Raw genomic sequence first — 144,179 nt, forward strand, 5'->3', positions numbered from 1 at the left:
TCCGGCGATGCGCTGGGCAGTTTTCACGACCCTCTGCAACGCCTTCCGGTCCGAGGCAGAGCAGTTCCCGTGCCAGACTGTTATACAGTTGGTCAGGATGCTCTCGATGGTGCAGCGATAGAAGTTCACCAGGATGTCTGAGGACAGGTGGTTCTTCCTCAGAGTCCTCAAGAAGAAGAGGCGCTGGTGAGCCTTCTTGACTAGCTTGGCACTGTTACAAGAATATTTTTCTTTCTATTGTTTTCTATTATTTTAAGTTAAGCAGGACAGAGTTCTTTTAAAGAAAGATTTACTTATATTCTCAAAAGTTAAGCATGACAGGCTTCTGTTTAAGAAAGAGACCTGTTTTATTGTGTTAATGTTGTCATTTTGAGCTAAAAATAAATGGCTAAATGATCATTTGTTTCACATGTGTTGATATCACAAAGAATAGAATATGCATCTACTTAAATCAACTTCAAGTCAAATGGTTAAAAAAATAATTTCACACACAAAAAAAGAGCTAGAAAATTCACCACACTGGGAAGGGTGAAGACAACTGGGTCGCCCGGTCCTGGCCACGAGGTGTCCCTTATTTATTTTTCAGGGATTTGGCAACCCTAGCTCTGATGCTGAAACGATGTGTCCATGAATCAAACTGATGAGGCTGTAATTTCCTGTTTGGTCGTGCAGGTTTTACTACGTGAAATTAACTTTTAGCCTGAATCCTCTGTGAAGCCACATCAGCTCCCAGTTTCTGTCCCAGAGTCTGTGCCGTGCTGGGAGATGTTACTGGTTAGTGGACTCCACTTTGGATTGATGCTGGGAGCAGAAGCGAGGTACTGAGGCATTTTGTGTGAATTTTTTAAAGAATGACATGTTAGTGTTTTCTTATGTTAAATTCTTTCACATGTAGGCAGTAAAACCATTTCATACTGTATGTAAAACTGCATAAAGCGATACTTTAGCAGATACATTACATGGACACCAACCACCTCCACAGCACACCTTCAGAAGCTGCTCGGCCATGAAGCTCCTGGTGCACGGTTTCTGTGCTGATGGTCGGAGGCTTTAATACACTTTAATGCTCTCCTCTTTGGTTTCCTGTTTACTGGCTGAGCTGCTGTGCTTTCCAAACACTTTACTTCAATATCTGAGAGGGAGGAAACTTTATTAACTGATTTGTTGCACACGCGACATCTTCTTGCAGCACAATTGAATTCAGCAAGCTCTTTAAAACGACCCTTTCTTTCAGCAGACTGCTGAGTTTAATACACCCGAGGCAATGACGCCAAACACACCTGAATTCAAAGAGGTCTACACAGTGTATTTCTAAAGTATTAGTTAAAGTCTGTGAAGTGTGAACCCTTATCTGTTGTTCCTCATCCTTCTTCTCACCACTCAGTCTCTTCTTCGACTGTTCTCCTGTCTCCTTCAATCCTTCATTCTGCTCTGTCTGACATATCAGTCCATAACTAATCCCTTGGTGATGGATTAAGGCCTGTTTCACACTGCCTGAGGTGATCAACATCATAAAGTCTGTGTGTGTGTGTGTGTGTGTGTGTGTGTGTGTCTGCGTGTGTGTGTGAGGAACAGACATGACACAAAGATAATGAAGAAACAGAAGGAATGGCCGATACACGCCTCGTGTATAGAAACGTCTGATAATGTAATCTGCTAATAGAGTGGATGTAATTGAGTGCAATGGAGTTGGAAAGAAGGGCGCTATCACACTAAGAACCTTGATGTCAGGACTTCAGAGCATGGCTGCAGAACTGCATTTCTCTGGTGTTTAGTCTGATAAAGCTGGAAATAATCGGGTAAATTAGTGTTTGATAAAGTCTCACTCAGTGCCTGAAATGACTGAAGACACAACCAAGTTCAGTCTGACTGAATGATCATTTCAAAGCAAAGAGATGGCATCACTTCCTGGTTTGTCTCACTGGATGAAGTCTCATTTATCCACAAGCAAGATACGGTTAGAAGTTAAACTCACCGGACATTTGATTAGATACATGTTGCTGGTACCAGCCTGCCAGTACAGATTAAATCCAGTGTCCAGATTTTGGTCCATCACACAGTTGCTGCAGGTTTGTCGGCTGCATCCATGAAACCTGAAACTTTTTTCTACTAGTTTAATGTTTTAGTGCAGAACTCACAGAAGTGTGCATATATAGATCAAAGACAACCGAAGAGCTCACCGCGTACCCAGTCCTTCACAGCCGGGTCAGTGTGGGACTCGTGGGCAGTCATTCTGAAGGTAGTGAACTCGACACTTGGTTTGATGAATGTTTCATTCAGCAATCATAAAGCACAAAGGCTTGATTCTCTTTGAACACACGTTCTTAAGGCTTTATTAAACTCTCAGCTGTGACTCCAGGCCAGTCACCATAAAAAAAACATATAAAGATATAATTATGTATACACCAGATTTTATCAACAGGAGATTTTAGGTTTAGACATGTCAGTGACTTTAAGTTTACTTTTGTTTTCTACTCTGGAAATTAATCCTAGGCTTAGGAACTAATTCATAAAGAAAAATGAAGAGCCTGCAAAATGCTTCTGGGACTGACTGTTGAATCTGGAAGTTCTTGATAAAGCAAACGAGGCGCTGACATTATTAGATGATCTCACTGAAGGTGAGTTTGTGGCGTAGGCGGCCCTAAATGTGCTTAGCAAACTATCTGCAGGCAGAAACTTATAAAGATGCGAAATCATATCTATTTGTTAGGAAGCACCAAGTCCTTCCCCATCTCACCCACGGTGGGGTTTCTAAAAAGTAAAATGAGTGCTAAACACACCTGTGCACCAACCCAGAAGCACAACATTTGGCGCAAGTTACTCAAGTCAAACCTCTGTGGCAGCCATCTGGTCTTGCTGGTAAACAGGAAGTGCTCCTCAAATGCAGCTTGTTTATTGGATGTGAGCTGGCAAGAGTAGGGACCATTTGCAGACATTTAAATTAGTTAGAGGAGTATGTGTACATTCGTATCTGACATGTCTGCTTCCATTTTGACAAGTGATTTTTGTGAAAATTAATCTTCTTTTCTCTTCTTTTCCCTGTCTGGAAGGATTATGTCATAGGCCAGTTTGAATTGAGAAGGTGTGGTCTGGGAAAGCAGAGGTGGAGAGAGATGGATAGGTTGCCTTTTTGGAAGCTGCTCTGTGTGTAAAAGATCAGCCAACAAACTAAGGTTGCTCTGCGTTCAGTCACCTCAGAGTGATGTCGGCTGTTTTCCACACCTCTCTGTGTAACATAATTAACAGACATATTCACAGGTGCACGCTGTAAACCAAGCCAGCTCAGAGCTTCGTGCTTGTGGAGGCCACAGAGAGGCAGGAAAGGAAAGCTTAATCTGAGAAATGTCTGTGCTGCGTCATTTCCATGCTAACCCCCGAGGAGCTGCAGCTTTCAGACAGCAGGGTCTGTGGGTGTCAGTCTGAACCACCACAGTAAACACATTCACTTTTGTTCCCTTGACACATAAAAACCTAAATAAAGCCTCCTCATAAAGCACATTTATTGGAGCTATTCTGCTCTAAAGCAATATTGACTTTTTCTATGATAGTGACCAATCACATACAAGCAGAAAGATAAACACAAAAAGTCTGCAGGGATTTTCGGCTCTCCACAGGAAATCACTGAGGGTGTCAGGAGAAGGATTGGATGTTATGAAGCTGCAAATCTTCAAGAACTAAAATCATTAAAGCAGTCTGCCTGACTCTGATTCATGCTGACAAAAGCTTACCTTTCTGTGTGGGGGTTAAAGCTAGAGTAGAGCCTGTGAGCTGTCTATTAACTAAAGCTTCTGTGATCATCGGTGCCTCCTTTAGCGTCTTTTTTTCTGCTGGTGTCCTGTTTGTATGGATGCTGAAACAGGTTTTAATGAACCCAGATGAAGGAAACAGCAGTTTAATTTCTTTACACTATAAAGTTTATTATAAGGAGAAAAAGGATTTAGTCAATACGTGAAGAAAGAGTAAGGCCAAGGAAAACTAAAAGACAAGACCAGGGGAACAGGATGGAAAGACAACCCAAATTCACAGAAACCCCAAACCAAAGATAACCTCAAACTGAGGACTCGAATAAACATTCAAATATTCAATTCAGTTTGATTTACAGATTCACAACGACAGTATATTGTTAGGCATAGACCCTATAAACTGAATGTAAACAAGAGCCACTGGGAAGTATAAGCCATAAAACAAAAACTATAAATGTTAAATATGTCTATGAAGGTTCTCAGTCATCCAGGTCATCGTAGTCAAAGGAGCTGCAAAGAAAAGCGTCTGGACTTCTTTAAGTTCCTTGAAGACGTTTCACCTCTCATCCGAGAAGCTTCTTCAGTTCTAAGGTCAAATGGTGGAGAGTCCCAGATATAAACCTAGTGGGAGTTTCCCCCCACAGAGGGACAAAAGGACCCCTGATGATCCTCTAATCGCCTGAGCCAAGGTGTGAAACTGGGCGTGGGTCCCAATCAGCCAGGGTTTCGGGTGTGTTCATTGTGAAACCTGGCCCCACCTTATCATGCGAATTCCCGAGGTCGGCTGGCCCAGGCAGCTGCCTTTATTTCCTTTGTAATGTCATTTATTCCATTTTATTTGGTCTCTCACATTTTCTCCTGCTTCTGGCTGTGTAGCAATGACATTTTCTTCTGTTCCACACAACGTACTCATCCCTAAAATTCATATAAGTTTTTTCACACTGCAAGAACCAGCTGGAAGCACCCATCATTTACAGTGACCCAAAGGGGACAATCGTCACAGTTTTTGCATTAATATTTGCCAATAAACAAAATAAACACAAGATCAAATCCAAACAAAGGAATTCAAAAATGGCTTTTTTAAAATACATGGACCATAATACTAGATTTGTGTTCTTCCAGGTACTCTTCATGTAGCTTACACTGAGTATGGAAGACTTTCTGTGGACCTGGGTGATTCTGGATGTGGAGAGCCAGACCGTTTGTCAACCGAACACAGGCCTACAGGAAACTACAGTAACAATGTGTGGACCTCCACATACATGTTCCTCACATCTGAAACTCAATAGAGTTAACAATCCTGATCAGTTCAATTTCTTTATTTATATGTGGCATCAAATCACAACTACAGTCACCTTAAAGCGCCTATGTGGTAAGGTAAAGATCCTATAATCATGCAAAGAAAACCCCAACAATCCGATGACCCCCTATGAGCGACCACTTATCAACAATGGGAAATAAAAACTTCCTTTTAATAGGAAGAAACCTTTTGCATGACCAGGCTCAGGGAGGGCAAGCTGTCTGCCGTGACTGTCCCAGAAGGGACTGGTACCATCCAACTACCGATCAATAACCTATCTCAGCACAACATGCCAGCCATCATAGTGGCTAAGATGAACAGGCATATGGCTCAGTACGTGGGCAGGGCCCAGAAAGTAATTGGTAGCAATGCCAGAAGGGGAGCTAGTGATAGATAGAGCAGTCAATCAAGACTCTTTGACCAGACTGACCTACCTGTGCATTACCTGGATTGGCTACAAGAAAACCTATGCCTCACACATGGATTCTGGAAAAGCCTAGAACTGTACAGCAGCAACAGAACTATAAGAACCTTCATCAGGAACTCAATGGGAATGCTGCACACATCACAGGCAACCAACTTCAATTCAACTCCAACTGCCACCAAGTGCAGGATTCACCCAGGAGATGCTCTGTCCCCACTGCTACTGCACATAGGCCTGAACCCCCAGATCATTAACAGCACTGGCTACGGAAACCGAGTTTTGAACGGAGCAATTATTAGCCACCTCCTCCGCATGGATGATATCCAGTGTGACAAGACATTGATTCATTGATCCACACCAAACGAGAGCTAGAGCAACCATATTAGAATGTCATTCAAACTGGATAAGTGTATTCGGACGGTGTGAGAGGGAAGGCAGTCAGAACTGAGGGGATTACACTACCATAAGAACGCTGCAAACATTAAGATTAGCTATAAGTGTCTTCCAATCCCACAGGCAAATGGGAACCATGAAGAGCCTGCCAGGAAAGCCACAACCACCAAATACCTGCAGAGACTAAGGCAAGTACTGAAGACTCAGCTGAAAGAACATAAAATGGTCTCTGTTTCTGCTGTATTATTGTAGGGGCTACCTTAAAATATAAAGCGCCTTGAGCTCACTGTTGCTGTGTTTTGGTGGTATGTAAATAAAACTGAGTTGAACTGAATCGGCTCTGAGCGCCTTCTTGTTTGCTGTGGTGATGAACATGCTGACAGATGAGGCCAGGCAGGAGACTCTGCAGACTATGATGTTTGCAGAGATGATCTTTAACTAGAGTAGGAGGCTGGTGGAAGAGATGCTCTGGAGAGAAGAGGAATAAATGTCAGTGGAAGCAAAACAGAATCCCAAACAAAATCACACCCAGCCAGCACCTCATCATCTCTGCTCCCTTCACCTAAACATCCCTGAAGTTGGCTCTAACCACTGTAACGTGCTCATAGCAATATGCCTACTATAAAGTGCCTTGAGCTGACTGTTGCTGCGATTGGGACTTTGCAGCAAATTGCAATTTGGAGTGTGGTATTGGAGGTGCAGCCAAGCAGCTGCTGGTATTACAGAAGAATTAGATGTTTTTTGATGAGCTTGACAAAGGTCACACACTGGGCTGAACCAATCCAGGCTCATGTCTAACTGCTGCTGTGTTTTCTGGCTGCACACTGTGTGTATGCATCTTACCGTGCACGTGTCTTTGTGTACCTCTCGTGGTCTTTTATCCTGGCTCAGCCTTAGATCTCTTTGTTTGAGCCTCATTAGTTTGTATGAAGCTGTGAATTCAATCCAGCGGTGCCACTGCTCTGAATCCATCCGCTCTTTATCCTCCCTCCTTAGTGGCCTATTTTCCTACCTCTCATTTCTCAAGAAAGATGCACACAGTCAATGAACATATTAACTTGTGTTTGATCATCAGTGCAAGCCTGTGTGTGTTTGAAGAATAAGACACAGACATGTAACCTATATTTGCTAATGTTTGGATACAGTTGATGGCATAAAAACTCAAGCTGAATAATAAAAATAATAGTAAAAGTAAGACCATAATTTAATAAAGTGATTCCAGTGTTATTGATCCAATCTGTGCAAAAGCAGAAAAAACTGTTAAAGCTTTAAAAGCTGAAGTTCTAAAATAAAGAAAAACATTAAAAACTCAGTTCCTGCTTCACGGGCGCTCTCATGCAGAATTAATGGGCTCTATGGAGCTTTATAAAAGATGTGTTTTTACTCTGCTGTCAAAAACATGTTGGTTCTCTGTTGTTGATGAGATATGGATGTCTGTTCATGTACTCACGTTATAGCTGTGCCATTTTGACCAGGTCTGTCTAGATGTTAGATCTGAACTGGACTTCTTACTAAAATAACCAAATAACTTGTACCTAAGTTTAAGAAACCTCAAACCAAATGACAGCCAATGAGAAGAATAAGAGAACTGTTAAAGAATCAGATCAGTAAGTGATACTGATTATTGAATCAACATCAACTCCCGCTCAGGTGACTCACCTGTGCATTCAGTGGTGTTAGATCACTTAGTCGTCTTTACTTATTTTGATTTGAGCTCAAATGTTTCAGACCAAACATGGATTACATCACTTCAGTTTCCTACAAGAATTAGAGCAAGTTTAATTGAGCAGTTTAGCGGTCTGATGAGCTCTGAGCCAATGATGGAGGCAGGTTTGTGGACATGCTTTATATTTGTGGTGTTTGATTTCTAAACAGTTAAATTTTGCAAGAGTGAGAGAGTTTACTTGATTAGCAGCACTTTGTTTCTGTGTCCTGATTCTTAGATTGATCCTAAATCCAATTCTGTGCTCCCTTGAAAAGCTCTCTGACTGTTTCCCTAGTTTTCCTGCTGAGTGCCTGGACACAAAACTGACATCCGTCCTATGCACCCTGGCTGCAGGTGTTCATCATGTGCTGCTGTAAAAAGTAGGACGTTACATCCGGTAGTTTTCTCCTCTCTCCACAGGAGGTTTTTGTCTCCACACAGGAGTCTGTGTTCATTAACCTCATTGTTTGGCTGTATCTGTCCCTGTCTGACACATCTGAGTGCTGTCTCATTAAATCACACTGACTGAATGCTCAAATGCCTTAAATGACTGATTGTAACTATTACAAAATGAAACTCATTTCCAGGGAATCAAAATGTAATTTGATATAATCTCTCAGTCTCGTATAATAACCTTCTTAAAGTTGGGTGTTTTTTCATATATTAAAGACATTTTGTGAGAATTGTTTGCATCCTAAAAGCTGAGACCTCTCTGACTCTCTGTAATAGCCAATGTCTATGTGAACGTTAGACTAAACTTTAAACACTGTGCTGTGAGTGCCTCAAAGCAGACGACTGAGGGAGCAACTCCTCAGCTTCGCATCAAGACGTTCCACCACACACCACATCATGTACACAGAGACAAAAGCAACAAGAATAGCCTCCTTTAGCTCTGAGTGAAGACCTGCAGGTGCTACAAACAGGTAGCACAGCTGCATCATGGGAGGTGCCTCAGGCCCTGTGTCCGATAGGTGTCGCGTCACCTGTTCAACACCAGAGGTTTCACTGAGTGACTGGCATTCAGATGCTATCCCCACGTTTACATGCATACTGTTTATGGGCTGTTTGTGAGGCGGGAGGATGAATGTCATGCTGTTACACCTGACCTGTGACCCACCTGTGTGTGCTGCAGTGGAATATGATGGTGGATGTTAGCATTGTGTGTATGAGGTCCACTGATCACATCTTCTCATATGGACCAAAATAACAGCTCCATCAGCTGATGACATCGCCTCGTCCGGCGTCTGTGGTAGCTGCGCTTCAGTGGTTTTGTGATCATTTAGAGCTTTCCTGTTAATTATTCCATGCTTGTAGTTTGGAGTTGCTTTTTGTAGTCCTCAGTCCTCCCCCGAGTTTTCCTTAGTGAAGAATTGCTGTGTGCATTTGTTAGTTACTTCCTGGATTATTTGGGGATGATTTTCTGTGTTGGGTTTTACTTTCTTTGTCTTGTTTTCGTGATTAGTTTCAGCTATCAGAGGTGGGGTGGGAGGCATTCACAATATCCTGCTCATCTTCTCGGTGGTTTCTGGATTTATGAAGGTGTGGATTTGAATGTGATTTTGTACTTATCATCTTTAAACCCTTGCCCTATCTTTCACTCCTCAGTTTTACTCCTTGGTCCTCCACAAACTGAGTTTTGGATCTTTTTTTGCTATAAAACAAGCCTATTCAAATGGCGGCCCGCGGGCCAAATGTGGCCCAGAAGCAACCTGCGAGTGGCCCTGCCTGTGGTCCTGGCAGAAACACAGAGAAAACCCCAAAAATGAATTAATTAATTTTAAAAAAATCAAAAAATGAAAAATTCCTACAGCGTAGTGTAGACTGTGAACGCAACACTCCTAGTAGCCTAGCAATATTTAACCCACAATGCACCGTGATGTAAACAAATTAAACAATCATCGTAATATATGATACGACAACAGCATGTCTCTCTCACTCCAAAAGCGCAAAATTGACAATGAAAACTGTCGGTTTAACCCTGCCTGGACTGACAAATACTTATTCATTTTACCGAGTTTAATAATCTTACAACCGGAGTTGTACTACCATGGTGAGGGTCCTGTACAGCCCAAGAGAGAGCTGCAGCATCTTCCCTTCGTGTTTGCTTCTTGGCGAAGAAGAAAAGGCCTTTCACAGATTCTGAAACAATGAAATACTGCATGCTGGCCGTGGTGGATGCGGTGAAAAGTGATGAATAAATTAAAGTAAGTGTGACATCTGCTATTAAAAACGTACCCCTGTAGGACAGTTCAAATATTCGTAGAGTTGAAGTTCTGGCGTCAGACGAGTTTGAAATGCTGTTAAATGACCTGAAGAAAACTGATGTAATGTCTATAGCAGGAGATCACAGACAGAACTGATAATGCACAGTTGTGCGTATATGTCCGTTTTTTGGATGGGAAATTGCTCGGTTTACTACCGTTAGAGGGACACACAGCTGGCGAAATAATGTTTGAGAAGATTTCAGCTCTTTTTGAGGAAAATGGTCTGGATATGAAGCGTGTCTGTATACTTGTGACGGATGGTGCTCCATCCATGGCAGGAAAAATGAGTGGTCAGCGAAATATTTATTTTAATTTGAAAGGGAATTATCAAAATGTTTTTTTGTTATTATTATTATTATTTCAAATGTGCAAAAATAGTTTAGTTATAGCTCCCTTTTTTTTAAATGGACCTTTTGGTGTGCATTTGTGATTTACAGGGGAAAAGGAATAAAAAAAATTACTTGTTTTTCAATACAGTTGTGTGGGTTTGAAATTGATCATGATCTGCTGCTTACTGTCTTCAAAAAAAATATCTGGCCCAGATAAATTCCTCGGTTTGAAAATCTGGCCCAACTAATTTCGTAGTTGAATAGCCATGCTATAAAAGAAAACTGAACACACATAGTTTAGGAGGAATGAATATAACTTTATTAGTTACTTATTTTTAATAACTCACTGTGTTGAATTGATGACTAAAGAAAAAAGAGGCTTAAAATTTCTTTATTAGGGGCGTGGCCTCTCTGACAGGCAGGTGGATGGTGACACAGGTGGCTATAGCTGCCAGCTGTATGGGAGGCTCAGCTAAGTGGACCTCTGGTATTTCCTCACATAGATACCATATCACATGAGAACATTAACATCACATTAAGTGCAGACATGCGGGCCAGTGCAAAGATCGTTTCCTGTGTTTGATTCTGTGATTTCTGAGCAGGAGAACAGGAAGCTGCCACAAACTAGTTTAAGTGCCTTGTTTTTCCGCTGTGGAAATCAAATGAACAATGAAAATAGCTTTTAGGTCTGTGTGTGTTTGACCTTGTTATGATGCCAGAGGAGATGTGTTTTTATTACTGCAGCACAAAAACAAGCCAGTTGTTTCATTCTGTTTTTAGTTTGAATTCACAAAAACCAGAAGAGTTCATGTGTGTCGCTCACACAGATAGTTTTCCAGCGGTGTGGTTCGCCCTCTTGGTAAAAGTGGAAGTACACATGTTCAGTTTGTTTCAATTCAGGGTTCTTTAAACTCTGATATCTGCTGCGCTGTTGGTGCACTTTGATTAACATTCAGTTAAATGAAATTCAGTTTTATTAGCAACAGATCACAACAGCCACCTCAAACCGCTTTATATTGTAAGATAGACCCTACAACAGTCAGACAACCCCCTACTGTATGAACAAGCTCTTTGACGACAGTGGGAAGAAAAACCTCCCTTTTATCTCAAAGAAACATCTAGCATAATAACAGTAAACCCGTACATTACTGAATGATTCAATAACCTGGTAGTAACTGAAAAAACACCATGATTAGATCATTTAGGATCTGCTCGGTGGTTTGTGCCTGGCTGTTATAGGTGTCCTCTGGTGCCTGTAGGAAATATCATGATGGATTCTGGTAAACCTAAACAAACACTACCCTGGACTCCAGGGGGTGTAACTACAAAACAATGAAGGCTCATCGTAACCAGTTTTATAACAAGTACAACAGTAAAGCTGCTCATTATGGCTCTAAAACTTTAAGCATTGTCATCATGTCCAGTTTGTGCTGCCTCCAGCTCACCTCTCGGACCTTCACTCATGATGTCATTCTCGTAGTTCACTGAGTAAAACAATCACTCCAACAAGCCGTGAACACTCATTTTTATATCACTTTGTAAATTCTCATTAAATTAATTTATTTATCACTTTTATTCAACAGGAAGTCCCACTGAGATGTCATTTAAACACTTCAACATAAAGTTTCATAAAACCGGTAATGAAATTAATTTTTACCGGTAATTCTTTTTCTCACATCAAGGCATTAAACCTGAATGCCTGGGTTTCTACTGATGAGACCTTTCTCCCATCCGTCCGGCTGATCAGTATTACTGTGGAGTCTCCTATCGGCAGCAGCAGAGATGGAGATGACATGTGCAAAGGTCCTGGGAAACTGAAATTTTCTGGACGGAGAAACATAGCAATGGAGGCACAATGAGGCTGGCAGAGTGTAATACAGAACTGTGTGGAGAATATGGGGGTCTCTGAGCTGCTATCTGACGGATGGGACCTCCTGAAAATCTCTAAATTACTCCAGAAATAGGACTCCAGAAATAATACATAGCGAATTATTTTCTATCCAATCAGCACAGCAAGTTTGATTTGACACAGCGTTCAGCAGCTATATGTTTCTGATCGCTGACTGCATTAACAGCCGCATGCTGTTCGCAGATGCAGAGCATGCAGCGCTGACTCAAACAGGGAGTAGCCAACCAAACGTCTCAGGACAGCGGCATTAAAAATGTGGCCCCTCCCTGCTGCTCAAACACACACACACACACACACACACACGCACACGCACACGCACACGCACACACACACACAACATAGTATATTTATGTATCCCCCCTCTGTTTGGTGTTTTAGGTGCTGAGTATCACAAGTGTGCTTTGTAACAGAAGCAGCCGTTGGAGGTCCGTTTACGTCACCCTCAACACCCCACCCACCCCCTCCCATTATCTCCTTTCTTCTTATGTTTCGTCAGCCTTTACCCCTAATCTAATATCCAATAGTCAGTAGTATGAATAAAAAAATTAAGTAACTAAAACACAAACATTAATCAGAGGAGGGCTACAAAGCATTCAGACCATAATTCAGGTCAGGACATCAGGACAGGATACAAAAACTAATGGAGCACAAAACCAGCTTGTCAGAGTATTTACCTGTCACCATGGTGAATCTTGGCTCTACTGATAAAGGAAAAAGTAAATAAAGATATGATGAAGGAAGTGATAGCAGAGCTGTACATTTAAATTTGTTCAGAAATCTCTCAGTCAGAACATGCTATATCATGTTTAGGTAACTAGCGAAACTAGCGAGCTAACTTCCGCTAACTTCCTGCTAGCTTCTAACTCCGTTAAGTGTAATAAATTCTGCTTCAATCAATCAATCAATCAATCAATCAATCAAGGCTTTATTCGCCATGTGCAGGTTGCCCTGCAGTGAAATAGGACACCCCCCGACCTTACACACACAACACAGACATCACATGGGGATACAGGTCGGAGATCGGTAGCGCTACAGAAAAAAACACTGAAATATACACTACAATGGGAAAGTACAAGAGGAAAAAAGAGACCTCTACTCTCGCTGAGCTCCTGCGAGGACAGCATGAGAACAGGAAACAAAAAAACTCCTCTGCACAAAAAAGCACATAGATGTCCACAGCACAACATTATGGAGCACGTGACAAGCCATAATCCGAGTAATCCGAAGCAAACACAGCAGCCATCCTGTGTTTCCCCATTTTCATGGATGCCTGGATGTTAAACTTAACTGTTACACCTGGTAAAGCAGCAACGCTGATCATTTTATTAAAGATGAAAGAATTTAGACAGTTTTTAACTCTCAGTGATGCCGCAGTGTTCATTTGACTTTAGGACCTGAAGCATACAGAGTTTAGGACCTAGATTACTCCCAGATTTACGAGCACCTTAGTCCGACAAATACGGCAATAACGACGGCCGCTTGCATGTTCTACAAAAATGTGCTTTGGTGGGTATCTGACGGACAAACACCAAACCAGTTCCACATCACTGAAGTTCCAAAAACCAGTTCTGGTTCATCTGTTTCATTCAATGATCCACTTTCCCCTTTCTTATTCTCCGTTGCCGCCATGCTTTTTCGGCCATGTGCATGCGCGTTTTACCCATATTCTATCGCGATATTTTATTTTCTTATCGTTGCCCAACATTATACCGGTATTACCATGAATGGTATAATATGGCCCAGCCTTACTTGTGTCTTTTATTTCTCAGTTTGTTTTTGCCACCAAATAAAAGCTGCTGCTTTAAGTTCGCCATCTCAGAGTCCAGCCCCTCCTGCCACAAACATTACATAAGCTTTCAGTTTATTTTAAATGATGCTCACATTTATACTCACACTAAAAGCATCTCAGTAACCACGGTGTCTCTAAATTCAGTTCACCAGCAGTGGTCTCTGAGAGTGTGGTGAGAAAACCTAAAGAAGTCCGGACACTTTACTTTCCATGCTCCGTAGACTACGGTGGCCTGGATGACTGAGAACCTTCACAGACATTAAGTTTGCATTATTTGATTGATGTGGAGATAATCTGATAAATAAGCAGAAGACTGACTGTCTGAGCATCGAATGTCATTGAGCACAGAAATATTGCTGCTCCTCTGTGATGGAGGTGAACCTTGTTAGGTATCTCCTCCTCCTCGCAGCCAGCTGAAGGTGAGACCAGAGTCATTAATCAGCCTGTTAGTGCATCCAGGCCACGGTACAGCCTGCTGCTGTCTGCAAAAAGATAAATAACAGGGATGAGCTTCTTTGCCTCATTTTGCCTCAGGAAGACCAGCACAATATTTAACCTCTTTAGAAGCGCCACCTCCATCAGTGAACAACACTTCCTCTTATTTCTCGTTTGCTGCCACCTTGTTGATTGAAGTAATTGGCAAAATTGTGAGCACCCTCGCTGCAGCACTCTTTGCTGCTCTCACTTAGCAGGCAGCGCTTCCAATTTGGCTTCAGGAAACAATTAGAGAGCACTCCCTGTGGAGGGTTTGGCTCAAACTAAAGGAGAAGCTTATTTCATACAGCAGTGATATTCATCATATACCAGGGACAGGAACTTTAAATATGTCTCAATGCTGACGAACTGTCGAAACTGCAAACAAACGACCTCATGAGATGTGCCGTACGCCCCCATGGCCGAGGTTCGGTTCACTGTGAATGGCTTCCTGTTGTGGTTAGGGCGATTGTGCATTTTCCGGCCATCTGTTTCTGTAAACTACTGAAAACCAGTCATGTGCAATCCTCATCAGCTGAAATCATACACTTCTGTTCATTTCCTCAGCTGCGATTGGCTCTTTGACTCCAGTGACCACGTTCCCTGCTCAAGAGTTAGAACTTGAGCTGTTCTTTCTCTAATTTGGCAGGTTTGTGTGATTTTATGTGATGTGTTTGAACCGAGGTGGGATCTAATATAACCTCTAGCACTCATTGTATCACCAGCAACAAATCAAGAGTTAGCTCTGGTGCTTCTGTTCAAAGATTTTCCATTCACATTTCAAAGTATAAAAACTACAACAAATACTATAAAAATGGAACTTAAGAGGGTATTATTGTTATTATTATTATTATTGGGTCCTTATATTATGTTATATTATTAAGCCCTGTGAGAGTGTCCCCCAAGAGGGTCATGGACCTCCTATTGATCCTCTACCTAATCACACGAGCCAAGGTGTGAAAACAGGTGTAGGTCAAAATCAGCAGAAGTTTCAGTTGAACCTGCTGTGAAACCAAGCCCCGCCCTATCATGTGACTCACTGAGGACAGCTGGCCCAGGGTGTGAGTGGGCGTTAAGGCATCTGGGAAGGATCTCAAAACTGGATTATAGATGGCAGACAGTTGGTGTCGTAAGCCCCGTCGTTCACAGTGGACATAAATGGCTTCTTTCACTCCTCTTTCAAACCATCTGTCTTTGTCCAACATGTGAACATTGGCATCCTCAAAGAGTGACCTTTGACCTTTAGACGCAGATGTACAGCTGAGCCTGGTCCCGTGGAGGTGGCTCTTCTATGTTGTGGCTGTTTGCTGTCTCCAGGTCTGAGCTCTGCACAGCTACGTGGTTGAGTTTGTGTTTGTGATGAACCAGTTTGTGTCTGAGTGTGTTGCTGGGTTGAAGTACTGCTTGGAGAAGACTGAGCATCTCTGATAAACCTGCTACATGAGGGATGGCCCTGTGATTCTTCCTCGTTGGTGTCTGACCTTCTTCTCTGAGCATCTTTGATGGAAACCCATGTTTTAAGAGCTTCCTTTACATGTGTGTGTTCCTTTTCTTTCCCTTCTGGCTCAAAGGGAACATTTTATTGTTGTAAAAGGTGTTATTTTAATTCAAACCAAACAAGGGTTGAAGTGTTCCTGGAAAATCTCCTTTGACTAGGTCTTCACTGCTTCTTTGTCGTTTTACATATTAAATCTAATTTTCATTGTTCTTGTTTTACATTGTCTGTCATCGTCCAGTTGCCTGCACCTTCAGACCAGTTCTCTGTTTTTGTTGTTTCTGTTTTTTTCTATCAAAGTAAAATAACAATAATAATAGTGTGTGTAATAACTGCTGTGAGTGTGTTTGACTGACTGTGATATAAGATAAGATAAGATAAGATCAAACTTTATTAATCCCTCGGGTGGGTTCCTCTGGGAAATTCGGTTTCCAATAGCACAGCACCGACAGAAGTTACAGAACGTGAGCAGAATATTATATATATACACATATATAAACACAGAGACATATATGAATAAAATATACAAAAGGGATAAATAGAATAAATAGGAATAAGAATACAAGGGAATTGCACATTTCAAGTATTGAGCTCTATTGCACTGTTGACTATTAACAAAAGTATTGCACAAAAGGTATTGCACAGTGAGGTGAAGAGGCACTACAGCTTAGTTGTTCCCCCCTCCTTTGTCCTCCTGTTTCCCCTCCCTCTCCCCTCCAGAGAGGAGTTAAACAGTCTGATGGCGTGTGGGACAAAGGAGTTTTTAAGTCTGTTAGTTCTTGTCTTTGGGAGAAGCAACCTGTCACTGAACAGACTCTTCTGGTTGTTAATGGCCGTGTGCAGAGGATGCCCAGCATTGTCCATAATGTCCAGCAGTTTCTTTAGTGTCCTTTTCTCTGCCACTGTCACCAGAGTGTCCAGCTTCATGCCGACCACAGAGCTAGCCTTCCTGATCAGTTTCTCCAGCCTGCATGAGTCCTTCTTTGCTGTGCTGCTCCCCCAGCACACCACAGCATAGAAAAGTACTCCAGCAACCACCGACTGGTGGCAGGAGCTTCCTGCAGATGTTAAAAGACCTCATCCTCCTGAGGAAGTACAGTCGGCTTTGGGCTTTTTTATACAGGTGCTCTGTGTTGCATGACCAGTCCAGTTTATTGTCCACCCACAGCCCGAGGTACTTGTACTTGTTGACCACCTCCACCTCCTCCCCCTCTATCTGAACCGGCAGTGGACCTTCTCTGGACCTCCGGAAGTCCACAACCAGTTCCTTAGTCTTTGAGGTGTTGAGCTGCAGGTGGTTTGTGTGACTCCATGCGACAAAGTTCCTCACCAGACTTCTGTACTCCTCTTCCTGATCATCCCAGATACACCCCATGATGGCTGTGTCGTCTGCAAACTTCTGAATGTGGCATAATTCAGAGTTATAGCAGAAGTCAGAGGTGTACAGGGTGAAGAGAAGAGGGGACAGCACAGTTCCCTGTGGTGCTCCTGTGCTGCTGACCACAGTGTCAGACGTGATGTCCTTCAGCCTGACGTACTGTGGTCTGTCGGTGAGGTAGTCGGAGATCCAAGCGACCAGGCAGGGGTCCACCTCCATCCTGTTCAGTTTTTCCTGAAGCATACAGGGCCGGCTGGACATACTCTCAAGATGGCTGCTAGGGTGCAGACACACAGCTTGGCAGGTCCTGTGCGTTTGCCAAAAAACCCACCTAAAAACCATCTAAAAACCCCTGGATCTTGACATCAACTTGTCTTTTTGTTTTTATACATTTTTATCTTCTGTGGAGTTTGACATGTCCAAGAAAGCTGAATAATTATACCACTTTCCCAGCCAAATGGAGTCAACATCTTTTGTTCACAAGATTCTTGGATTTTGGTCATGCTAGACCACCCCCAGGTAAACATGAACAATCAAATATACCACAACTATCGCTGGAGATTCTGAAACTTGTTCTGATGCTACTTTTGGCTGGTGATTTAGAACTAAATCCTGGACCTAATTCAAACATCAGTGATTTGGACTGGCTACAACTAATTAGCCTAGTTAGCCTAGGCCTGCCTGGGCCTCCACCTCAGCTGCCTGGGCCTCCAGCTCAGCTGCCTGGGCCTCCATTTCAGCTGCCTGGGTTTCCACCTCAGCTGCCTGGGCATCCACTTCGGCTGCCTGGGCATCCACCTCAGCTGCCTGGGCATACACCTCAGCTGCCTGGGCATCCACCTCGGCTGCCTGGGCATCCACCTCAGCTGCCTGGGCCTACATTTCAGCTAGCTGGGCTTTCACCTCAGCTGCTCGGGCCTCCACCTCGGCTGCCTGGGTTTCAATCTTGGCTGCCTGGGCATACACCTCAGCTGCCTGGGCCTCCACCTCAGCTGCCTGGGTCTCCACCTCAGCTGCCTGGGTCTCCACCTCAGCTGCGTGGGTCTCCACCTCAGCTGCCTGGAACTCCACCTCAGCTGCCTGGGTTTCAATCTTGGCTGCCTGGGCCTACACCTCAGCTGCCTGGGCCTACACCTCAGCTGCTCGGACCTCCACCTAGGCTGTCTGGGTCTCCACCTCGGCTGTCTGGGCCTCCACCTCGGCTGCCTTAGCCTCCAACGCGGCTGCCTGGGCCTCCATTTCGGCTGCCTGGGCCCCCACCTGCTGTACCCAAACTACAGTCTCCGGTAAAGGGTTTCTCATCATTAAATGCTCATAGCATTGTCAACAAAAGGACAAGAAATCCTGCTATTAAAATTTACAGAGGAACAAAGATCTGCAAGACATTTAATCAGGCTAAAGTAATCTGGGACACTAAAAATAAACCAAAGGGGCTTCTATGTGGACACATTAACATTCGCAGTATGTTACCAAAGCATGAGCAACTGGAACATATTCTAAGCAATTCCAATATTTCTATTTTTGGTATCTCTGAATCTTGGCTCACAAGTTCTTCTCCTGAGTCTGCGGTTGTCTTTCCAGAGTGCACAGTATTCAGAAGGGATAGAATTGGAACAAGAGGAGGAGGAATACAGTACTTGTGTATGTAAAAAAACACCTAGATTGCTCTTTACTTAGTTCACCAATAGATGTTGAAATAGAACATATTTCTGTTAAAATCACTCTTTCCCCAGAAATAAGATAAGATAAGATAAGATAACCTTTATTAGTCCCACACGTGGGAAATTTGTTTTGTCACAGCAGGACGTGGACAGTGCAAAAGTTATGAGGCAAAAATTAGAATACAATAAGAATAAATACAGTACACAACTGTACAGAATAGAATAAAATAAAATACTATATACAGTAGAATAAAATAAAATAAATATACAATAAGATAAAAATAGAATACAAATACAAATACTATATACAACTGAGTAAAAATACAACGATGACAGAAAGGATTATTGCATTTTTGATTATTGATTATTGCATCAACGTAAATGTCATTTACGTTGATCTGTTTATATCGCCCTCCTTCCGCAAAGAATATTTTTTATGAACAACTACAGATATTACTTAAATATCATGCTATAAATAATAAGTCTAATGAAATAATTGTAATGGGAGATTTTAATGTCAACTGGGACTGTGAAAAGGACAGAAAAACACTCAAGGGCATAATGGAGACTTTGAACTTTACTCAACACATTGAACAACCCACAAGAATAACAAGACACTCTAAAACTAAAATAGATCTGGTTTTCAGTAATAAGCCCAAGCGAATTATTAAATCTTATAATTTTATCACTGGTATTTCAGACCACAATTTTATATTATTTTCTAGAAAACTTTTAAAATCACGGGTTAAGAATGACTTTCAAAGTTCATCTAATAGGAGATCCTTTTATGAATCCATACCAAGAAGTCAGCGACAAAATGTAGCAGAACCATTAGCATCAGTTAACTGGGAGCCTTTATTGTGTAGTGATGATCCACAATTCTGCAGCAGTCACTTCACTGACAGTGTTAAGGATGTTATATCAACATACTCAATTAGAAGTCGACAAAAAATAAAGACAACATCTAATTTGCCCTGGTTAAACAAAGAGTGCAAGAATTTAATGAAAACAAGAGATCAATTACTAAAGCAGTTCCTGAAAACAGGTCTAACTCTGGACAGACAGAGATTTACTTCAATGCGGAACAAAGTAACAAGAAGTTTGAGACAGGCCAAAGCAAAAATTTTTATAAATATAACTGAAAGAGCCAAAGGTAATGGTAAAGATCTGGCAACACTTAAATAAATTACTAGGCCGTCATTCAAACAAAAGTAAAAATACAATTGAACTTTATGTAAATAACTCTATTGTTAGAGAGCCTCTATCTATTGCCAGTAACTTAAACACTTTCTTTATTTCATCTGTTAAGGAGATCAGTCAGAGCTTTGACTCAGTCGTATGCTCTGATAATGTAAATGATGCTGGTCAAAATTTGTTCACCATCACTCATATTTCAGACACTGAAGTTGCTAAACTAATTACAGGTTTAAAACAATCAAAAGCACTTGATGTATATGGTATTAACACAAATTTCCTAAAGGAACATATGGATCTGCTCGTACGTCCAACAACTCATGTTTTGAATATGTCTTTCAAACACTCCATTGTTCCAACAGATTGGAAAATTGCTGCAGTTACACCAATTTTCAAAGCAGGTGTGAAGACTGACATGGCTAATTATCGCCCCATAAGCATACTCCCGGTCGTATCTAAAATAGCTGAGAAGTGGGTGGTTAAACTCCTCACTGCTCACCTAGAAAACACCCAACCCTCATTACATCCATTGCAGTTTGGCTTTCGGGCACATCACTCCACAGATACTGCCCTGTGTAGGTTAGTGGAGAACTTGAAGAGCTTGCTGGACAAGAGTCCCTGTGTTGGAGCTGTATTTTTAGATCTGAAGAAGGCTTTCAACTCTGTAAACCATCAGATATTGTTGTCCAGATTGACTCAGTTTAATATCTCCAGTCAGGCTCTTCAGTGGTTTGCCTCATATCTCTCACACAGGAAACAGTGTGTGGTGTTGGATGGAGTTAAATCTCCATATTTAGACTGTGATACAGGGGTTCCTCAAGGATCTGTTCTTGGGCCCTTGCTGTAACTGTGTGTATTTGCTCACAGGCAGCTGCTGCGTCGGCCCTCGTCTAGGGCCTCTATCGTTCTCTATAGTCTAGGATGTAGCTTTTAGCTGCCTCTCTCTCCTGGAATGAAGATGCTTCAGACACATGTGATGATCACATCCTGCTGAGGAAGTGTCACCACGGTAGCAATGATAGGAAGAGCAGCTCATCATGGCTCATTATACTTGCTGTACTGACCCTCACAAACAGGAGGCCTAAATTCATTTCCCCTAGGGTACGCTACACATTGGTGTTGCAACAATTTAAATAGTTTTGACTTTTTCTGCTCTTCTGTCAGTGCTGACATCGTAGTTTTGTCCGAGTGGCGACGCCTGTCATTCAGGAGAATACTGCGGCGAAGACTCACTCACTGAGCTGCGGTAACGTCCCTGTTTGGGGACACACACATTTCTCAGCACGTGGTTCAAACTTTTCTAGCTCCTGAAGTTTTTTCGTTTTATGCAGTTAAAATCATGATTACATACAAAAGGCGGTTTGTAAAACTCCCCCAAAACTATCCAGAGCTTAAACAGCATAAATATGAGTCCAGCCATCAATTAATATGTAAAAAATACAGAAATCAGTTACACCCTGCATCCTAATGATATAAATAATGATAAAATTACCCACTCCAGAAGACGATCAAAGCAGCCAAACGTGAGTACAGGGACAGGGTGGAGCAACAGTTTGACAACCCTCGGAGTATGTGGCAGGGACTAAACACGATCGCAGACTTTAGAGGGAAACCCAGCACACCGCAGACCACGGCCTCTCTGTGTGAGGATCTAAACGTATTCTACGCTAGATTCGACACAGCGAACACCATGAGACCGGACAGTGTGCGCACCGCGGATGACGTCAGTGCGCACACTGTGTCTGAGGAGGATGTGCGGAAGTGCTTCAGGAAGGTGAACGCACGCAAAGCTACTGGTCCGGACGGGATTCCCGGCCGCGTCCTCAAGTCATGCGCGGCTCAGCTGGCTGGAGTGTTCACGCACATCTTCAACCTTTCCCTCTCTCTGTCTGTAGTCCCAGCCTGCTTCAAAATGGCCACCATCGTCCCTGTACCCAAATCCTCCACCACCTCCTCATTGAACGACTGGCGACCTGTAGCCCTGACCCCCATCGTAAGCAAATGCTTCGAGAAGCTGGTCAGGGACTTCATCTGCCCTGCACTACCCGACTCACTGGACCCTCTACAGTTTGCATACCGCCACAACAGGTCCACTGATGATGCCATAGCCCTGACACTACACACTGCCCTGTCACACCTGGAGAAGAGAGACACGTATGTGAGGATGCTGTTTGTAGACTACAGCTCAGCATTCAATACCATCGTTCCCTCGAAGCTGGACAGGAAACTGCAGGATCTAGGACTGAGCAGCTCCCTCTGCAGCTGGATCCTTAGCTTCCTGTCTGACAGACGCCAAGTGGTCAGACTGGGCAGCATCACCTCATCCCCCATCACACTGAACACTGGTGCTCCACAGGGGTGTGTACTGAGCCCTCTCCTATACTCACTCTACACCTACGACTGCACAGCCACTAACAACTCCAACATCATTGTGAAGTTTGTGGACGACGAGTGGTGGGTCTTATCACCAACGGTGATGAGATGGCTTACAGGGAGGAGGTCAGGGCCCTGACCCACGGGTGTCAAGACAACCATCCCACCCTCAACGTCGCAAAGACAAAGGAGTTGATAGTGGACTTCCGGAGGTGCAGAGAAGTACACACCCCCATCACCATCAACGGCGCTGCTGTGGAGAGAGTGAGCAGCTTCCGGTTCCTTGGTGTACATCTGGCTGAGGATCTTACGTGGTCAGTACACACAAACAAAACAGTGAAGAAGGCGCAGCAGCGCCTCTTCTTTCTCAGGAGACTGAAAAGATTTGGCATGAACCCCCGCATCCTCAGGACCAGCGAGTAGTGCGGTGCTCTGAACGGATAATTGGAGGTGAGCTTCCCTCCCTCCAAGACATCTACAGGAAGCGGTGCCTGAGGAAAGCGGGGAGGATCATCAAGGACTCCAGTCACCCCAGCCATAAACTGTTCAGACTACTTCCATCAGGAAGGAGGTTCTGCAGCATCCGGTCCCGTACCAGCAGACTGAGAGACAGCTTCTTCCACCAGGCCATCAGACTGCTGAACACGTCATAGACACCTCAGCTTCACTACTGGAACTTTAACATTATGCACTCCATACTGTACAGTAACGCCACAACTCTGTATATTTTTAGATATTTTATTTATTGTTTATTTAATTTGTAAAATATGTGTACACACACACACACACACACACGTAGAAAAACATTTAGTATACACATCCAAAAAAATTTTTTTTTTTGCATATACTATTATATATTGTACATACAGTGTTGGGAAGGTTACTTTTAAAATGTATTCCATTACAGAATACAGAATACATGCCCCAAAATGTATTCTGTAACATATTCCGTTACGTTACTCAATGAGAGTAACGTATTCTGAATACTTTGGATTACTTAATATATTATCATGCTTTTTACAACTACATGAATGTACTATTGCTGTGATTTATTACTGTTACTGAAGGTCCGCGGCTCCGAACCCGTAGTAAAGGGACCTCTGACTAATACGTCGGTTCCGTGTCAGGCTCGTAGCCGAAAAATAGCTTTACTTTGTTGTCTGGGTCAACTCTGCTTGCGAGAGACAGAGAGAGGCGTTGAAAGGCTGCTCCAACAGAACTCATTGTTTCGGAGGAAAACACGAACACAGCGTACAGTCGAGTCTTAATAGCTTACTTACAATTGGGCTCGTCAGGCACTCTTCTTGGCTGCAGTGGTTATTATTATATTTACATGCTTCCAGCTCCCGTTTTTCCTCGATGACAACTCGTACCTTTCCACTCCCCTTTTTCTCCCTCCTCGCGCTCACAGACCCATAACGTGTATGGCAGTCCATTCTCCCTGCAACACGGACTACACTGCCCATGATGCTACATTCTTTAGAGCTATGCTTGTAGTATTCTGCCTGTTAGCTTAGCACAACAACAACAACAACAACGAAAAGGCGCTCTCTCACCCAGGAAACACACAGTCGCAGAGAGAGAGAGCGCGTCGCCCTGTAACTATGGCAACCGTAACGCTGCCGGCTGGAACTACAGAACGTAGCTGTCAAACAAAACCAAACAGTCCTGACCCGCGACAAAATGAAACAGGAAAGTACCGCAGTGTAATCTATTTATTTCAACAAAGTAACTGTATTCTGAATACCACCTTTTTAAACTGTAACGGAATACAGTTACTCGTATTTTGTATTTTAAATACGTAACGGCGGTACATGTATTCCGTTACTCCCCAACACTGTGTACATATATTTATTAGTTTCAGATGTAGCCATTCTTATATTTTGCTTGTTTATATTATTGTATTTTGCACAACTCTGTTGCTTGTGAAGCTCGCACACAAGAATTTCACTCACATGTGCTGTACCAATGTACCTGCACATGTGATGTGACAATAAAAGTGATTTGATTTGATTTGATTTGATTTAAAAACCTCCTGATAACTCTGCTCTGCCTCTGAATCCAGCTGCTCATCCTTCAGGTGTCTTTTCCTCCTCATTGCTTGATGGCGTCCATCTGTGTTTTGGTTCTGCGTGAAAAACATGTCTGTGACTACCCAGAATGCACTGCGATTCCCAAGCTCTGCTAAGGAGCTAACATGAACGGGACACTGATAGGGCACATGATATGGAGCACGCGTGTCTGCTGTCAGCGTGCTCTACCTCACTGTGCTTTGACACAAGCTTGTGAATTTTCAGCCTCACAAACTTCTCAGGCCTTGAAGCCACGCTGTGTGGCGAGGGGTGAATGATCCGGTTAGATGTGAAGCGGCACTCCCTCCTGCATGGAAGAAATCAGCAAAATTAATTCAGTTTGTTTAATTAGAGACCTGAGAGCAACCTGCCATAAAAATAATTCAATCACTCGTAGCACTGGAACACAGTTGCGGTTTGTCATGTTGGAACGCAGTAACAGTCCGTACAGACTCGTTAAAGCATGACTGCAGGAGAAGAGTGTCCTCTGCTCTTTATCACATTTACATACTGATGCATGCCTGACTGAAAATGTAGCTCATGTTAATTTCATATTTGGTCTGAGATGGAGAATAAGATGATTAAAGTTTAATAAAGTGGAAATGTAAAACATCCATGGCATGTCCTCATGTAATTTGTTATTTAGTAACTGATTTGAAAGTATTTGAGGTGATTTCTTATTTTGAGTTTGCTGTTAACAAAAGTAAAGAAGATAAAAATCAGTTTGCCTAAAATAAAATATCTATTTTTTGTCACTTTTAGCTAATTTATTTTGACTGTCAGTAAATTCTGCCTGGACATCAAAATCAGTCTTTTTTTTTTACATTTGTTTCTTCAGCACTGAAGCCAGTCTTCATCTTCATCTCCCACCATCACTCTGCTCATCTCTCTCTGCTGCCTGGAGCATCCTTCTAACCCAACATTGTCCATTTTATGAAAAACCATCCATCACACTCGCATCGCCTCTTTGGACATCCATTTTTATTGTTTTTTTATTGTTGTCGCCCTCAAGCTTCATCTCTGTGATATCTCACTGATCTCTGTGGTCTTCATTCCGTTCTCCTTCCTAAGAATTTGCATCTAATTTCAGCATCATCATGAGAAATAAAGCTCAGCGGCTGCAACACCAAGCTGCAAAGGAAAAACAGCTGACTCTGCTGGGCTTGACAATATCTGACAGTCATAGTTTAGAGTCTTCGTCACACTGTCAAGTGATGCAAAGCGTAGTGAACAACTTTCTGTTTGTATTTATCAGACAAACTCAGGGCGCTCAGCAGGCCCTAAATGGGGGCCTGTGATGCCAACAGCTGTAATCCCACTCATACAGCAGCTTATCATGGCTCCCATTTATCTGTACCTTAAACAGAGGACCTGGGCCTTTGCTCTGCTTGCATACTGCACAATCAACCTGTTATTTTAAATAATTTATTTGGAAAATTTCTAGATCCTCTTACTTCATAAGAATAATCCAAGAGTACTATTTGATACCATCAACTGTATTGTTTCTCCTCAAGCTGTTACTTCCTGATGAAGATTGTAATACTTTTCTCAATCACTTTGTGAATAAGGTGATGGACTTGAGATCCAAATTCTCTTCAAGTGCCTCCTCTTATGAAGATGGTCGTTAGTCTCCTGGGTCATTTACTACTACAGTTACACTTGACTTAACTGGGTGAAAAGAAATCCTCATCATGCTCTTTAGATATATTACCTCCTTCTGTCCTGTCAGAGACTCTTACCAGCATCTGTCCCACATTGCTATCCAACATCAACAGTTCACTGAGGTAAGGTCGTGTTTCATTGTGTCTGTGGCTACAATGTAGCTGCCATCACCAGTGTGTGAATGTGTGTGTGAATGGGTGGATGACTGGATGTGTAAAACGCTTTGGGGTCCTTAGGGACTAGTAAAGCGCTATACAAATACAGGCCATCTACCATTTTTTTCATCCTATTTTAAACTTGAATACTGAAGAAACAGAGTCTTGATGCCAACGATGGGCTCATTTCAAAGTTGCTATTTAAAACAAATTATTTGACATAATTGTATGTCTGTGAAGGTTCTCAGTCATCCAGGTCATAAGGAGCTTGGAAAGAAAAGCATCTGGACTTCTTTAGGTTTAAAGATCACTACTCTGCTCAGTAACAACAATACCTACCTACGAAGCCTTAAAGCGAGACCCCACAAGCAGCTACAAAAAGCTACATCAGCAAAACTAGAGAGATGATAGTGGACTCCCGAAACGACCAGTCAGAGAACACCAGCCCATCCACATCAACGGTGTCAAGGTCGAAAGGGTCAGCAGCTTCAAATTCCTTGGAGTCAACATCACTGAGGACTTCTCCTGGACCCTTCACACAGACACTGCTATCAGGAAAGCTCGCCAGCGGCTTTACTTCCTGAGGAGGCTGAGGAAGTTTGGCATGAACGCCAACATTGCCTCACATTTCTACAGGTGTGCAATTGAGAGCTTGCTGATGAGCTGCATCACAGTTTGGTACGGAAGCTGCTCTGCCAGCAGCCGTAAATCACTACAGAGGGTGGTGAAGGCAGCAGAGCACATCACTGGCACGAGGCTTCCTGCCATTCAGGACATTTATCTCCAGCGATGCCTCCGTAAAGCACACAGCATCATCAAGGACCACAGCCACCCAGCACATCAGCTGTTCTCCTTGTTACCATTTGGCAGATGTTACAGGAGCCTGTCTGCTCGGACTACAAGACTTAAAAACAGTTTTTACCACCAAGCCATACGACACCTCAACCACAACACTTAAACACACACAACACAGCACTCAGAAGCTACCCTGCAGCTTCACAAGTACTCTGTTTAATCTGCACTGGTCACTCCACTTTATTGTTATTGATATTTATGTGCAATACTGTAATTTTCTGCTGCTCATTCCTGTGCAATATCCAGTGTTGGGACTAACACGTTATTAAGTAACGCGTTACAGTAACTACGTTATTATTGTGGTAACGAGCACGGTAACTAGTTATTATGCCAAAACCAGGAACGCGTTACTCATTACTTGAATTTAGATAGGGTCGTTACTCGTTACTTCGTGTGGTGGCATCGCGGAGCTTCCACAGATTCAGTAACATTAGCAAGTGGTGGAGGCCAGCAGGTGGAGGAGGGAAAGGGGACGCAGAAGGAAAAGAGACCCGAGGCGGCCGCCGGTCCAAGTGTGAACTGAACTTCAGGTAAGAAGTTATGACCTGCAGTCTCTCTGGGTCAGATACCAAGCTTAGGTGGAGTTTATTTTCGTTGTGCTGACTTTTTCCGTACTGCGTGCTAGCTAGCATGACGGAGTTTCTATACAGCTGGGTGGTGCTGTGTTACTGATGTTGAACTTTATTTTGTTCATAAGTTATTAGAGTTGCCAACTGTCCCGTCTGGTATTCAGAGAAAATATTACGTGTTTCTTATTGAGGTGAAAAGGAACAGTTTGTCCCGTAATTCAGCTACAATGGAAAAGACACAAAGCTGGAGTTATTCTGTGTCTTTGCTGCACAGCTGCCTCTTCTTCTCTCATCCTCTCCCCTCCCTCTCCTGTTTCTACTTCAGTCATGAAACTGATCAATGATCAGCTGATCGGCTCTCTTGTTTGTTTATCGCTCACTTTGTGCCAGAAAGAGGAAACCAGCGGATGTTGCGCTAAACAACAGCAGCACGTTTAAGCTTGATCAGCTGTTGTTAGAATTTATTTAATATTAATTTCTACTATCAGCTGATGTTTGCTGGAGCCACAGCTGTAAAGCTGCTGGTCATGATGTCGGTTTGGATATGTGGTGAGAGGGAAACATGAAGATGAAACCAGGAGATGTCCTTACTGAATCATCAGAGCTGTGATGGAGAAACAGGTTTACCTTTTAGGTGACATGAAGGAGTTGAAGTTATGAACTGTTTCTGAGAGACAAATAACACCAGGATCCTTTTTTAGGTAGCTGACAGCTGGTAACTGTGCAGGGGCGGGTCTAGCAAAGTGTGGCCAGGGGGGCATGTAGGGCATTAACAGGGAGAGGGGGGCACAAAGAAAGACTTTTCTTTCTTATTCTCATTTAAAATGTCTAGCTTTTAAAAAATAATTATCTGAATCTTACAACAAACAATTGATAGATTGATACATATATACCATCAGAACAGTGCACATCACTGTCACAACAGTGTTTGTTTTCATTTAAAGGCTTTATGATTTTTCCTATAATGGTGGGCCGGTCTCTAGTAAAAATGCCCGGGCCGATTTTCTGTCCCAGTCCAGCCCTGTATGCAGCTCAGCTGCAGTCTGCTGTTACCTACATCTTCCTATTCAGAAGGCAGAATTTCCGAGTTCTGAGTACAATCAAAGCACCACGACTGCAGTTTTTGTGTTGGATGTAAAAAGCACACATGACGCTGTGACGCAGGCTAGAATCATGGCAGCAGTCCAGGCGTGGGATTTCTCTCGTGGAAATGTGCACATTATCTTTTCCTTTCTATTGGTAGGTGGCACAGTGCACTGTGGCAAGTAAGCAAGCTAGAAGACTGCAAAGTTATGGAAGCAACACATTAACAAGAGAAGTCTGAGTAAAGCCAAAGTTACTTTCCCTAGTAACTAGTTACTTTGAAAGTAACGAGTAACTTGAAGTACCTGAGTTATTTTTGAGAGAAGTAACTAGTAATGTAACTAAGTTACTATTTTAAAGTAACTTACCCAACACTGGCAATATCCCACCTGCCCTCCCATCATATTTCTTTTCAAGATTTTCTTATTTAATCACTAGTGTACATATATTTATATTTATAGATACATATATACACTCAACAAAAATATAAACGCAACACCTTTGTTACTGCTCCCATTCCCCATGGGATGGACGTAGAGACCTAAAATTCATTCCAGATACACAATATAACCATCCCTCCCAAACAGTGGTCACAAATCAGTCCAAATGTGTGGTAGTGGGCACATCTGCTATATTGAGATAATCCATCCCACCTCACAGGTGTGCCACATCAGGATGCTGATCTGACATCATGAGTAGTGCACAGGTGTACCTCAGACTGCCCACAACAAAAGGCCACCCTGGAATGTGCAGTTTTTTGCACTATTGGGGGTCTGGGGACCCAGAACCGGTCAGTATCTGGTGTGACCACCATTTGCCTCATGCAGTGCAACACATCGTCGCATGGAGTCTATCAGATTGTCAATTGTGGCCTGTGGAATGTTGGTCCACTCCACTTCAATGGCTGTGCGAGGTTGTTGGATATTCGTGGGAACTGGTACACGCTGTCGTATACGCCGGTCAAGCACATCCCGAACATGCTCAATGGGTGACATGTCCGGTGAGTATGCTGGCCATGCAAGAACTGGGACATTCTCAGCTGCCATCTGCCCTGAACAATGTGAACCATGATTCATCCGTGAAGCGCACACCTCTCCAACGTGCCAGACGCCATCGAATGTGAGCATTTGCCCACACAAGTCTGTTACGGCGACGAGCTGGAGTCAGGTCAAGACCCCGATGAGGACGACGGGCATGCAGTTGAGCGTCCCTGAGACGGTTTCTGACAGTTTGTGCAGAAATTGTTTGGTTGTGCAAACCAATTGTTCCAGCAGCTGTCTGGGTGGCTGGACTCAGACGATCTTGGAGGTGAACCTGTTGGATGTGGAGGTCCTGGGCTGGTGTGGTTACACGAGGTCTGCGGTTGTGAGGCCGGTTGGATGTGCTGCCATATTCTCTGAAACGCCTGTGGAGACGGCTTATGGTTGAGAAATGAACATTCAATGCACGGGCGACAGATCTGGTTGACATTCCTGCTGTCAGCATGCCAATTGCACGCTCCCTCATTGCTTGTGGCATCTGTGGCATTTTGCTGTGAGACAAAACTGCACATTCCAGGGTGGCCTTTTGTTGTGGGCAGTCTGAGGTACACCTGTGCACTACTCATGATGTCAGATCAGCATCCTGATGTGGCACACCTGTGAGGTGGGATGGATTATCTCAATATAGCAGATGTGCCCACTACCACACATTTGGACTGATTTGTGACCACTGTTTGGGAGGGATGGTTATATTGTGTATCTGGAATGAATTTTAGGTCTCTACGTCCATCCCATGGGGAATGCGAGCAGTAACAAAGGTGTTGCGTTTATATTTTTGTTGAGTGTATTTAGTAGGGGTGCAACGATATTCGTATCGATATTGAACCGTTCGATACAGTGCTTTCGGTTCGGTACGCATATGTATCGAACAATACAAAATTTTTAATTTATTTTATCAACTTTCCTTCTGACGATGCTGTCTGTGTTGAGCGCTCAGTGAATCTGCGTTTGACTACTCCGCCTAGGCTCGACAGTGCAGCCTAGGTGGAGTAGTCGAGTCATGCACTAAAGTAAAACAGTATGTTGGATGTGCCATGCAATGCTCAATTACATGGGTGGGAACTAGTGTGTTAGCGCAGTTAGCTCGTTAACGTGTTGGCCGTCTAGCCCCATGCACAGGGCGATCGGCGGTAGCTCGTTAACGGAGATTTGCTGTGTTGTGGCGTTAAGGTCATTTCAACGAGATTAACCTGAAAGCACTAGTGGGAACACAACGAATATGACTGCACATTTACGCCGACATCATCCTAGTGCAAAGACAAAAACAACAAGCATGCTACTAACTTTATTTTTTATTTTTTTTATTTTTTTTATTTTTAAATGACATCAGAAACAGCAGTATGCGACATTACGTGATGGCAGAGCTTCAGTTCATCCTTTGTCATTTTTTATTTTATTATTTTTTTTTTTTAATAAATAGGACAGGGGGAATGAATGAGAGAAAGAGGGGGAGAGAAAGAAAGAAAACCAAAGGGGAGAAGAGACGGTGAGAAGGGGGGGGAAGAGAGAGAAAAAAAAAAAAAAAGAACTCCTGGGTCACCTGTATGGAGAAAAAAAACAAACAAACAAAAAAAACAAACAGAGGAGACAGCAAACAACAAAGAGCAACATAATAATAGAGAAAACAAAGCACCATCACAATAAACTAGCTAGTCATAGATATCAATATTTACTAAATAATAAACGATATTGTGCAGCACGCAAGATAGACAGCGCACAGTGTGCTTTGAGGCAGCAGCCAAGAAAGCTTTAGTCTGCACATTTACGCCGACATCATCCTAGTGCAAAGACAAAAACAACAAGCATGCTACTAACTTTAGCCGAGTCATTTAGACAGCTGTTAGCACATGATTCTCCTTATGCTGCTGAGAATATAGCCCAGAAGAAGCGGATAGTATAGCTTTTATTTTGGAAAGAGCCATTTCTCTGTAATAAACTCTCTTTTCCAAAGATGAGTGATTCCTCAATCAGATACAGGGCTCGCAATATCGCTAGCCCGACGTCCTGGAGCTAGCGATTTTTTCAGTCGGGCTACCAAAATCTATCTCTGCCCTGCCCGTCGGGCTATCGTAGGAAGGAAAAATATATGTCAATGCTTTTGCATTCTTTCAGAAATGTAGCTGGGTAATTATGTCATTGGCATCGGTGAGCCACTGTCAATATGTGACATATTGAAATCGCGTTTGAATTTGCGCTTGTTTTTTTGCTTTCACTTTGCAATGACAGCACTGATCTGTGAGTGATGATAATTTGTGCACCAATTCCTCTGACATCGTCTTATTAATTGGTAGCTTACTATGCAAACATGACAAGTGAAATCTCCCGCAGCAAGCTTAAACATGTGAGAGGTTGATCGCGCAGAGAATCGCTGAGCTTATGTGAGTGCGTGTGTAAAAGCAGCAGGATATATATTTTAGTTCTGCTGAGCCAAATAAGACAGGTCAGGGTGAAGAAGTGACAGCCAAAGAAAAGCTTACCACAAAACGGAGAAGTTATGACAAATCAGACTATAAGGCAAAAAGAAAGTGCAGCTTTATGGTTTCATGGACAGAAGAATTTCTGTGGCTGCAATATGACGAGCTAAATAACCAGGGCTGCACATAAGTGGTCCGCAGGTGCGCATTCGCTGTCAAAATAAAAAACACGCACAAGGGTTAGGGTTAAATTTAAAAACTGTACTTTTGAGTTAAAATATATATTTATAATTTTAATAAATGACAAATTAAAAAGGCATGAACATTTTTTTTGTATCGAAAAAATATCGAACCGTGACACCAAAGTATCGAACCGAACCGAACCGTGAATTTTGTGTATCGTTGCACCCCTAATATTTAGTCATCTTTTCTCTTTTACCATGTCTCTGTAATATTTTGCTCCTTACAATGAGCTCACCCGAAACCCTGGCTGATTGTGACCCACACCCATTTTCACACCTTGGCTCGTGTGATTAGGTAGAGGATCATCAGGGGGTCCTGTTGTACCTCTTTGTGGGGAAACTCCCACGGGATTTAAATCTGGGACTCTCCGCCATTTGACCCTAGAACTGAAGAAGCTTCTCGGATGAGAGGTGAAACGTCGTCAAGTAACTTAAAGAAGTCCAGACGCTTTTCTTTCCAAGCTCCTTAGAGATAATTGTAGAAAATCAGATTACATTTTTGACAAGGTGCCAAAATATTTTGTGTACAGTGCTTTGTGACCGCCTGTGTGAAATGTGCCTGTTCAACTCTACTCTAGGAGTTAAATGAGGCAATTCGCCTCCGTATTGATTTTGAAGAATTTGACTGAAACATTGTAAATCATTGAAGACATTCACACATTAACAGCAGGAGCTGACTGGGCTGAGGTCCTCATTAAACTGATTGCTGATTACCTGACAGGAAAACCACAATATGTGCGTCAACATTGTGTGTCTGACAAGGTAATCCGCAACACAAGGGCACCACAAGGGACCATACTCTCTCCCTTCCTCTTCACCCTCTACACCACAGACTTCTGCCACTGCACAGAGACCTGCCATCTCCAAAAGGTTTCTAATGACTCTGCGGTGGTTGGATGCATCAGCAGGGGTGATGAGTCAGAGTACCGGGCTGTGGTCGACTCCTTTGTCACGTGGCGCGAGCAGAATCACCTATAGCTCAGTGTGGCGAAGACCAAAGAACTGATTGTGGACTTTAGGAGGACCAGGAAACCTGTGACCCCTGTTTCAATCCAGGGGGTCGATGTGGACATTGTGGAGGACTATAAATACCTTGGAGTACACATAGACAATAAACTGGACTGGGTTAAAAACACTACTGCACTTTACAGGAAGGGCCAGAGTCGACTCTGAGGTCCGTCAACATCTGTCGGACAATGCTCAGGATTTTCTATGAGTCTGTTGTGGCCAGTACTATCCTCTACACTGTTGCATGCTGGGGCAGCAGGCTGAGGGTCACAGATGCCAACAGACTCAATAAACTGATCTGCAAGGCCAGCAATGTTGTGGGGATGGAGGTGGACTCCCTTAGGGTGGTGTCTGAGAGGTGGATGTTGTCCAAGATAAAGACAATGTTGGATAACACCTCCCACCCACTCCATGACGTGCTGGCTAGTCACAGGAGCATACTCAGTTAGAGACTGAGATTACCCATAATGCACCAGTGAATGAATCTCCCTGTACAACTCCTCCATCTAATGCACAGAACACACTGCAATAGTTACACATCCATGCCATCTGCACATCCTCTCAGAGGATGGTTGTTATGGTGCATATATATCTATAATCTCTGTGATATTCAATTTTCAGGATGAAAACCTCCTTGTTGTTTCACCTTAACAAAGGCGTGTCAACTAAGACAGTCCTACAACATTCAGAGTCTACAGGAGCTCAGGGTGGTTCTTGTCTACTATAGGGACCATAGGGACCATGACTACCTCAGGGACCTATCAGATGTCTCCGTTGTCCCACAGGCTAGGACCCAACAGGACTCCTTCTTCAGCTTAATGGTTCCCTTCGCCTCTGGTGTCCACCATCTGCTTTGGGAATTACCACCATGGCAGACACCAGCCACCTTGCAGCCACAACTCCTTGCAGTAGCCTCAGCTATTGAGGTGTGGAACATCCTCTACTCACACTCCCTCAGATTTTTGCCAAAGTTCTGCAGGAAGTGGGAGATGAAGATCTCCCAGACCAGGAACTCAGTGCCAGGGGATTCCCAGTTCCACTGTAACCCTTAAAACACGTTAGGTTTGCCCAGGATCCTCCCCCAGCAGCTGATCCAACCCACCACCAGGTGGTGATAGGTTGACAGCTCAGCTCCTCTCGTCATCCGAGTGTCCTTAACATATGGCTGCAGACCTGATGGCATTATTACAAAAGGTGCAGGGAAGAGTGACTTTTATTCATCAGTGAAACTCCAATGTACTGGCAGCAAGCAGATGGTACACAAGAATACCTAACCCTGCACGCTGCCTCTCACCGAGGACAATATCAGATTGGAGAAGAGTCCAGTACCTAAGGTGTCTCCTGTGGGTGGTCGGCCTACAGGAGTTCGGGACCATGTCTACTCTTCGGGCCCCCTGGTGACAGGTTGGGGCCATGGTAAGTTTATACCAGGTAAGGTAAACTGAACGCTTGATTGATGAACATTTCTGGTGAAAATAACTAAATATTTTTAAACAATGAAAACTGAATCTGAAAGTGAACTAACAATGGCAGCCCAATATTGTAAACAAAGCATGACGCTAGCATCGATTGTCCTGAAGTCAGGTTGTCTTTGCACACAAAACAGCAGACAGCTGAAATCAATAGGTGCTGGCTCAGTGTGCATGTTCTGTTCGGCGTGGCATGTTTTCTGTCTCTCTGCTGTTGTTTAAACCCAACAAGAAAAAACTGAACAGAGGGAGTACAGATGGAGCATGGTCATCAGTCTGATGCTGCTTTATGTTTACATACAGGTGTCGACGCTCACACTTCCATTATCATCCTGTTTGACCCTCCTCCTCTTTGTCCTTGTTGTCCTCATCAGTCACAACGCTCTGTTTAGTATTCCCGCCACAATGTTCAGCTCGCACTCCATCACACAATCAGATACAGGCTGGAGGAGATAGGACGGATGATTTATCTTTTCTAATAGGCAAAACAGACAAGTCTCTCTCTCTCTCTCACACACACTGCATCCACAACTGTAGTTTCATGTGCACACGTTGTGGTCATGCCATCCAATGTCAAGAGTAAGGGGAAGTCCCATTAGGATGAGTGTTTTCTTCATCGCCTTCCCGGTATGATAAACACTGGGGTGAGTGAGGGGTGGACCTGACTGACAAACTCCACCTCATTGTTACTCCATTTTAAAAATCTCTGCCATGTTTCAAAGAGCCCAAAAGTAAATAAGCGGCAGACAGAAATGAGGCAGGTCGAATTGTCTTGCGTTTCATGCATGCGCACGACTGGAACGTAAGCGTTTTCGGCCATTTCAGTGTGGACGCACAACTCTGTGAAAACAGATGAAAACGATAGTGTGGACGCGGAGAGTTTTCAGATGAAAACGCAGTTTTCAAATCTATCCGGGCCAGTGTGGAAGTAGCCTGAAGGAAACCATCACACCCATACAGCAGCAACTAGTCAGTGTGTGTGCTGACCCACCTTAAATCCTTCCTGCTTTCTCTAATGGTACCCTAATTGCAAAAATGAACATTCAGTTCAATTCAAATTTTATTTATGTAGCACCAAATCACAACACCAGTCATCTCAGGGCACGCTATATTTTAAGTTAAAGACGGGAGAATAAAACAGACACAAGACCAACAATCAGATGAATCGAGATGAGCAAGCACTTGGCAACAGTGGGAAGGAAAAACTCTGTTTTAATAGGAGGAAACCTCTGGTAGAACCAGACTGAGGGAGAGGCAGTCATATTTTACTCAACTTGAAAATAGAGACATATAACATAAAGTAAAGTATCAACTGAGCTCAGACATCAAGAAGCTCATTTTAACTCTGACAAACTTGGAAAAAAACACTGAAGCGGGTGCCGTAATCAGCACATTCCAGAGGAAGACTGATCCAACATACTGTGCATGTTCAATGGTAGTTAGATAGCACTCCAAAACCACAAAAATCAAATCCAACTGGGAGAAGAGACAACAGCCAATGACAAACACTAAGATTGGGGCTTAAATACTGGGAGAAAATAAAACTTAAAACAGGAAGTAACACATCGCAGAAATGCTGAACAAAAGCTCAACATAGAGAAACTTGGAAAAGGAACGCTAGGGAAGGCTGGGAAAGTAACCAAAGCAACCAAACACAGAAAAACAAATTCCATTAATACTCAGACTTGATGTTAATAAAAGGCTCAAAAGTCAAACTGCATAAGTCAAAACCGAAAACTCAGCGCGCAGACTAAACAGTATACAAAAGGACAAGACACCAAATCCTTCACCACCCAAAAACCAAGGACAATGGTGGTAGTAATAAGAATAAAATCAAAGGGTTGATGATGAGAAAAGTAGTTTTAAGTAGTGTTTGTGAATATGACATCAGTAGCTGTGAAGGTGCGAAGGCTGTTTGTCCACCCTTTGAATCCCCGGTGCTGAGTAGGGGTGGGTTTTTATAATCGATTTATCGATTAAAATTGATTCTGGCTTGGATAACGTGATATCGATTCATTAAAATCCTGAATCGATTTTTTAATATTAATTTATTTTGCCTGAAACGCCAGAATCTCAGGTTAAACCTTTAAAATTTCAACAACCACCAAACAGCTAAGACAGTAAATAAGAGCAGGAACACGGGTCCTGCCCAAAGACGTAAACACAAAGCGCCTTTCTCATCCGACTGCACGGACACGGTCGGGGCTGAAAGCCGACAGCTCGCTGATTCTGATGTTTCGGCGGGTCGAGCTTTGTGTTTACGCCCTTTTTGCACCAATTCTGAAGCTGCAGGTTTAATTTCTCTCCAAACAATATTGACCGAACCAGCAGCAAAAGAAGATCCAAACTATGCTTCACATAAACATCGTCATGATTTCACTCTGAATTTTGCTGTTTTGCTTCCACCACACTTCATGCACAGCTCCCTCTCTCTCTCTGTACTTCAAGAACAGTTTCCCGTCTAAAAATCTGTTTTCTGCATTATTCGCTTGCTTGTTACGCACAAGTCTACTGTTGTTTACAGGCTGTCAGCCGCTGTTTTTTTTCCTTTTACTTACTTCCAAACAGAAAGCCTCATTTCTTCCGTTCAACAGGTTTCTGAACAAATGTAAACTTTTGGAAATTATGCAAAACGCTCAGCCGTGTCTCTAATAAAACCGCTGTAACTTCAGAGGTGATGTTCATATGTTGATTAATGGTTTTCTTTCATTTTTGATGTACTGCAGAATATTTTTATAAAATCCAGGCCAGGAAAATCACCTTCATGTTTTTCTGTGTTTTATCTTCAGCTACTTTGACACAAAGGCATCTGCTGTGATGCTCACACCTTTGATAAAGTCTTGCGAGTGTCAGCTTCCTTTTTATAGATACAAAAATATGTAAATGTACAGATCTGAATTATAATATTTCTGACTGTCTGAAGCAAAATTTCCCAGATTTAAATCGAATTGAATCGAATCGATTCGGGACCTTGTGGATCGGAATCGAATCGATTCTAGAAATCAGTGACGATACCCAGCCCTAGTGCTGAGGAGAGACGAAAGCTTTAAGCTGTTTAGATGTTCCCTTTAGGCCAGGGTCTAACATAAATAACCATTCAATGAAATACATTAACTTGAGTTCTTAACACGACCGCAGCTGTTTCCAGCTGAGAAATAACTGTGGCTGTGAACCCGGAGAAACTACTAACCTACTAAGTTAACTGAGCAAAGGTGGAGAAATACGACTGATTTGTTCCTGTTGGTGTCACGGACCCGGTTCCGGGGACTCGGGGTTCGTGAACAGTGTGGACCGTAATTGTTATTGTTATTGTTGTTATTATTATTGTTATTAGTGTATTGGATGTATGTTTGCTGCACTGTGCTCTTGTGTTCCATGCTGGTGTGTGTGTGTGTGTGTGTGTGTGTGTGTGTGTGTGTGTGTGTGTGTGTGTGTGTGTGTGTGTGTGTGTGTGTGTGTGTGTCTGCGGGTGTGACTGAAGGATGAAGGACAGCCACCTGCAGGCCTGATGGGCGTGGCCCTGCCGGCTGCCGGTCACGCCTAGGTTCTCACACACCTGTTTCTGATCGGGCTCGTCGGGGGAGCTACTTTACAGAGCGATGGAGCTTCCTCCGGCGCAGGATCGTTGAGTTAGACTCCATGTCAGTGTTTAAAGTGCTGTTCAGTGTATGCCTGCTGGAGTTGGTGCCATAACGGCTGTGTCTGTTGTTTTTCCTCAGGAGGACAGCGGAACACAGGACTGCAAGACACACGGGGTGTGCGAAGGCACAGGGGCAGAGAGCACGAAATACCAGCACTTAGGAGAAGACACGTCACGGGAGTCGAAGGAGCACTTTTGGAGATTTAATGTGTGGTGTACATTTACCTCACTGTAAATAAACCCACTGCTCATTCCACTAAGTCCAGCGTTTGGGTCCTTTCTCCAACATCCCCCACGGTCTGCCACCCAGACCGTGACAGTTGGTCTCTTTTACATAAAGATGCATCCTTATTCTTGGATTCAGCATAGCACTGCAGGGGAAGAATAAAGGAGGTTAGAGATGAGGAATAGTGATGTGTCGGTTGTGAACGAAACGGCTCTTAGAGCCGGATCTTTGAAGTGAACGACGCAAGCCGGCTCCTTTTTGGGAGCCATGGTTTGTTTTCTTTCTCTCGCCCTTTTTTCCCGCTTCACTCTGCACGCGAGCCTTGTGCTTGACCTGAGCAGAGGGGGGAGGGGCGGTAGTTACACTCGCAGTAGCACAGGAACAGAGCGGGAGGGACAAACTCCGAAACACGTAGAAACTCCACAACACGTACAAAACACAACAGAAGTGCTCCAGGATGCTAGGGCGCAGTGTTGAGCTTTTGTTACCGAGTGGCTACACAAGCCAGCAAGTACCACTGACCGGATTTGGTGTGTGGCAGTAACAGGTAAATGAACATTTTTTTTTAACTATTTGAATATATATGAGAGCTTTTGTATAAATAAACAAACCATACACATATGCTTTCAATTGTGTAATTTAAGTGATGTAGTAGCTCTGTTTTGAAGTTCAGTTAATGCTAGAAATGTGTTTTGGAGTTTGTACGCGCTTTGTCTCTAGGGACCACCGCATATATTTATATATAAACATATATAAATAAAACCATGTTTTTTTTTACATTAGTAATTCTTTTTGTGCATAATTTTATATTGTTTGTTACGATCCAATGTTGTCAGTGTTTTGTGTTAGGCGTGACTGTTATGTGAGCATAGGGACCATTAGGGAGTTTTGTTTGTTATTTTTGGCACTGCTCACTGCTGAAGCAAATAAATGGCTGCTTAGCATTTTTAAAAGAGATTGTTGTTTGTGTTCTTGCTTGGGTGGAGTGTGGTGGGCCAATGTTTTGTTGCGTTCAGGACACGCCTAGACCTAGAACGTAACATAAATGGGGGCTCGTCCGTTGATAATACATTAATTAAAGCAACAAAACAACCTGAAGATCCAGTTGGGAGCCGAAAGAGCTGGCTCTCTAAAAAGAGCCGGAAATCCCATCAGTAATGAGGAAGAAGAGGAAGGTGTCGAGTTTAACATATGAGTATGAAGACACAGTAGAAACACATCGATGAGGAGAAGTCACACAGAAATGCAAATATTTAAATCTAATTGGAGAAAAACAGCCAAAGTGAGTCAGAAACAAAGGACAGACTGATAAGTGACTACAGCCAGCACTGCCATTTTAGGAGACTTACTCACTCGTCTTCTTTTCCTCTTTCCAATCATGATCTTTATAGCTCAGTCGCTGCCTTTGTCTTTAGATCTGCTGCCACATGATAACAACATGCAACACAGACACTTTAAATCGAACCACAAAAAGAGGATTTGGCATCAGGTCTCAGATCGGTGTGAATCACAGAGAAGCTCCCGCTAAATGTGAGATGATGGCAGGCAGATGAAGAACATGTTCTGACACAACCTTTTACCAACACTTGTGTTAACAAGAAGAGACCTCAAACAGAACCAGGATCAGACAGGGACAAATGTAGCTGCTAAAACTGGTGGATCTAAATCTTCACCACAAAGTCCATTCACATACAAGAAGAAGGGGACTGAGTGGGTCAGCGCTCAGGGCACAGAGACTAAATCAGCCTTAAACACACCATTTATTTCCATGGAAAAAGGCAAAACCAGAATTACAAATACAATTTCAAAATACCCTATACAATAAAAAGAACGTTCTCAATGCACTACAAACCCTGCCGGCAGAAATAAATATACACTATGCAAAAAAATGCTACAATGTTTCCCATACACTAAAATTTCCCCCACAGTCCCGTAATCCCACAGTCCAACCACACTCGGGTAAATCTGAAAAAAAAAGAAAAAAAACCCAGGAGAGGAATTCCTCTTCCGGGATGGAAATCACGCCAAAAAACCAAGGAGGAGGCTCCTGTCGCAGACCTGTCTCCTCCTGACAGCGCGTCACTGCACAGTCCAGCCACACACCTGAACACGGCCTCCCTCATAGCACCGCCAGATGCAGGCAGAGACACACCCCTGCCCTGCTGTGGATTTCACGTGTCACCTCCCACTGTCGCTATTCCTGCCATCGGGACGCCGTGTTCCGCTGGCCGGTCCGTCGCCGAATGACTTGTGGCACCCCACAGTGCGAGAGCGAAGTGCTCTAATCCGGTTGTTCAGTGATGACGCGACGAATCCTACTTCCAAGCCTAAAGTAGTCTGTGTTTAATGTGCCTTTTGTGTTGTTAACATGTTTAATGTTTTGTATTTTCTTATATTTGATCTCAAAAAGCTCCTAAAACAGTCGGTGATCACTGTTGACCTCCCTCGGCTTTTATTACCGCTAATCATTTATTTAAGCTCAGTTTTTAAAACCTTAGGGTGTAGCCACAGCCCAGCCCATGCAGCAGTATATGAATGACTAACCTCGTATTGTGGATGGATTATCTCAGTTGTTCTCCTGGCTGAAGTTTGGTCCTTTTACAGCATCCTGCCATGCGATTACATTTGTTCCTGACCACCGAGAACACTCACGTTAACTTTTATCGAGTGGAAAAAAAGTTAGCTTGTTTATATTATGCTAACATAGCTGTGTCGCTAGCGGTCACGTAGCACATCATTATATACCAGCTAGCCCAACTTCAGTAACCCTACAAACGTCACTGCTGTTTAGTTTTCTGTCTTCATTTATGCTGGAAGTGATAACAGAGCTGTATGTTTTCATTTGTTTCCAATACCCCGCAGTCAGGACATGCTATATTGTATTTAGATAGAAGCTAGCGAGCTAACTTCCTGCTAACTTCTAACTCCGTTAAATGTCATAAATTCCGTTTTCATGGGTGCCTGGATGTTAAACTCAATTGTTACACCTGGTAGAGCAGAATGCTGATCATTTTATTAAAGATGAAAGACTTTAGACAGTTTTTCAACTCTCAGTAATGCCACAGTGATCGTTTGATATATGGACCTGCAGCAGAGTTTAGGTCCAGACACGGCTAGTGACGTCAGACTGAACAACCGGATAGGGTGATATGGTACTACAAGGTCATTAAGATAAGATGGGGCCTGATTATTTAAGACCTTGTATATGAGGAGCAGGATTTTGAATTCTGGATTTAACATGAAGCCAAAACAGGAGAAATCTGCTCTCTTTCTAGTCCCTGTCAGGACTCTTGCTGCAGCATTTTGGATTAACTGAAGGCTTTTCAGGGAGATTTTAGGACTTCCTGATAATAATGAATTTAGAGCAATAATGAGAATCATCAGTAAAAAGGAGCAGAGCTTCTCTGTTATGGTGCCATCCTGTGCTGTAATGCCCTTTTCTCTGCCTCTCTCATTTTCTCCATGAGTCTGTGTGTGTGTTTGTTCATGTGTGAAAGCATGACCCCTCCTTACTTTACAGTGGCCTCCGGGATCCCCGCCTTCCTGCCACACACACCTAGGATAATCACCCCCTGCTAATCATCTGGTAATCAACAGGCTCCTTTAAAATCTGGGGAAGCTCCTTCAGTCTTTGCCTGAGCGTTGAACCTGTTGTGGTAGTTAGTCACCCACATGCTCTAAGTCTGTTTACCTGTTGTCATGCTTGCCTTCTTTTTACTCCTCATCCCTTCTGCAGAGGTTTTTGTGTGAAAGCTGGAGTGGAAAATCAGTATGGTGGACTTTGGCATGTGGCGAACAGAGGACTTGATTACCTGACCAACCTCCTTCCTGCAGCTATGTGCTTGAGAGACGGTGGATTTGTCCCTTCTAAAAGAAATAAACTCAATGAACTTCATTTCTGAGACCCATTTTTGAGTGCCTTTAACTATGAGCTGTCTGGATACATCTTTAGCTGCTGAACCTGGCTGAATCTTTACAAAACTGGACCTACCAAACGCATACCATCCAGTGCGCATCAAAGATGGAGATCACACTGATCTCCATCAGTGGAAGACATCATTTAATGCTAAACTGGGACACTTTGAATACCTGCTCATGGGCTTTGGACTCACAAACTTAAAAGGCTTGTCTTTGTATATCTAGATGACATACCTATCTTTTCACGAGTCCCACATCCATCTGGTCCTGCAGCGCCTCCTGGAGAATACTTTTTTTGTAAGCGGAGAAAAGTGTGAGTTACACCCACTCTGTCTCTTTATTGGGCAGATCAGGGCAGTAAATGACTGGCCCACACCAACCAGAAGCAGCGCCGATGCGTCCTCACTCAAGGAACTGTTTGCAGAGGATTCTCTTCTCTTTACATTGAAGATCATTTCACTTTGAGTCATTACACGTTAGGTCTATGCCACGTGTGGCTTCTGGGTAACAGTGTTGATCTGTGGTACAGGTTACTTTATACCACATTTACTACTCACAGCTGAGACTTTTCTGATGTGGAAATCTTAGTATTTTATCTCTTATTTAATCAGATTCCTCCTGAATTGGACCTGTGGGAGCTGATCTGACCTCCACACATGTTGCACTGCAACTTTGTCTAGACACCCATTAAGTACTTCGACTGACTGTCAATCCAAGTCAGGTCTATTTCCGTAACCAACTCTCCTCTCTGTTTCTCTTTTCTATCAAACGTCTTCCTGTCTCACCCACGCTCTCACCACCTTCTCTCTCTCCGGAGGCAGAAACTGGAGGAGATAATGGAGGATCACAAATTAAAGCTGAGACCTAATGAACACACACACATATTAATTTGGTCCGAGTGAGTCACACTCAAAGCACTTAGCTTAGTTCAATCTAATCTGAGTTTAAGTGTGACGGACAGGAGAACGTTCTCCTCTATCCTTCCATGCTACATGTCGTCCATTTAAATAAATTAGATCTGAATCGTTAACATTTCTATCAGACAAGCTCACTGGTTTAAAAGAAATATAAAAATGTGTGTAGACCAAAGATTTCCTTACTTTCATGTTAAAGAATGAACCGAACCAATCGAAGTAGAAAAGTCTCCTTTGGTCATATCCATAATGCATGGTTATTTATTTGACATCTGAGCTGAATAGCAGACAGACTTTAAAGAACCGAGGAGTTCTTCATGGCAAACAGTAGTTTTATTAGGTATCAGTGGACTAGATTAAAGTATTCATCATATATAAATTATTAATGTGTACTTTATGGATTTTGTCAGCACAGGCTGCCTCATCCAAAAATGACCTTTTCATTTTCTCTGTGCTCTAGTTTCATAAAGCTCTGCATTGTCAGAATGAGATAAACTTAACACCTGCCAATGAAAATAATCTCATATCTGCTGACACTCTGTGCTTTCCTGAGGATTTTTGGATACATCAGCTCCTCACTGATAAATGGTCAGTCTGTGGGTCATCTCGAAGACGTGATATCAGTGATCCAGTGTGTCATTCTGTGCTGCACTGTGAGCTGCATTCAGACAGGATTAGTGTGTGTGTGGAGGTCAGATCATTTTATGTCTGCAGTGAAGATGATAATCCTGTCCACATCAGCCCTGGCTGTGTTTTATATCTATAACCCTCAAGATGTTTCCCACACCTGTGCAGACAGGGGTGTGTGTGTGTTAATGCATTACTTTAAAATATGTGGAGACTGCTTCAGTCATATCTGACTTTGCTGGATGGGGGAAGGCAGAAAAAGACACTAAAGTATTTGGGATGACTTGTCTTAGGAAAAGGCACTAAAACATACAACATAAAACATCGTTCCACACAATAGGTACGTGCTGTGCCCGTAAAGACTTGTTATAAATATAATGAAATACAGGAATTAGTTGCTGAGCACAACATTTGAGCAAACAACGACAAATATTATCAGGTCCATGAGACAATTTAATTTGGAATTCAACTTTATTTATACAGCGCCAAATCACAACAACAGTAGCCTCAGGGCTCTTTATATTGTAAGGTAGAACCTACAATAATACATACAGAGAAAACCCCAACAATCATATGACCCCCTATGAGCAAGCACTTTGGCGACAGTGGGAAGGAAAAACTCCCTTTTAACAGGAAGAAACCTCCGGTTCAGGGAGGGGCGGGGCCATCTGCTGTGATTGGTTGGGGAGAGAGAAGGAAGACAGGATAAAAGACATGCTGTGGAAGAGAGACAGAGGTTAATAACAGATATGATTCAATGCAGAGAGGTCTGTTAACACATAGTGAGTGAAGAAGAAACACCCAGTGCATCATGGGAGTCCCCCGGCAGCCTACGTCTATTGCAGCATAACTAAGGGAGGATTCAGGGTCACCTGGTCCAGCCCTAACTATATGCTTTAGCAAAAAGGAAAGTTTGAAGCCTAATCTTGAAAGTAGAGATAGTGTCTGTCTCCTGAATCCAAACTGGAAGCTGGTTCCACAGAAGAGGGGCCTGAAAACTGAAGGCTCTGCCTCCCATTCTACTTTTAAATACTCTAGGAACAACAAGTAGGCCTGCAGAGCGAGAGCGAAGGGCTCTAATAGGGTGATATGGTACTACAAGGTCATTAAGATAAGATGGGGCCTGATTATTTAAGACCTTGTATGTGAAGTGCAGGATTTTGAATTCTGGATTTAACAGGAAGCCAATGAAGGGAAGCCAAAACAGGAGAAATCTGCTCTCTCTTTCTAGTCCCTGTCAGTGGGGACAAAGAATAACATCCCCGAACCCCCACCCAGAATCATTGATGGGGATCCTGCCATCACTGGTCAACGGATTCTGGAGTCACGCTGTCAGGGCTGGAGGTTTCAGCATTTGGTGGAGTGGGCTAGTTCTGACCCTGAGGAACATTTCTGTGTGCCATCCCATTTCATCTTGGACCACTTACCATTTAGGAGTCAGTTGAGGAGACTGTCTTGAGACTTCCATCACTGTTGTCCCATACCATTAGTCATGGAGAGTGGGGTCAGGTCAGGTAGTAGCCAGGACACAACACCGGCATATCAATTTAGTAATCCAGGCATTTTGCTTCATTACTGACATAGGGCTGGATCAGGTGGACCCTAAGTCCTCCTTTAGTTATGCTGCAATTGGTCTAGGCTGCTGGAAGGATTCTCATGATGTTTGTGCGTTTGTTTTTCAGTTGGTGTTTATACACCACTCTGCATTTAATCATTAGTTATTATTCATCCCTGGCTCTCTTCTATAGTCTTTGTCCTGTCTTCCTCCCCTCACCCCAGCTGGACCATTGGGGTGAGGGGAGGAGCCTGAATCTGCTGGAGCCACCCCATATGGAAAAGATATATATAAATCTTATAAAGTTTTTATCTGTCTTGTATGAAACTTGTATGAAAAGCATACAAGAGTGAAAACACATATAAGATCCCTTGAAAAATTATATAATGAAACTTGTATGTTTTGTATACTTACTAAAAATATATATGAAAGTAATGAGAAAGTGGCCACTTTCATGAGTAAATCATATATGTTTTTACTATTTCATTTCCATATGGGACATGCTCATAGGGGTTGTATGAGCGTTCTTTTTTTTGTCCTGTTCTCTTTCTATTATTATAGGGCCTTTACCTTTCAATATAAGGCACACTAAGGCAAGTTAAAAAGTAGAATGGGAGGCAGAGCCTTCAGTTTTCAGGCCCCTCTTCTGTGGAACCAGCTTCCAGTTTGGATTCAGGAGACAGACACAACTGTTGTTGTCGTTTGGTACTATACATATAACATTGAATTGAGTAGAATTGAAGATTATATGACATGAAAGAGTCCTTTGAACTGTCTTGAACATATTACAGGCTAGATTATTAAAATCTTTATCCAATTAAACAAAACTGAGGTCATCATCTTTGGGTCTTCTACATCTAGGTCAGTTCGCCCCATATTTAAAAACTCATGCAAAAGACCTAGTTTTGTTTTGCTTTGACAAAAAAATTTGTTTTGTTGTCACAAATAGTTGATCTTTTTATGTTATTCATGATCTCGAGAAAGTCATCCATGCCTTTATTACTTCACATCTGGATAACTGTAACTCCATCTACCTCCATCTCCTTGCAGATGGTGCAGATTGAGCCGACTGCTGTCTGCTGCACATCACTCCAGTGCTGTGCTCTCTGCACTGTCTTCTTGTCCATTTTAGAATTCATTTTAAAATTTTACTGATGGTTTTTCGAGGCTCGTCATAGGCCTGCCTGTAGATTGTGTTACAAATCGTATTCATTCACATTCGGGTCTCTCACATCCACTGGCAAATATCTCTTACATCTTTCAAGGTCACGCCTCAAATAAAAACCTGCTGCGCTGCGAGTCTGGAATCAGTTACCACTTGATGTAAAAAGAGTGCCCTCCTTCTTTGCCCTTACATGTGGGATCAAACCCACCTTTACTCTTTGGGCTTTCAGCCCACCAACCTCTCGTGTTGTTATAGCTATAACTCTGTTTGTCTCCTGATGTGTTTTTGTGTTTATGTATCTGCTTATTGTTGAAGGCCTCTTAATTCTGTGTTGTGTGTCCCCTTCTGATTTTTTTAATGTAATTACATGTTTGTGTATATATACACTGTAGGTATAGCTACTTTGTACAGTGAAAGCTGGGTTTTAAATCTGCTTTAGAATTGCATTTTATTAGTGCAGATTAGTGTGTACACACTTCATTTGACTTTACAGATGATAATGTGAAATCACAATAATTGATTACACAGCGGTGGAGAGTAGACTTTATCACAGTAGATGTCTTTCTGAAAGCGCTGTAACTAAGTTTAAGAATATAATCCACCCACTGTTATCATCTTCAATGTCCTGTACCAACACAGAGCAGAGCAGCTATCTGAACGCTACTCCAACAGAAGTCAATTATCTTGTTAATAATTTCACCTCCTCACTACGTACGACTCTGGATACTGTAGCTCCTGTGAAAACTAAGGTCTCTAATCAGAAGTACCTGACTCCGTGGTATAATTCTCAAGCACGTACCCTAAAGCAGATGACTCGTAATCTGGAGAGGAAATGGCGTGTCACAAATTTAGAGGATCATCATTTAGCCTGGAGAAATAGTTTGCTGCTTTATAAGAAAGCCCTCCGCAAAACCAGAACATCTTACTACTCATCACTGATTGAAGAAAATAAGAACAACCCCAGGTTTCTCTTCAGCTCTGTAGCCAGGCTGACAAAAAGTCAGAGCTCTGTTGAGCCAACCATCCCTTTAACGTTAACTAGTAATGACTTCATGAACTTCTTCACAAATAAAATTTTTATCATTAGAGAAAAAATTACCAGTAATCATCCCACAGATGTAATATTATCTACAGCTACTCTTAGTACCATTGATGTTAAGTTAGACTCTTTTTCTCCAATTGATCTTTCTGAGTTAACTTCAATAATTACTTCCTCCAAGCCATCAACGTGTCTTTTAGACCCCATTCCTACAAAACTGCTCAAAGAAGTCCTGCCATTAATTAATTCTTCGATCTTAAATATGATCAGCCTATCTCTAATAATCGGCTATGTACCACAGGCCTTCAAGCTGGCTGTAGTTAAACCTTTACTCAAAAAGCCATCTCTAGACCCAGCAGTCTTAGCTAATTATAGGCCAATCTCCAACCTTCCTTTCATATCAAACATCCTTGAAAGAGTAGTTGTCAAACAGCTAACAGATCATCTGCAGAGGCATGGTTTATTTGAAGAGTTTCAGTCAGGTTTCAGAGCTCATCACAGCACAGAAACAGCTTTAGTGAAGGTTACAAATGATCTTCTTATGGCCTCTGACAGTGGACTCATCTCTGTGCTTGTCCTGCTAGACCTCAGTGCAGCGTTCGATACTGTCGACCATAATATCCTATTAGAGCGATTAGAACATGCTGTAGGTATTACAGGTACTGCACTCCAGTGTTTTGTATCATATCTATCTAATAGACTCCAGTTTGTGCATGTAAATGGAGAGTCCTCTTCACACACTGAGGTTAATTATGGAGTTCCACAGGGTTCAGTGCTAGGACCAATTCTGTTTACATTATACATGCTTCCCTTAGGCAGCATCATTAGAAGACATAGCATACATTTTCACTGCTATGCAGATGACACCCAGCTCTATCTGTCCATGAAGCCAGATAACACACACCAATGAGTTAAACTGCAGGAATGTCTTAAAGACATAAAGACCTGGATGGCCGCTAACTTTCTGCTTCTTAATTCAGATCAAACTGAGGTTATTGTACTCGGCCCTGAAAAGCTTAGAAATATGGTATCTAACCAGATTCTTACTCACGATGGCATTACCTTGGCCTCCAGTAACACTGTGAGGAACCTTGGAGTCATTTTTGACCAGGACATGTCCTTCAACGCACATATTAAACAAATATGTAAGACTGCGTTCTTCCATTTGCGCAACATCTCTAAAATTAGAAATATCCTGTCTCAGTGTGACGCTGAAAAACTAGTTCATGCATTTATTACTTCCAGGCTGGACGACTGTAATTCATTATTATCAGGAAGTCCTAAAAACTCCCTGAAAAGCCTTCAGCTAATCCAAAATGCTGCAGCAAGAGTCCTGACAGGGACTAGAAAGAGAGAGCATATTTCTCCGGTTTTGGCTTCCCTTCATTGGCTTCCTGTTAAATCCAGAATTGAATTCAAAATCCTGCTCCTCACATACAAGGTCTTAAATAATCAGGCCCCATCTTATCTTAATGACCTTGTAGTACCATATCACCCTATTAGAGCACTTCGCTCTCGCTCTGCAGGCCTACTTGTTGTTCCTAGAGTATTTAAAAGTAGAATGGGAGGCAGAGCCTTCAGTTTTCAGGCCCCTCTTCTGTGGAACCAGCTTCCAGTTTGGATTCAGGAGACAGACACTATCTCTACTTTCAAGATTAGGCTTCAAACTTTCCTTTTTGCTAAAGCATATAGTTAGGGCTGGACCAGGTGACCCTGAATCCTCCCTTAGTTATGCTGCAATAGACATAGGCTGCCGGGGGATTCCCATGATGCATTGAGTTTTTCCTTTCCAGTCACCTTCTTCACTCACTATGTGTTAACAGACCTCTCTGCATTGAATCATATCTGTTATTAACCTCTGTCTCTCTTCCACAGCATGTCTTTTATCCTGTCTTCCTTCTCTCACCCCAACCGGTCACAGCAGATGGCCGCCCCTCCCTGAGCCTGGTTCTGCCGGAGGTTTCTTCCTGTTAAAAGGGAGTTTTTCCTTCCCACTGTTGCCAAAGTGCTGCTCATAGGGGGTCATATGATTGTTGGGTTTTTTTCTCTGTATCTATGAAGTGCCTTGAGGCGACTTATGTTGTGATTTGGCGCTATATAAATAAAATTGAATTTAAATTGAATTGAATTAATGTGCATACATAGTACATGTATGCATCCAGTTAACACACGTGGAGTTTTCACTTCAGTAATCATGATGCAAACATCTGCATTATAATTAGGTCAACGTTTGACCACTAGAGGGCGTCATAACTCCAAAACAATGTGATATAGCTCAGTGGTTCTCAAACTTTTCACAGCAACGACACCTCATAAAATAAATGGCTCTTGAAGTACCATCCTAATGACCGACATTAAAGTGCAGTAGTATAGGCCTGTTTAACACCACATACAGTTTACACAAGACACTTTTATTTCTTATATCAATGTTATTTATTGTAAATGTCATAAACAGGATGTGACACGTGATAATAATAACAACTGTACTGCATTAAAACATTGACAGCAGGTGGGATAGCCAATCTTTAAGTGCTGATGTATGAACCCTGGATGACTCCAAACTACTCTGCATTTATTAAGGCTGTTGTGTTTTTAACATGTTTTAGTGTTTTGTTTCTTGTTCTATTTAATCTGAACAAGCCCCTAAAAACAGTCAGTGATCACTGTCGGCCTCTCGGTTTTTATCACCACTGTTAATTTTAAAGCTCAGTGTTTAAACCCTTAGGCTGTAACTCCAGCCCAGCCCATGCAGCAGTAGAATCTTATATTGCAGTTGTTCTCCTGACTTGGTCCGTTTACAGCATCCTGCCATGCGATTGCATTTGTCTCTAACCATCAGGATCCTTCACGTTAACTTTTATGAGTGGAAAAAAGTTACCGTTCATCCTCCAGCTTCACTGTTTATGTTATGCTAACATAGCTGTGTCACTAGCGATCACGTAGCACATCGTTATATACCAGCTAGCCCAACTTCAGTAACCCTACAAACGTCACTGCTGTTTAGTTTTCTGTCTTCATTTATGTTGGAAGTGACAGCAGAGCTGTATGTTTGAAATTTTGCTGTTGCGGCTAAGCTGCAGGAATGTTGGCTTCACGACCCTCCTTCGTAGTTCGTGTACGTCAAAGCTCCGTTTGCTCTTCGTGGCGTTTCAGCCGACAACACCAAATGTGGGGGCCTTGCTGGATCCACTGTCCACCCACCATGTGATGACCCTCTTCTGGGATCCCCCCAGCCAAGGGAAATACACAGCTCTCAATACACCGCTGCTGCGGCGCTACTCCCTCTTTTACATAGAGTGGGCCATGAAACTCCTCTCTCTCTCTCGGGCGTGGGTGATGGTGCCGCTCTCAAGCTCATGGAGAGCACGCTGTCCTTGCTAGGAACGGATGACGGCGGATTCCTCTTCACTCACGTCTTTCTCCGACAGTGGCTTGGTATGACTTGACCTCGCCAACTCCCCGCTGCTGGCTGCAAAGGATTACCCCCCTCTCGCTGAAGAAGCTGATCGCATTCAACTGGCTACCAGGAGCTTCGGCATCCGGGCGATAGTTCCCGACTCACCGACAGCATCTCCTGCGCCCACACCGATTCTCCTGGGAGCCTCCAACTCATCAATTGTGGCTGGCATCGTGGAAAAGGGCAGTGTCTTTACCATCTGCGTGACAGCGCTGTGGTGCCTTTGCAGTTTTAAGTCCCAGGGAAACAAGCCCACCAGCGTTCTGTAGCAGCCGTGGCTGCTGGCCATAAGGAAAGGCTGCTCTTCATAGAGGACTCGCGCTCGAGGAGCTCTTAAGCTAAAAATAAGCTTCCTAAAATAAGCTTTAAATTATTTTAGGAACAAAATCTGTCTGAACCTTTGGAGGAAATATGAAATATTAAGTCCAGTTTCCACCAGGATCACCTACAGTAACATCAGGATGATCACAGCAAATTGGTCATCAGCTGGCAAAGCTAACAAGGGTTTAACCTGCAGTTCACATGAAAGAGGCTGGGCTGGCAGCATCTGACCAAACATTATTGAGGAGTGGCATAGCTGTAATAATAGAAAGATGTGAAGATGTTACACAGACTACAGACTGAAGGAAGGACAGCAGTGTCTGGTTCAGAGTGATTAAAATTGAGCTCTTTATAGCCTTCAGTCGTTCAGACTGTAAAAGAGCTGGTTTATGAAGAAGTTTAGCATATTTGTAAGAAACCTGGTAAAAATGAGGACTGTGAGTGAACAGACTGGTCAATGTCACAGCTCGATCAAAGGGATTTTTAGTTTTTATTCTCTCAGCTGGAGTTTAACACTCTGAAACAATAAAAACTGTAATCAAACTCAAGATCAGACTAAACCTGATCTGAGGCCAGCAGGTGCAACCAGCTGATGTTCTCAGATCAGATATTAATGTTTATAGTTCAATAAAACTAAAGCAAGTGTAACAGTGTATATTAAACACTGATGTCCATCATCAAACACAAAGACTTTGGAACACTGAGGGATCTTCATGACACTATTTTTCAGAGATCTGATTGGTCAGCAGACTGTGATTGCTTACCTTCTATCTCTAATGTGGAACCACATCTCAGAACTTTGATAGAAAATACAGATTATTGAGCAAAGGAGGCTCTGCCCAGACACAGGAGCTGCAGGAGACAATGTTAGCTCACTGAGACTTCTCCCACTGGGATGTCTGACAGTTTACTGCTGCAGAGTCACAATCAACACAACAGAGTAGTGCTGTGCGTGTGTGTTTGTGTGTGTGTGTTTGTGTCCAGGTTTCACTTCCACCTTGGCCTGTGCAGCTTTGTAGATAAAAAAATAGAAGAGTTGGTTGGACTCTGGTTCTGTGAATGTGGCAGATGAGTTAAAGTTGCAGTATGTGTGTGTGTGTGTGTGTGTGTGTGTGTGTGTGTGTGTGTGTGTGTGTGTGTGTGTTTTGTTTCTGGATGTTTCTCTGCTTTCACTGTTGAGTCAATCTGACCCAAACAGGATGTTCATGCAGAGACTTGATTTTTCTGCTTTTCCAAACCTTTAATTTGTCCCCATAATTTCCAAAAACAGATATTTGCATATGAATAAACATGTGTCTGGCTGTGCAGGAAACTCTGGTTTATGGTAAAACAAACCATACAAACAATGCATGCCTCGAGCTCTGAAAACCACACACACTGGAAGCGAAACAGAGCTGAAACATGGACATGCCTTCACTTAGTGCAAAGTCAGGGGAGACCAGTGTAGGCGGAGCTAACATGTTTAGTTTTTATTGGCTGTCAGATATGTCAAGTTCTGTGATGATGACAGGAGACATTTGCACCTGAGCAATAATCAGCCCTGTTCTGAGCTGATGCTCTCAGGTGAGTTACATTCATAAACTGACCCAGGATCAGCTGTTTGAGCTGATGTTTGCTGCAGAAACAAACCTGCATTAAACACTGCGAGCGTGTCAGAAACTCAGTGTGCATTGTCAGTGCCCTCATGTGGTGACAGGGTAAACTGCACAGTGTGCTGGTGGCAGCTCACCTGTGAGTCGGTGTGTGTCAAACAGGCTGAGAACACCTGAGAAAGACCGCCTGCTGAGTCAGTGAGCAGCAGAGCAGCTGCAGGTGGTGGAAACAAATTTGATATCAGAAACACAATGCAGGCTGGGTTCAAAGGTCACCCTAATATCAGTCAGTGAAGGCTGCTGCCAAAACACAGCCAGAGGCAGGAAAGGGTTTCCTGTTTCCTGCAGCTGTGGTTTACAAATGTGTGGTGTGTGCACTCATTCAGTGTTACACAGGTGAGTCAGTAACTCCACCTCATCTGTGCAGCAGTTAAAGGCAATGATCAGTGAATGGAAACCAGGAAGGAAATCAATTCATAAAAACTTCCCATCTTCCAGCTCGCTCTTTGCCCTCTCCTTGGTGGATGGCGCCCCCTGCTGTTCACCGTGTGTGTCTGTTTGCAGAAGCCACAGGAAGCTGTCCAGCTGGTTCTTTGACGGAAAAGTTATTCAAGCCCGCAGCATCTCCATTGAAACAGAAAACTCAGGACTAAACATGACTTTCTGACCCCCCTCCCACTTTAAGCTGTAGGGACATTTGTAACAATATCAGCATCGAAACTGAACAATGATTTAAAGACAAGGTAAAACAACAATAACAACAAAAACAGGTGTGTAGGCAGTGACATCACCGAGGCTATTAGTTATCTCCGTTATCTGATTGAAATAAACTGCTCTCTGATATTAATGCCAAGGATCAGCGCTGGCCAGAGTTTAAACACCGGATCAGATACAAATATTTCCTGTTTTACTCAAACGTCGTGCTGATACAGCTGCAGGAGTGTGTGTGTATTACTGGACAGGTAGGTGTGGTTTGCTGTCTGGTGTGTAATAACTAACCGCGTGCTTCAATAACGTGAGTAAACAGTTGATAAAGTTTTTTTTCAACTCCAGCTCTCCTGCCTGCATGGACGTTATGTATATGCGCATGCGCCGTGGCGCCCGTGTCCGTCAGGGCGGTGATCTCTCTCCTGTTCTGCGTGTCTCTCTCTCTCTCTCTCTCTCTGTGGGAAAAACCCAAGTAGGAGGAGGACTCCTTCCTCTTCTCCGTCTTGTTCTACTCCGGCGGCGGTGAGCTCTGATTGGAGTAAATGATAAAAAGCTCCCGGTGCGCGGCGGTGAAGGCAGACAGACGCACGCGGATGTGTCTCCGGAAGCGCAGCGGAAGCCGCCCCGCGGACCTCCTTCAAGCCCAGATTGTGAGTATGAGCTGCAGAGGAGGGGGCGGGGAGCGCGCTTTCACTTCAACCCCCGTGCGGGCTCCCGTCCGCGGCCACGCTGCTCCTCCCTCCCCCCCTGCCAACGAGCGGCCAGTGTGCGGGGGTGGGGGGAGAGGAGGACCCGTGTCTCCTTTCCTGCTTCCTCTCTCAGTGACATTGGACCGACAGCTCTGGGGGAGGAGTGAGGAGAGGAAGGCAGCTCTTTAGTCCTCTTTCCTTCACTCCGTGCTTGTTTCCTTCAGCTCTCATGTGTGCCAAAGACCTGCGGAGGCTCAGTGAGGAAGGCCCGGTGCAGACCAGCAGGGACAAACTTTAATGGGTTAGAGCGGACTTCTGTTCTCCTGCTGTGACAGATGTTCTGGTGTTGTTAGCCATGTTTTGGCGTTCTGACAGAGGTTCTGCTTTCATGAAAAGACGTTCTGGTGTTCTAGCGGAGGCTACGATGTTCTGACAGATGTCCGGACAGATGTTCTGACAGATGTTCTGACAGACGTTCTGGTCTTCTAGCAAAGGCTAAGATGTTCTGACAGATGTCCGGACAGATGTTCTGACAGATGTTCTGACAGACGTTCTGGTGTTCTACTGTGAACGGTATGATATGGCCAAAACAATCCATAAATCCAAAATACTCCCCAAAAAAGGGCACACACAGCTTGGCCCAGACTGCAAGGTCCTCATGGTGATGTGATCTGCCTGACACATCATGTCTGTTAGAAATATTGGGGTAGCTCTCTGGGGTGGCTGTGGCTCAGGTGGTAGAGCAGATCAGCTACTGACTGGAAGGTTGGTGGTTCGATCCTTGGCTTCCCAGGTCTGCATGCCAAGTATCCTTGGGCAAGAACCTAAAACTAACCCCAAGTTGCTCTCCGATGCATCGGAGTGTGAATGTGTGTGAATGCTTAGAGTACAGAAGGAAGTGCTTGTATGAGTGGGTGAATGAGGTCTGTTGTATAGATTGTATAGAGCGCTTTGAGTACTCCGGAAGAGTAGAAAAGCGCTATATAAGAATCAGTGCATTTACTAGAGCAGGGCGATATGACCAAAAATATTTATCACCATATACATTTGAAAATTTGCGATAACGATATAACTGACGATATAATTGACACTAGACAAAATACTTTACAACTCCTCAACTTTATTAGTGCAAAAAAAAAAAAATCAATGTATTTTCACTTAAACAAGCAGCTGTTTATGTGCATTAAAGTTATATAAAAATGTAACAGTGCAAATTCCTCGCTGACAGTTTCACCAAAAGGCGTTTCCAGTGGAAACTGGCCGACATATCCTCAGCATAACCATGTATAATATCCACAAAACTGGTTCTGGTGTTCTAGCAAAGGCTAAGATGTTCTGACAGATGTACGGACAAATGTTCTGACAGATGTTCTGACAGACGTTCTGGTGTTCTAGCAAAGGCTAAGATGTTCTGACAGATGTCTGGACAGATATTCTGACAGATGTTCTGACAGACATTCTGGTGTTCTAGCAAAGGCTACGATGTTCTGACAGATGTACGAACAGATGTTCCGACAGACGTTCTGGTGTTCTAGCAAAGGCTAAGATGTTCTGACAGATGTCCGGACAGATGTTCTGACAGACGTTCTGGTGTTCTAGCGGAGGCTACGATGTTCTGACAGATGTACGGACAAATGTTCTGACAGACGTTCTGGTCTTCTAGCAAAGGCTAAGATGTTCTGACAGATGTTCTGACAGATGTTCTGACAGACGTTCTGTTGTTCTAGTGGAGGCTACGATGTTCTGAGAGATGTACGGACAGATGTACGGACAGATGTTCTGACAGACGTTCTGTTGTTCTAGCGGAGGCTACGATGTTCTGACAGATGTCCGGAGAGATGTTCTGACAGACGTTCTGGTCTTCTAGCAAAGGCTAAGATGTTCTGACAGATGTCCGGACAGATGTTCTGACAGATGTTCTGGTCTTCTAGCAAAGGCTAAGATGTTCTGACAGATTTCCGGACAGATGTTCTGACAGATGTTCTGACAGACGTTCTGGTGTTCTAGCAAAGGCTAAGATGTTCTGACAGATGTCCGGACAGATGTTCTGACAGACGTTCTGGTGTTCTAGCGGAGGCTACGATGTTCTCACAGATGTCCGGACAGATGTTCTGACAGATGTTCTGGTGTTCTAGCAAAGGCTAAGATGTTCTGACAGACGTTCTGGTGTTCTAGCAAAGGCTAAGATGTTCTGACAGATTTCTGGACAGATATTCTGAAAGATGTTCTGACAGACGTTCTGGTGTTCTAGCGGAGGCTACGATGTTCTGACAGATGTACGGACAGATGTTCTGACAGACGTTCTGACAGACGTTCTGGTGTTCTAGCAGAGGCTAAGATGTTCTGACAGATGTTCTGACAGACGTTCTGGTGTTCTAGCAAAGGCTAAGATGTTCTGACAGATGTACGGACAGATGTTCTGACAGACGTTCTGGTGTTTTAGCAAAGGCTAAGATGTTCTGACAGAAGTATGGACAAATGTTCTGACAGATGTTCTGACAGACGTTCTGGTGTTCTAGTAAAGGCTAAAATGTTCTGACAGATGTTCTGACAGATGTTCTTACAGGCGTACTGGTGTTCTAGCGGAGGCTACAATGTTCTGACAGATGTCCGGACAGATGTTCTGACAGATGTTCTGGTCTTCTAGCAAAGGCTAAGATGTTCTGACAGACGTTCTGGTGTTCTAGCAAAGGCTAAGATGTTCTGACAGATTTCCGGACAGATGTTCTGACAGATGTTCTGACAGACGTTCTGGTGTTCTAGCAAAGGCTAAGATGTTCTGACAGATGTCCGGACAGATGTTCTGACAGACGTTCTGGTGTTCTAGCGGAGGCTACGATGTTCTCACAGATGTCCGGACAGATGTTCTGACAGATGTTCTGGTGTTCTAGCAAAGGCTAAGATGTTCTGACAGACGTTCTGGTGTTCTAGCAAAGGCTAAGATGTTCTGACAGATTTCTGGACAGATATTCTGAAAGATGTTCTGACAGACGTTCTGGTGTTCTAGCGGAGGCTACGATGTTCTGACAGATGTACGGACAGATGTTCTGACAGACGTTCTGACAGACGTTCTGGTGTTCTAGCAGAGGCTAAGATGTTCTGACAGATGTTCTGACAGACGTTCTGGTGTTCTAGCAAAGGCTAAGATGTTCTGACAGATGTACGGACAGATGTTCTGACAGACGTTCTGGTGTTTTAGCAAAGGCTAAGATGTTCTGACAGAAGTATGGACAAATGTTCTGACAGATGTTCTGACAGACGTTCTGGTGTTCTAGTAAAGGCTAAAATGTTCTGACAGATGTTCTGACAGATGTTCTTACAGGCGTACTGGTGTTCTAGCGGAGGCTACAATGTTCTGACAGATGTACGGACAGATGTTCTGACAGACGTTCTGGTGTTCTAGCAAAGGCTAAGATGTTCTGACAGATGTCCGGACAGATGTTCTGATAGATGTTCTGACAGACGTTCTGGTGTTCTAGCGGAGGCTACGATGTTCTGACAGATGTACGGACAGATGTTCTGACAGATGTTCTGACAGACGTTCTGCTGTTCTAGCGGAGGCTAAGATGTTCTGACAGTTGTTCTGACAGACGTTCTAGTGTTCTAGCAAAGGCTAAGATGTTCTGACAGATGTCCGGACAGATGTTCTGACAGATGTTCTGACAGACGTTCTGGTGCATTAACAAGAGTTCTGTTGTCATGAAAGACATTCTCATTAGGGGTGGGTTTTTATAATCGATTCATCGATTAAAATCGATTCTGGCTTGGATAACGTAAAATCGATTCATTAAAATCCTGAATCGATTTTTTAATATAAATTTATTTTGTCCGAAATGCCAGAATCTCTGGTGACATCTCACAAAATTTCAAGAACCACCAAACAGTAAATGAGAGCAGGTACAGGGATTCTGCACATAGACTTAAACACACAGCGCGACCCGCGGATCAGAATCAGTTAGATGTCGCCTTTCTCACAGTCGGGGCTGAAAGCCGACAGCTCGCTGATCCGGGTCCGCGCTTTGTGTTCACACCCTTTATGCGCTGATTCTAAAGCTGTTAGTTTGATCTCTCTCCAAACAATATTGACCGAACCAGCAGCAAAAGAAGATCCAAACGCTTCACATAAACATCGTTCACTCTTTTACTGTTTTGCTTCCATTGCGATGCGCAGCTCTCTCTCTCTCCCTCTCTCCCTCCCCCTCTCTCCCTCCCCCCCCCCCCTCTCTCTCGAACAGTTTCGCTTTCTTCATTATTCGCTTGCTTGTTACGCACAAGTCTACTGTTGTTTACAGCGCTGTCGGCCGCTGTTTTTTTCCCTTTTACATTCTTCCGAAAAGAAAACCTCATTTCTGCTGTTCAATACTGAACAAATTTAAACTTTTTAATATTATTCAAAATGCAAAATGCTTAGCCGTGTGTCTAATAAAACCGCTGTAACGTCAGAGGTAATGTTCATTAATTAATGGTTTTCTTTCGTTTTTGATGTACTGCAGAATATTTTTATAAAATCCCAGGCCAGGAAAATCACCTTCATGTTTTTCTGTGTTTTATCTTCAGCTACTTTGACACAAAGGCATCTGCTGTGATGCTCACACCTTGGATAAAGTCTTGCGAGTGTCAGCTTCCTTTTTATAGATACAAAAATATGTAAATGTTCTGATCTGAATTATACTTCTGACTGTCAAAATTTCCCAGATTTAAATCGAATCGAATCGAATTAAATCGAATCGTGGATCGAATCGATTTGGGACCTTGTGAATCGGAATTGAATCGATTCTAGAAATCAGTGACGATACCCAGCCCTAATTCTCATGTTCTGAAAGATTTTGACCTTGTAAGAGAGGCTCTGAAGATCTGACGTAGGTTCTGGTGTTCTGACAGACGTTCTGGTGTTCTAGCAAAGGCTACGATGTTCTGACAGATGTTCTGACAGACGTTCTGTTGTTCTAGCGGAGGCTACGATGTTCTGACAGATGTCCGGACAGATGTTCTGACAGACGTTCTGGTCTTCTAGCAAAGGCTAAGATGTTCTGACAGACGTTCTCGTACTCTGACAGAGGTGTTGATGCCGCTGATGCTTTAGTGTTCTGACACAGGTTCTGTTATCAGGAAATATGTTCTGGTATTCTGACAGAGGCTCTCATGGATAGATACAGGAGCCTGATAAAGAGTCCAGTCTACAATACACAACAAGACACGACACACTTAAAGGTGCCATCTTATACTATAAGATTTAATATATTTACAACAGTGTTTTTTTTTTTGTTTTTGTTTTTTTGTTTTTTGCCTGTCCCGTTTGGCTCTTTTGCATCAGAATTGTTGTCTAAAGGCAAAGAAAGATGCCCAACGGATTTACTTTACCAAATTGACCATCCCAGCCTTGCCGTAATGGTCCATTTGATTCACCTTTTATTGTTTATTTTATTTTCACTTACTGAATACGGGACAGACTTGACTGGGGGAAAGAAGGGGAGAAAGAAAGAGGGAAAGAGAAACAGCTGAGAAGAGGGACGGGGGAGAAGGGCAAAAAACAAAAACCAACAGAATGAGCAGAAAAAGAAAAAAAGAAATAAAAAATGCATCTATCAATCACCTGGATCACCTGCTGAGAAAGAAAAAAGAAAACAAGCAGAAGAGAACAAGAGTAATAGAATAAACAACATCACAATGATCTATGGGAATATGACAGTAAATACTAAATATTCAACATTATTGTGCAGCACATAAGATCAACAGAACACAGTGTGCTTTGAGGTAGGAGCCAAAAAGGGTGTAGTTTGTGGGTGTGATCACCCATGTGTACACCTGTGAGCATGGACGCGCTTGTTTTTTTTTAAAAGGTTCCTTCATGTAATGATCTGCTAGAGGGTGTGGGGGGGCCACAGCCCTGTCCTCCAGGGCATGAAGCAGGTATGGAGGAGATCAAAACTCCAGACATCCAGAGGCCCCCAGAACACAAGAGACCAAGGAAGACCAACAGAGGGGCAGCCGCGCCACTGTCCCAGAAAGAGCTGAGGAGAGTCCCAGATGAGGGCTCACTCAGCAGCCGCGGAGCAGAAGCCAGGGGGAGTTGCAGTGACGCGCCCGTGAGCTCCGCCGGCAGCCAGCCGTGCCTGAGTGACCGAGCCCCAGGCCGAGAGGCCGGGGGCACCCCACCTCCGAAGTGGCCCGAGCGAGCCCCAGGCTCCAGGCCCCGATAAGCGGCCGCCAAGGAGTGAGCCGGTGTGTACCTGGACGCCCATCCCCGGACACAAAGAACCACCAACGCACCGATGTCTGAGGGAGTCCGCCACTGGCAGGGGAAGTGGTGGTAGGGGGAGATAGGCCTCCAAACCTTGGAGGGCCTGAGATGTCCCCAGAGAGGTGGCGCCTGACACCCAACCTGACATATAGACACAGACATACAGGCACACACAGACACAAACATCCATTCCCACCCTCATGCTCTCATATGCACTTACTCCACACTCAACCAACGTGGAGACAGACATAAAGAGACGCTGTACACACGATCACACTCCCCAAGCGTACTCTACAAACCGGGTCTAGGTACCCTTGCCCCTGGAGGGGGAACTGCACCCAGACCCAGGTGGTATTACCTTTTTCCCTGCGGTGGGGGGAGGCAGACCGCCCCGACTCCGCAGCAGCAGGAAGGCCCCACACTCCAGACCGCAGTCGGACGGCCAACTCCTCCTCCTAGCCCCCCCGCTCCAGCAGGTCGCAGAGAATGGGGGTGAGAGAAGACTCCAAACCTCCCTCCACCCGCTCATTGTAGTGTTGATGCATGTGTGTTCTAAGGTGCATTTAAAACCCAGGAGGGCATGGAGCTACCTGCCAGAGAGCAGCAGGTAAGCGCATGGTCCCTCCTGCTAGCCCTCAATGTCTACGTGTATTTAACCTTGAGAGGTGGGCAACGACGCCAGGGGTGGGGTGTACACCCTGATGGTACTTTGGATTCCGTGTATCGTGCCCACCCCCAAGATCCTATATGTATGTGTAATGAGAGTGTGAGTAATGTGAATGTCTAAGTTGTGGGATAAAATTGAGGCAGAGGCAGCCAGAAGGGGACGGGGGGGGTAGCCTCCTCTGCACCCTGGTGACATACCCCTACTCCAAGGTCCTGCATGTGTTAAAAAAGTCCAAATAAAGTTAGTTAAACATGGTAAAATTAAAACTGACATTTTATAACAGAAGTGCAAACAGCATTCAAAAACTTTTTGTGCACTACCAGTTAGGGCTGCTCAATTAATCGAATTTTAATCACGATTACGATCTGGGCTTTCAACGATCATTTTTTTTTTTTTTTTTTTGAGAATTATAGGCGCTTTCAACGATCATTAAAAATGACTGAGCCGATTATTAGCCCCTCCCTCATTTATCTGCGACACCTTAAAGGCTGGTCTGTGAAAATATTGTCGGGCATAAACCGGTCCGTGGCGCAAAAAAGGTTGGAGACCGCTGATTAAGAGGACCCGAGGGAAGCTCGGAAAGCTAAGCAGGAGTTATTTGGAGAGGAGAGAGTGACTGCCGTTGGTTGAAAAGAGAGGTAAAAAAAAAACTTCAGTGGTGTTGCACACTATTTTATATTATTTTTTAAAGTCATTATTCAATACATTGTTATTGTTAACCCTTTAAAGCCGGTCAGAGCAGCACGCTCCGTGTTGTGTAACTATTTTTAAATCCCTGTAGAACCTGAACCGCGTAAGCTAGCACAATAATTTGCATAAAAAGCGCTTGCAGGAACAAAAACATAATATTCCAGAAACACGCTTTGCCGATCCGATCAGCTGTTCGTAACACTTCCCACAGTGAAACAGACGTCAGCGCGAACTATCGCATGTCCGCCATTTCCTGCCCGAAACCGGAAGTGACGTCATTTTCGTGGAAAATTTAGTTTTTTTTTACTTGTAGGCCTTAAAAGCCTATACTGGTCATGTTTGACTTTTCTAAATAGTTTCTGGGATGCTTAGAACTCGAATTGCACTGCTGGAAATAGTTTATTTTGATGCACCTGCTGTTTTCTTTGCAAATCTGCATCATAGGATTGTTTTTTGTTTTTCCTGCAGTGTATAAAAATTGCTGTATCTCCAAAATAAAACTATGAAGACACTCAAAATAAATTTCCTGTTGTTGTAAACTATTTTTTGCAACTTTTTTGTATTTAAAGTTTTGAGGGATAAGCCTCTTAAATTTCTCCAAGTAGAAATATATGTAAAAAAAACAAAAACGATTTTCAATTTTTTTGTAGTTTATTGCACTTTTTTGCCATTAATGTAGTTACTATGGACTTAATGCATACATATTATTAAAATATGGGCTATAACAGTTGTATAGCAACTTGAAATGCTCCCACAAATGGCACTACAACATGTAAAAAAATAATATAAGCTCTGGCGGACTTGGTTCTATAGTAGGTCTTAAAGGGTTAAATAAATATCGTCAAATAATCGAGATCTCAATTTCAGTGAAAATAATCGTGATTATCATTTTTGCCATAATCGAGCAGCCCTACTACCAGTCGAACGTTTGGACACACCTTCTCATTGAATGGTTCTTCTTTATACAAAAAAGGGTGAAATAACTCAGAACCGTGTTTTAGATTCTTGGTAACATCCAGCCTTTACTTTGATTCCTGCTTTGCTCACTCTTCTCATTCTCTCCATGAGCTTCATGGGGTCGTCTCCTGAAATGGTTTTCCAACAGTCCTGAAGAAGTTCCCAGAGATGCTGAGCACTTGTTGGCCTTTTGCCTTTACTCTGCGCTCCATCCCAATCCATCTCCACTGGGTTTAGGTCAGGTGACTGTGGAGGCCTCACATCACTCTCCTTCTTGGTCAAACAGCCCTCACACAGCCTGGAGGTGTGTTTGGGCTCATTGTGCTGTCCTGGCATGTGTCTGCAGGATGCTGTGGTAGCCATGCTGGTTCAGTTATTATGGTTCTTGCCATAATATGAATTCTAACAGTTGTCAAATAGGGCTGTGTTTGACAACTGTGAACCCTGACAGGCACACCTGTGAGGTGAAACCATGTCAGGTGACGACATCATGTAGCTCACTGAGAGAAGGCCGAGGGTTTGCAATCAGCAAAGCAAAGGATGGCTACTTTCAGAATTTAAAATATAAAACACATTTAGTGTTTTTATCAATCTTTCTTTGCTACATAATTCTATAAAGCTCGATGCATATATTTGACGTTTGTATCTACAATGTGTAAAGTAGTAAAAATGCAGAAAAACCATTCAATGAGAAGCTGTGTCCAAACGTTCGACTGGTAGTGTAAATGTAAGAAAAACACCTGTGTGAAGCTGAAGTTTATTTATTTAACACATTACCAACAGTCCATGCTGCACAAAGTGCAATGTAAAATACCACTAAAATAAGATGCACAACAGTGATGCAGGTAAAACATCGACGAGAGGAAAAAAAATAAAACAAGTAAATAAAAACAACAACTAAGGCTGTTAAAACCAAAATGTTTAGGTCAACGTGTGTTAAAAGCCAGACCATAAAAATGTGTCTTTAGTGATGATTTAAAATGTTAGTGTTTGTGCAGGTCTAATATTAAGACGAAGACTATTGCAGAGTCTGGTTCCTGCCACAGAGAAGCCTCTGTCACCACCACACTTTAGTCCAGGAGTAGTTAAGGTTAGTTCTGACCTGGACCACACGGTCCAACAACAAGAATGCAGAGTTAAGAGAATATCATTAACAACCCTTCAAAGTGCCGTCTCTGTGTTGTGTACTGATTTAAAACAAGATTGAAACTTTTCATCGATCTCATTAAGACCGAGGTAAGCCTGCAACTGTAAACTGTAAATAGACCAGTTTCTCCAGAACTTTTGAAAGAAAGGGAAGCTTTGAGATTGGTCTGTAATTGGACAGAACAGTTGGGTCCAGATTGTGATTTTTAAGACGAGGCTGAACTATAGCTTGTTTAAAACATGATGGGACACAGCCTGTAGCAAGGCAAGTGTTGATTAATCTGTGGATAAAAGCCCAACAGTATTAAAAGTATTTTTAAGCAGATTTGGAGGAAGCCGATCTGATGTGCAGTGTGATGATCTTCGGTGATGAACTACCACAGACAGTTCACTCAAACTGAGACAGCTGAGCACACAGGAGGAACACTGAGGTCTGAGGCAGGGGGCGACCAGACATAAGAAACTTTATCAGTAAAAATGCTGAAAAGTCATCAACTATACATCTGACATCACCACATGGACAAAAAATCAGATTAAAACATTATAAAGTACCTGAGGCTGTTTGTGGACACCAGGTTTGAGACAAGCTGAGTGTTTGCAGTCTGTGCAGCCTCTTGGTAAGCAGAGACACAAACATGAAGCCTATCGTTTTTCCATCTCCTTTCAGCGTGTCTGCAGTCACGTCTAAGGCTGTGCGTATGTTCATTCAGCCATGGCTCTGATAATGGCTCAGCACGCACAGTCCTGAGTGGAGCGATTCAGTCCAAGATTTAAGTGCAGGTTGAATTAAAGATGTCAGAACGTCCTCAGCGCTTTCACAGCTGGAGTTCATTTTTCCACAAACCATAAATGCAATAGAAAACTTAGGCGCTATCAAAGTATTAAGGGCTCGTCCTTTGTGGGCTACAGTGCACGGCTTATCCACAAACAGCCCAAAGTTAAAGTGAACAACTCAGGAAAATGATCAGAGACGTGCACGTAGAGCAGGGCGATATGACCAAAAATATTTATCACGATATATATTTGAAAATTTATTTATGTATATTTATATATTTGAAAATTGATGATAATGAAAATTGTGATAACAATATAACTGATGCAAGACAAAATACTTCACAACTCCACAACTTTATTAGTGCAAAAAACCCCATTAATATATTTTCACTTAAACAAGCAGCTGTTTTTTTTATGTGAATTAAAGCTGTATAACAATGTAACAGTGCAAATGCAAATTCCTCGCAGACAGTTTAACCAAAAGGCATTTCCAATGGAAATGGGCTGACATATGCTGAGCATAACCATGTATAATATCCACACAAGTTAAAAACTGGCGCTTTGCAACATGGAACTGCAGTGTGCCAAATAAACAAGTCAAATAGGTATTTTTCAGACCATAAGGTGAACGGGATTATAAGAAAACCAAACAGTCAAACTTGACTCATTCTTCTCGCTTCCTCCACGTCTGTACCATTGATTCATTAATGTTGAATTCTCTCACAGCTGCTCTAGTCCCATGTTCTACTAGTCCCTACTAGTTCTACTCTAGTCCCAAGTTTGAAATCCACTTCATAAGCAGTCTCTTAACAGGAGCCATTTGTGGTCCTTATACACACACACTACTGTAATATTATGTTGAAGCACAGTACGTATCACTCCGCGAGGCTCCTGCCTACAATAGCCGTAATGCTCCAACAATCCATCAGCTGGTGCGCCTTCGTCGCTTACCAAAGGCGTACTAAAACATTTTTGACAGATTTCTGCATGTACCACATAAAATCGGTTAGAGGTCAGTAAGCACAACCAGAATTCATACATAAGGCGCACTGTTGATTTTTGAGAAAATTAAAGGTGTTTAAGAGCACCTTATAGTACGGCAATAACGACGGCACGCTTGCATGTTCTACCAAAAACTGTGCTTTGTTGTGTATCTGACGGATGAAAGCTAAACCAGTTCCACACTAGAGGTGGGAATCACCATACATCCCACGATACGATATTATCACAATACTTAACTCACGATACGATATTATTGCAATTTTTAAAAATATTTTGTGATATTCAGATTCTGTACATAAAGGTAAACTTTATCAATATTCATTTTATCTAATATCAAAGTCTCGCACTCAGTCTTTCTCTCATTTCAGTTTTATTGTTGACAAACTGAACAGTTTGTATTACAGTCTAGTCCAACTTAACTGAATGCAACCATCTGGTGCAATTACAGCTATTCTGAACTATGAAATTTATTCTTGCTCAGAAAAAGGATCAACATGCTCTGAAGTCAGAGCCAAGATGGCGCCGCGGATGGTCGCCTTGGTGCTTCAGTGCGTTACTTTTGTTTTGTTTTTGTGCATTTCTTCTGTGTCTGGGCACTCCTCTGGATACTCATACACCAGAGAAGAGCTCCTTAACTACAGGACTACAACGCCTGTGGATTTATTTCCAATATTTGTCGCATCTGCGGCAGATTTACTGCTGACTCTGACCAGGAAAGCGAGACGCCGAAAGAGAGGGAAGCGAGCCGGCGCACTCGTGCGTTTGAGGAGACGCGGACTGCGAACTGCTCTTCCTGGGATCTTCCTTTCTAATGTACGCTCACTCGGGAATAAGATTGACAAACTGGCCCTGATGAGAAGCATGAACAGAGACTTTGCCTCCTCCTGTGTCTTATGTTTTACGGAGTCGTGGCTCAGTGAGAACATCCCAGACTGCGCGCTCAAGCTGGAGGGCTTCCATCTGCTGCGCGCGGACCGGCAGGCCGCTCTCTCCGGTAAGTCCAAAGGTGGAGGTCTCTGCTTCTACATCAATAGTGGCTGGTGCACAGATGTGACAGTGATTGCTCAGCACTGCTCTTCCTCTCTGGAATATCTTTTTATCCACTGCAAACCGTTTTATTCTCCGCGGGAGTTTGCTTCATTCATCCTGGCCGCTGTTTACATCCCGCCAGACGCAGATGCGCAGGCAGCTCAGTGCGCACTCGCGGAGCAGATTCTCCACACGGAGCGGACATTCCCGGACTCTCTCATCATTGCTCTTGGGGACTTTAACAAAGCCAATCTGAGCCATGAGCTTCCAAAATATAAGCAGTATATTAAATGCCCGACCAGAGAGGAGAGGACATTAGACCACTGTTACAGCACGATCAGCGGGGCCTATCGCGCGGTGCCCCGCGCTTCACTCGGACTTTCTGACCACGTCATGATCCACCTAATCCCCGCGTACAGACAGAGGCTGAAGCTCTCCAAACCTGTCGTGAGGACTAAAAAACTGTGGAGCAACGAGGCTGTGGAGGAGCTTCGCACGTGTTTGGAGACCACAGACTGGGACACATTGAAGGCTGCTTCTAACAGCTTGGACGAGTTTACGGACACTGTCACCTCCTATATCCACTTCTGTGAGGACAGCATTGTGCCATCACGCACCAGGGTGAGTTATAACAATGACAAACCCTGGTTTACTCCTAAACTCAAAAAGCTGTGGCTGGAAAAGAGAAAGGCGTTCAGAAGCGGAGACAGGGACTGCTACAGAGAGGCCAAGTACAGGTTCACTAAAGAAGTGGACATTGCTAAACATCAGCACTCTGAGAAGATGCAGCAGCAGATCTCAGAGAATGACTCGGCCTCTGTGTGGAAAGGTTTTAGGAATATCACCAACTACAAGCCTAAAACCCCCCACTCCACTGACGACTTGCTCTTGGCCAACACCCTTAACGACTTCTACTGCCGTTTTGACGAGCCATCAGGCAGCCTTCACACCTCCAACGGCCCCAACAATAGAGGCACTTTGGACACTAATTCCCCCACCTCTCCCCCCTCCATAGAGCCATCACCACCTTCAAACCGTTCACCTACAACACCCCCCTCCTCACCCCACACAAAAGAGGATTTCACACCACCTCCTCCCACCACAACTCTTCATATTCATGAAGCAGATGTGAGGAAGCAGTTTAAGAGTCTGAATGCTCGGAAAGCTCCCGGCCCAGACGGCGTGTCTCCTGCCACCCTCAGACACTGTGCAAACGAGCTGGCCCCAGTGTTTTCTGGCATTTTCAACTCCTCACTGCAGGCATGTCATGTGCCTGCCTGCTTCAAGTCCTCCACCATAATCCCTGTCCCCAAGAAACCTAGGATCACTGGACTAAATGACTACAGACCCGTGGCTCTGACATCTGTGGTCATGAAGTCTTTTGAGCGCCTAGTTCTCTCCCATCTCAGGACCCTCACGGCCCCCCTCCTGGACCCCCTGCAGTTTGCATATAGAGCCAACAGGTCTGTAGACGACGCCATCAACATGGCCCTACACTTCATCCTGCAGCATCTGGACTCCCCAGGAACCTACGCCAGGATCCTGTTTGTGGACTTCAGCTCTGCCTTCAACACCATCCTTCCAGACCATCTCCGAGACAAGCTTTCCCAGATGAATGTGCCTGATCCCATCTGCCGGTGGATCACTGACTTCCTGACGGACAGGAAGCAGCATGTGAGGCTGGGAAAGAATGTCTCGGACTCCCGGACCATCAGCACCGGCTCCCCTCAGGGCTGTGTTCTTTCTCCTCTGCTCTTCTCCCTGTACACCAACTGCTGCACCTCCACCCACCAGTCTGTCAAGCTAATCAAGTTTGCAGATGACACCACCGTTATTGGACTCATCTCGGACGGGGACGAGTCTGCCTACAGGAGGGAGGTTGAACGTCTGGTGTCCTGGTGCAGCCACAACAACCTGGTGCTGAATGCCCAGAAGACAGTGGAGATTATTGTGGACTTCAGGAAGCACACAGCCCCACTCCCCCCCATCATCCTGACTGACACCCCCATCACCTCTGTGGACTCATTCCGCTTCCTGGGTACCACCATCACCCAGGACCTGAAGTGGGAGCCCACCATCACCTCCGTCATCAAGAAAGCCCAGCAGAGGATGTACTTCCTGAGGCAGCTGAAGAAATTCAACCTGCCAACACGGACGATGATGCAGTTCTACACTGCAATCATCGAGTCCATCCTCACCTCCTCCATCACCGTGTGGTACGCTGGAGCCACTATCAGGGACAAACAGAGACTGCAGCGTGTTGTGCACTCTGCTGAGAAGGTGATTGGCTGCAGACTCCCATCTTTGCAGGACCTGTACACCTCCAGGACATTGCGGCGTGCAGCTCGGATCTCAGCTGACCCTTCTCAACCTGAACACAGTCTGTTTGACCTGCTCCCCTCAGGCAGGAGGCTCCGGTCCATTCGCACCAGAACCTCTCGCCATAAGAACAGTTTCTTCCCCTCTGCTGTTGGACACATGAACAATAACCATATGACTGTTCCCACCACTAACACATGACCCTACGCTGTGTTCACTGCATCATTCCATGTTTGGCACTGATCACCACCTGCACTCATGTATATATCTTTCAACGTAGCACTCTTAATTCTTATTCTCATGTATATATCTCATGTATATCTCATGCACATATCTTCCCACGTAGCACTTTTAATTCTTATCCCTACTTTTATTTTTTTCCATGTCTATTTAAGTGCTATTTATGACACTATGTTTGCACTGAAGCACCGCAGCAATTTCCTAATGTTGTAAACCTGCTCAACATTTGGCAATAAACCCCATTCTGATTCTGATTCTGATTCTGAAAAACTTTTTTGTAACAAAATATCGATTCCTGCTGTCCCTGTATCGATACATTATTAGCAAACAAAATATCCCGATACTACACAGTATCGATTTTTCCCCCACCCGTATTCCACACCACTGAAGTTTCAGCATTTTTACAAACCAGTTCTGGTTCATCGTTTCATTCAACGATCCACTTTCGCCCTTCTCATTCTCCGTCGCCGCCATGTTCATATGAAAACAAAGGCACTGCGCATGCGCGTTTTACCCATATTCTATCACGATATTTTATTTTCTCATCGTTGCCCAACATTATACTGGTGTTACTGTGAACAGTATGATATGGCCAAAAAAATCCATAAATCCAAAATACTCCCCAAAAAAGGGCACACACAGCTTGGCCCAGATGTGGCTCACATCTGCAAGTTTTACAAAGACTGCAAGGTCCTCATGGTGATGTGATCTGCCTGACACATCATGTCTGTTAGAAATATTGGGGTAGCTCTCTGGGGTGGCTGTGGCTCAGGTGGTAGAGCAGATCAGCTACTGACTGGAAGGTTGGTGGTTCGATCCTTGGCTTCCCAGGTCTGCATGCCAAGTATCCTTGGGCAAGAACCTAAAACTAACCCCAAGTTGCTCTCCGATGCATCGGAGTGTGAATGTGTGTGAATGCTTAGAGTACAGAAGGAAGTGCTTGTATGAGTGGGTGAATGAGGTCTGTTGTATAGATTGTATAGAGCGCTTTGAGTACTCCGGAAGAGTAGAAAAGCGCTATATAAGAATCAGTGCATTTACTAGAGCAGGGTGATATGACCAAAAATATTTATCACCATATACATTTGAAAATTTGCGATAACGATATAACTGACGATATAATTGACACTAGACAAAATACTTTACAACTCCTCAACTTTATTAGTGCAAAAAAAAAAAAAATCAATGTATTTTCACTTAAACAAGCAGCTGTTTTTTATCTGCATTAAAGTTATATAAAAATGTAACAGTGCAAATTCCTCGCTGACAGTTTCACCAAAAGGCGTTTCCAGTGGAAACTGGCCGACATATCCTCAGCATAACCATGTATAATATCCACAAAACTTAAAAAGAGGTTAAACACACACAATACGGTAATATTATGTTGAAGCACAGTACGTATCACTCCGCGAGGCTCCGCCTACGACAGCCGTAATGCTCCGACAATCCATCAAGCGGTGCAGCTTCGTAGCTCAGCAAAGTCGTACTGAAACATTTGACAGATTTTCGAGCGCCGTGCACATAAAATCGTTTCGAGGTCAGTAAACACAACCAGAGTTCATACATAAGGCACACGGGATTATAAGGGGCGCTATCGACTTTCAGGAAAATCAAAGGATTGATTTTAAGTGTGCCGTATTTTCCAAACAACACGGTAATAACGACGGCCCGCTAGCATGCGCTACCAAAAATAGTGCTTTGTTGTGTATCTGACGGACGAAAGCTAAACCAGTTCCACACCACTGAAGCTGCAGCATTTTTACAAACCAGTTCTGGTTCATCTGTTTCATTCAACGATCCGCTTTCGCTCTTCTCATTCTGCATCGCCACCATGTGCGTATGTAAACAAAGGCACTGCGCATGCGCGTTTTACCCATATTCTATCGCGATATTTCATTTTCCTATCGTTGCCCAACATTGCCCAACCGTGAACGGTATGATATAGCCCCGCCCTAGCATTTACCATTTACTCTCATAATGACTATGAGGTTTGTTGAATTTCTCAGGTTAACCCTGATCATGTGTTGCTAACCTGGAATTCAAACGTGAGGCCAAGCAGTGTTGCTGCCTTGCTCATGTGAGAGAATTGAACCGTGTTCCTTAAATTTAGAGCTGCATTTGGAACAAACAGACACAAAGTGTTCCTCCGTGCTTCCTTCCTTTCTTGGTGTGTCGATGACTCGTATAGCTTACGTCAGGATAAGCTGCAGTATGGGGATTTATGGGAATGTTGTCATTATGACCATATAGGGTGCTGGGTCTGGTTTCAGGAGGAAGAGACACTGAAAAGCAGAAATAACGTGTTTCTGCATTGAAGGAATCGTATTTCGAGCAGTAGTTTTTACATCCAAGTCCCTCAGAGTGGAACAAACACCTGTCTGTAATCATTACTGATCACCTGCGGGTGCTTCGCCTCGACTCCGTTTCCCTTCTTTCTGAACACCCAGCCCTCCCTTCATGTCACTCTTGGTTTTACATATTAGGCTTAAAAGCATGTTGGAGGTGAGGGTTGTGGGTCATTGCAATAATGTGTCTTAATGTGAAAGTCTTTGGAAGCCTCTGGAAAGAAAGCTGTGCTGGTTTGTTTGAAGTCTCTTGTCAACTTTGAATAAAGCCACCTCTCAGATAGCCGCCGGAGGACGAGGAGCAGGACGGCTTTTTCTGTCTTCCTGTTGCCAGTTGGTACACACTTCCTCTTCCTGCGTCTTTCTTCATTATGTCTGTTGCTTACTTCCTCTTTTTCAGACTGCTCATCTTCTTCCCTTCTGTCTGTTTCTCCTTTTGTCTTGTGTTTCTAGCACTCCAGCCATCTTTGCTTCATCGATGCGTACGTCTGTGGGCTTTTATCAGACGATGCTGCTTCATCAGCCTGTTAAAGGTCATATTCACTCAGAGAACCGCAGCAGTGATTCAAGATACAAGAACTTTATTGTCAGTACAACAGTATACACAGTATGCAGCGTACCGAAATACCCCCCCCCCCCCCCCCCCCCCCCCCCCATGGTGCATTATTAAGAATATAAAAGATAAATCTCCAAGAGATATAAATCTAGGAATTACAAAAAATAGTAACTTATAAAATAAAAAGGTACTATTACTAACTATACAATACTAACTGTACAATAAACAAAGGACAGAGGCAATACGAAGTGGATTGTGCAGCAGGTATTGAACACTTCCAAAAAAAAAAAAAAAAAAAAGAACACAATAACTGGAAGATGATGATGGAGACAGATTGGACAGTACATGAAGCAGATGTGGGACTGACAGAGAAACTTGTGATAAGCCGACATTACCCAAGATGACGATCAAAGTGACTCTGTGTTACCCAACATGTAAGCGAGGAAACTGCTAAAGAAAAAACAAGTGGCTTTAAAGAGTTCCATCTCCTCTCCGTTCATAAATAGACACACAAACATCGTGTAGTTCTTCACATGATAAAATACACATGGAGTCAGCCTGTGACTCATCGTGGTGCCTCCTTAATGTGAGGTCAGAGGTTTGATCCCTGTTCCTTCGTCCTGGATGCTGTCCTTGGACAAACCCCTGAACACAGAGGTTTCCTGTGTGCTGGTGTGTCAGGGTGTGAATATAGAAACGCTAACAGCAGTGAGGGTCCGTTTACAGCCTTTATCTCCCCTAGCCTTAACCCTAATCTCCCCCATTGTCAGCTTTTCCTATTGAAAGTGATAAAGAGTGGTGGCATGATGGCTGACCACTGATTCTAACTTCTTCCTTCCAGAGTTGGAGAAAAAGCATTTTCAGAACCAGAAATTTCAGTTACTCGTTTTTTTCTGTCCATGTGTTACAGTGGAAACATCCTCAGCTCCACCTCTGATGGTGGGTGAAGTTCTCGTCTTTACGGAGACTTTGCATGAAATCACGGTGCACAAAAACTTAACTGTGTTTGCCTGAATGGTTCGTTAACTGGAATCTGATGAACTGGATTAAAATGTGACTGTTTAGTACAGGTGTCATTGCTCCCTCTGCTGCTTTCTTGGTCATATGGTTTTACACTCGCCACACTCACGTCCTCCAAATGTTTACAACTAATTGAATGCATCAGGAGCTCGTTCATCTCTGCTGTTCGATGTTCGAGGTTTAACCCTTTATTGACGATGGGCCCGCTGACAGGCCCATTTTACAAGCGCTCTTTAAACGACGGTAACTCCGTCATCGTTTATGCTAGAGAGAAAATGTGGACGCTTACTGAAAGACGAGAAAACTTTATGGTGCATCTTTAGAAAGCACGAGCAACCGATGGTCCAATCACATGTAAGAATTGATGATGCATGGGTGTGAAGAAGTGGCAACGCCCCAAAAAAGGCCTGCAGATTTAAAAAAACTGAGTGGCTTAGGCTCAAAAACTTCATTGTACATATTTAGTATAGTTCATTTTTAGAGTTGATGTGTTACATTTTGTTTCTGTGGAATATCAGTTTCCACTTAACTATAAATCTGAAAACACAGAGTCTGTTTTTTATTTTCGTCCACTGTAAACTGTTGTTGCGTTGTCACAACAATACAGTGATGTAAAATGACTGACAGATATTTAAAGCTGGGGTTATTCTGAAAAAAGGGGCAAAAGCATGCACTTATAGTGTGATTTCTGCCCCTATTACAGCCAAAATGACCAAATACGTCCAGGCGGCCTAATGATGCTTGGTCAGTAAGAGCAGCAGATTAGAGGTGATGATGTCATCTGGTCCTCACAGCGCCCAGAAAACACGGCAACGTGTCAGAATCGTTTAAATATAAAGTTCATTAAGAATCTTTCAGTGTCCTTTTCACACTTTTGCACACACACACTCACTGTGGTTTTTTTCTCTCCTTCGTGTGTGTGTGTGTGTGTGTGTGTGTGTGTGTGTGTGTGTGTGTGTGTGTGTGTGTGTGTGTGGACACCTTGTGAATAAATCTGCCTCTTGGTGGATTTGTTGGTGCTGTTTGATGTTGCATTTGTGAACATCTCCATGTGTTTGGACTGTATGTGCTTTTGTGCATTTTGCTGTGTGTGTGTGTGTGTAAAGCAGAGGTCCGAGGCTGAAGAGAGGATGACATGCGTGTGCCCGGCCTGCTAACACCGCTGACGACGCACGCTCTAACCGACCGGCCGCTCTCTCGACATGGCGGATGTTCTGGTAAAGCCCTCTGACTGTGTGTCCTCTCTGTGTCCGTCTGTCCGTGTGCCACACAAACACGTCCTCTTCTAGCAGTAATGAAGTCACATCACCATCAGCAGTGTGAGAGTTGTCCTCGCGCACCACACAATCATTTCTTTATGGACTCTGCAGCAGCAGACCAGGGAAGGTGCTGTCATGTTGTAACATGCACGAGAGCTGAAACTGGATGTAATGTGACGCTCATCTCGGACCAGAAGCACGTAAAGGGTTTTGTCTGTAATGTGTTGAGAAGAACAAGGGCACAGGCCAAGCGAGCAGCTGGGCTGTGACAGCTGGGCTGATGTTGTGATGAGCTGTGGGGATTTAGCCTCAGGGATGTGGTCAGGTTGGTTTTCCTGTGAAAGAGAGAAACTTTGACAAGTCGAGACTGGACTGATTCCAGAGATGAACAAGTTCAAGAATGTAAACACTGCTTTTAGCAGCTTTTTCCTTCTTTTCCTGCCTCGGTGGTGTGAAGAGGTCCGTGCAGTCCTCGTGGCAGGGTTAGTTGTGTGTGTGTGTGGACGCCAGGTCTGATTCATCAAGTTTCAGAGAGAAACCAAGAACCCCTGTGTGTCACAATACCTCTGATTCTGCTTCCTGCCCCCCACCCTTCGTCTCTTCCTCCTTTACGGGAGTGAAGGCGTGCTGATTGATGGAGGCGTCGTGGCTGTTAGCGAGCGGCTGAAAGGAAGGAGAAAGAAGGACTAGTTTGTCGATCGTTCGCCGCTGAATCGTCCCGTCTCTGGTGAGCTGTGTGGCTGAATGCTTTCTGTGTGCTTTAGCGTGCTGCCGTGGGCACTCCTGTCACCTTAAAGACGATGGATGCAGGTACGGCGTGAGTCACGCCATGCTGTCGATACTGTTGATTATTGACCGAACTGAAGGTTCATATCTAAGATTTGAAAAATGATTTCTGATCTGTGGGTGTTCGAGGAAAGGCAAAGGTCTTTAGTGGAAAATGCATCATGGTCAACTGTATTTCTCAGTTCCTGAAAAGCTGAACAGTCTGGGAAATGCTGATTTTCATGTGTTGGCTTGTAAACAACAATGAAAGGGCCCAGCAGACTTTCAAGTTGAATATTTGAAAGCTGCAGAGGCGGCAGACATTCTGTATTTAAATAAGAAGTACAGATAGTAGTTTTGAAAATACTCCAGTAAATGTCGAAGTACTAAATAAACTCTTTGAAGAAGTACAGAGTAAGAAATGAAAGAGTAGCTCCCTGGAGGACGTCTGACAGCTGCGCACACATAACTCAACCTTGTGGTATAAAAATGAGAATATAAACCTACTTGAGATGAATTTTCATTGCAATAAATGCAGTCAGCCTGAATCACTGAAGCAGAACATGAGCAGCTGCCTACATGTTGGCGCCGGGAGCGGGCCAACAATAACCTGAACTATGCTCAATACAAATCTGCCCCAACTGTAAAGAGCAGTAAATTATCTCATTTTGATTATAAAGCATGTTCTGCTAGAATAAAGATGTAAAATTGTGGAGTAAGTCATAAACAGGGAAATGTTTAACACATAACTAAGAAATGCTTAATAGTTGTTTTTCAAATGTAAGCAAAGGCAGTAAGGGCTTGTGTGTGTACACGGCAGCATGAACTCGGTTGGATTTACCTGCACGTGTAAAATGTTGTCCTGTTGCTGCGCTTACAGAAACGCTGTCTCTGACTTGAAAAACTTTACTTTATGCTCCTCCCACTCCCTGCTTCTCAGCTTGATGCTGACATCTCCCCTCGGTGAGGGGTTAGGTCCGAAACAAACCACATTAACCCCTGACTTCAGTTGTGCCTCTTTCATCTCTTTTTATGCGATGTACCCCGGTGATTTATACACGAGTAGGATTGCCTCATGTGTTACAGTTTACGCTCATGTCGGTTAAAAAATAACTACTCAATTAAAGTACAGCTCCTAAAAGTTGTACATAAGTATAGTAATAAGGTATTTATACTTTATTTTTCCCACCTGTGCCGGGCTGTGGAGATTTCCATCTTAAATGTTTCCCTTCAGGTTGGTTTTATATTCTGAGTGGGGGTAATACAGGCAGGTCTTCCCTCAGAGTGTGTTTGCTCCTGAGCCTGAATGTGGTCTTTGGACCGTTAATAACACCTTAATACTATTAGTGGTACCCGTCTGAGGACCCTGAGGAAGAGCACTGAAGCCGCTGCTTTTGTTGGGCTCCCATTTAGTTCTGTATATGATTTTTTAAATCTCTAATATATATATGAGTAATAATCCATGTTAAAATCAGTCACTACAATAGAATTGAATGGCCCTTTATTGTCATTGTACATGTACAACAGTATGGTGGCTACTCCATGCTGACTGAGCAGCAGTAAAAATCATAGAAATAGTAAATAAATCAGGAGTAAACAGGAAAGTAGTGTTAACAGTCCGAATGGCCCGGGGAAGAAGCTGTTAGTGAGTCTGGAGGAATAGTGACCCTCTGTGCAGCCTGTCTGACCCCTGAGTACCAAACACCAGGCAGGAGGAGAGCCTGAAGGCCAGCAGCAGCTCCTGCTCCAGGTTATTCTAAGTGCAGCCGCTGCTGGGCCTTCTTTACCAGGTGGTGGTGTTGTGGGTCCGGGTGAGCTTAGCGGGGTGGCCTCAAACAGAGCAAAAAAGACGTTGAGCTCCTCTGCGAGTTTGAGGCTGCTGTCAGGGGTTGGGGGACTCTGGCCTTTGTAGTTGATGAGGGTTTGCACACCTCTCCGCACCTGATGGGGGTTGCTGTCGGTGAGCAAGCCCCCTGTCTTCCTCCTGTACCTCCTCCCCAGGTTGGCTCTGGCAGTCGTGTATAAAGAACTGTCTCTCAGCCTTCGGCTGAGTTACGAGTTGTGATCAGAGCCTGGACTTCACTCGTCATGGGTTAGGAAAAACCTGGATGGTTTGGTGACTGTCACATTCTCTACAAGGCACTTACTGTAGAAAAGGACAGACTGAGTGAAGGTTTCCAGGTCCTGCAGTTCGAAGACGGATCAGTCTGTCAGATCAAGAGAACAACATCTGGCCTTGTTTTAATGACCCCGGTGCTTAGAGGAGTTTGTTTCCTGAGAGGGGGTGTATGCAGAGATAAGGAGCAGCGAGAGGGGGTCAGATTGTCCCATGTGGGGAGGAGCGTGGCTCTATTCCTGTACACATGGTCCAGTGTCCTGTCCCCGCTGCTAGGACAGTTAACATGCTGGTGGAATTTGCAGGGTAATGATTTCAAAAATGCCTTATTAAAGTCCCAGCAACAGCATGGATGTGCTCTGGGGTCTCTGCTTTCTGTTGATAGAAGTTGGAGGTGGATGAGACTTGAGCTAGCGTTGTAAACAATGGTAACTGTGGCTACCGTTAGCCCGTGAGGTAGATAAAAGCACCTGCACTGAATGGACTGAATGGAATCTCAGTGTGCAGTGACTGTCTGTGATTCCACTGTTGTTGTCCTGAAGCACATGAGCACAGAGCCCACCACCCCTTCCCTTACCAGAGTCTTTGTTGTGGTCCCGGAAACTCCTCTGAGGAATCAGGGATGTTTGGATGCATCCAGCATGCAGCTACAGTGAGTAGACAGCACTCAGGACAAAGCAGTTGTAGTAAATCTCTGATTGTAGCTCCTTTGTTGGCTACAGCCAACAAAGGAGCCACCCCTACCCATGAAGCCAGATAACACACACCAATGAGTTAAACTGCAGGAATGTCTTAAAGACATAAAGACCTGGATGGCCGCTAACTTTCTGCTTCTTAATTCAGATTAAACTGAGGTTATTGTACTCGGCCCTGAAAAGCTTAGAAATATGGTATCTAACCAGATTCTTACTCTGGATGGCATTACCTTGGCCTCCAGTAACACTGTGAGGAACCTTGGAGTCATTTTTGACCAGGACATGTCCTTCAACGCACATATTAAACAAATATGTAAGACTGCTTTCTTCCATTTGTGCATTTGTGTATTTATTACTTGTAAGCTTGACTACTGTCATTCATTATTATCGGAATGTCCTAAATATTGGCTTTTCTTCATTGGCTCTATAAAGCACCTTGAGGTGACTATTGTTGTGATTTGCTGCTAAAAAACTAAAACTGAATTGTAAAGATTAGAGCTGCTGCTCCTACTGAGAGAGTGTGCCGAAGTCTCCTGTGTGTTTCAAGTCCAGCTGGGAGGAGATCCCAGTGTGTCCAGGTAAAAACATGCATACAGACTGTCTTTTACTTCTTTCTGTAGCTGCTGCAGAAAGTGTTTGTTTCTTAAACTCTAAGTGTTTTATAGGATTCTGTCTGTTTGTTTCTTGGCCTGAAGCCCTTTCAGTCAATGCTAACATCCTTGTAGCCTTAAAATGGGCGTGTGGCAGCCTGCTTGGTTACGCTGTGTGTGTGCGCGCTCTGAGTGCACGTGCACGAGCATAAACGTGTGTATATTTCAAAAGACTTCTCCTAATAAGGACAGGGGCTGAATCTTGAGTCTGATGCAGTTTGTTGAAGCTGAAAAACCTCAAATGTGTCACCTCAGAACGGTTCGGCTGATTTAGACACCGCTGACTGCGTTCGAGTGTGAGTGCTCAAAAAGGAAACTAAGCCTGTGTGTCCAACATGTCGGTACAGCTCCTTTCCTTTCTGCCCCAGGCTCAAGTCCACCGGTGCTGTCAGCCTGGTGTCATGATGAAATATAGAACTGTTCACACTCTACAGTCACCATGACTCAAACATTTATTCCCCTTTTCTGCATTTATGTCTTTCATTGTATCACACTCCATGTCTTCATGTCCTTATAGCTCCATGTGTCCTTTGTCCACATGTCTGCTGTTTAAAAAACACAGTTTGAAAACAGAACAACACTAATCTGTTTTTGTCATTAGGACCTCTCCCTAACACACACATGCAGAGTGCTGCTGCTGATCAGATGGTGAAATTATGAAGCGCTAATCTCTCAGATTAATATTTGAAATTTACTTAATTATGTAAACACAACTCTGTGCGTGTGTGTGTGCGTGTGTTTGTGTACATGTGTGCGTGTGTGTGTGTTTTTGTGCATGTGTGTGTGTGTGCGTGCGTCTGTGTTTGTGTGCGTGTTTGGAGCTGCTCAGTGCTGTCAGTCTCCTGCATGGTCTAGGAGATGTTGTCCAACAGGGATGACAGCTTAGCCACCATTCTCCTGTCACTCTCCACCTTCACTGGGTCCAGACTACAGCAGGGCAATATGGCCAAAAATATTTATCACAATATATATTTGAAAATTTGCGATAACGATATTACTGACGATATAATTGATGCGAGACAAAATACAATTCCACAACTTTACTAGCGCAAAAACCCATCCATTTATTTTCACTTAATCAAGCAGCTGTTTTTATGTGCATTAAAGCTATATAAAAATTGAACAGTGCAAATGGTAAATGGTAAATGGCCTGTATTTATATAGCGCTTTACTAGTCCCTAAGGACCCCAAAGCGCTTTACATATCCAGTCATCCACCCATTCACACACACATTCACACACTGGTGATGGCAAGCTACATTGTAGCCACAGCCACCCTGGGGCGCACTGACAGAGGCGAGGCTGCCGGACACTGGCGCCACCGGGCCCTCTGACCAAATGCAAATTCCTTGCTGAAGGTTTAACCAAAAGGCATTTCCAGTAGAAATGGGCTGACATATCCTGAGCATAACCATGTATAATATCCACCGAAGTTAAAAAGAGGTGCTTTGTGGAAGGGCCGATGGCGCGTCCACAAAGCAGCTCTTTCGATATGGCAACCTCGCTTCTGTCAGTCTGCCCCAGGGCAGCTGTGGCTACACCTGTAGCTGCCTCCACCAGTGTGTGAATGTGAGAGTGAATGAATAGTGGAATTGTAAAGTGCTTTGGGTGCCTAGAAAAGCGCTATATAAATGCAATCCATTATTATTATTATTATTATTATTATTAAACTGCAGTGTGCAAGAAGAAGAGCTGTACGTTTGAATTTTTTCAGAAATCTCTCAGTCAGAACATGCAATATCATGTTTAGGTAACTAGCAAAACTAGCGAGCTAACCACTAACTTCCTGCTAACTTCTAACTCCGTTAAATGTAATAAATCCTGTTTTCATGGATGCCTGGATGTTAAACTTAACTGTTACACCTGGTAAAGCAGCAACGCTGATCATTTTATTACAGATGAAAGAATTTAGACAGTTTTTAACTCTCAGTGATGCCGCAGTGTTCATTTGACTTTGGGACCTGAAGCATACAGAGTTTAGGACCCAGATTGCTTCCAGATTTACGAGCACCTTAGTCCGACAAATACGGCAATAACGACGGCCGCTTGCATGTTCTACAAAAAAATTTGCTTTGGTGTGTATCTGACGGACAAACACCAAACCAGTTCCACATCACTGAAGTTGCACCATTTTTACAAACCAGTTCTGGTTCATCTGTTTCATTAAATGATCCACTTTCCCCTTTCTCATTCTCCGTTGCCACCATGCTTTTTCGGCCATGTGCGTATGAAAACAAAGGCACTGCGCATGCGTGTTTTACTCATATTCTATCGCGATATTTTATTTTGTTATCGTTGCCCAACATTATACTGGTATTACCGGGAACGGTATGATATGGCCCAGCCCTAGTCCAGAGGGCATCCTAGAACAGAGCTGGACCTCCGGATCAGCCTGTTCAGTTCTCTTCCCCAGCACAGATGCTGCTGCCCTAGCAGACCGCACCTTAAAAGATGGCTGAGGCCACCACAGAGTCATAGAAGGTCTTCAGGAGTGGGCCCTTCACTCCAAACGACCTGAGTCTCCGCAGCAGGTACAGCCTGCTCTGCCCTTCCTGTAGAGGGCGTCTGAATTATGAGTCCAGTCCAGTTTATTGTTCAGATGAACACCAAGCTACCTGTAGCTGTCCACAGCCTTGATGTCCATACCTTGGATGTTCAGTGGTTGCAGTGGAGGATGTTTGTGCCTGCAGAAGTCTACCACCAGCTCCTTGGTTTTATTAGTGTTGATCTGGAGGCAGTTCAGCTTGCACCAGTCCACAAAGTCTTGGGTCAGTTCTCTGTACTCCCTGTCGTCCTCATCAGTGATGAGGCCGACTATTGCAGAGTCATCAGAGAACTTGTGCAGGAAGCACTGGGTGGAGTTGTGGGAGACGTCTGCAGTGTAGAAGAGGAACGGAGCCAGAACCGTTCCCTGTGGGGCCTGTACTGCAGACGACCCTCTCCGACACACAGCCCTGAGTTCTCACATACTGTGGTCGGTCAGTGAGGTAGCCCAAAATCCAGGTAGTGAGGTGATGCTCCACTCCTGAGTTCTCCAGGTTGTCCTTCAGGACTGTGGGAAGAATGGTGTTAAAGGCACTGGAGAAATCAAAGAACATGATTCTCAGAGTGCTCCCAGCGGTCTCCAGGTGAGAGAGGGAAGGATGCACGAGGTGAATGACGGCATCGTCCGCTCCAATGCCTGGTAGGCAGACTGAAGTGGGTCCAGTATTGGAGAAATCCGATCGTTCAGACCCACAGAAATGATTTAAATCATCATGTCAGTAAACTGTCATGAATGTTACTGCAGCTGTGATTCTCCTCCAGATTATCTCAGATGCGAATTTCCACTCCATCCATCTCCAGACGCTCATCCAAACGGGAGCCTCCAGCCCCCCCCCCCCGCGAGGGGCGAGGCGGGGGCAGGTGGCTTTTCTGTCTAACACAGAGAGACAGATAATCATTCACACTAACACCTCGAGCTGAATCACAGAGTAACCCTAACATGCATGTTGAACCGTGGGAGCCCAAAGTGGCACAGAAAAAACCCACAGTCACTTTTAACTTTTATTTTGGGGGAAGAAAAACTCTAAAGCAGAGATATTCTTCAACTGTGAGAAATAAAAACATGACTCACACACACACAAGTGTGTGTCACATGTTGGGTCTCTTTCACTTCCTCTTGCTCTTCCTCTCTTCTATTCACGCCCTTTATTTTGTAAAACCCTGGTTTCTGTTTCCTCTTTTGTTTTTGTCTCTCCTCCTTTTTGATGTTACTTTGACTCTTTCCTGCTTTTTTCTCTCTTTCTCCCAAACAGTGAGTGTATTTCTCTTCCTCTAATCAGCGTGTATTTTTCCCGTCTCTCATATTGTGGTTCTGATTTTTGATTTTTACTTGTTCAGTGTTGTTTCAGCTGCCTGCAGCCTTCAGTCACTGAAGGCTGCAGGCACCAACTTTTTATTGTTGGTGTCGGACTCACAGTAATAATGAATGACCAGTCGTGCATCTGTTTCGGTGCATGCAGTGAATACACATTTGTTTACTGCATAATAGATTTATGAAGTAGGAAACATCCTCGATCTTTCCCGATCATCCCACTCAAATATTTCAGATTTAGGACTGGCTGTGCAAAACAGCCAGAACGATTTAACCTGAGCAGAGCTGGGAGGATGCTTCATAAGGCCAAACAACCAGTGTAGTTCACTTCCTGTCAGCTCTGTGAGGATCTTCAGGAACAGTTTTCCAGGCTCCGTGAAGGACATTCAAAGCTCTTCTTTGGATGTTTTGTTCCCTGTCATGATGATCCCACGCTGCTTCAGTCATGCTGAGGTCTGGCTCTGTTCCCCCGTGTGTTTCTATCCAGCTGTGCCTTCACTGTGGTTGGATCATTGTCATGCTGAAACATGAAGCTGATGTTTCCAGATGCTGCTGCACGGTGGATCACACTCATCAGTTTATCAAAGATCCATCTCTCCATCAGACCTGTTCCTCTGATTTCTGAGTTCTTGTGCAATTTCCATACCTCAGCCTTTCCTTGTGTTTCCCTTCATTATGGCTTCCTGATGCTGCCCTTCCACTCAGACCATTTCTGATGAGGTTTCAGTGGAAAGTAGATGATCATCGCTCAGTGTCCTGTGTCAGGTCTTTGCTGGACTTGTTCTTCTTTCTTCAGTTTTCACCTTCCCTGCTGTTTGGGAGTCACCTTTGGTGCAAAAACACTATTTTATTTCAGACTTTGTCATCGTTGGTATTTTTCACAGATTCGACTAAAGAAACCAGCTGCTGGTAACAAAAAGTCAAAGTCTTTGCTAAGGTGTCTGCTGTGTACATCCTTGAGTTAGAAGACTTTTTATGCTTTAGTGCTTCATACGTCAGAGTTCAGGGGTTAAAAACACTCCCGTGAAAAGGGTCAGGTACAGGGACTGAACAAAAACAAAAAAAGCAGCCGATGTCCAAAGAAGAAGAGCTTCAGAAAGCTGGAGAACTGTTGCTCAAAAGCACTTTTTTTTTTTTTTTTTTTTTTTTTTTTTTTTTGTCTGTCCCATTTGGCTCTTTTGCCATCAGAATTGTTGTCTAAAGGCAAAGAAAGATGCCCAACGGATTTACTTTACCAAATTGACCATCCCAGCCTTGCCGTAATGGTCCATTTGATTCACCTTTTATTGTTTATTTTATTTTCACTTACTGAATACGGGACAGACTTGACTGGGGGAAAGAAGGGGAGAAAGAAAGAGGGAAAGAGAAACAGCTGAGAAGAGGGACGGGGGAGAAGGGCAAAAAACAAAAACCAACAGAACGGGCAGAGAAAAAAAAATGCATATATCAATCACCTGGGTCACCTGCTGAGAAAGAAAGAAGAAAACAAGCAGAAGAGAACAAGAGTAATAGAATAAACAACATCACAATGATATATGGGAATATGACAGTAAATACTAAATATTAAACATTATTGTGCAGCACATAAGATCAACAGAACACAGTGTGCTTTGAGGTAGGAGTCAAAAAGGGTGTAGTTTGTGGGTGTGATCACCCGTGTGTACACCTGTGAGCATGGACGCGCTTGTTTTTTGTTTTTTAAAAGGTTCCTTCATGTAATGATCTGCTAGAGGGTGTGGGGGGGCCACAGCCCCGTCCTCCAGGGCATGAAGCAGGTATGGAGGAGATCAAAACTCCAGACATCCAGAGGCCCCCAGAACACAAGAGACCAAGGAAGACCAACAGCGGGGCAGCCGCGCCACTGTCCCAGAAAGAGCTGAGGAGAGTCCCAGATGAGGACTCACTCAGCAGCCGCGGAGCAGAAGCCAGGGGGGGTTGCAGTGACGCGCCCGTGAGCTCCGCCGGCAGCCAGCCGTGCCTGAGTGACCGAGCCCCAGGCCGAGAGGCCGGGGGCACCCCACCTCCGAAGTGGCCCGAGCGAGCCCCAGGCTCCAGGCCCCGATAAGCGGCCGCCAAGGAGTGAGCCGGTGTGTACCTGGACGCCCATCCCCAGACACAAAGAACCACCAACGCACCGATGTCTGAGTGGGTCCGCCACTGGCAGGGGAAGTGGTGGTAGGGGGAGATAGGCCTCCAAACCTTGGAGGGCCTGAGATGTCCCCAGAGAGGTGGCGCCTGACACCCAACCTGACATATAGACACAGAAATACAGGCACACACAGATACAAACATCCATTCCCACCCTCATGCTCTCATATACACTTACTCCACACTCAACCAACGTGGAGACCGACATAAAGAGACGCTGTACACACGATCACACTCCCCAAGCGTACTCTACAAACTGGGTCTAGGTACCCTTGCCGCTGGAGGGGGGAACTGCACCCAGACCCAGGTGGTGTTACCCTTTTCCCTGCGGTGGGGGGAGGCAGACCGCCCCGACTCCGCAGCAGCAGGAAGGCCCCACACTCCAGACCGCAGTCGGACGGCCAACTCCTCCTCCTAGCCCCCCCGCTCCAGCAGGTCGCAGAGAATGGGGGTGAGAGAAGACTCCAAACCTCCCTCCACCCGCTCATTGTAGTGTTGATGCATGTGTGTTCTAAGGTGCATTTAAAACCCAGGAGGGCATGGAGCTACCTGCCAGAGAGCAGCAGGTAAGCGCATGGTCCCTCCTGCTAGCCCTCAATGTCTACGTGTATTTAACATTGAGAGGTGGGCAACAACGCCAGGGGTGGGGTGTACACCCTGATGGTACTTTGGATTCCGTGTATCGTGCCCACCCCCAAGATCCTATATGTATGTGTAATGAGAGTGTGAGTAATGTGAATGTCTAAGTTGTGGGATAAAATTGAGGCAGAGGCAGCCAGAAGGGGACAGGGGGGGGGGGGGGGGGGGGTAGCCTCCTCTGCACCCTGGTGACATACTCCTACTCCAAGGTCCTGCATGTGTGGGTGGTTGTGGTGGAGCGGGAAGAGGGAGGCAGCTGGAGATGGGGAGGGAAGGAAGGGAGGGGCAAGTGACCCCTCCCTGGGGCCAGCTCCCCCGCTGACCCCAGTAGGCACCCCCATACTCCGCGACCCGCCAGGGAAAGGGGGCCCAGGCCCATCCAGACCGGGGCCCAGTGCAGCAGCGCCTCCCGGCCCCACAGAGCCCGGGACAGTCCACCCAACCCCACCACAGAGAAAACTGCACCCACCCCACCATCCACTCATCTTCCAGACTACATAAGACAATAAACACCCAGGCTGAGATCTTCCTCCACCTCTCCTGTATCTCCCCCTCCTGCAGAGGGAGCTCCTGAGGAGAGGAAAGCTCCTGCAAGATGTGACAATCTCCCCCACCAGTTGAAGAGCCCTCCAGGTGGCTCGATGCACCGGCGGCACCCTGCTCCAGGTGCTCAAAAGCACTTTAAAGATTAAAAGAAAGTAATAAAACCAAAGAGGGGTGGCTGAAAATTCAATTTTATTTATACAGCGCCAAATGACAACAACAGTCCCCACAAGGCGCTTTATATTGTAAGGCAGACCCTACAGTAACACATACTGAGAAAAAAACAACAATCATATGACCCCCTATGAGCAAGCACTTTGGTGACAGTGGGAAGGAAAAACTCTGCCTCCCATTCCAATTTTAAATACTCTAGGAACAACAAGTAGGCCTGCAGAGCGAGAGCGAAGTGCTCTAATAGGGTGATATGGTACTACAAGGTCATTAAGATAAGATGGGGCCTGATTATTTAAGACCTTGTATGTGAGGAGCAGGATTTTGAATTCAATTCTGGATTTAACATGAAGCCAATGAAGGGAAGCCAAAACAGGAGAAATATGCTCTCTCTTTCTAGTCCCTGTCAGGACCAGTGTTGCCAACTTAGCGACTTTGTCACTATATTTAGCGAGTTTTCAGACCCCTTAGCGACCTTTTTTCTAAAAAAAAGTCGCTAAAAAAAGACGTGAAAGCCCATATTGCTTTTACTCTCAACAAGCAGCGGGTGCTGTAACGCAGTCAGTTCTTCTTTTACTCTTTTACTCTTATGCTGTTTTGTGGATCACAAGGTTTAAAACTACTTATAAACACACACACACAAAGTAACTCCACCAGAGTGCCTATTTCGGGTCACTTTTGCCAGTCCAAGCCCGGGTAAAGGAGCAGGATTGGAAATGTGACATTAAACAAAACAATAATTGCTAAAAGAAATTTAATTTGTAGTTCTAAATAAACTCTAAATGCATTTAGGACGTTTTTTACTCACTTTATGTCTCTTCCACGATGTTATTTGTCTCTCCAACAACATAGGGTACAATTAGATTAGTATGATCAATTATGCAAATTAGGCGATGACATCATTTAGCGACTTCTAGCAACTTTTAGGACAACCAATAGCGATTTTCCTTACTGAGGAGTTGGCAACACTGGTCAGGACTCTTGCTGCAGCATTTTGGATTAGCTGAAGGCTTTTCAGGGAGTTTTTAGGACTTCCTGATAATAATGAATTACAGTCCAGCCTGGAAGTAATAAATGCATGAACTAGTTTTTCAGCGTCACACTGAGACAGGATATTTCTAATTTTAGAGATGTTGCGCAAATGGAAGAACGCAGTCTTACATATTTGTTTAATATGTGCGTTGAAGGACATGTCCTGGTCAAAAATGACTCCAAGGTTCCTCACAGTGTTACTGGAGGCCAAGGTAATGCCATCCAGAGTAAGAATCTGGTTAGATACCATATTTCTAAGATTTTCACGGTCGAGTACAATAACCTCAGTTTGATCTGAATTAAGAAGCAGAAAGTTAGCGGCCATCCAGGTCTTTATGTCTTTAAGACACTCCTACAGTTTAACTAATTGGTGTGTGTTATCTGGCTTCATGGACAGATAGAGCTGGGTGTCATCTGCATAGCAGTGTAAATGTATGCTATGTCTTCTAATGATGCTGCCTAAGGGAAGCATGTATAATGTAAACAGAATTGGTCCTAGCACTGAACCCTGTGGAACTCCATAATTAACCTCAGTGTGTGAAGAGGACTCTCCATTTACATGCACAAACTGGAGTCTATTAGATAGATATGATACAAACCACTGCAGTGCAGTACCTGTAATACCTACAGCATGTTCTAATCGCTCTAATAGGATATTATGGTCAACAGTATCGAACGCTGCACTGAGGTCTAGCAGGACAAGCACAGAGATGAGTCCACTGTCAGAGGCCATAAGAAGATCATTTGTAACCTTCACTAAAGCTGTTTCTGTGCTGTGATGAGCTCTGAAACCTGACTGAAACTCTTCAAATGAACCTCTGCAGATGATCTGTTAGCTGTTTGACAACTACTCTTTCAAGGATGTTTGATATGAAAGGAAGGTTGGAGATTGGCCTATAATTAGCTAAGACTGCTGGGTCTAGAGATGCTTTTTGAGTAAAGGTTTAACTACAGCCAGCTTGAAGGCCTGTAGTACATAGCTGATTATTAGAGATAGGCTGATCATATTTAAGATCGAAGAATTAATTAATGGCAGGACTTCTTTGAGCAGTTTTGTAGGAATGGGGTCTAAAAGACACGTTGATGGTTTGGAGGAAGTAATTATTGAAGTTAACTCAGAAAGATCAATTGGAGAAAAAGAGTCTAGCTTAACATCAATGGTACTAAGAGTAGCTGTAGATAATATTACATCTGTGGGATGATTATTGGTAATTTTTTCCTCTAATGATTACAATTTTATTTGTGAAGAAGTTCATGAAGTTTCTATGCCATATGTTAAAACAAGATCTAGAGTGTGATTAAAGTGGTGGGTGGGTTCTTTTACATATTTAGCATCTACATGGATGTTAAAATCACCCACAATAATTATTTTATCTGAGCTCAGAACTAAATCAGATAAAAAGTCTGAGAAATCAGACAGAAACTCTGTGTAAGGCCCAGGTGGACAATAGATGATAACAAGTAAGACTGGTTTCTGACTTTCACAGCTGGGGTGGACAATGTTAAGCATCAGGCTTTCAAATGAATTACAGTTTTTTCTGATTGCTTAAGCACATTTTTTGTAACTATTGGCTAATTTTGCAAAACTCTTCACACAAATAAGAAAACCTGTCACCCAATCATCAAAACATTGTAGTTCTCTTGCAAAAGCAAACACAGCTAGATTAACTCTTCACACCTTCGTAAAAATGGTGTTTCCGTATCAAACAGTACACACAAGCCATCATCTACTAAGCACACAATGCGCCAACTGCACACTGATGGTATGAATACAAAACACATCTGGCTTTTGCTTTCTCTGTGCACAAGGTAGGCTATGTCAGTTTGAGCTCATACTTCTGTCATAGATCCATAAGCATAGAGGGATCCAAACTTCAAGTACTGGTGTTTATTCAAACACATCAAAACAAACACAAGTGTTTATTTCCAAGTATAGGATTATTTGCAATCGCCATAATGACTATATGGGTTACTTGGTCTGCAGTGAACATGCTTCCTCTGCCCCAGCATCTGGTCATCTAGCAATTCTGTAAAGTAACGATTTCAGTATTTTCACATCAATGGTATTGGTGTGTTTCTCATTGGCATATGGCAGTGCTACAAATCTTTGTGCGAAGTGACTGTACTAACCGATTCTCATTTCAAGATGTCCTTATGATGCTTGCTACAGTGTAGCGGCTCGAGTTAGGCTGGACCCGTTGGCCAGCTTCCCTCAGGGTCATTCCACGGTTGATTACATGGTCCACTACTGTAGCTCTGATGTCATCAGCAATTCTATTTCTTACTCTTCCTACCCTTCCTCTCCCCCCTCCTCATCTTCCTCTCCCCCCTCCTCGTCTTCCTCTTGCTCCTCCTTGTCCTTGTCGTCCTCTTCATCCTACTTCTTCACCTCCACGTCCTCTTCTTTGGCCTCCTCTACTTCTCACTCTTTCTGCTCCCTCCATTGTACTCCGCACACACAGCTTACCTGTATTATAGTGCTTGGGCTGATTGCAAAGTGAACTAATTATCTAAAAAAGTTTTCACATGTGAAAGTGTGCCAGACAGTTGGCAAATTAGTGTTAATGATAGCCATACATGTGTATACTTTTGCTAGGAGTGTGTTGGAAATTTGGTAATTGAGTGTTGTGCAGTGAATTGTGCCTGCAGTTTTGCAAAGTGTGTGTTACAAAATTGCAAACTGAGTGCAAAGCAGTTTTTGTGCTTTTAGTTTTGCAAACTCAGTGAGTGGTTTTGCTATAAGTCTGAATAGTTTTAGAGATTGTGCTACAGGAATCACAGTTAGGGTTTAAGCATTCAGAAAAAAATGTAAAAGTCTGTCTGGGTCTTTGGTTGATTAATAGGCTGGTGTGAAAAATTGCTGCCACACCTCTCCCTCGGCCTGTGCTTCGAGGTTTCTGGTAGTTAGAATGACTCGGGGGTGTTGATTCATTTAAACTAACATAATCATCCTGCTGCAACCAGGTTTCTGTAAGGCAGAGTAAATCGATTTGTTGATCAATTATTAAGTCATGTACTAACAGAGACTTGGAGGAGAGAGACCTAATATTTAATAATCCACATTTCACTGTTTTACTCTTTGGTTCAGATGTGGATACTTTATTGTTCTTTCTTTGTAATTGTTTATGTTTAAGTTGTTTGTTGCTGGTTTTTAGTTTGTTTTTTGTCTGTTTGGGAGCTGACACAGTCTCTATGGAGATGGGTTTTTTTTTGGGGGGGGGGGGGGTAGCAGGAGGAGAGAAGCTGCAGAGAGGCGTGTAAGACTGCAACTCTGCTTCCTGGTCCCAACTCTGGATAGTCATATTTTGGGAGGTTTAATGAATTTGTCCATATTTCTAGAAATGAGAGCTGCTCCATCCAAAGTGGGATGGATGCCGTCTCTCCTAACAAGACCAGGTTTCCTCCAGAAGGTTTGCCAATTATCTATGAAGCCCACATTGTTTCTGGGACACCACTCAGACAGCCAGCAATTTAAGGAGAACATGCGGCTAAACATGTCACTCCTGATCTGATTGGGGAGGGGACCAGAGAAAACTACAGAGTCCGACATTGTTTTGGCAAAGTTGCACACCGATTCAATATTGATTTTAGTGACCTCCGATTGGCGTAACCGGGTGTCATTACTGCCAACGTGAATTATGATTTTACTGTATTTACGTTTACCCTTAGCCAGCAGTTTTAAATTTCCCTCAATGTCGTCTCTGGTTGCCGGTGTCTCTAGCTTCACATGTCTGAGAACAGAATCACCAATTACCAGAGTTTGACCCCCGGCGTGTGTGTCGCCGAGTGGGGAAAAACGGTTAGACACATGAACGGGTTGGTGGTGTACCTGGGGCTTCTGTTTAGGACTATGCTTCCTCCTCACCGTGACCCAGCCGCCCTCTTTCCCCAGCTGCTTGGGATCTGCCGGGGAACAGCTAGCGGGGCCTACGCTATCTTCGGCTGCACCAGCTACAGGGGCCTGGCTAGCTACGGGTGAATGAAGGGTGCGAAGCTGAGTCTCCAATTCAGTAATCCTGGCCTCCAGAGCTGCAAATATGCTACATTTGTTACAGATTTCATTACTGCTAAAGGAGGCTGAGGAGTAACCAAACATCTGACACAATGAGCAGGAAAGTGAAGGGGGGACAGGTGAAGTAGCCATGGTGCTAACGAGTCGGCTGCGAGCTAAGCTAAGCTATTGATCTTCACTGCCCTATGCATAGCCAAGAAAACAGTCCTCATGAACTGGAAAAATAAAAATAATCTTAATTCTAACCAATATAGAAATTATCTATTAGATTACATTAGTCTTGACACAGCCTCTGCCACCACATTAGATCAATTGCTCTGGGCCCCTTTTATCAGCTCCATCACCTAGTGGGGGTGGGGGGTCATAGTTTGGTCCCGCCTTCACTGTTGTGATTGGTGAGGGGGTAGGGACAGGCTTAGGGCGTCGGGGGGTTCCCCGGAGGCATCTTCCTTGGGGAGCTCAACCCGGGGTAGCGGTCACGTCCGGTTGGGGGCTCTGTTGGCTCTCAGGTGACTGTTTCCTCGCGGCTGCGTGCAGCGGGGCTAGGGGAGGGTCTGTGCTGACGGACGTGGGTTACTGACCTGGCAACCTGGCTGCCCCTGGGTGGGTCCGGGATGGGCGTGAGGTTCTGGGGGCGCTCCGTCTCTGGGCTGGGGCCCGGGCCGGGCCTCGGGGGCTTGGGTCCTGGTTGGTGTGTTGCCGGGGTTGTGGGCGGGTGGGTGCATGGGGGCCCGGCCCTGGAGCAGGGTGCCGCCGGTGCGTCGAGCCGCCTGGGGGGCTCTTCAACTGGTGGGGGGGATGGTCACATCTTGCAGGAGCTTTCTTCTCTTCAGGAACTCTCTGCAGGAGGGGGAGATACAGGAGAGGTGGAGGAAGATCTCAGCCTGGGCGTTTACCGTCTTATGTAGTCTGGAAGATGTGTGGATGGTGGGGTGGGTGCAGTTTTCTCTGTGGTGGGGTTGGGTGGACTGTCCAGGGCTCTGTGGAGCCGGGGGGCGCTACTGCACTGGGCCCCGGTCTGATGGGCCTGGGCCCCCCTTCCCTGGCGGGTCGCGGAGGGTGGGAGTGCCTACTGGGGTCAGCGGGGGAGCTGGCCCCAGGGAGGGGTTACCTGCCCCTCCCTTCCTTCCCTCCCCATCTCCAGCTGCCTCCCTCTTCCCGCTCCTCCACAACCACCCACACATGCAGGGCCTTGGAGTGGGGGTATGTCACCAGGGTGCAGAGGAGGCTACCCCCACCCCCCCCCCCCCCCCCCCCCGTCCCCTTCTGGCTGCCTCTGCCTCAATTTTATCCCACAACTTAGACATTCACATTATTCACACTCTCATTACACATACATATAGGATCTTGGGGGTGGGCACAATCACGGAGTCCAAATCACCATCAGGGTGTATACCTCACCCCTGACGTCGTTGCCCACCTCTCAATTTTAAATACACTTAGTCATTGAGGGCTAGCAGGAGGGACTATGCGCTTACCTGCTGCTCCTTGGCAGGTAGCTCCATGCCCTCCTGGGTTTTAGTTGCACCTTAGAACACATATGCATCAACACTACAATGAGCGGGTGGAGGGAGGTTTGGAGTCTTCTCCCACCCCCATTCTCTGCGGCCTGCTGGAGCGGGAGGGCTAGTAGGAGGAGTTGGCCGTCCGACTGCGGTCTGGGGTGTGGGGCCTCCCTGCTGCTGCGGAGTCGGGGTGGTCTGCCTCTCCCCACCGCAGGGAAAAGGGTAACACCACCTGGGTCTGGGTGCAATTCCCCCCTCCAGGGGCAAGGGTACCTAGACCCGGTTTGTAGAGTACGCTTGGGGAGTGTGATTGTGTGTACAGCGTCTCTTTATGTCTGTCTCCACGTTGGTTGAGTGTGGAGTGAGTGCATATGAGAGCATGAGGGTGGGAATGGATGTTTGTGTCTGTGTGTGCCTGTATGTCTGTGTCTATATGTCAGGTTGGGTATCAGACGCCACCTCTCTGGGGACACCTCAGGCCCTCCAAGGTTTGGAGGCCTATCTCCACCCACCACCACTTCCCCTGCCGGTGGCAGACTCCCTCAGGTGTCGGTGTGTTGGTGGTTCTTTGTGTCTGGGGGTGGGCGTCCGGGTACACACCGGCTCACTCCTTGGCGGCCGCTTGTCGGGGCCTGGGGCCTGGGGCTCGCTCGGGCCCCTTTGGAGGTGGGGTGCCCCCGGCCTCTCGGCCTGGGGCTCGGTCACTCAGGCACAGCTGGGGGCCGGCGGAGCTCACGGGCGCGTCACTGCAACTCCCCCTGACTTCTGCTCCGCGGCTGCTGGGCGAGCCCTCATCTGGGACTCTCCTCAGCTCTTACTGGAACAGTGGCGCGGCTGCCCCTCTGTTGGTCTTCCATGGTCTCTTGTGTTCTGGGGGCCTCTGGATGTCTGGAGTTTTGATCTCCTCCATACCCGCTTCACACCCTGGAGGACAGGGCTGTGGCCCCCCCACACTCCCTAGCAGATCATTACATGGAGAAACCTTTGGAATGCAAGCATGCTGATCCACACAGGTATGCACACATGGGTATTCACAGACGCGGACTAAAGCTTTCTTGGCTGCTGCCTCAAAGCACACTGTGCGCTGTCTATCTTGCGTGCTGCACAATATCGTTTATTATTTAGTAAATATTGATATCTATGACTAGCTAGTTTATTGTGATGGTGCTTTGTTTTCTCTATTATTATGTTGCTCTTTGTTGTTTGCTGTCTCCTCTGTTTGTTTTTTTTGTTTGTTTGTTTTTTTTTCTCCATACAGGTGACCCAGGAGTTCTTTTTTTTTTTTCTCTCTCTTCCCCCCCCTTCTCACCGTCTCTTCTCCCCTTTGGTTTTCTTTCTTTCTCTCCCCCTCTTTCTCTCATTCATTCCCCCTGTCCTATTTATTAAAAAAAAAAAAAAAAAAAAAAAAAAATGACAAAGGATGAACTGAAGCTCTGCCATCACGTAATGTCGCATACTGCTGTTTCTGATGTCATTTTAAAAAAAAAAAAAAAAAAAAAAGAAACAGTAAAGACACAGTGAGTGAATACTTTGGCTATAAATTAGGGAGTGAGTGCACAGAGAGTGTGCTTCGGATGAAGCATGTGAAGATTATACTATGAAAGAAGAAGGTATCTAAGTTTTTAATTAAATTGCTAAGCAGGTAAGCTACTCAAAAACATCACTGTGTTTGAGCAGTAACAGGAAGTGATACTCTACCGCAGAGAGCGCGAACACCAATTGTTAATATCGGCGCAATATGGTGCAAATGGAAAAGAATGTGTCACTGTTTGTTTACAGGTGCAAGCTCGCTGTCATTACTGTAAACAAAGGTTATTGGGAAGGGAGATTTTAAGCTCAAGTTTCGTCCTGTGACCTGAGCAGGAAGCAGCGTCATTTCTCTGAGTCGTCACATCCTGACTGAGCCCAAGATCATCAGCTGAAGCAGCTTTAAACTCAAACGGTTAACTGTCTCTTCCCAGCTTTTTCAAGTGGTCTCAGTCACTATAGTACCTGTGCAGGTAGGCCAAACCGAGTGCGTTCTAATAGACCAATATGCTTAGGAAGGTATCGAACTGAGACATGTGACAGGAAGTATCTGGTGTTCCAGTTATCCAAATACTAAGGAAAGGAGCTTCAGTACTTCCTTTAGCATAGGGTACATGCTAATATTACTGTGTTATTGTGCCACATGCGTTTATGCATTCATGGCTTCTGTGGGTGGGGCTAACTTGTACTGACTGAGTGTGAGCTCTGAGTGTCAGGACAAGGCCAAAGACTGAGCATCCAAGTGCAGATCATGCTTTCCTTCTGATAATAAACAGTCCGGGTAGCAACTATCACAAACACAACAGCCATGACTTTTTTCTCTTAGATTTTGTTCAATTTGCAGTAAATTGTGTGTCACAGAGTTTTTAATTCACAGTTGGGCGACTGAGTGAAATATTATCCTCCTGAAAGTGAAACTCTTGGAAATACGTTTGCGAGTGTTTACGAGTGTCTTCATGCGGCTGCAGACGTTGAATGTTCCTTCTTCTGTAAAACTCCAGCCTTTGTAATGAAGGATAGTTTTGTTGTGAAGCACAAATTAATGTAATAATAATAATAATAATAATGGATTGCATTTATAACTTATGTCTAAAAATGTATCATTTCATACATCTGTTAAAACACTCGACTCCAGATACATGACGCGCAGCTGGAAACACTTCCCGCAAGACGAGCTTCCCGAGATTCACAGAATTTACAGAAAATGTTACATTTATGTGATTTATATCGTTATCGGGATGATAGAATTCTTATATCGGGATATGACATTTTTGGTCATATCGCACAGCCCTAACAGTTACCGTTTAAAAAAGGTGGTATTCAAATTACAGTTACTTTGTTTAAATAAAGGGATTACACAGCGGTTTCATATATTAGGCTGTCCCCTCTCTGTTTTTGGTATTTACACGCTGGTGGAAACCCAAGGAAAACACACATTAAGAGGCTCAAATGTCTGTGTCTCAATCTCGCGTCTCATAATGACATGAAGAAATATTTTTAAAAATGTTTAATATGAAGGCAATAGGCAGAGTGTTACATGTAGGGCTGCCACGATTACGTCGACTATCAAAATCGTCGACGACTAATTTAATAGTCGACGCGTCATTTGAAGCTTTGCAAGATCCCAAAAGACGCAGGAATAAGTAGCAGGATTTAAGAGTGTAATAACGGACTGAAACAGAAGATGCCAGCACTGCATGTACAAGGATGCCAGCTGCCGTTAAACCCCGAAGAAGAAGACTGTGTCCCAGAATTCATAGCGCAGCCCAGCTCAGTTGTCAACAATGGCGGCAGCTAGTTAGTTTTAATATTACTCTTATTATTCTTTCTGGGTCACAAAATAAACTTTTAACATATTTTCAGGCGAGAATGTAGCTGTGGAAACCTCAAATATCTGCTCAGTTTATCAAGACACCACATATTTTCAAAAGCGCTCCGACGTTTTATTTGTTTCTGAGTAAATCGGTTTGGCTGAGATTAAAGTTATAGTTTTTACACAGCTGAATAAACGTCAAGCAGACAACTGATCATCAGAAGTGTGAGATGCTCAAGAATTTACTCCGGTGAGTTTATTAAACTCCACCGAAACAATCTGCAAATTTCATTTAAATTTAATAAACTATCATCTTGTCTTTATTTTTAGTTAGCACATACCTGAAACACTGAAAGCTGTAAGCTAATGATAGTTATATAAGAGCAGCTGCTGCTGGTGCAATAAGCTGTACGTTTTACGTTCAATGGATGCATGATCTGATTAGTCAACTATCAAAATAATCGTTTGTGGCAGCCCTAGTTACAGGCATTGCCCTAAAGCATGCAGCCTGATGGGCAGTGTAGTCCGTGCTGCAGGGAGAATGGACTGCCATACCCGTTATGTGTCTGTGAGCGAGGAGGGAAAAAAAGGAAACGTACGAGCTGTCACGGAGCAGAAACGGGAGCTGGAAGCATGTAAATATAATAATAACCACTGCAGCCAAGAAAATGGTAAAATGGTAAATGGCCTGTATTTATATAGCGCCTTACTAGTCCCTAAGGACCCCAAAGCGCTTTACATATCCAGTCATCCACCCATTCACACACACATTCACACACTGGTGATGGCAAGCTACATTGTAACCACAGCCACCCTGGGGCGCACTGACAGAGGCGAGGCTGCCGGACACTGGCGCCACCGGGCCCTCTGACCACCACCAGTAGGCAACAGGTGAAGTGTCTTGCCCAAGGACACAGAAGAGAGTCTGATGAGCCCAGCTGTAAGTAAGCTGTTAAGACTCAACTGTACGCTGTGTTCGTGTTTTCCTCTGAAACAATAAGCTCCGTTGGAGCAGCCTTTCAACGCCTCTCTCTGTCTCTCGCTAGCAAAGTTGACCCAGACAACAAAGTAAAGCTATTTTTCGGCTAGGAGCCCGACACGAACCTGACGTATTAGCCAGAGGTCCCTTTACTACGGTTCGGAGCCGCGGACCTGTTTTATATACGCGCCAAATAGTTTTCTACACGAGATCGCTGCAAAAAGTGTAGCCTTACCTAATGTCCACCTACTATTACTCATTTATATTAAGATTTTTACATCTAGTTGGTATTGGTATGGCGAGTAACCTTCAGTAATAAATCACCCAGCAATACATTCATGTAGTTGGAAAAAGCATGATAATATATTAAGTAATCCAAAGTATTCAGAATAGTTACTCTCATTGAGTCGCATAACGGAATACGTTACAAAATACATTTTGGGGCATGTAATCTGTAATGGAATACATTTTAAAAGTAACCTTCCCAACACTGATCACCCTGAGTATGTATCTGTACAGTACACAGGTCCGATTCCGGCCGAGCGAGGGGCGGAGCTCACCATGGGCGGAGGTCGCAGCGAGACCTCTGCACTGACCGGGACGGGAGGGGGGCGGGGCACGGCCACTACCCAAAATTCCCAGCGGCCCAACGCCTGCTGCTTCTGCTGGTGCTGCTGCTGCAGCTGTTCATGGTGAGACACACCTGCCTTACCTGGTCAGTGCTGCCCTTAACCTCATCGTGTGTGGCTGTGCTGTTTGTGCGAGTTTGTGTGTGTGCGCGTTTCCTGTCTGAAGGCTGTTTTATCATGTCAGTCTCACTGTCAGGAATGAAGAGGAGAGGCAGAGGTGGAGGAGGAGGAAGAAGATACCGGACACAAAGATGGAAACCATTCCAAACTGTGAAGCTTGGTGAGTCACTGCAGTCGATCGTTCTCTGCTCGACCTCAAAAACATGAAAAACACAACTTTTTCCGCACTGCAGAAAAATGCCACCAGGGGGCAGTATGACCTCAGCTGAGCTCAGCGAGCCGTGAAACATGTTGATGGGAGTAGTACGCAGTTTGGGAATAAGCTGAGCCTGAGTGTGAGTTTTATTTACCTGCAAAGGAAACGTGTTCAAACACAGATGTGGTCTGACTGTGCCTACATCAGTTTATCCTGCATTAACGGCTCTAGGATCTTTACAGACTCTCAGTGTTTAGCCTCACAACTGCAATTAAGTCAGAAATATCCAAATATTCGTACGTTCAATTTTATATCAGCTAACTGCAGACCAGGAACATACACAAATGAACAGATGAAGATGAACAAAGCTTTCCCCGCTTCTTCCTCAGCACCAAACCATCGTTAGAAGAGATCCGGCTGTGGTCTCAGTCCTTCGACAAGCTGATGAGGAATCCGGCAGGTCGAAATGTTTTCCGGGAGTTCCTGCGGACAGAGTACAGCGAGGAGAACATGTTGTTTTGGCTCGCCTGCGAGGACCTCAAACAGGAGATGAACAAGAGCGCCATTGAGGAGAAAGCTCGTTCCATCTATGAAGACTACATTTCTATTCTGTCACCAAAAGAGGTATGACTGTTTTTCAGCTGGGGTTATACCAGTGCTCACTGTTTAGAGGACCAGTGTGTGAACTATACAACAGGTGCACAGAGCTGTAAGATGTAAGGTGTGTCTAAGCCAGAGCTGTGAGCGCTCTGTTACAAAAACACTGGATACAGGTTCTGACACCAGGATTTACTTCCTGTTTACGCATTCTCATTGCTATCCTCGAAGAAACCAACTCCAGACTTTTTTGGAAAAAAGATTCTTCATTTAATCCCAAACGCTACAGAAAGAGTGCGTATTTCTCCCACATTAGCTTCTAAAATCCAGGTGTTTACAGGTGCACCTTACAGCCGTACGTCTTGGATTTTCAGCACTGGCACTCTCAGTGTTCGGGTTTTCTTTCTTTAAGGAGGTAAAGAAAATATTTAATTGATTTCAGCAGTTGAAATGACAAGTTACAGCACGCTGGACAGCACCACCAAAGCTGAGGCCATGCTTCTGGAGACTTCTCTCCAACCTCTGGCTGTGGAGGAGCGTCTGCTCCGTGGGTTCTGAGTCAGCTGATCTGTCGGTCGAGCCACACCAGTGGATGTAAGCTGTGGGGAGCAGAAATGTGTCTTCAGTTATCATTTTTGCTTCTGACAGTTCAAAATGAGTCAAACTGTATTTCCATAGAATCTTTCCAGATAGCATCAGAGAGAAAAACAGAAAAGTTCCCAAAAGCAGGTTTAAAAGGTTTTTAGCTGCTTTGAGAAGGAACCCAATGAGATGTCAGACTCAGGGGGAGACAGCGCCACAGTTTGGCCACTGATGGAAAAGCTCCGACTCCTTTAGATCTTGTTTGCTGCACAGCCAGCAGATGGCCTCGGGGACCTGCTGGGGCTGCATGGATGTACCCTGGTGCTCATCCATCCAGTTCAATTCAATTCAATTTTATTTATATAGCGCCAAATCACAACATAAGTCGCCTCAAGGTGCTTCATAGATACAGAGAAAAATCCAACAATCATATGACCCCCTATGAGCAAGCACTTTGGCAACAGTGGGAAGGAAAAACTCCCTTTTAACAGGAAGAAACCTCCGGCAGAGCCAGGCTCAGGGAGGGGCGGGGCCATCTGCTGCGACCGGTTGGGGTGAGAGAAGGAAGACAGGATAAAAGACATGCTGTGGAAGAGAGACAGAGGTTAATAACAGATATGATTCAATGCAGAGAGGTCTGTTAACACATAGTGAGTGAGAAAGGTGACTGGAAAGGAAAAACTCAGTGCATCATGGGAATTCCCGGCAGCCTACGTCTATTGCAGCATAACTAAGGGAGGATTCAGGGTCACCTGGTCCAGCCCTAACTATATGCTTTAGCAAAAAGGAAAGTTTGAAGCCTAATCTTGAAAGTAGAGATAGTGTCTGTCTCCTGAATCCAAACTGGAAGCTGGTTCCACAGAAGAGGGGCCTGAAAACTGAAGGCTCTGCCTCCCATTCTACTTTTAAATACTCTAGGAACAACAAGTAGGCCTGCAGAGCGAGAGCGAAGTGCTCTAATAGGGTGATATGGTACTACAAGGTCATTAAGATAAGATGGGGCCTGATTATTTAAGACCTTGTATGTGAGGAGCAGGATTTTGAATTCAATTCTGGATTTAACATGAAGCCAATGAAGGGAAGCCAAAACAGGAGAAATATGCTCTCTTTCTAGTCCCTGTCAGGACTCTTGCTGCAGCATTTTGGATTAGCTGAAGGCTTTTCAGGGAGTTTTTAGGACTTCCTGATAATAATGAATTACAGTCGTCCAGCCTGGAAGTAATAAATGCATGAACTAGTTTTTCAGCGTCACTCTGAGACAGGATATTTCTAACTTTAGAGATGTTGCACAAATGGAAGAACGCAGTCTTACATATTTGTTTAATATGTGCGTTGAAGGACATGTCCTGGTCAAAAATGACTCCAAGGTTCCTCACAGTGTTACTGGAGGCCAAGGTAATGCCATCCAGAGTAAGAATCTGGTTAGATACCATATTTCTAAGCTTTTCAGGGCCGAGTACAATAATCTCAGTTTGATCTGAATTAAGAAGCAGAAAGTTAGCGGCCATCCAGGTCTTTATGTCTTTAAGACATTCCTGCAGTTTAACTCATTGGTGTGTGTTATCTGGCTTCATGGACAGATAGAGCTGGGTGTCATCTGCATAGCAATGTAAATGTATGCTATGTCTTCTAATGATACTGCCTAAGGGAAGCATGTATAATGTAAACAGAAGTAGTACCGTGGTCTATGAAGGGGACGAGGAGTGTAACGGTCCTAATGCTCCTGCGTTGGTCCCAACATAGCCTGTTAGTCTTTAATGCAACGAGCAGACGCGCACACACAGCGATTGTGTTAAAGCTGCAAACGACACAAATCTAAATAGCCAGTCCTCTTCACCAGCCTCAAACATCACTCAGCCAGGGGAAGCTGGTTATACTAGACACCTGCTCAGCCAGGTAAAGGCCCGTGATTGGCCCAAAACACAGATCCCAGAGAATCCCGGGCCCAGAGCGAGACCAGTGTAAAGTTAGCAGATTTTTCAATAACAAAATTCACTTCCTGTATCATGTAGGTGGGAATGCACCCATAAGCATTTTGGTGCAGTCCATTGTTGTACTCGCGGCTGTCAGAAACTTGCGATTCTTTTAATTGAACAAATTGGTAAGCAGTTATGGGAGTTACAGTTCCCGTACCATAATTCCTTTATGTAGCACTTAGAACACATAGCTGGCCCAAGTGCTGTACAGCAGAAGAACAAAAAGTACAATAAATAACTAACAATAGAATAACAGTGTCAGTTACCCACTGAGTCAAAGGCCAGTGTATAAAAATGAGTTTTTAAAAACCACGTCTGAAGTCGACCGCCTACTAGAGGAAGAGCTTCAGGGTCTCCTCTAAGTTTCAGCTGCTCAGCTGACCGGAGTGAACCGTATAAGGCAAATATACCATTTAAGGATTTAAAAACCAGTAAAAGGATTTAAAATAGATCCCAAATTCAAATGGAAGCCAGCGTAAGGAGGTCAGAACTGGAGTAATATGATTTTTAAAACCATTTGAAAACACCTGTCTGGTGCCAGCGACAGGTCCTGGTTTACAGGGTTAAACTCGTCCATTTGGGCCAGTAACTGGTCTCTGTGGGCTCTCCACCATCATCCATAAAAATAATAAACAGAATTGTTGACAAAGGGAATAAACGAAGACAAAGAACCAGTCTGACTTTCTGCAGGCAAAGACGAGGCTCTGACTGTAGTTATACACTCAGAGAACAGATAGCTCCATACAAAGGGACGATACTCGATACCTTTGAAGGGACAGAGGGGGCGACGTGTTTGTTTTTTTTATTTCCGTGCACTCTTCTCGATCCTGACTGAGCGCCTCTGGTCAACCATAAATCTGCTTCCCCCCAGAGTTGCCTGATCATTTGCCAGAATTTCTTTAAGACTGAACAAAAGTCTTGCTCAAGGCTTCCCCTAACTCTCACAGCAGAGGTTTGGTTCATTCAACCATGACCAGAGATGCGTTCTGCCCATTGTTACCGCTCTGCAGCCTCCAGAGTCCACAAGTAAACCAAGCTCCATAGGCCTCTTCTTAGGCCTGTCTGCTTCAGGGATCACCACCACAACACCCACCGACCACTCCACAGGCACAACTCTGGATCGTGATCCATTCAGATCCTCGCCTGCAGTTCTGTAGAAAGTCTTCTGCCTGTGACAGACTCTCACAGGTCACTCTCACTATACTTTTGGGTACGCAGCTCCTGAAGACAACATCCAACATTTTTCCCAAAAGGCTGATTCTGTTCATCTGGACGTTTTCAGTGGGAGAAACGTTTCACGATCGTCTAAGTGACTCCTTCAGTCTCAGCTGACTGCAGGTTTCAACCTTATAAAGAGCACATTTGCACAATGACTGAATCCAGCCCACTGAATGAACAATGGGCTGTGAGGTCGGTTCCTTGAGTGATGAAACGTTTCTCCCACCGAAAACGTCCAGATGAACAGAATCAGCCTTTTGGGATTTACTTACCTGGATGACTGAGCATCAAGACATCCAACATTTTTATTGGAGATTATGTATCGGGATTTCAGGAGCAGGACCACGCCTCCAAACGCTCCTTCCGGCTGTCATCTACAGAGGTTCCCCCAGTTCTGCAAGCCGATCATTCTCGTTTACGTGCCTCACCCTCCCTCTCTCTTTCTTCTCCATTCTTCAACTTCTTCACTTCTATTTAGTGCATTGGGATCTGCCAGGCCCGGGAGCCATCGCCAGTCTCCTTCGAGGCCTTCCCCAAACCGCAGCTCAATTCATGCCAAAGCATCACTTTTACCTACTAAAATGCTGTCAAACCTAAAATGAGGACGTGGGCTCAGTTAGTGAAATGTTATTTCCATGTTAAAGACATGTGGAGACGACACAGTAGCCTGAGTTGGGTTTAGCAGCAGCTGTTCAATGCAGTGTGCCTGGTTAAGAGTCTCTCGTGAGCTCCTATCAGTCACGTCTCCAGCTCCAGGTTGGCTGGCTCATTAGTCACACTGTTTCTTTATGTAGTGAAACCTGAACTGCTTTGTTGCATCAAAGTGTGTTTTTCCCTCCAGGTGAGTCTGGATGCTCGGGTTCGAGAGGTGATCAACAGGAAGATGCAGGATCCGACGCCACACACCTTTGAAGACGCCCAGCTGCAGATCTACACGCTGATGCACAGGGACTCCTACCCACGATTCCTTGCCTCCAACATCTACAAGGCGCTGGTTCATGGCGGCTCCCGTACGCCCTCCGAGTCCTACTCCTAAACATCTTCATCCAACCTGCGCTCTGCCTCCATCCAAATCTTTCAAGCAGTCATCACTCCATCCTCAGCTCTTCCCACGTACTCATCTTCATCGTCTCTCCACTTCATGTTTTCTTCCTTTTAGTCACACTCCTGCTCACTTCTTTCTTCTTTTGTAGTCACCTTCTCTTAATATGGAGATAATCATTTTGAAAACAAGAAAAAAAACCCTGGAAACAGATTTACAATGTTTATAAAAATATATATATTTTTCTCGAATTTGAAATCTTAATCAGGCCTTTGACGTCAGTTAGACCTTGTTATGTGCAGGGTTAGTGCAGTGCAGTGATTAAAAACTAGCAGTTAAATATTAAGACAAACTCCTGGCCAACAGTTTCAGCTCAAACAGATGAATTTTAATAGCAGTGAACTTATTGATTTTAGGTGATTTATGAGTTTTACGTCACTGAAATCAGACTAAGCTGATCCCTGATCCATCCCTGCCTTCCTCCTCCTCACGGTTCACCTCTGCTTTGGTTCATGTTTCCCACCTGCTCCTGAGGGCACCAGCGAATGACACTGAAGTTTTACTGGGGTGATTGTTTTTTCAGTGGGAAAAATATTCACATGTGCCATCAGCTCTTTGTGGATTTTTACCAGCCTTGCTCCTTAGCATCTCCTTTCACAGAGCCAGCTGACTCCACCTCGCACTTCAGGAATGATGCGGTTCAAAGAAAAAGATGAATGCTGCGTCGTTCCCTTTCTCTGTTTTTGAACTGGAAACATGACGCTTCCTGAGACGCTTCATCTTTGGTAGTTCGCTGGATCGATGACTTTACTCCTGACCACAGGGGGGCGCCGCTTCCTCCAACTACTGATTAACAAACGACTACGTGAATATTTTATATCACAGAACTGAACGTGGAACATTTCACCTACTTTTGTTTGCCGTGGTCTCTCCTCGTCCTGGTTTTTCCAGAAGAGGATGACCCAATGAGACTGATTACACCCGACACACACACACAGAGCAATAAAAACACTGGAGTTTAGAAAACACACACAGAATCAGTGCTACTTTACTTACACGGACCGTTCAATAATCAATACTTTCCTTCCATTAATGGTCAGAAAGACACAGATTTGAGTTTCGGAGTAAACGAAGCTGCTGTGACCGCTGTGTCTTTAAAATGAATGGCTAATCAGTAATAATGATTATTGTTCATAACTAGTCTGCAACCAAAAACTACTATCACTGAGAGATGAAATGTAAAGAGTGCAAAGCTGCAGGCGGACGTTTGTGTTGTAATAAATGAACATTGTGTCTGCCTCGTGTCGCAGAGACCATAAGAAGAAGGACCTGTTAAAAGTGACACAGAGGTGGTTTTGTTTGTGCGGGTGGAGAACGCTTCACTGTTTACGACCAAGAATAACGCGCAGGTGAAGTTGGAATTTTACCTTCTTTAAGTCAGACGTACGCTGCCATTACGTGAATGTTTATGGTCGCCACATCTGTTTTCTTACAAATTTATAACAGGCCCTGTAAGTATAGTATCACACACACACACAGACACACACCGGGGCTGCCTACCTGGGCGCTGCTGCTGCTGACCTCTGCGACCTCTCACTTTTGACCTCATCACTGTCTGTGGCTCCTGATTAGCTGCAGGAGGCCACCGGGCTCATCTGTGGTTGGTCCATTCAGGAAGGGGGGCGGGAGGAAATCCCAGGTGCAAAAAAGCAGCCCATGTTGTGAGTCGGACGCTTCCTGCACTGCTTCATGGGAACGCTGGTAGATGGAGGCGGAGGCCACAGGTTCCAAACAGGAGATGCCTCCCTCTTCAGCAGACCAGTCACACGATGCATTTCTCTTCGTATTGTTGATGTTATTTATTTTCTATTTTGTTAAAACTGTGATTTTAATTGTACAAATATAAAGACAAAACTGAAGATCCAACGAGAGGCTGCTTGTTTTGTGACAGAAATGACCTGAGAGGTCAGACAGTGTTCACACCTGTGTTAACACCAAGGACTGAATCAATAAAATCTCCCAGGCTAAAACGCTGTTATTATGATAACTGACCAGCACCGACACACTCTTTTTTTTGTGTGTCCCGTTTGGATCTTTAGCCATCAGAATTGTTGTCTTAAGGCCAAGAAAGATGCCAAGCGAATTTATTTTACCAAGTGGATCATCATGGCCTTGCCATATTGGTCCATTTGATTGACCTTTATAATTATGAATTTATTTTATTTTCATTTTTTAAAGTCGGGACAGACATGACTGCGGGATAGGACAGGGAGAAAGAATGAAAGAAAGAGAGGGAGAGAAAGAAAAATAGAGGAGAGAAGAGACTGTGAGAAAGGGGGAAGAAAGAAAGAAAAACAAACAAAACACCTGGGTCACCTGTATGGAGAAAAAAAAAAACAAGAAAGCAAACAACAAAGAGCAACATAATAAAAACAGCACCATCACAATAAACTAGCTAACAATAGATATCAGTAGATACTAAATATTAAACGATATTGTGCAGCACGCAAGATAGACAGCGCACAATGTGCTTTGAGGCAGCAGCCAAGAAAGCTGTAGTCCGCGTCTGTGAATACCCGTGTGTACACCTGTGTGCATCAGCATGCTTGTATTCCGAAGGTTTCTCCATGTAACGATCTGCTAGGGAGTGTGGGGAGCCACAGCCCCGTCCACCAGGGTATGAAGCAGGTATGGAGGAGATCCAGGCCCCAGACATCCAGAGGCCCCAGAGTACGAGGACCCGAGGAGGACCACTAAAGGGGGGGGGAACCGTGCCACCCTCCTGGGAAGAGCTGAGTAGAGCCCCAAACGAGAGGTCACCCAGCAGCTACGGAGCAGAGGCCAGAGGGGGTTGCAGTGGCTTGCACACACAGATTTCATTAACCATGTCAGGGTGCTAGCTCGCTGGTTTCCCGTGTTCTGATGGTAGGATTTCTTTCTAACCTTCGGCCTCGATGAAGAGGAAAACCTAACTGTGTTTGCAGGGTTGGTGAAGTCGGTCCAGCTGATGTGATGATGAACTTGAGGGTCTACGCTCGCCACAGATCACCAACACGTATATCTGACTTTGTGGTAAAGTCACAGACTTCGCTTTGATCTGTGACAAATCAGGCTGTGTGACAGGAAGCTTTGATGTTTCCATGGATACAGTCTAAAGTCTCACAGCTTAAAAACAAACAGCACTGAGCGCGTTCAGACACAAAATAATTCAAATCTTTAGATGAACCAGTTTCTGCTGCTGTCAGATTATTTTAATTTATTTATCTAAAAAGGGACAGTGCAGTTTAACATAGTCCAAGTACAAAACATGAAACTGATGTAACGCACATAAGTTTATAGCTATTGCTAATTTTCAACAATTTTCCCTTGTTGGGCTTACAATCAAAATAAATACATTTTACAACAACTACAATTAATAGACAATAAATTAAAAAATAAAAATCTGTTAAAAAATAAATATTTTACTTTTAGATTTTGTCTTTTTCAGAGGTGTTGTATTTTTATTTATCCTCATCTGATAAAGCATCTGAGCAGGGGGTGCTCACAGGGATCATTTGATAAGAAACAAGACTGACGTGACGTGTCAAATACCTTTTTTATGTGAGCCTGAAGCAAAGAGCCCGGCTTAACAGAGAAGGCTGGTAATCACGATACCCGTTATCGCTGACTGGAGTTTCAGATTTTAGTCCAGGAAGTCAGAATATATAGAACTTTAGTTCACGGTTAGCTACAGAGCTAATATAAAATCATCAGCACAGGAAGCAGGAGGGTAAGGGTTAAACTGTTCCCAGTAACGATCACGCTGGGTGAAGGATGGAGACAAACACCATTGTAGGACAGGAAGAAGCTTAAAATGACACAAACGTGTCCGTCCACAGCTCGAGGTCAGTCACTAATCTGCTGCTGCCTGGTTTGAATGACTGTGACAAAATCCTGATCCTCAGTGTCGTGTCCAGAACGAGGGGAATTCTTTGGAGTCCAGGACACAACTTCTCTGCTGCTGGGTTAAGGTCAGACACTTTCTAATAAACAGTTCTTAGAGCACAACAGGAGCCAAGAGTACAACTCAATAAAGTTTCCACGAACACAGAAAATAATGAACCAGCTCCCTGAAATCTATAATCTCAGACGGTTTCCACTGAGCACCAATTATGTTCTCTTGACAAAAATAGACTTGTGAAAAGATTCATTTGTACATATGTTATATCTGTTTTCTCTGTCTCTCTTCATGCTCATGTATGGGAAGAGCTCACCGGTGTTTCCACAACAAACACAACAGAATCCTTCTCAGCTCTGTTTCCCCACCACTCTTCATCCTACCCGTCAACACACTTCCAAACACCAGCAGCATTTAGAAAAACAGCACGAGGCCTCTGCTCTTTGTTTAAGTAGTCTGTCTTTTGCTGGATGCTTCGTGGTACAGTGTTAACGTCCACATTTATTCAGATGAATACTGTTTAACTTCTCAAAAGTAAGAGCATGTTGGTCTGTCCAGGCCAGGTTAGATATGCATCCGACTGCCACCATCACAGATCTGTTTAATCTGCCTATCAGCCAACCAGCCTCGTCCGTTTAGACTTGTCCTTGACATTTTGGGGCATGAAGCTCCTTTCGGTTATAGCCTGAAAAATATTTGTTGAGTCTTGGTGGAAAAACCTTTCCCGAGTCTGTGTGAACATTTGTGTTGAATTTGAGGCGTTGAACACCTTCAGGGGTGATATAACCAGGATTAGCAATCATCAGGGTTCACTGGTACTGTAACCAGTCAAGTAGAGGAAGAAGGTTTGTTGTTACTCGTTGGCTGTTTTGCACAAACTAACAATGGGAATTATAATCCATTAAATAGAGGATTAGAGTAACTCTGCAAATAGTCTGAGGGTAAATTAATCTCATTTTCACTGACCGACAGTGAAGATGAACTGTGAAGGCCCTCCAAGGTTTGGAGGCCTATCTCCACCCACCACCACTTCCCCTGCCGGTGGCGGACTCCCTCAGGTGTCGGTGTGTTGGTGGTTCTTTGTGTCTGGGGGTGGGCGTCCGGGTGCACACCGGCTCACTCCTTGGCGGCCGCTTGTCGGGGCCTGGGGCCTGGGGCTCGCTCGGGCCCCTTTGGAGGTGGGGTGCCCCCGGCCTCTCGGCCTAGGGCTCGGTCACTCAGGCGCAGCTGGGGGCCGGCGGAGCTCACGGGCGCGTCACTGCAACTCCCCCTGACTTCTGCTCCGCGGCTGCTGGGCGAGCCCTCATCTGGGACTCTCCTCAGCTCTTACTGGGACAGTGGCGCGGCTGCCCCTCTGTTGGTCTTCCATGGTCTCTTGTGTTCTGGGGGCCTCTGGATGTCTGGAGTTTTGATCTCCTCCATACCCGCTTCACACCCTGGAGGACGGGGCTGTGGCCCCCCCACACTCCCTAGCAGATCATTACATGGAGAAACCTTTGGAATGCAAGCATGCTGATCCACACAGGTATGCACACATGGGTATTCACAGACACGGACTAAAGCTTTCTTGGCTGCTGCCTCAAAGCACACTGTGCACTGTCTATCTTGCGTGCTGCACAATATCGTTTATTACTTAGTAAATACTGATATCTATGACTAGCTAGTTTATTGTGATGGTGCTTTGTTTTCTCTATTATTATGTTGCTCTTTGTTGTTTGCTGTCTCCTCTGTTTGTTTTTGTTTGTTTGTTTGTTTTTTTTCTCCATACAGGTGACCCAGGAGTTTTTTTTTTTTTTCTCTCTCTTCCCCCCCCTTCTCACCGTCTCTTCTCCCCTTTGGTTTTCTTTCTTTCTCTCCCCCTCTCTCTCTCATTCATTCCCCCTGTCCTATTTATTAAAAAAAAAAAAAAAAAAAAAAATGACAAAGGATGAACTGAAGCTCTGCCATCACGTAATGTCGCATACTGCTGTTTCTGATGTCATTTAGAAAAAAAAAAAAAAAAAAAAAAAAAAAGAAGATGAACTGTGAAGGAGTGGAGAGACAATGCTGGTACCTCAACGCTGCACGAGGTCATCGTTCATTCGTCTCGATGAGCTAAAAGTCACACTCAGCTAAACAACCATCAAGATTTTTTTTCCCTACAGGTGGCATGTAAACCAGCCGAATTCTTCTCAGTTCGTATTAATCAACATTTTTCAGATTGGAAGCCAGTCCAACCTACAGAATGACTGAAAACACAACATCATTTATTATAATCAAACCCAAGTGCCGATGACATCGTACCACCACTGACTCAGTCTAACAAGTCTTTGGGGAAATTACAGTGAAAGAAATCATTATGTGATGAAAGTTTTCCCACAAAGAAAGAAATGGTTTCTGGTTCATTTCAAAGGAGACAAACTATTCTGCATTAACTCGAAGCTTCAACTCTCACCACAGACTTTTCATCGACCTGAGGACAGGAGACTGGTGAGGACGGTGCATAATACCTCATTCTGGATCTTCGTCTTTAGCCGGTCCTTTGTTCTCTTAGTGCTATGTTTAAGGTCTTCCTGGAAAACCCACCCACAACCAATCTTCAGCATTCAGGCTGAGGGGACGAGGTTCTGCTCCAAGATTTTAATGGTACATGGCCCTGTACTTTGAAGACACAGGGCCTGTACACTCAGAAAAACGACTTCAAGCAAGTTTCCACTTCCATGCCCAACGGTGGGGATGCTGTTCTTTGGGTCATACGGCGGGTAGAGCTCAGTTCCATTTTGGTTTCATCTGACCACAGCACTTGCTCACCCGGCTTTCCTGAATCATTTAGATGTTCACTGCAAACGTCAGATGGGCCTGCTTGAACATTTCAGTCCAATTTCTGAATACTCAAACTCAATGCCTCACCAAGTTCATGGTGGTCGTCTTTTACTTCATTCCAGCCATGGGCAGGTCTACGGTGGGAACCGGAATTCTAGCTGGGTTGTAAAGGCTCAAATACTCATTTCAGCCAATAACATGACATTAGTTTTGTCTAATGTGTTTCTCTAGATTTTTGGTTGATATTCTGCGTCTCTCCATTCAAATGAAATTCTAAAAGAAAGCCTGCCGATTTCTTTGTGAGTAAACTTCAAGGTTCACCAGGGGGCAGGGATGGTTTCCCTTTTTATTGATGATGGTGATTTCTGAAGCCAAAACAATAAAAACAGCGATTCGATGGTCTTCATCCAAGAGCAGATTTAATATGTTCAGCACATCATGGCAAAGAAAGACACACTATGAGCTGTGATTTGAATCTGGCTCAAGCGTCTTCAGAAAGGAAGTCTCAGTCATCAATACAAAACCAATTCAACCAATGGACAACATCAGCTGGCTTTTGTCTCTCCAAATACATTGCAGCATTTAGTTTGATATATAAAAAGAAATTACACCAAAAAAATAAAAAATAAAAAAAACTTCAATAACTTCAATTTGCTTCTTGACAGAAGAATAAACAGCCGAGTTTTCTTCAACAGAACTGAAAGACAAATACAAAGAGACACCTCAATCAGACCCAATGCAGAGAAACCTGAAACAGTCAGAAACAGATCCGACTGTCACCTGGCCCTAAACAGACACTATGAATCTCAGCACCTCAGAAATCAGAGGCAGAAGCTCAGTGGAAAAAGATCAAAGTGCACACCTGCAGTGGAAAAACACACCACAGAGCTAACAAACAAATGCAGATCTGGTAACTCAAATCTTTTCGCTTTGAGCAGCTTGAGGCAGCTGCTGTTGTGATTTGGCATTTTATAAATGAAAATGAATTGAACTGAAGCTTTGCTCTTCTCATAAATCACCTGCTTCTCCATTTAGTTGCTTCACTTTGACCTGAGTCAGCAGCTAAATCAGCTAGGTCGGGGTGAGAGGGTATGGTAAGATCAGAAGGTCAGGTAAAGAAGGTTAGCATGCAGATAGAGCTGAGAGGAAGAGGGGGAAGCTGTAATTCAGCCTCTGCTGCCACCATCTGGAGGCAGAAGCTGCAAACCTGAGCTCAAACATTCAAAGCAACAGACAGTGCACAAGACAAGTGAACAAAAGCTCCACAAAAGAGGAAGACTTCAGAGAGGATTCATGGATGTACTGAAGGAAGGAGGGTGGGTGTGACTACTGTGTAGACCTCTAAGAAGGGTGATGAGAAAGAGGGTAGGTCGATTAGCTATTTATCAAATATTTGCAGAAGAGAAACTTTTATATGGCCCTAAATATTTCCAAGACAGCGCTGTCTGTAACACTGATCAGTGTCAACGCCAGTCCACATGTCCTGTGTATTTCTCAGAGTCAGGGGCCTTACCTTCCATCGGTTGCCGCAGTCGTTACACAAAACAAAAGTGGTCATGGGCTCATCAGCGCTGCGGGTCTGCACCTGAACACGAGAATGAGGTGGTGAAAACTGGTCAGAGAACAGCGACCATCAGCCTGAAGATGTGCTCATACCTGTGTGTACGTGCAGCTCTTTCCATGACACTTGCTGCAGATAAACATGTCCGTCTCAGTTCCTCCGACCTTGGAAAGCTGATGCTGTCTGATCGACTCTTTTGTCAGAGCCTCTCTCATCTGCTTCAGCTCTGCACTCGCCATTTCCTGCGCGCGCGCGCACACACACACACACACACACACACACACACACACACACACACACACACACACACACACCTTCATTCGACCCACTGACTCCACTCCTTTTTGTAGTTATCCAGTTTACATTCATACAAACCACCGCTGCACAAATGGGGATTCTTACCGTTTCACTCTATAAGCTCAGTGGGCTCTTGACCTCATCTCACTAACGTGAAACTAAAACAAATTACTTCCCATTTAGACTTTCAGAATAAAACAATATTAGGCCTATAAATATTTTGCCAGAGACAACTTTTTTCTAATTTAGGCTCTGTAAATCACCACAATCAATTTAAAATGAAACAACTGAGATGCAGGTGAAGTGCAGACTTTCAGTTTAATTCAATGGTTTGAACAAAAAGATTGCATAAATGTGAGGAACTAAAGCATTTTAATGCAATCAAACACAAAACAGAAAAGTAATCGGACCAATTACATATAATAAAATGTTCATTTCTTATACTTGGTTGAAGACCCTCTGCCTGAAGTCTTGGACATCACCAGATGCTGCTTTTTAACGCTCTGCAGGCCTTTACTGCAGCAACTTTCACTTCCTGTTTGTGGGCCTTTCTGTCTGACTCCAACCAGTGAAACGCTCAGTTGGGCTAAGATCAGCTGACTGACTTGGCCCTTGAAGAATTTTCCAATAAACTCCTGGCTGTGTGTTTCGGGTCATCTGTATTATGAAACACACTGACTCTGACTGCACGTAGACAGTCTGTCTCTGAACACCTCAGGAGTTCGTTCTGCTGCTTCGGTCACATCATCATAAACACTCATGTCTAGGGATGGGTATTGATAAGATTTTCACGATTCCGATTCCATTTTCGATTCTGTTTAACGATTCGATTCTTTATCGATTCTTTTTAAAAAGGAGGACACTAAGGTCGACTAGCTTAGAACTTTGTTTTATATCTTCTCTTTGAACAAGATAGAAATTTAGGAGTAACATGGCCTTACAAACCCAACAGTGAGATCTTAAGAGATCCAGCCTGCGGCTCTTCAATGGGGTGTCACAGGGTCCCCAGGAAAAAACATTGTAAATGTAAAATAATAAAATAAATATTCTTCTGTAGCAATAACAAAGTATAACATAAATTATTCTGTAGCAATTACACAAGAATATCCAGTAATGTCCCTGCCTACAATTACACACATTCACTTACTGAAAATCATCTGCTGTGGCAAACGGGTGCAAGCCTTTGACCACAAACTGAGTCACTGCTCGGTGACGTTCGTCTATCCTGCCTGAAAGGAGACGCTACCGGCAGACTGCAGCGAGAACTGCCAGCATCTGAGCCAGACTCTGTCTGTCTCATCATGGTCACTAAATGCACAGTAATGGCAGGTTTGTAATAAGGCAGATCGCGCTAACATAATATGCACTGTTAGTTGATTATTTACCTGCCGCATTAACGGGAGAGGATGTGCAAACGTTACCGCTGCTGCTGGGTTGAGATTCACGAGTCCAGAATTAAAAACACGACATTCATTTAAGGTCATCGCGTGTTTTGTGAGCAAATGCTTTTGCATATTCGTAGTGTTTCCTCCCTTAAATGAAATATTTACTTTGCAAGTATTGCAAGTTGCCCTGTCGTCATCTGTTCTCGTAAAGTATAACCAAACTTTTGAGCGTTTGAGCCGCCGTGTTTCCTGCCAGGTAAATGACGCTCCACAACGTGGTGACGTCATTCGGGGCGACTGGAATCGATAAGGGAATCGTTTGCAAAAATGGCAAACTATTCCAAGGAACTGAAACAGTGGGAACCGGTTCTCAACAAGAACCGGGTTTCGATACCCATCCCTACTCGTATCCCAGTGCCACTGGCAGCCATGCACGTCCAAACCATCACACTACCTCCACCGTGTGTTACAGATGATGCTGTATGCTTTGGATCACGAGCTGTTCCACGCCTTCTCCATACTTTTCTCTTGATCTTGGCCTCATCTGTCCAAAGAATGTTTTCCCAGAGCTGTGCCGGCGTTTTTAGACGTTTGTAGCCGATCGAGCCTTTCTATTCTCGGGGCTTATGAATGGTTGCACCCTGCAGTGAACCCTCTGTGCTTTCTGTCATACAGTCTGCTCTTTATGCTGCACTTGGGTATCGACACGCCTTCCTCCTGGAGAGTGTTGTTCCCTTGGCTGACGTTGTGAAGAGGTTTCTCTGCACCGTGATTCTGCGAGCATCCACCACCGTTGTCTTCCATGGACGTCCAGGTCTTTTTGCCTTGCTGAGTTCACCAGTGCTCGCTTTCTTTCTCAGGATGATTTTGTCACTCCTAATATTGCAGCAATTTCTCAGACGGTTTGTCTTTGTTTGTTTCAGAGCTGCATTGACTGCATGATGTCTGTTCACAGCAAAATCTTCCAAATGCAAGAACCAAACATCAAATCAAATCTTTAATCTTCTTCACTGATGATGACATGACGAAGGAATTGCCCACACCAGGGGTCAGTAACCTTTAACACCCAAAGAGCCATTTGGACCCAGTTTCCACGCAAAAGAAAACACTGGGAGCCGCAAATACTTTTTGACATCTAAAATGAAAATAACACTGCATATATTGGTTTTTTTTTTTTACCTTTATGCTTCAACTAAGGTGTGTTGCTTATGAATCCATGAAGTGGTATGGAGAAAATTACATTATGTAATTAACACATTTTGAACTCTTAAAGAAATATAACAAAAGGAAACACCCAGCTGAACTAAAGTGATCCAGCAAACAAAAACTGTGAGCCGCCACCCTCATATCGCCTTTGGGCTTTTGGAGCCTTGACCTGACTTTGGAAAAAAGCACTATGCTGCTAAAAAAAAATGAAAAATAGATATTTGCAAAATTCTGCCTACATATGTATTTTACCAGGTTAATGGGTGTGGCAGGGCGTGGTCTGCAGTGCCGCTGCAGAGGAGGCGGACGCACCTGAGAGTCACCCGCAATCACGCCTCGCCGCCTTAACCTCTGTGCTATCTGGCTCAAGCGATGGGAGTTCGCCTTGTAATCGGAAGGTTGCCGGTTCGAGCCCCGGCTTGGACAGTCTCGGTCGTTGTGTCCTTGGGCGAGACACTTCACCCGTTGCCTACTGGTGGTGGTCAGAGGGCCCGGTGGCGCCAGTGTCCGGCAGCCTCGCCTCTGTCAGTGCGCCCCAGGGTGGCTGTGGCTACAATGTAACTGCCATCACCAGTGTGTGAATGACTGGATATGTAAAGCGCTTTGGGGTCCTTAGGGACTAGTAAAGCGCTATATAAATACAGGCCATCTACCATCTATCTGTGCTGCTGTGTTGGTATGTGTTGGGCTGTGAGCTTTAACACCGACTGTATGCGTACAGCAACCGTGTGTGAAAAGTGGTCAATAAAGAGATGCTGAAAAGCGTGTTCATGCAAACATTGTCGGATCTGCCGTGATATGTTTACAATGGGACTTCTGCTCCTGAACCTCTGCACACAGCGTCTGCAAATCGTGGCTTCCATCTTTACGCAGGACTGTAAGCTGTCATCTGTGAGGCATGAGCGGTGTTTGTTTTTAACATAGTTCACGGTGGAGAACAGCTGCTGACATAATGTGGATCCGAAGATCCATAACTGGCCTACCTGGGGTTGAAAGTCTCGATGCACGACGTTTCTGCGGGTACACCGGCTTCCGCGAGTGTGACGCTTATTTTGAGCGATGAAAAATAATAAAATATAATTTTATTTTTATATTTCAAAATCACAATAATCTTCCAATTTAGAACTACAAGTTAAAAAAAGAACTAAATACAAGTAAAACACACTTCAGCTAAATACTTCTAATTTATTTTACCCAAACCACGCGGAGTCGCAGTACAAGGACTAAAGAGCCGCAGGTTGCCGACCCCTGGCCCACACCATCCATCGGCCTTTCAGACGATTGTCCGATTACTTTTGGTCCCTTTAAATAGAGGGTGGCACATGTTAAAGAGCTGAAACTCTTAAATCCTTCATCCAGTTTCAATGTGGATACCCTCGAATGAAAGCTGAGAGTCTGCACATTATGTCCTTTATACAATAAAAAACAGGTTAAAAAAAAAACAAAAAAAACCTTGTGTCAGTGTCCAAATATATATGGATGTAACTGTAGAAGTAATAAAGGGTTATACAGTTACACTGCACTGTATCGTGAAACTCCGCCCCTGACCCCTATTTAAAGAGGAAGACGCACTGACCTCAGCAGTCATACAGGCGATGCGATGTGGCGAGATGTTTCCACACAGTACGTTGCGGCGCAGTTCTGGGTTCTTCTGGTCTTTCAGGTTGGAGATTCGACTTCGTAGACGGGTTTTATATTTCATGTCTGTCGACTTAAACTCCTGGAAGATCTGTGCACATGGCGAGCCGTCAAGGATCAAGAGTGTGTGCGAAATGTGTTGGAACTGGAAAAACGTGCAGAACATTTATTGTAGTGCTGCTGGTGTTCATTAATACTGAAGCTTTTATGTAATCATGAATGAAATCTGCTCCAGTAAAGTGAGATCCTTCCTGTGAGGATGCTCCCGCCGACACTGTTCAGTGGTCAGGTTTCAGCAATAGCAACACGAAAGGATATGTTCTTCGATTTGAGCCGCCAGGTGCTCGCAGTCCACTCTGATGGCCTTGTGGTCATCTAAAACACAAACATTGGTTAGCTTCATGCTTGTAAACAGCACCACAAACACCTGACTATCAACTCTGACAGATTCCAGGTCTTTGTGTAAACAGGAGATTACTGAAACACAGATTCCTCATTTAGACAGTGATACGATCAGATTAATCTGATCAAGGCAGGGTTCAGAGTCTGAAAAGATCCAGACTTCATTATCTTCTCACCGTCCGTCTGCAGCGCCGCTACCAGCAGCTCTCGACTCTTGCTTCTCACGCAGCCCATGGTTACGGGGGCAGGGGGGAAGGAGGTGACCTGAGAGAGGGTGGTGGTAGTTGGGGAAGTGGGGGTGGATGGGGGCCCCTCAGAAGATTTACTGCTGAGGAGGAGGAGAGAGGAAGAGTTCTTATTTGACTGAAACTTTCTCCTGATCGCAAACATGTAAACAAGCTGACGCCGCCGCCAGTGTGCAACAGACCCTTTTTCACTGCTGCCATAATCCTTGGAGGTGGATGAAGACCTCACCGGAGAGCCGTCCTTTTTCTTCTCCTCTGAACCCTCTGTCAGATAAAAACTAACAAATGACTGCAGCCATAATTCTACTTCCTGTTTGTACACTCGGGATTACGGTTTCTAACACTTGATGATGCAACTTAAATCATGCGAACTGACAAGTGTCACCTGGAGACACATTATATGTCACGTTTCGGTTTTTCTTTACCCACCCAGCAGTTTCTTCCAGGACTTGATGAGAGTTTTGGCTAAAGTCTGAACTTCTTCGTCTGAACTTTGTTTCCTCACAGCGTTCACCGACATACCCACTCTGGTAGACTACACACACACACACACACACACACGTTTCTGCAGCGCTTTAAATGAAAACATTCACAGCAATGATAAATGGATTTGGTCTAGTGTATTCATAAACCTCGTGGACTTTAATCTCACCGGTGTGTTACTGCACACTGAAAGTCATAAACACCGAGTCCTGTGTTACCTTCAGTTCAGTTAAATCAGACACGCAAGTGAATTTCAGGCTTTTTCGTATCACCATATTGTTTGTGGAGTTGCTCACCTGCAGTGTCTCCAGAGACATGTTGATGTTCTTCAGTTCTCTCAGCAGGTCCAGAGCATTGTCCTGTAAACAGAACCACCATTTTATTGTACCTAGTCGTTTACTAAATAAACGTGTTGTGAAAAACTGTAAGAAGGTTTCTGTCTGAATGTTAAAAAACTATTAAAGTTTTTCAGTAAAGCTTCACATTTGAATCTCGAGTCCTCACTAAGACCAAAAAAAGTGGACCACACCAGTCCAGCTCCGAGGTCTTTACACTGGCTGCCTGTCCGTCAGAGGATAGACTTTAAAGTCCTGATGCTGGTCTATAAAGCTCTGAATGGTTTAGGACCAAAATACATCAATGACCTCCTGACCCAGTATGAACCTTCCAGATCCCTCAGGTCATCTGGATCCGGTCTTTTATCAGTTCCCAGAGTCAGAACCAGACACGGTGAAGCTGCATTCAGCTTTTATGCTCCTTATATCTGGAACAAACTCCCAGAAAGCCTCAGATCAGCTGAAACACTCAGTTTATTTAAATCCAGGTTGAAGACTCACCTGTTCTCAGCTGCATTTGAATAAAGCACCAAATCCACACTTTTAAGCTTAAATTTCAAAACTTACATTTAACTACTGATTTTATCTATTGTTCTGATTTTATATACTGTTTTGTTTGTTTGTTTATTAGTTTGTTTGTTTGCATGTTTTAATCAATTTTAAATCATGCTTTTTATTGTTTGTGTTTCTAATGTCTCTGTAAAGCGCTTTGAATCACCTTGTTGTTGAATTGTGCTATACAAATAAACTCGCCTTGCCTTTGTGCAATACTATTTTTCTTTGGTCAGCACACCTTTACATTCAGGTGGAATAAAAACACAGCTAATATTTCTTTTATCTTTTACCTCTTTGATAACAAACAAAGTTTCACCAAGAACTCAAGGAGCTGCATGACAAGACGACAGACAAACAGAAGAAAGTTCAGTACAGTCAAAGAGCGCAAGTTAAGCAAAAGAGAGTAACAGCAGAAAGCAGGACAAGACTGCTCAAAGAAGTCCTGCCATTAATTAATGCTTCGATCTTAAATATGATCAACCTATCTCTAATAATCGGCTATGTACCACAGGCCTTCAAGCTGGCTGTAGTTAAACCTTTACTCAAAAAGCATCTCTAGACCCAGCAGTCTTAGCTAATTATAGGCCAATCTCCAACCTTCCTTTCATATCAAACATCCTTGAAAGAGTAGTTGTCAAACAGCTAACAGATCATCTGCAGAGCAATGGTTTATTTGAAGAGTTTCAGTCAGGTTTCAGAGCTCATCACAGCACAGAAACAGTATCAAGCCTACAGCCTCTCCGTCAGTCCAGCCTCGGAGGTCTGTCTGCATCATGCTGCACACGTTGGTCACATTTGGAGTTCAGGAAACTACAGTTTGAATATTTTGTGCCATGTAATGACATCACTAATCACCTGACTGCAGGTGATGAGCTCTGAGCTGATTCCAGGTGTGTCCGTTTGAAATCTGAACTGTGTCATGATTTCACAGTGTTACCTGCCTCGCTCACCATCACCTGTCGGCCGCTTTCACTCACCGTGCTCTTCTTCTGCACCATTTTATCCAACTTTCTGGCGATGCGCTCCACTTCCTGATCCTTCACCATGTCTGCGGCTGCCTCTGCGTCACTGCCCTGCAGAGGAAAGCTCCATGGATGGAGCGCAAACTCTTCTCCGTCCTCTTCTCTCCTCTCACGGCCGGTCGTTGTGTGCGAGGCATTGTGGGAGATGGAGTCTTCTTGTCTCTCCAGGTTAACGTTCTTCTTCTTTTTCTTACTTTGGTTGGCAAAAAACAAAACGGCGCATTACCGCCTCCAACTGGTGTGGAGTGTGAACTGGACCGTCGCTCAAAAAAACCCCAAACAAACAAATTCTCCCGAGCGATTTACCCTCTTTTACAAACTGGAATAAGGCCTGATAACTTTCACTTCATGGGTCCTTTTGCAGTAAATCAATAAGATCCAGTTTCATTTACATATCACTGAGGTTTCCTTCATTTCTTGCCTTACCATACTCGTTATCTCTGTCTGACAGAGGCTAATACCCAGGTCCACTACCCCATGCTTTGTGGCTTCCTTTGCAGCTCTGTCTGCCATTTCATCTGCTCTGACTCCACAGTGAGCTGGAATCCATAAACACATGTGTGTATATTCTGTGAAGTGTTGCTGAACCTCTGTTAGGACATCTGCTCTGCTTTCTGAGCGGCTACTCTGTAAACTGACCAATGACGAGCCAGAGTCGTAACAAATTACTGCTTTAAACGGCCTCATGTCTTCTACCCAGTGAACAGCTAACCGTATTGCGAGCATTTCTGTATACTGACAGTCCGTCACTGATCCTTTCCCTATTTTGACTTTAAACTCCGGAACAACCAATGCTACACCGGTTTGACCGGCTGTGTTCTTTGATGCATTTGTATGTATTTGTACATAATTATAATACTTGTCGATATAAGCCTGTCCTGTATGTGCGTTTAAATTAACTACCCTGTCCCTGTTCTTCTTTTCCAATAATGGATACTTCCTGTGGCATCAGGTAGTATCCATGGAGGTATTGCTGATAACGGCACTCTTTGACTGATGTTGAACTGATGCTCTCCTAGTCACAGTCCATCCGAAGCTCTTTGTTTCCTGCAAGGTTTTAAGATAAGATAAGATAAGATAAGATAACCTTTATTAGTCCCACACGTGGGAAATTTGTTTTGTCACAGCAGGAAGTGGACAGTGCAAAAGTTATGACGCAAAAATTAGAATACAATAAGAATAAATACAGTACACAGCTGTACAGAATAGAATAAAATAATATACTATATACAGTAGAATAAAATAGAATAAAAATATACAATAAGATAAAAATAGAATACGAATGCTATATACAACTGAGTAAAAATACAACGATGCCAGAAAAGATTATTGCACTTAGTGTTATTGCACATGTGTGGATGTGTGTGTTTGTTCAGTTTTAGTACCTCTTCTGTTGGGTGATCCTGTCCATGGCCGTCCAGATTTGCCATTAAGTGTTAACTGCTCTCTTCTCATTCCTAGTGGCATCTCACCCATCTCCATCTGTAAAGCTGCTGTTGGGCTTGTTTTAAACACACCTGTGCAGAGTCTCAGTGCCTGATACTGAATATGGTCTAACTTTGAAAGGTTTGTGTCTGCCACTGAATTATATGCTACACATAATCTAACACTGATTTGACTAACCCAGGGTATATGGCCCTCAAAGACTTCCTATCTGCTCCCCAGCCCATCCCAAGTAAACCGCTCATTATATTTATTATCCATTATTCCCTGAATGTGTTCAGCCCGTGTTACCCTTTCATCCAACCACAATCCAAGAAACTTAAATTTACTCTCTCTTTCTAACTCCTGACCGTATAACTTAAGCTTGACTTCCTCTCCAACTCTTTTTCTCGTAAAATCATTGCCTTGGTCTTATAAACCGAAAATTTAAAACCCTGTTTATACGACCACTCTTCAACTTTTCCAGTTGCCCCCTGTAGTTTCTTTACAATAAACATTTTTATTGTAAAGAATAAAAATGTTTTCCCTCTCTTCCCCATCGCTCCATCAAAGTGAAACCCCCATCCCACCCTGTATGTCATTAAACACATGATTTATCATTAAAGGAAATAACAAAGGCCTCACTCTGCTCCCTTGATGTGTACTGTTTTCTACGGGAAACCTCTCCGAGTGAATCTTCCCAATTCTCACTTGTATTTGTCTTCCCCTTAATAAATCCTTTATCATCTGAACATCCACTGATACCCGGTTTCCTGACTTTGAGGCCTTTGAGGCCTTCTCTCCACATCGTGTCGAAGGCTTTTTCCATGTCAGCAAACACCTCAACTACACTCTCTTTGTTTATTTGTGCTTTCCTGACTTCATGTTCCAAACACAATATGGATCCTCTTCTGAAAGCACTTTGATGTTTACGGGGAGTGCAGAATTATTAGGCAAGTTGTATTTTTGAGGAATAATTTTATTATTGAACAACAACCATGTTCTCAATGAACCCCAAAAACTCATTAATATCAAAGCTGAATGTTTTTGGAAGTAGTTTTTAGTTTGTTTTTAGTTTTAGCTATTTTAGGGGGATATCTGTGTGTGCAGGTGACTATTACTGTGCATAATTATTAGGCAACTTAACAAAAAACAAATATATACCCATTTCAATTATTTATTTTTACCAGTGAAACCAATATAACATCTCCACATTCACAAATATAAATTTCTGACATTCAAAAACAAAACAAAAACAAATCAGCGACCAATATAGCCACCTTTCTTTGCAAGGACACTCAAAAGCCTGCCATCCATGGATTCTGTCAGTGTTTTGATCTGTTCACCATCAACACTGCGTGCAGCAGCAACCACAGCCTCCCAGACACTGTTCAGAGAGGTGTACTGTTTTCCCTCCTTGTAAATCTCACATTTGATGATGGACCACAGGTTCTCAATGGGGTTCAGATCAGGTGAACAAGGAGGCCATGTCATTAGTTTTTCTTCTTTTATACCCTTTCTTGCCAGCCACGCTGTGGAGTACTTGGACGCGTGTGATGGAGCATTGTCCTGCATGGAAATCATGTTTTTCTTGAAGGATGCAGACTTCTTCCTGTACCACTGCTTGAAGAAGGTGTCTTCCAGAAACTGGCAGTAGGACTGGGAGTTGAGCTTGACTCCATCCTCAACCCGAAAAGGCCCCACAAGCTCATCTTTGATGATACCAGCCCAAACCAGTACTCCACCTCCACCTTGCTGGCGTCTGAGTCGGACTGGAGCTCTCTGCCCTTTACCAATCCAGCCACGGGCCCATCCATCTGGCCCATCAAGACTCACTCTCATTTCATCAGTCCATAAAACCTTAGAAAAACCAGTCTTGAGATATTTCTTGGCCCAGTCTTGACGTTTCAGCTTGCGTGTCTTGTTCAGTGGTGGTCGTCTTTCAGCCTTTCTTACCTTGGCCATGTCTCTGAGTATTGCACACCTTGTGCTTTTGGGCACTCCAGTGATGTTGCAGCTCTGAAATATGGCCAAACTGGTGGCAAGTGGCATCTTGGCAGCTGCACGCTTGACTTTTCTCAGTTCATGGGCAGTTATTTTGCGCCTTGGTTTTTCCACACGCTTCTTGCGACCCTGTTGACTATTTTGAATGAAACGCTTGATTGGTCGATGATCACGCTTCAGAAGCTTTGCAATTTTGAGACTGCTGCATCCCTCTGCAAGATATCTCACTATTTTTGACTTTTCTGAGCCTGTCAAGTCCTTCTTTTGACCCATTTTGCCAAAGGAAAGGACGTTGCCTAATAATTATGCACACCTGATATAGGGTGTTGATGTCATTAGACCACACCCCTTCTCATTACAGAGATGCACATCACCTAATATGCTTAATTGGTAGTAGGCTTTCGAGCCTATACAGCTTGGAGTAAGACGACATGCATGAAGAGGATGATGTGGACAAAATACTCATTTGCCTAATAATTCTGCACTCCCTGTAGATATGTATCCCTTATTTTCTATATGGTACGTGAATCTTTCACGTATCATTCGCTCCATTATTATACAGATATTAGATGGTAAGGCTATTTGTATCATCCTTTCCTGGTTTACATATGGGCACCACCCCCAACTAAATCTTTCACAGACGGCGTTGATGAACGTGCAGACTTGATGATGTCATTGAAACACTTTCTACGCTTTTTATTTGTTTCTGCAGGTAAATTCTGTTTTTTTCTCCAGAGCTCACACATGACCTGAAACTCTCGCTGAGCACATTATTAGGAAAACCTGTAGAAACCCACACTCTAAGAATTGAAATACTGCTGTTGTTTACAGGATACATGTTTTTTACGGTGACTTTACGCTACATAATTAGTTTTTTTACTCTCAAAATAAGATAAGCAGGCTTAGTATTAAAGTAATACCGTGAGATGTTAAGGCTACAAAATCTTTGCTATTCAAATTACTGTCTCAGTTCAGAAGGACTGGCCCTTGAACTGCACAGTCTCGCACATGCGCAGTACTAGGGCGATCGTGGCTCTGGGGGTTGGGAATCGCATCTGTAACCGGAAGGTCGCCGGTTCGATCCCTGGCCTCTCTGTCCTGGTCGTTGTGTCCTTGGGCAAGACACTTTACCCTACTTGCCTACTGGTGTTGGCCAGAGGGGCCGATGGCGCCATATGGCAGCCTCGCTTCTGTCAGTCTGCCCCAGGGCAGCTGTGGCTACAACTGTAGCTGCCTCCACCAGTGTATGAATGTGAGAGTGAATGAATAGTGGTATTGTAAAGCACTTTGGGTGCCTTGAAAAGCGCTATATAAATCCAATCCATTATTATTATTACTATACAACTGGCGGGGTCTTTCTATCTCTTGAATTCGGGCAAAAGCAATAACTAGCTGACGTTAACAGGGGGCTTCTTTGATTTGGTTTGCTTGCCTGTGCGTCCCTTGATACACTGCTTTAGCTTAAGATCTGCCAACAATCATAATGTCAACACATGTTAGATGCTTCAGCTTTGTCTCATCCGATAGATGCAAAGGGTCAAGAAGGTAAGACTTCTTGACCTCTTAGATGTTACAGTATTTGCTCCACATCTATTGCTCTCTTGCTTGAATGCTGTCTCTCTCTTTCAGTTAAAAGGGAAGATAAATATGGGCCATTCAGTGCCTTTAAAAAGTCTTGTTGAAAAACTGTCTCCCACAGAGTCCATGTGTTGGTTTAGCCTCAATACAGCATTTAAGCTGACTGTAATGACTGTAATGAATAATTGATTGCCTACAATGCAGGTGGGTCTGAGGGTCACATTTCTTTCCAAATACTTGTGTAAAATATATCCTGTAACAAAGGAGAGTGGACCAGTGATGCTTACCCGGCAGAGTAAACTGAAGATTTCCAGGGAAAAACCCCAAATCTAATCTAAAGACAAATATTTGGTTGATCTGTAATGATCATGTTCTGTCCATCTCACCTGTGAACAGAAATTTTTTTTTAAAATAGGATGTGTAACAATGTGTTTAATATTTACTTTTTCTAATCGAATATTTTGTTTAACTTGTGCTTCTGTAACCAGGCTTTAGAGATGTTCCCTTGTTAATGCCAACTGTCTTCATGCTAGACTCTTTTCACATTACTGTAAATCAGCACAGAGAGTCACGTCAGTTGGCTCTACTTTGCATTTTCGATAAGTTGTCGCGAAATATAAATATTTAAGTGTATTTTATAGGAAGGATTTTAATGAGATAACAATGAGAAAGCATAAAGTGACGCAAGTGTTACAGAAGACTATAGCTGTGTTTAAAGTGGCAGAATGAGAGTAAACAACTTAAACCTTCGGAGTTAGCTATAGTTAAGAGAGCAGTGGGCTAGTTTGAACTCATTCAGGTGTAAAACCTATAAAAATAATAAAACTTGATTATCAGATCATCAAGTGAGACATTCACTGATAAGGAACTTTCAGTTTTATGCATCTTTATTTTCTTCACATGGGGTATACTTAGGTACATATGCAGTTTTTGTAACTGTATACTTTTTTTCTCAGTACACATAGCATGCGTTAACTACCGATACATGTTGTGTGCATGTTTTTCTTTTCTGTTAGATGCCTTGTTAGACAATGTTCTAAATCAGAGTTTAATAAAGTCAGGTTTAGATAGAGCTTTATTAATCACTTGGGTATGTTCCTCTGGGAAATTCAGTTTCCAGTAGCAGAACACCGACAGAAATTTGCATAGTAGTAAAAAATTAGAATAAAAATTAAAGGGGGAAAACAGGAATATAAGCTTAAATACAGCATATATAAATAAGCTACGTAGCAGCCAGAATGTGTATTGCACAGTGATTGGTTCTTATTTAGTTTTGTTTTTTCAGTTGTCCCCGCCCTCCTTTGCCCTCCTTTGTCCTCCTGTTCCCCCTCCCCTCCAGCGAGGAGTTAAACAGTGCGATGGCGTGCGGGACAAAGGAGTTTGGTCTGTTGGACCAACAGACTTAAACTTGTCTGTTGACTTGTTGCTTTACTAAAGCAACTTGAGTATATTTGACCTGAAAACTTAAACGGCGCAGCTATGCTGTACAATGAACAAAAGCTTCTAATATTAATACTCATCATTTGTATTTAGTGAGCTAAACTTAATCATTAATCAAGTTAATTGAACCTGTTGTCAGTAGATCCAAGAAGATGATTTTAGCTAATGTAATTGAACTATATTCTCTTTAGTATTTAATTAACACAGCTTAGTTACATTTACTTAAAATATATGATTACAATTAAATGTAATTACTGTTCCCATGTAAACAGCGAGTTTTGTGGGACTGGTTGGTATAACTTGATTAAGTAAATACAACATTTTATTTCTTACCTGAACCTTTGTTCCGAGTTACAGCAGAACAATGGCGGAGCGGGGGGGAGGCTTAAGCCCGGGTTGTTTTTTCAGAAGCACGGGGTCTTTTGGAGTGTAATCTTTTCATAGTTAGATGCCTGGCTGACAACTGTATAAAACAAAACTACACACAATATTCGAAGCACATAATGCACACTGTGGGAATTAACGACTGTGCGTAAATCTCCCCTAATATTGGTATGATCCGAGCTCAGACACTAATCAACTGAGTGAGGGGGCGGGGCAGCTGCTGCCTGCAAGTGCGCTGTTGGAGAAGCGCAGCCAGGCAGACAGAGGAGAGCTTAAGTTTGAGCAGTGTTAAGGTTCTAATAATGAGGAAGGAGAGTACAAACAACCAGGTCCAGAACTTGGTCAAACAATTGATTTTAATGAATACACGCGTGGGAAGACCAGCACCTGTTCGCAGACAGGGCTGATCTCCGACTTAATCAAAGCATACACAGATTTTTATACCATCAGGGTTTGAATTAATGACGCCCCTTCATATGTCACCAGACAGAATATATGGATACGTCAAATCAAAACCACAATGACTTTTAACACAGTTTAAAAAGAACATTGTCTTCTATCTTCATGGCCGGTATTTCCTGTCAACCTTTTGACTTCCAGTTCTCGTCTGGAAACTGTTCCTCTTTTTGCAGAGACAACAAGAAATTGTTCCTCTTTCACAGTTGCGAGCAAACATAACTAACCTCTCACCTATAAATGATTCTCTCTAACTGTGTGTGTTTGTGTGTATATGTCGTCCTCAAATGCTCTTTCATCTCACCCGTTGCACTTCTGACCTTTCACCAGAACAGAGGCTCATCCTCACATGTAATCCTCAAAATAACCTGCACTTAGACTACTTTCGGTTTCAGTTCTGCAAAAGGCACACGCTGCAAACCTGCAATTTCCTGTCAGCCTGTGGCTTTAGTCTTTCTGAAAGACACACACTGTTTAAACATCTGAATGCAATATCAATACTGTAAATTATATTATTAATGCAATGGTCATGATGATTATTAACAATAGCAGTAAAATAATTTCCCTGCTCTCCACAGCAGGTACTAAAGCAAATCATTCGTACTGTACAAATAATGTAAATATGACGGTGTATCACAAAAGATTGATATCAAACTGATCACTTGACCAATATTACGTTACTTGCTCTTAAAGTGAATCAAGAAATGGCGAAATGAAAAGCTGAACAACAACAAAGCTGTTTCTTTAGAGAGTCTCAGCTTACATGTGTGTTTATTTCATATTTTCAGTTGTTTCCCTCCACGGCTAAACAAACCGGTTTCAGTAATGTACTGATATACAAGAATGGACATAAGGAGCTTCTTTCAAAGAAAAAACTCTGGTAGATGTTATTTTATTTATTATGCTTTGTATGTTGTTCAGTATATTTCTATGCAAAACAACAGGAACTTCAATACACAGCAGTATATTCACAGTTTAAACCAGATATTTACACTTTATGGAGAAAACATAAAAACATTATTTTACTGTTAAACATCAATTTAGAGTACACTTGTTTTGTTTTGGATAAATAAATATTTAAAATCTTTTGAATTAGTTAAATGTCAGAATAAAGACAGATATAGCTTCTATTTTAATCACTTTCATCAAATTTAGGAGTACATATGCACTAAGTTTATTGTTAATTAATAAGAAAACTCCAGACGATTCCATTCTGAGCTGAAGAAGCTTCTGATAGGTTAGTAGAGTCCATGTGAGTAAATTGGTGGCACAGCTGTGGATGCATATAAGGCAAAACACAGGGCCTGTTTCTGTGACATGGGAACATCCAGAGATGTCAACCAAAACACCAGGAACAGGGTTGTGGATCCTCATAAGTGTGGCTCAATTTGAATACAATTTGGTGCCATTTACAATTAAGAATTATTAGTATTATTATGAGTATTTTGTCCACATCATCCTCTTCATGCATGTTGTCTTACTCCAAGCTGTATAGGCTCGAAAGCCTACTACCAATTAAGCATATTAGGTGATGTGCATCTCTGTAATGAGAAGGGGTGTGGTCTAATGACATCAACACCCTATATCAGGTGTGCATAATTATTAGGCAACGTCCTTTCCTTTGGCAAAATGGGTCAAAAGAAGGACTTGACAGGCTCAGAAAAGTCAAAAATAGTGAGATATCTTGCAGAGGGATGCAGCAGTCTCAAAATTGCAAAGCTTCTGAAGCGTGATCATCGAACAATCAAGCGTTTCATTCAAAATAGTCAACAGGGTCGCAAGAAGCGTGTGGAAAAACCAAGGCGCAAAATAACTGCCCATGAACTGAGAAAAGTCAAGCGTGCAGCTGCCAAGATGCCACTTGCCACCAGTTTGGCCATATTTCAGAGCTGCAACATCACTGGAGTGCCCAAAAGCACAAGGTGTGCAATACTCAGAGACATGGCCAAGGTAAGAAAGGCTGAAAGACGACCACCACTGAACAAGACACGCAAGCTGAAACGTCAAGACTGGGCCAAGAAATATCTCAAGACTGGTTTTTCTAAGGTTTTATGGACTGATGAAATGAGAGTGAGTCTTGATGGGCCAGATGGATGGGCCCGTGGCTGGATTGGTAAAGGGCAGAGAGCTCCAGTCCGACTCAGACGCCAGCAAGGTGGAGGTGGAGTACTGGTTTGGGCTGGTATCATCAAAGATGAGCTTGTGGGGCCTTTTCGGGTTGAGGATGGAGTCAAGCTCAACTCCCAGTCCTACTGCCAGTTTCTGGAAGACACCTTCTTCAAGCAGTGGTACAGGAAGAAGTCTGCATCCTTCAAGAAAAACATGATTTCCATGCAGGACAATGCTCCATCACACGCGTCCAAGTACTCCACAGCGTGGCTGGCAAGAAAGGGTATAAAAGAAGAAAAACTAATGACATGGCCTCCTTGTTCACCTGATCTGAACCCCATTGAGAACCTGTGGTCCATCATCAAATGTGAGATTTACAAGGAGGGAAAACAGTACACCTCTCTGAACAGTGTCTGGGAGGCTGTGGTTGCTGCTGCACGCAGTGTTGATGGTGAACAGATCAAAACACTGACAGAATCCATGGATGGCAGGCTTTTGAGTGTCCTTGCAAAGAAAGGTGGCTATATTGGTCGCTGATTTGTTTTTGTTTTGTTTTTGAATGTCAGAAATTTATATTTGTGAATGTGGAGATGTTATATTGGTTTCACTGGTAAAAATAAATAATTGAAATGGGTATATATTTGTTTTTTGTTAAGTTGCCTAATAATTATGCACAGTAATAGTCACCTGCACACACAGATATCCCCCTAAAATAGCTAAAACTAAAAACAAACTAAAAACTACTTCCAAAAACATTCAGCTTTGATATTAATGAGTTTTTGGGGTTCATTGAGAACATGGTTGTTGTTCAATAATAAAATTATTCCTCAGAAATACAGCTTGCCTAATAATTCTGCACTCCCTGTAAAGTTAACAAATATGTTTTTATATTTATCTAAAAAAATAAACATTTAGTCTGATTTGATGTTACAATTAAAAAAGTGTTTTTATCTGAAGAGTTTGTAAATATCTGGTTTCAAATGTATATTTGAGGATTGTCATATTGTCAGAGAGAGAGGAAGGAACAGAGAGAGAGAGGGAGGAACAGAGAGAGAGAGAGAGGAACAGAGAGAGAGGAACAGAGAGAGAGAGGGAGGAACAGAGAGAGAGGGAGGAACAGAGAGAGAGAGAGAGGAACAGAGAGAGAGAGAGGGAGGAACAGAGAGAGAGAGGGAGGAACAGAGAGATAGAGGGAGGAACAGAGAGAGAGAGGGGAACAGAGAGAGAGAGAGGGAGGAACAGAGAGATAGAGGGAGGAACAGAGAGAGAGAGAGAGGAACAGAGAGAGAGGGGGGGAGGAACAGAGAGATGAACAGAGAGAGAGAGAGAGGAATAGAGAGAAAGAGAGAGAGAGAGGAACAGAGAGAGAGGAAGGGAGGAACAGAGAGAGAGGGGGGGGAGGAACAAAGAGAGGAATAGAGCGAGAGAGAGAGAGGAACAGAGAGAGGAACAGAGAGAGAGAGGAACAGAGAGAGGAACAAGGAGAGAGAGGAACAGAGAGAGAGGAACAGAGAGAGAGAGGGAGGAACAGAGAGAGAGGAACAGAGAGAGAGGGAGGAACAGAGAGAGAGGGAGGAACAGAGAGAGAGAGAGGAACAGAGAGAGAGAGAGGGAGGAACAGAGAGAGAGAGAGAGGAACAGAGAGAGGGGGGGGAACAGAGAGAGAGAGGGGGGGGAACAGAGAGATAGAGGGAGGAACAGAGAGAGAGAGAGAGGAACAGAGAGAGAGGGGGGGGAACAGAGAGAGGAATAGAGAGAGAGAGAGAGAGAGAGAGAGAGAGAGAGAGAGAGGAACAGAGAGAGGAACAGAGAGAGAGAGGGAGGAACAGAGAAAGCAACAGAGAGTGAGGGAGGGAGGAACAGAGAGAGGAACAGAGAGAGAGAGAGGGAGGAACAGAGAGATAGAGGGAGGAACAGAGAGAGAGAGAGAGGAACAGAGAGAGGGGGGGGAACAGAGAGAGAGAGGGGGGGGGGAACAGAGAGAGGAATAGAGAGAGAGAGAGAGAGAGAGAGGAACAGAGAGAGGAACAGAGAGAGAGAGGGAGGAACAGAGAAAGCAACAGAGAGTGAGGGAGGGAGGAACAGAGAGAGGAACAGAGAGAGAGAGGAACAGAGAGGGAGGAACAGAGAGAGAGAGGGAGGAACAGAGAGAGAGAGAGGAACAGAGAGAGAGAGAGGGAGGAACAGAGAGAGAGAGAGGAACAGAGAGAGAGAGAGGGAGGAACAGAGAGAGAGAGGGGAACAGAGAGAGAGAGAGGGAGGAACAGAGAGATAGAGGGAGGAACAGAGAGAGAGAGAGAGGAACAGAGAGAGAGGGGGGGAGGAACAGAGAGATGAAGAGAGAGAGAGAGAGAGGAATAGAGAGAAAGAGAGAGAGAGAGGAACAGAGAGAGAGGAAGGGAGGAACAGAGAGAGAGAGGGGGGGAGGAACAAAGAGAGGAATAGAGCGAGAGAGAGGGAGGAACAGAGAGAGAGGAACAGAGAGAGAGAGGGAGGAACAGAGAGAGGAACAGGGAGAGGAACAGAGAGAGAGGGAGGAACAGAGAGAGAGGGAGGAACAGAGAGAGAGAGAGGAACAGAGAGAGAGAGAGGGAGGAACAGAGAGAGAGAGAGAGGAACAGAGAGAGGGGGGGAACAGAGAGAGAGAGGGGGGGGGAACAGAGAGATAGAGGGAGGAACAGAGAGAGAGAGAGAGGAACAGAGAGAGGAACAGAGAGAGAGAGAGAGGAACAGAGAGAGGAACAGAGAGAGGGAGGGAGGAACAGAGAGAGGAACAGAGAGAGAGAGAGAGGAACAGAGAGAGGGGGGGAACAGAGAGAGAGAGGGGGGGGAACAGAGAGAGGAATAGAGAGAGAGAGAGAGAGAGGAACAGAGAGAGGAACAGAGAGAGAGAGGGAGGAACAGAGAAAGCAACAGAGAGTGAGGGAGGGAGGAACAGAGAGAGGAACAGAGAGAGAGAGGAACAGAGAGGGAGGAACAGAGAGAGAGAGGGAGGAACAGAGAGAGAGAGAGGGAGGAACAGAGAGAGAGAGGGAGGAACAGAGAGAGAGAGAGGAACAGAGAGAGAGAGAGGGAGGAACAGAGAGAGAGAGAGGAACAGAGAGAGAGAGAGGGAGGAACAGAGAGAGAGAGGGAGGAACAGAGAGAGAGAGAGGAACAGAGAGAGCAACAGAGAGAGAGAGGAACAGAGAGAGAGAGGGAGGAACAAAGAGAGGAACAGAGAGAGAGGAACAGAGAGCGAGGAACAGAGAGAGAGAGGGAGGAACAGAGAGAGAGAGAGGAACAGAGAGAGAGAGAGAGGAACAGAGAGAGAGAGAGGGAGGAACAGAGAGAGAGAGAGGGAGGAACAGAGAGAGAGAGAGGAACAGAGAGAGAGAGAGGGAGGAACAGAGAGAGAGAGAGGAACAGAGAGAGAGGGGGGAGGAACAGAGAGAGAGAGAGGAACAGAGAGAGAGAGAGGGAGGAACAGAGAGAGAGAGAGGAACAGAGAGAGAGAGAGGGAGGAACAGAGAGAGAGAGAGGAACAGAGAGAGAGAGAGGGAGGAACAGAGAGAGAGAGAGGAACAGAGAGAGAGAGGGGGGGAGGAACAGAGAGATGAACAGAGAGAGAGAGAGAGAGAGAGAGAGAGAGAGAGAGAGAGGAATAGAGAGAGAGAGAGAGGAACAGAGAGAGAGGGAGGGAGGAACAGAGAGAGGAACAGAGAGAGAGAGGGAGGAACAGAGAGAGCAACAGAGAGAGAGGGAGGGAGGAACAGAGAGAGAGAGGAACAGAGAGAGAGAGGGAGGAACAGAGAGAGGAACAGAGAGAGAGAGGGAGGAACAGAGAGAGGAACAGAGAGAGAGAGGGAGGAACAGAGAGAGGGGGAGGAACAGAGAGAGAGAGAGGAACAGAGAGAGAGAGAGAGAGGGAGGAACAGAGAGAGAGAGGGAGGAACAGAGAGAGAGAGAGGAACAGAGAGAGAGAGGGGGAGGAACAGAGAGAGGAACAGAGAGAGAGGGAGGGAGGAACAGAGAGAGGAACAGAGAGAGAGAGAGGGAGTAACAGAGAGAGAGAGGGAGGAACAGAGAGAGAGGAACAGAGAGAGAGAGAGGGAGGAACAGAGAGAGGAACAGAGAGAGAGAGGGAGGAACAGAGAGAGAGGAACAGAGAGAGAGAGGGAGGAACAGAGAGAGAAAGGGAGGAACAGAGAGAGAGAGAGGAACAGAGAGAGAGAGAGGGAGGAACAGAGAGAGAGAGAGAGGAACAGAGAGAGAAAGGGAGGAACAGAGAGAGAGAGAGGAACAGAGAGAGAGAGGAACAGAGAGAGAGAGAGGGAGGAACAGAGAGAGAAAGGGAGGAACAGAGAGAGAGAGAGGAACAGAGAGAGAGAGAGGGAGGAACAGAGAGAGAGAGAGAGGAACAGAGAGAGAGAGGGAGGAACAGAGAGAGAGAGAGAGGAACAGAGAGAGAGAGAGAGGAACAGAGAGAGAGAGGAACAGAGAGAGAGAGAGGGAGGAACAGAGAGAGAAAGGGAGGAACAGAGAGAGAGAGAGGAACAGAGAGAGAGAGAGGGAGGAACAGAGAGAGAGAGAGAGGAACAGAGAGAGAGGGAGGAACAGAGAGAGAGAGGAACAGAGAGAGAGAGGGAGTAACAGAGAGAGAGAGAGGAACAGAGAGAGAGAGAGGAACAGAGAGAGAGAGAGAGGAACAGAGAGAGAGAGGGAGGAACAGAGAGAGAGAGAGAGGAACAGAGAGAGAGAGAGGAACAGAGAGAGAGAGAGGGAGGAACAGAGAGAGAGAGAGAGGAACAGAGAGAGAGAGAGGAACAGAGAGAGAGAGAGGGAGGAACAGAGAGAGAGAGAGAGAGGAACAGAGAGAGAGAGAGAGGAACAGAGAGAGAGAGAGGGAGGAACAGAGAGAGGAACAGAGAGAGAGGAACAGAGAGAGAGAGAGGGAGGAACAGAGAGAGAGAGAGAGGAACAGAGAGAGAGAGAGGGAGGAACAGAGAGAGGAACAGAGAGAGAGGAACAGAGAGAGAGAGAGGGAGGAACAGAGAGAGAGAGAGAGGAACAGAGAGAGAGAGAGGGAGGAACAGAGAGAGGAACAGAGAGAGAGGAACAGAGAGAGAGAGAGGGAGGAACAGAGAGAGAGAGAGAGGAACAGAGAGAGAGAGAGGGAGGAACAGAGAGAGGAACAGAGAGAGAGAGGGAGGAACAGAGAGAGGGGGAGGAACAGAGAGAGAGAGAGGAACAGAGAGAGAGAGAGAGAGAGAGGAACAGAGAGAGAGAGAGGGAGTAACAGAGAGAGAGAGGGAGGAACAGAGAGAGAGGAACAGAGAGAGAGAGAGGGAGGAACAGAGAGAGGAACAGAGAGAGAGAGGGAGGAACAGAGAGAGAGGAACAGAGAGAGAGAGGGAGGAACAGAGAGAGAAAGGGAGGAACAGAGAGAGAGAGAGGAACAGAGAGAGAGAGAGGGAGGAACAGAGAGAGAGAGAGAGGAACAGAGAGAGAAAGGGAGGAACAGAGAGAGAGAGAGGAACAGAGAGAGAGAGGAACAGAGAGAGAGAGAGGGAGGAACAGAGAGAGAAAGGGAGGAACAGAGAGAGAGAGAGGAACAGAGAGAGAGAGAGGGAGGAACAGAGAGAGAGAGAGAGGAACAGAGAGAGAGAGGGAGGAACAGAGAGAGAGAGAGAGGAACAGAGAGAGAGAGAGAGGAACAGAGAGAGAGAGGAACAGAGAGAGAGAGAGGGAGGAACAGAGAGAGAAAGGGAGGAACAGAGAGAGAGAGAGGAACAGAGAGAGAGAGAGGGAGGAACAGAGAGAGAGAGAGAGGAACAGAGAGAGAGGGAGGAACAGAGAGAGAGAGGAACAGAGAGAGAGAGGGAGTAACAGAGAGAGAGAGAGGAACAGAGAGAGAGAGAGGAACAGAGAGAGAGAGAGAGGAACAGAGAGAGAGAGGGAGGAACAGAGAGAGAGAGAGAGGAACAGAGAGAGAGAGAGGAACAGAGAGAGAGAGAGGGAGGAACAGAGAGAGAGAGAGAGGAACAGAGAGAGAGAGAGGAACAGAGAGAGAGAGAGGGAGGAACAGAGAGAGAGAGAGAGAGGAACAGAGAGAGAGAGAGAGGAACAGAGAGAGAGAGAGGGAGGAACAGAGAGAGGAACAGAGAGAGAGGAACAGAGAGAGAGAGAGGGAGGAACAGAGAGAGAGAGAGAGGAACAGAGAGAGAGAGAGGGAGGAACAGAGAGAGGAACAGAGAGAGAGGAACAGAGAGAGAGAGAGGGAGGAACAGAGAGAGAGAGAGAGGAACAGAGAGAGAGAGAGGGAGGAACAGAGAGAGGAACAGAGAGAGAGGAACAGAGAGAGAGAGAGGGAGGAACAGAGAGAGAGAGAGAGGAACAGAGAGAGAGAGAGGGAGGAACAGAGAGAGGAACAGAGTTCTTACACACACTGGACATTCTGGACATTGTTTCACTTCATTACTTAAATCACGCTGCTGTTATTGTGTATATATTTATTTATATTTCTTCATACATTCTTATATAGTTCTATATTGTGTATTTTGTTGTACAGTTATTTTATTTTCAACTTTAATTTATATATTTTATCTTATTCTCCCAGTTAAATTTACCCTTCATTCTAATTTGTGTTGTACAGTTATTTCATTTTTAACCTTAATTTATATTTTATTCCTTCCTAGTTAAATTTACCCATTTTAATTTTTCATATTTATTTCCTATCTTATTCATAGCCTTTTCCTTTTTTGTTTTCTTTAGGTCACGAGCAGTTGTCCAAGCATTTCACTACATATCGTACTGTGTATGACTGTGTACGTGACAAATAAAATTTGAATTTGAATTTGAATTTGAGAGAGAGGAACAGAGAGAGAGAGAGAGGAACAGAGAGAGAGAGAGGGAGGAACAGAGAGAGAGAGAGAGGAACAGAGAGAGAGAGAGGGAGGAACAGAGAGAGAGAGAGGAACAGAGAGAGAGAGAGGGAGGAACAGAGAGAGAGAGAGAGGAACAGAGAGAGAGAGAGGGAGGAACAGAGAGAAAGAGAGAGGAACAGAGAGAGAGAGGGAGGAACAGAGAGAGAGAGAGAGAGGAACAGAGAGAGAGAGAGGGAGGAATAGAGAGAGAGAGGGAGGAACAGAGAGAGGAACAGAGAGAGGAACAGAGAGAGAGAGAGGGAGGAACAGAGAGAGAGAGGGAGGAACAGAGAGAGAGAGAGAGGGAGGAACAGAGAGAGAGAGAGGAACAGAGAGAGAGAGGGAGGAACAGAGAGAGAGAGAGAGGAACAGAGAGAGAGAGAGGGAGGAACAGAGAGAGAGAGAGGAACAGAGAGAGAGAGGGAGGAACAGAGAGAGAGAGAGAGGAACAGAGAGAGAGAGAGGGAGGAACAGAGAGAGAGAGAGGAACAGAGAGAGAGAGAGAGGGAGGAACAGAGAGAAAGAGAGAGGAACAGAGAGAGAGAGGGAGGAACAGAGAGAGAGAGAGAGAGGAACAGAGAGAGAGAGAGGGAGGAATAGAGAGAGAGAGGGAGGAACAGAGAGAGGAACAGAGAGAGGAACAGAGAGAGAGAGGGAGGAACAGAGAGAGAGAGGGAGGAACAGAGAGAGAGAGAGAGGGAGGAACAGAGAGAGAGAGGGAGGAACAGAGAGAGAGAGAGAGAGGAACAGAGAGAGAGAGGGAGGAACAGAGAGAGAGAGAGGAACAGAGAGAGAGAGAGGGAGGAACAGAGAGAGAGAGAGGAACAGAGAGAGAGAGAGGGAGGAACAGAGAAAAAGAGAGAGGAACAGAGAGAGAGAGGGAGGAACAGAGAGAGAGAGAGAGAGAGAGGAACAGAGAGAGAGAGAGGGAGGAATAGAGAGAGAGAGGGAGGAACAGAGAGAGGAACAGAGAGAGGAACAGAGAGAGAGAGAGGGAGGAACAGAGAGAGAGAGGGAGGAACAGAGAGAGAGAGAGAGGGAGGAACAGAGAGAGAGAGAGGAACAGAGAGAGAGAGGGAGGAACAGAGAGAGAGAGAGAGGAACAGAGAGAGAGAGAGGGAGGAACAGAGAGAGAGAGAGGAACAGAGAGAGAGAGAGGGAGGAACAGAGAGAGAGAGAGAGGAACAGAGAGAGAGAGAGGGAGGAACAGAGAGAGAGAGAGGAACAGAGAGAGAGAGAGAGGAACAGAGAGAGAGAGGGAGGAACAGAGAGAGAGAGAGAGAGGAACAGAGAGAGAGAGAGGGAGGAATAGAGAGAGAGAGGGAGGAACAGAGAGAGGAACAGAGAGAGGAACAGAGAGAGAGAGGGAGGAACAGAGAGAGAGAGGGAGGAACAGAGAGAGAGAGAGAGGGAGGAACAGAGAGAGAGAGGGAGGAACAGAGAGAGAGAGAGAGAGAGGAACAGAGAGAGAGAGGGAGGAACAGAGAGAGAGAGAGGAACAGAGAGAGAGAGAGGGAGGAATAGAGAGAGAGAGAGGAACAGAGAGAGAGAGAGAGGAACAGAGAGAGAGAGAGGGAGGAATAGAGAGAGAGAGGGAGGATCAGAGAGAGAGGAACAGAGAGAGAGAGAGGAACAGAGAGAGAGAGAGGAACAGAGAGAGAGAGAGGGAGGAACAGAGATGAACAAGAGCAGGTGAGACACACATGTTAGTCAAATGGTTGTTTACCAGAAGTATCACCGTATCATAGGTACTCATGTATCTCGTACCTAGTGTTTCTTTTTAGGTTTGTTATTTTTCAAATTCTATATTTATTAAGTTATGCAGCTTGTTTGCACAACAAGGCTAAATAATTATATAAACTTTTCTCAATCTAAATATTGGACTTTGGTAGAATTAAAAAATTATTGTAGTGCAGGTCTATGATGATTTTTAGTGCTACTATCATCTAGTTCTGATTCTGGTTCTGTCTTGGTTACGTCCTAAGTAGTCCTGATTTTAAACTGTTGTAGTCCTGTTTTAATTCCGGATCAGTTCTGGGTCTGGTTGAATTTGGGTTTAGTCCTCGTGTCTTGATACAGCCCGACTTGCTGCTTAATTAAAAAACTAATTTAAGGTGTCCTGCATAAGTGATATATATTTTTCCCTATATGAAGTCATTCTTTTTTGAACAAAACTCAAAACAGAGGCTATTAATCTTTCAGCCACAATCCCACATGCATACTATCCTTTAGGGCCAAGCCCTGGGTGTATCAAATGTCTGCCTCCGCCTCTGCTGCATCAGTTTACAGATGCAGGTGTATTTAAAGGTGTTTGCATTATTTTGGCCACTCATTAAAATACACCAGGACGTTAAAGTTTGTTTTTATATACCTGCCGAGCACAGCTGTCCCTAATAAACTAACTAAACTGACACTTTAACTGAAGTGTTTTCAGGTTTTTCATTTAATGTTCATGTTTATAGTAATGGTGTGTTCTGCACTTCTACAGGTGACCTCACCTTCAGCTTTGACCAGCTCAAAGACAAACAAAGAGGATTGAATGATTGTTTTTTGTTTTGTTTAAATTGTGGGTGTGAAGAGGTTTCTCCAGGGGGCGCTGTCTTCCTAAACATAAAGCCTGTGTGCAGACACTCTATCCCAGGGGTGCCCAATCCCGGTCCTCGAGAGCTACCGTCCTGCAGCTTTTAGATGCATCCTTGTTCCCACACACCCGAATCAAATGAATGGCTTGTTATCAGGCCTTTGCCAAACATGATGGCATGCTGAAGAGGTAATCAAACCATTTGATTCAGCTGTGTTGGAGTAGGGCTGCATCTCAAAGCTGCAGGATAGTAGCTCTCGAGGACTGGGATTGGGCAGCCCTGCTCTATCCCCTTCAGAGGAGCAGCGCTATGTTAGTCAGCTGAAACAACATGTTGTGTCTCCTTCAGTCTCAGCTGACTGCAGGTTCCAACCTTATAAACAGCACATTTGCACGATGACTGAAACCAGTGCACTGAAGGAACAGGGAGCTGTGAGCTCACTTTATGATCATTAATATGCAAATTGTCTTGGCTATTGATCAATGGGGAATGGCTGCAATCACAGCATTGTAAGATGGTGACAGATGTACCCTTAGACCCCCTCCTCGAATCAGAGATGGTCTTTCCCTTTTCACGTAAATGTGAAAAGGGAAAGACTCCGCGCTTAAACCAGCATTCCTCCCTGTCCAAGATGTGTACATCCTCATGAGACTAACAGAAAACGCTGAAGAAGAGAATCTTGTCCTGATTCTTCCTCACTCCTCCCTGTTGTCTCCAGAGTTTCTCTCTTTGATGCTTCTTTCTTTAATCGCTCTTCTTATTTATTTTTCTCTTGACTTTTCTTTTTTCTTTTCTTTCTTCACTGGTTTTTCTGCCTTTGTTCTTGTCTTCTTCTTCACTGATGTCTCTGAGGTTTTTCTCCAGTGAGTCGTATTCATCTGTTTGGTATTTACCTAGAAAGAGAGAGAGATCAAATGTCAGGCATACACATATTTTACGTATGTAAATATTTAGTTTTGTTGGGTTAGTTCTTAGTTGCACTGCAGTATGTCCTCCGGGCTTGTCACTACTTGTCGTTGGTGCAGCAGCAGCACCAACAGCCAACATGTTGTTAATTTGACACATTTCCTGATTTGCTTTTAGTTTCTTTTTTCTTTTGGTGTCTCAGCTTTTCAGCTGCACCGTTTTGCCACTCTTCCACTCCAAACTTTGTTCTGCACAGTGAAGGTCGGAGAGGGCCCAGTTACATTAGGAAATTTAATTTGGCAATCAACATTTTCTCATCCCAACGCGTCACATACCGACGGCATGTGACAATCCATCGGTATGTTACGCGTTCGGAGGAACGAGAGCCGTTTGGAATGAATCTATACATGTAAATGTGTTTTAGGTTCTGATCGTGAATCACTTTGGAAAACACTCTCTGACAGGGTTAGGGCTGGAATGGAGGACTGGAGCGTGTTCTGTTGGATTCAATTGACAATCTAGAGCGTCTCATAAGGACGGGTACCTTTCACCTTACTATGAGACGCCTCGGGACGTGACAAATCGTCGCTATGTTACGCGTTGGGAATGAGAATGCTCGGTTAGCAATACGCTGTCATGAAAATGAACCAACTGGCTGTTCTCGGTGCGTGTGGGGCTGGTGCACAGCGGCCCTTTAATTGACCCATCAGCCCGAAAGTATGTCGGTCCGTTGGTCAAAATGACTGGTGTGCCAGATTACCATCCCAGCCCTGTGTGTTACTCACATGTGATATCCTGAAAAAATCTCTTCTCTTTACTGATGCAGACCTGTTTCCCACCAGCAAGGATGAAGGAGCCAGCTCCACACAATACTTGGCAAGCTTTCTGAAGGAAATGAGAATGGCTCCATCCATCCAGCTGAGAGGACACTTCCTGTCTCAGGTCATTACCAGCAGTGACTCCATAGATTGATTTTAAGTAGAAATGTTACTTCCTGGTGCCGAAGGTCAAATGAAGGAAAGTGTTCACTTCCTGTTTCAGATGACACTGCATAGATCAGGTTGGAGCAGAGAAACAGTTCCTGGCGTCAGAGGTCATTTCGTATACATCAGGAGAAGAGGACACTTTCTGAATTCAGGTTTTCACTTAGACTGGCATATATGTTGAGCTCGTCTACCCATAGCTAACACTACAAGTCACATTTCATTCCATCTTTTCAGATTTCGAACATGAGAATGTGGACTAACGGAGGTGAGGATTGGACCACCAACTTTCTGATCAGCAGATAACCTGTCTGCCTCCCGAGTCCTGGCAGTGGAGGATTAATAGAATAGAATAGAATAGAATAGAATTCAACTTTATTGTCATTGCACATGCACAGGTACAGGGCAACGAAATGCAGTTTGCATCCATCCAGAAGTGCTTTAGTGATATAGATATATTACAATATATATTAGCAATAATATAGATATGTGAGTATATTACAGAAATGGGTCTATTATGGTATGTTATAATGTACACGGTATGAAGTATGTTGTGAATATTCTATAACTATAAGTATGTACAGGCTGTAGTGAGTACAAGCTATGTACAGGATATGAACAGGATATAAATATGAAAAACTATACAGAATATGAAATAAATAACTTTACAGAATCTGGGATATACAGCTATACAGAAATGGGAACTATGCAAGTTGTAAACAGTTGTAGGATTAAAGATTATCGAATGTACAGAATGATTATTTACACAGAGCTATACAGTAGTGCAGTTAAGATAAGTGAGGGTGTAGATAGTTTCTACAGAGGCTATATAAAGTGCTAGTGGTTGTGAGTGGTGGTTCAGTCCATGTTATTATTGTGTTTGAGGGTACAGTTGTCCATTGTGGGTGTGTGTATGTTCAGTCCATGAGTTTAACGTGGGTCAGATGTCAGGAGGCAGAGTTCAGGAGTCTGACAGCTGTGGGGAAGAAGCTGTTCCGGTACCTGGTGGTCTTAGTCCGGAGGCTCCTGTGGCGCCTCCCAGAGGGCAGGAGGGTGAAGAGTCCATGTGATGGGTGACTGGGGTCTTTGATGATTTTCCCAGCCCTTTTCAGACACTGCTTCCTGTAGATGTCTTTTATGGCAGGAAGTGGTGCTCCGGCGATGCGCTGGGCAGCTTTCACGACCCTCTGCAACGCCTTCCGGTCCGAGGCAGAGCAGTTCCCGTGCCAGACTGTTATACAGTTGGTCAGGATGCTCTCGATGGTGCAGCGATAGAAGTTCACCAGGATGTCTGAGGACAGGTGGTTCTTCCTCAGAGTCCTCAAGAAGAAGAGGCGCTGGTGAGCCTTCTTGACCAGCTTGGAGCAGTTGGTCGTCCAGGTGAGATCCTCGGAGATGTGGACTCCCAGGAACTTGAAGCTGCTCACACGCTCCACAGCCGTCCCCTTAATGTGGATGGGTGGATGTGGGTCAGCATTCCTCCTGTAGTCCACGATGAGCTCCTTGGTCTTCTCGGTGTTAAGCAGCAGGTTGTTTCTGTCGCACCACTCAGCCAGACGATCCACCTCCTCCCTGTAGGCGGCCTCATCGTTGTCACTGATGAGGCCAATCACCGTGGTGTCATCTGCAAACTTAATGATGGTGTTGGAACCATCAGCAGGTCTGCAGTCGTGGGTGAAGAAGGAGTAGAGGAAAGGGCTCATCACACAGCCTTGTGGTACACCGGTGTTCATTGTGATGGTAGATGAGCAGCGGTTATCCAGCCGGACATGTTGGGGGCGGTTGGTCAGGAAGTCCAGTAACCATTTGCAGATGAGGGAGCTGATACCCAGGTCTGTCAGTTTCCTGATGAGTTGTGAGGGGTGGATTGTATTGAATGCTGAACTGAAGTCTATAAACAGCATTCTGGCGTAGGTGTTGTTGTTGTCCAGGTGTGAGAGGACAGAGTGCAGTGCGATGGAGACTGCATCCTCTGTGCTCCTGTTCCGGCGGTATGCGAATTGGTGGGGGTCCAGAGTGGGGGGGAGAAAGGATTTGAAGTGTGCTAGGACCAGTCGCTCTAAGCACTTAGTGATGATGGGGGTGAGTGCTACTGGGCGGTAATCATTGAGGCAAGATGGGTTGGAGTTTTTGGGTATCGGGACGATGGAGGTGGATTTGAAGCAGGCCGGTACCACAGCGTGGGCCAAGGACAGATTGAATATGTCTGTGAGCACTCCTGCAAGCTCCCCAGAACACGCTCTGAGAACACGCCCAGGGATGCCATCAGGGCCTGCAGCCTTGTGGACATTGATCCTGCTCAGCACCGCTCCTACATCGGTGGGGGAGAGAGTCATAGGTTGGTGGTCTGGCGTCATGTCTGCTTTGGTTGTGGTTGTGGGGTTCCCTCGCTCAAAACGAGCATAAAAGTTGTTGAGCTCGTTGAGGAAGGAGACATCAGAGGATGCGGGGGAGGGTTTGGTGGTCCTGTAGTCTGTGATGGTCTGGAGTCCTTGCCACATGCGTCGGGGGTTGGAGTTGGAGAAGTGTTCTTCTACCTTCTTTTTGTAATGGTGTTTGGCTTTTTTGATGCCCTTCTTTAGATTAGCCCTGGCTGTACTGTAGGCGTGTGCATCTCCTGACCTAAAGGCAGTGTTGCGGGCCTTCAGGAGGAGACGAACATCCCGGTTCATCGAAGGCTTCTGGTTGGGGTACATGGTGATCCGTTTCTGGGTGGTGACACTGTCTGTGGTTTCGGAGATGTAATCCAGTACAGATGAGGCGTACTGGTCCAGGTCTGTGTGGGTGAACATATTCCAGTCTGTGTTTTTAAATCTGTCCTGGAGCACTGCCTCTGTCCCCTCTGGCCACACTTTAATTGTCCTCACAGCAGGTTTCACACGTTGGATGAGTGGTGAATACCTAGGTGTAAGGAACAGGGAGAGATGGTCCGATTGTCCAATGTGGGGGAGGGGTGTGGCTTTGTAGGCTCCAGCCAGGTTGGAATACACATGGTCTAAAGTCTTGTCTCCTCTGGTGTGGCAGGAGACATGTTGGTGGAATCTGGGGAGGACTGTCTTTAAGTTGGTGTGGTTGAAGTCGCCAGCAACAATAAAAGCAGCCTCGGGGTGTTTATTCTGGTGTTTGTTAATGGCTGCAGAAAGTTCTTTCATGGCCAACCTAGCATTAGCGTCGGGGGGTATATACACGGCAGTGAGTATGATCGAAGTGAATTCTCTGGGGAGATAATAAGGTCTGCATTTGACCATTAAAAACTCCGCATTAGGTGAGCAGTGACTCTCAGTAGTAGTGGAGTTAATAGGAAGAACCAACAAGTCCTGACATGTCTTCCTTTAAAGAGAGATGATCAGATTTTGAAAAACTGATCCTCAAATATGAAACGAGCTCATGTGTGTGAGCGCATTATTTTACTTTGCAGAGGTCAAATATGAAGTAAAGTCTCAGGAGTGTCATTTCATCTGCTGATCATGTGGAAGAAAAGCTGCTGCAGACATCAGATGGTCATCCAGTGGAAACCTGTCACTCCCAGGCAGGTTTGGCTTCACATAACTCTAATCTATGCTTTAATCCCTGTCTGCACTGAAGACGGTGGGCTGTCGTTAATGACGGTGAGAGCTTTCTTTTCCTAAATGCTGA

At 44.3% G+C, this 144,179-nt stretch overlaps 2 protein-coding genes across 10 annotated transcripts; one reads left to right on the plus strand and one right to left on the minus strand.

The window, feature by feature from the left end:
* The first annotated feature begins 53,927 nt into the window (after nt 1-53,927).
* Nucleotides 53,928-107,869, plus strand: rgs19 (regulator of G protein signaling 19). 7 transcript variants are annotated; one of them, XM_085393607.1, is made up of 6 exons: nt 53,928-54,812; nt 74,947-75,054; nt 98,066-98,261; nt 98,360-98,455; nt 98,881-99,115; nt 103,706-107,869. In XM_085393607.1, the coding sequence occupies exons 2-6, from the start codon at nt 74,973-74,975 to the stop codon at nt 103,898-103,900; spliced, it is 804 nt and encodes a 267-aa protein (XP_085249733.1). In that variant the 5' UTR covers nt 53,928-54,812; nt 74,947-74,972; the 3' UTR covers nt 103,901-107,869. The 7 variants fall into 7 exon arrangements, with proteins under 7 accessions (XP_085249733.1, XP_085249732.1, XP_085249731.1 ...); XM_085393606.1 differs by having other exon boundaries at nt 53,929-54,812; nt 74,944-75,054; XM_085393609.1 differs by having other exon boundaries at nt 53,966-54,812; nt 74,944-75,054; nt 98,066-98,238; nt 103,706-106,423.
* Nucleotides 99,547-119,917, minus strand: tcea2 (transcription elongation factor A (SII), 2). 3 transcript variants are annotated; one of them, XM_085393603.1, is made up of 10 exons: nt 119,730-119,917; nt 118,159-118,221; nt 117,809-117,914; nt 117,562-117,643; nt 117,311-117,459; nt 117,050-117,107; nt 116,671-116,824; nt 112,302-112,448; nt 112,159-112,230; nt 99,547-99,687 (listed from the first exon to the last, which is right to left on the minus strand). In XM_085393603.1, exons 1-10 carry the CDS (start codon nt 119,796-119,798, stop codon nt 99,547-99,549), a joined length of 1,041 nt encoding a protein of 346 aa, XP_085249729.1. In that variant the 5' UTR covers nt 119,799-119,917. The 3 variants fall into 3 exon arrangements, with proteins under 3 accessions (XP_085249729.1, XP_085249728.1, XP_085249730.1); XM_085393602.1 differs by having other exon boundaries at nt 117,311-117,462; XM_085393604.1 differs by lacking the exon at nt 99,547-99,687 and adding an exon at nt 111,226-111,342 and having other exon boundaries at nt 117,311-117,462.
* Between the last annotated feature and the right edge of the window lie 24,262 nt (nt 119,918-144,179).

The sequence above is a fragment of the Rhamphochromis longiceps genome, linkage group LG20 (assembly GCF_057381845.1).
Source record: "Rhamphochromis longiceps isolate RC_006_pf linkage group LG20, R_longiceps_female_GT1.1, whole genome shotgun sequence".
In the NCBI taxonomy this organism is placed as follows: domain Eukaryota; kingdom Metazoa; phylum Chordata; class Actinopteri; order Cichliformes; family Cichlidae; genus Rhamphochromis; species Rhamphochromis longiceps.

Excerpts from the sequence above, each read along its gene's own strand:
- rgs19 (XM_085393605.1), top strand. The coding sequence starts at position 54,705 with ATGATAAAAAGCTCCCGGTGCGCGGCGGTGAAGGCAGACAGACGCACG. Across the intron at positions 98,456-98,880 it reads ATTCCAAACTGTGAAGCTTG|CACCAAACCATCGTTAGAAG; the intron begins GTGAGTCACTGC and ends CTTCTTCCTCAG. Across the intron at positions 99,116-103,705 it reads CTATTCTGTCACCAAAAGAG|GTGAGTCTGGATGCTCGGGT; the intron begins GTATGACTGTTT and ends TTTTCCCTCCAG.
- tcea2 (XM_085393602.1), bottom strand. The coding sequence starts at position 119,798 with ATGGTGAAGGATCAGGAAGTGGAGCGCATCGCCAGAAAGTTGGATAAA. Across the intron at positions 117,463-117,561 it reads TATGGCAGCAGTGAAAAAGG|CAGTAAATCTTCTGAGGGGC; the intron begins GTCTGTTGCACA and ends CCTCCTCCTCAG. Across the intron at positions 117,108-117,310 it reads AGCGGCGCTGCAGACGGACG|ATGACCACAAGGCCATCAGA; the intron begins GTGAGAAGATAA and ends TTTGTGTTTTAG.